Below are 127,352 nucleotides of genomic sequence, written 5' to 3' on the forward strand. Positions count from 1 at the left end.
ACATTTTAAGACCTTCTTTATGGGCCAAAGTACTGTAAGTCTATTTTGCCAATTTACATGGTATAGTACGCTATGACAGGATCCTGCTTTGTCCCAGACACCCAGCTCCCTGCCCATTGGTGATCAGTTGGTGGACCCTTAAGAGAAATACTCCTGATCTTCAGCACAGCAGAAAATCACACACTTCTGCCTTTTACAGGAGTCATTTCCATTATGGAAAATACTTCAAATATACCTACAGCGTAAAGTTCTATTGCGTGTCACTCAAAATCCTTGCGTAACAGGAAAATTACGATTAGATTTTTTATTTCAGCACAAAACTACCGCATGAATACCCTATTGTGATTCGCGCGAGAGAAAAAAATAAAAAATGTATTGCTGTAAAAAGCAGAACCTTTGTTTTTTACCAGTTGTTTCCAGGGGGAGTTTTTCCACATGCACACACACATATTTGGTTGAAGAAGTTTATTTGTAATCTTAACTCTTAAGTGAATGGACACAGGTATTAAGAAATCAAAATAGACCGATCTTATTAATCAGGTTCGTATATCCAGAGCTGCACGTCCCTGAAGAATGCAGGAAGCAAATATAGAAAATTAAAAGGCGAGCAGCAGATTTCTCAGGAGCTCAGGTACAGTGTAGTGAAATGTGAGCTTTATTTGGGGTGTTTCACCGCGTCAGCGATGACATCTGAAGTTCGCCTTGCAGTAAAACTGAACGGCATATTAAAGGGTCAGCAGGTGTAGTTTATTTAGCATGATTTAATACATTTGATTAGCAGAGAAATGACATTTACGTGTTTGGTAATGTTTTATTATATAACTTCCCAAAATTTAGGGCGTTTGTATACGTCGGAATACTTACGCGTAACCACACCGAAGACACAGAACAAATAACAGCATGCAAATCAGTGAGGTCCTTTTTGCTTACTCTGTCATTTTAAGGGGTGGCAATGTCCAAGGCAGTGCGTCTGGTGTTGTGGGACGTGAAGGACACTTTGCTGCGTGTACGCAGGTCAGTGGGACAGCAGTACTGCGAGGAGGCTACGCGAGCCGGCTTAACCCTGTCTCCTGCCGAGGTGGAAACCGCCTTCCATCGAGCATACAGGCAGCAATCTGCCCTTTACCCCAACTACGGCATAGCCCAGGGGCTTGGAGGGCAAGCCTGGTGGGCTCGGGTGGTACGAGACACATTTTTACAGTGCGGGGTGCGGGACGAAGTCCTCCTGGACAGGTTAGCGCACAATCTGTACCATGGCTTCAGCAGACCGGAAAACTGGGAGGTGAGAGACAGCAGGTGGCGCTGCCCATCTCAGCAGCTTAATTCAGTTAAACTAAACATGCTTTGTCTGTTGTATGAAACCCCTCAAGAGGCATCAGGCAGGCAGGATGCCTGCAATTCATATTTCTACAAATGCTTAAAAGAAATAATTATAAATTAGTAAGACACGTTTAGACTCTGCTTAAAAAGTGATTAAAAAGTGGAATTAAACTACAGAGACGTAACCAGTAGGTGACATGGTGAAATGACCGTGTTTCCTTCAGGTGTTCGGTGACTCTGAACGGACCCTGCAGAGATGCGCCTCTCTGGGCCTGCAGCTGGGAGTCGTGTCCAACTTTGACCTCCGCCTGGAAGGCATTTTGCGCGGATATGGGCTTCTGCCCTACTTCTCCTTTGTGGTGACCTCAGAAGGAGCCGGAGTGGCCAAACCCAACCCAGATATCTTCCGGAAGGCTCTGCAGAAGTGCCGGTTGCCAGCTGCCAGCGTGGCGCACGTTGGGGACAGCTACATCAACGACTACCTGGCCGCGCGCTCCCTCGGCATCCGGGGATTCCTCCTGGACAGAGGAGGAGGCGAGGGCTCGGCGCAGGTTCCCGCAGAGGATCGCCTAATGTCCCTCGAGGAGCTGCCTTCACGGTTAAAGCAGGATACGGACTGATGGTCAAAATGCAATGCAGGAGGTGCAGAGGAAAGTCAGTCAGATCAAGGTTCCGGTCAAGTTCTCCTGTTAAACACTTTTGGTTTTGTATTGGTCATAACAAGTGAACCATCATATTAAAGTGTAATCAGCCCCAGTCATACATTCCATACTGTTCCACGGTATTACATGATCAGGAATACAGTATTTTTAGTGACTTTTCACAATAATGGAACTAGTGCTGATCGGTATCATGGGGCCAGCTGTGAATATCTAAAATGAAATTAAGCAGGTATAATATGGAAATATGAAGATAAATGACTCATAAAACAGGCCTTTGCTCCCTAAAGGCTAGACCCCGTTTTGAGCAAGAACCACCGGTAGGTGGCGCACACGCAACAGGAGGGTCCATCAGGCAAAACTAAGCATTTCCTTCAATGACTTCAATTTAATGATTTGGAATAGGCAGAAGTGATTAAAGGGACTCTGGGGCCCTCCAACTCCCCCTCCCCTGGCAAGGTAAAGTTTATTACCTTTATTTTACTGTAAAGTGTAAGTTGATGATATCAACAAAGATCCATCCATCCATTTTCCAAACCGCTTATCCTACTGGGTCGCGGGGGGTCCGGAGCTTATCCCGGAAGCAATGGGCACGAGGCAGGGAACAGCCCAGGATGGGGGGCCAGCCCATTGCAGGGCACACTCACACACCAGTCACTCACACATGCATTCCTACGGGCAATTTAGCAACTCCAATTAGCCTCAGCATGTTTTTGGACTGTGGGGGAAACCGGAGTACCCGGAGGAAACCCCACGACGACATGGGGAGAACATGCAAACTCCACACACATGTAACCCAGGCGTAGACTCGAACCCGAGTCCCAGAGGTGTCGCGCAACAGTGCTAACCACTGCACCACCATGCCGCCCATCAACAAAGATAATTTACTAAATACAAAACCCTCATTTTCACTTTTGTAAAAAGCAATACACAGATGAAGCAGATTTGTCGTTGCTGTGTACGAAGTGATCGCCCGGCCTCGGGGCCCCCCTCACAGCTTACAGCCCCTGCCCTGTATTGGGTTATGTAACATTTGATATTATTATAATGCCTTACATTATCAAAACAAGAACTTTGAATTCTAATCAGTTTAACTTTTAAAAGGTATATATACACAAAGTATATATAATATAAAATGAAAAATACTTTTGAAGCATCCTGTTCAACAAACCATGAAATAATAAAGGGTTGTGTGTTATATATCATTACTTTTTAAACGAAATACATTTAGTTTAATGATAATTTGTTAACCTTATGACATTTCAAACAGCACATTCACGAAGCCTTGATTTTTACACTGATTGGCTAATATAGATATATTTTTCCTGGGAATTCGATTAGGGTTTGCGCATCTCTGAAGGCCGAGCATGAGGAGGGAGGGAAGAAGGGCGTCGGACAGCGAACGCCGGGCGGCAGACAGACAGGCCAATGATCGGGAGAAATGCTTGAGGCAGCTTAAACACGGGCTTCTGCGCTGAGATCACAGCCAAATTAAGGGCAGAAATTAAATCAATAATGAGACATTGCAGTGGCACTTTACCAGGCTGTCCGCGCAGCACGGCGGAGTCTTCGTATCACACCCTGAACTGCTACTTATACGCATCTGTGAGAGAAGCCGTATGAGATCAGATCCGAATCAGAGGTGAGAACTGCTTTTTATTCAAAGCCATTCTGTTTGTAGCTAATCTGTTTATAATGAGTGGGCGCTGGTCAAGCAGAACGAACAATCCCAACCACACCGTTGCTGTGATAATAATTATGCGTCTGTTAAATTGATGTATGAGTGTCCATTGGAATGTATCACATCAATGCCACTGTAATAGTCAAGTGGTTTATTTGAAGTTTATATATCTGTACGTGTGTGTGTGTGTGTGTAAACCCATCACTGTCTGTTACGTTGTTTTTACATGTTTAACCTCTGAGAACTTTGCCGGCCGCGGGTAAATGCAAATGAAAGTGGGACACTTTTGCTCGTTCAGGTAGGTGCCTGTGTTTGACCCTTTGACATCGTGCATAATAATTAGCAAACCCGGTTTCACGCTCTGCATTTGCACTGTTTTAGTGGTTTTAAATAATATCTGAAAATAAGTCAAAATATAAAAAATTAACACATGAAAATACAGAGCTGGTCAAATTATTCCCGTACACTACTGTTTGGATAGGAGTCCTTCATCAACTGCTCTCTTGGTGAAAAGCTTTATTCTCTTTTTATTGTTTCAAGCTTGACACCGTTTCCTTAACGTTGTGAACCGATTCATTTGTTTGTTAATAACTATTTCAGTTAATATACTTCTCGATCACCCATCCATCCATCTTCTAACCTAACGTAGTCAGGATCACAGGGGGTCTGTCCCATCCTGTAATTTGCTCAAATTTTACTGTCAACCTATATTACTGCCAGGGTGTATTGAGTAATTTCATCTTCCATGTTCTTTCATCTCCAGTAACAACCTCCTTCCATGTGTCAGTGCTGTTTGGTGAGCTTCTCCCAGGTTTCATCACCAGTTGTGTGTGTAATCCATCACTCCTAATCCGTCTGCTGTCCGAGCCCCCTGAGGCAGTCGCTGACCCCACACAGGACCAAAAGGAGCCCTGATTTATGTCCTTTCCTCACAGGGGCTGTTTTCCTCCCCAGAGGAGGTTGGGTAATTGCATAAGTTCAGGTCATCACTGCATTTTTCTGTCTCTGTTAGATTGTGGTATTTTCCCAAATTGGATCAGTGTCCAGTCTGCTTTCGGAAAATTTTCGAAAAAGAGTTTTTTTTGTGCAGCAAAGGCTAGATTGCAGACAGCAGGTTTATACATAACCTACTTTCAATGGGGGGATGTTTGCTTCTTCTCTCCATAAACATAAGCGGTCTGTTTAGTGCCTTGTAATGCCCAGTCTATCCGCAGTGTTATCTTCAGTCAGGACGAATGACTAATCTCATGCACTTGCAGTCCAGTTCCTTCGACATGCTGCTGCTGACACCCATCATCATTTCTTCTGATTCTCTGCCATCCTCTCTGTCTTGTCAGGGTAAGATGGACACGTCACAGCACTTCAATGATCACCACACCACCATCTCCTCCTCTGCAAAATTCTCCAATTCTGGTATTCACAGAAGTTACCTCAGTAATGTCACCCAGAGCCACAATCTAATGGTCGGTGACTCAAAAGTTAATTAACTTAAGTTAATTTTAGCATGTCTATATTCATTGTCATGTCATAAATTAATTGACTCATTACAGCATAAAATTGAAGTGTCCTTTCTGTGCTATACATTTAGTTCCATTGTTATGTTTGTGTGTACTTATCTATGTGTGTTCCTGAATTGTAAATATGTGAAACTGTAAAAATGAGCCTTTCCACGAATGAGGACAGAGACCACTTTGTGGAATTTTTTATAATGATATTGGTTGTAGTTACAGGTTTTAGATGATGCACAGTAGTTTGAAATAGCAGCTTAAAAGACTGTCTCTCTACTAGGGTTACAAATGGGTAGAACATTTCCAGTAAATTTCCAGAAACTTTCCATGGAAGTAGGGTTGCAATGCGGCGAAAAATTTCTGAAAACATTCCAGAAACTTTCCATGGAAAGTTAAGCTAGGGAATTTTATAAATATTGAACTCTGTGGAACTCCACGAGAAGCAAAGGTGTCCTGCTGTGGATGCTTATTTTGGGTTGCTTTTACGCACACATACTGTAAATACTTACAATCACTTTGTTACATAATGAAATAATTATTAGTGCTGTCAAGATGTTTTTTTCTACTGCAATTAGGTTTTATGTTATAGGTTAACCTGCAATTTTCCAAATTTCCAGTTTTTTCCCATTAACACCCATGGAAAATTCCCAACTTTGAAAATTCCCAGAATTTTGCAACTCTACTCTCTATGCCCCTTACATCGCTTCGTGTTTCATATGAAACAAAAACATAAATTAGTAAATAAATGAATGTTTGCATTCAGTATTTCTTTAAATGGCTCCCGGGTACGTACACTAACTCAAAGCCGGGCTTTCAGAAGCAGAAGCATCTGCAGCCTGCTATGACTCCTGCTCCTCCCTCTCGGCGCCAGATGACTTTCCACCTGGACTGCCGTGCCCTTCAGCTCCTATTCCCTGGCCTCATCCTCAATTCACCTGCAGGTTTGCCAGTCTACTCCTTAGCTCTTCCCTCCATTTCCTGTTCTGTAGCTTTAGCCAGAATTGGGCCTGATGTCTGATCTCTACCGACCTTCGGCACGAGACCGACACAGCCCTGCGTTCGGTATTTGCCGCAGAGACAACCCTGGCCTGCATCGCTGTGTTTCTGCTGGCCGTTTTCTTTGAGGGGCTGAAGGCTGGCTGTGAGGTTCTGCTGCATGGGAGACAGACCGGACCGGGTCCTGACACCGGAGCTGTCCCTATGCCTGATGGGAGCGTGCAGACAGAAATGCAGCCGTCGGCTAGGTAAGCAGGCCTGGCTCACGGTCGGGGGCCGACTGCTGTTTTATACACAGTTTCACGTCTTGTGTATTCTGCTTGTATTTTATGAGAGCGGCTGCTCGGATTTGCACATGTGATTCAATACACAGTAAAGGTCAGAATGCCAATCAGATGTCTGGTTCTCATAGACTTGCGCCTGGAGGGGGTATGAAAAACTGCACATAATGTAATTCATTAGCCTGATTCCTGCTTGGGTAGGAGCACACATGGAGAGGAGAGGCCTCAGTCACATCGCTTATATCCCTTCCCCAGCAAAAGGGACAAACCACTCAATTGGCAAGGATAAAATCCAGTGAAAGACTGGCAGTGTCACTGCATGCAGCAGTGGAGCAATGCAGTGTCATTCTCCTCTCTGTCCTCTTCCCCAAGCCAGCAGATGTTCAGCCTGTGTCACCTGCTGCAGGCCACGCTGCACATCACCCAGGTGGTGCTCAGCCAGCTCCTCATGCTGCTCTTTATGAGCTACAATGGCTACCTCTGCACGGCTCTGGCCGCCGGCGCCGGTCTCGGCTTCTTCCTGTTCGGCCGGAAGAAGGCAGCGCCCGTTGGTGTCCCGGCACACTGTCGCGGATGCTCTTATTCTGCAGACACTCCCCCCCCCTCACTTTGAACCGGCCCACCTGGACATGCCATTGGTCGGCTTGCTGCCCCAGTCTCTCCTCATTCGCAGGCATAGTAATGGACTGATATCGTACTAAGTGACTCTTCCGTACAGTTGTCCATTCGTCATTTGCCATCCAGCTTGCGTTTTTGCAAACCTACCCACAATAAAACAGGTACATTTTGAGCTTTCATAGATTTTTCTGGGTGAAACCTTTCCAAATCACTATGCTCGTTCGAGCAAATGTACATATAATTAACGTATTAGCGTGTGCCAATCCAAGCCACTATATTACCACATTACTTGTGAAACATAACTTTATGTTCATATGGCACAGCGCTCTCCGTATCCCTTTGTATTGAAGCTCACTACATACAGGCAGGACTGCCATTATAAAGCCTAATGTTGAAACATCATTCCCTGAGAACCATGATGCTGGTACTGTGTGATTAAGGAGTATATCTGTCATTTATGGGAAAATTAACGGTCAGAGATGGCATCTGTGTTACTAGCCACAGTGTCGCCATATTCATTTCAATATTATAATCATAATAAAATGTTTGTTGACTGATTCAGGTCTTATTCTCATTATGGAGCCAGTAGATGGCAGTGTGGCTCAAACTGTGTCTTTGGGAGTGAACTCCGGCTGTATGACTGCAGCTTCACATCGGTGCTAATCTCCGCCCCCTATCCTGGTATGGATACTCCATGAAAACACAATGCAAGGCAACTTCACACACATTGTACATGCAATATTATTTTATTTTTCTTTATACACATAAAATGTTTTAGTTAAAAAAGGTAAAAATCCACGATGATGAATTAAAATGTTTTAAAATCCACATTTTAATACTCGTATTATACTGCTGTTTACATCCAAAATGGACAAAAAAATAAAAAATACAATAACCATTTAAAATTTACTTTTCACTGAGCTGAGTAGCTGGTAGCATTTCAGGTACTTTTTAAGGAAATTTACACAGTTTACAAGACCAGTTTTATTAACTATTATACGTTACTAAATACCTCCCTCACCCCTTAAGTGTACAACGTACTGATATACGCCTAAAATGCTGCCGCTTTTGTTTATTAAAACCTTCAGCAAATGAGAGTGAGGGAGATACAGACACATATCTCTACACTAATACCCTAATTCCATAAATGTCCATCATCTAGCTAGCTGCATTGATGGGGACAGGCTCAATAGGCCCAAATAGCACAAGGTAAACACCCTGAACAGAACCGGCTATAAGGACTGAGCTCACAGACACAGGGACAAACTGTACACGCACAACGAGGAGGCTGTTCCTTCCACCGATCAATCTCCCCCTGCCTGGTTGTGTCCTCCACCGCACTGGAGGTCAAACTGAGCTGCCCTTCGACTTTAGCTGTGCCCCCCCCCCCCCTTAAAAGTCTGGTGTGTTTTTACAGAAGCTCTGAAGAGCCCCCGAAATCAAAAGCAGGTCTTAACAACTCAGCCAGGGGCCTCTAACAGGCTCCACGGCAATGCGGTCGCCTACATGAGGGGGTGATCAAACAAGAAAAAGCAATGCACATCTGAGAGAGAGAGAGAGAGAAGGGGTTGGAGAGAATAAAAATGTAAATGCGGTATAAGGGAAAGAAGTGATGGGGTGAATGTGAGTGAATGATTAATGGTCTGAAATTCTAAAGCTCAGAAGAAAACAAAAAAAAATCCACTGAATAAATAGTCAGCAAGCTGATTAAGTATTTACACTGGAAAGCGGCATCCCAATCCGCTCCCGCCAAACCATTCAAAGCATGAATGCAGCATGAAAATAAAGGGAGAATATTTAGAGAGCTAAAGCTCCTTCAGCAGCCTCGACCCGGGTTCGAGTGTCCCTCCTGAAACAGCTGAACCAAACATGGGTGAAAATGAAGAGAAAGCAAGCAGGTTACGGCCTTTGGGTAGATGCGAAGGAGACGTGGAACGGAGAAGCATGCAGACAAAAACTCACAGAAAGGGGCTCTTTATAACTTCCAGTCTTATTTGAAAGCCACACAAAGCACTGACAATGACCATTTCTACGGCAGACATTCGACAAGCTCTTCCTGTCATGAGGGATCATCAGGACTCATTCACAGTGACGGTTCCCCAGTCCGTTTACAGTCTGACTGCTTGTTATATCTCCTTTTGCATTCCATTCATACCTTAAAATACAGTAAATAGGAGTCTCTTTCGGCAGTTTTTAATGAACAACAACATCCACTGCAGTGCACACAATTCACGTCGGTGCAGATTCATTTGCATCTGACAACATACCAAGTTAGCATAGCGTGCTGCTTCAAATAAACCTCTTTGCTTTAAACTACATCTGCAGACATTCTCTCTTCATATTTCTGAAAAATTTTCATAAGCAAAAAAGACAATCAGTTTGTACTTGTATGGTAAATAGTCAACTGTATGGGATTCATGTTTATTTTACATCATTTGTATTTCACTCAAACAGAAAATTTTATTGATTTCCAAACAGCCAAAGAGTCAATGATGTGAGATGAATAGCAAAGACCTTCATCCTATCCATTTTCTGATTGGTGGGACTTTTATAATATTTTTTTCTTCACAGACAGGTTTTCTGTAGCCAAAGTTTTACAAAGTTCATCCAACCCTTCGAAAATTCAACAACAAGCTTTAAACATGACAAAAGATCACAGAGAAGCCAAATGCTACAGGAAATCGCTTGGAAATTTCTAATTAAAAAAAAAGCTAAATGATTAGTGGCGCGTATAAATTTAATATGATTGTGATTTATTAAGGTTTCTGCAGACAAATTCCTTTATTCGGCTTCTCATATCTAAGTCATACATCAGTTAGATGTGGACACTCGTTCTTTACGCAAAAGTAACACCTCAGTGACACCGTTTCCTCCAGAGCCTCTGTGAAAGGCAGGGCACCCGCAGCCACCCCGGTGCTATGGCTGAGCGCTGTGCAGTCTGCGAACAGTGCAGTAACCGGTAGGACCAGCCGCCCCTCGAGTGCATTTGTGAAAGTGCATATCGACGTATCAGTGTTGCAAGTGCAGATTTAAAGTGACAAATACATCGGCATCTGCTTATGAATGAGTTTGCGTCCACATCATGTTAAAAGCCACGTGGGCTTAAATATAGAGTAAATCCATCTAGTGAACAGAGCCCTGTTCAAAGCAGCAGTGTCAAAGTTGACAAAGTAGTCACCATACAAAGGTTCATTTTTTTTTTCTGTTAAATTGTTATCTGGGCAAACCATGCCAGGCAGGGTAGTCTTACCGACATTTAAAACTTCATTTCTATATTTACTTCTATGCATCTAACAACTCTACTAATTATCTAGTTCATCGTTAAACTCTAAACCTGTGACATACACATCGGAGGGTTTTTTTTTTTTATATATTCTAGAAAAGGTGTGTTGTACAGCGTGAACAGACGACAGCGTCTGGATATATGGAAATTAAAATAAATACAAAGCCACTAAAACACCAACGTGACTCAAAAGTCTTGGAAGCACCAGAATGTACAAGCAGGTCCATGGAACCCACAGTCTCTCCTAGTCGTTATTTTTCTAAGAGAGTTTTTGCAGCTATTTAATATGCATATTTCTGTAATATCCTGCACAAGCTGCAAGAAACGCTTGAAACACAGTAACAAAATAAACGTAGAAGTGTTTAGTGGAACAAAGCACCAACTTGCTTGAATCCAGTGATAACTGCTGGTGGATCAGCACTGCATGTAACGTCATATCTTGACTGGCGAACACGTCGCCTTGTTGCGCTTTAGACCAACGGATATAAACGGTAAGAAATTTCAGTGGTGGGTATCTTCCTTGAGGGGATCGCTGCATCTTGAATCTTAAGCAGGTCCTCCTCAGTGGAAGCCACTGTCTGACAATGAGGACCAGGGGTGGTCTCTGTTATGAAGCATTTCTTTGAAATACAGAACAGTCTCCTTTTCACTTGCAGTCCAGCTTAACTGTTAGTCTTTCCCCTTCAGTTCGCGTCAGAGAGGAGACACATCACTTCAGCAGCTCTCAATGCCGTCTGCCTGCCTCTTCACTCTCCACTATTCTCCAGCTGTCCCACCACGTCTTTTTCATGCAAAGAAAAGCCTCCATCTTGAGGTTCAATCTCCAGTATAGTCATAATGAGATCGTAAATAATTCTGGCCACATAAGAAAACACTTCCTGTCCTTTGTGCTCTTCTCTAGTACGGGGAGGCGGAGCCTCCAAGCCATATTCATCTTAGTCTATCTGCATGAGCAGGACTTCTGACATGGGGTTTGGTTTTGCATCCATAGAAATTCCTTGAAGCCTCGAGGTGGCATTTCAGCGAGAGGGTCGGGGAGCCAGAGGAGGACGCTTGAGGGTATTCAGATGGTCCAAAAGAAAACAAAAAAAAACAAAAAAAAAAAAACAAAAGGAAAACTCTCAAACTACTGATGAGTTTGAAGCTCTCACACTACTGCAGAAAGAGAGTCAGAAGCACATGGGTGAGAATCAGTAACTGTGGCCCTTAGTTTCAGATAAAACACACAGAAAAATCATCTGCAACCAGTAATTAACTGCATTCTGCCCCCCAGTTGACGTTCACATCCTTAGCTTTGTTTTATATTTGTTTTTTAAGTGAATGTGCAAGTTAAACAGGTGGTATGACAAAGATCCACAGAGAGACACATGTCCATGTTCGCTCGTGAACATTACAGGTTCTATGCCCCTCCTGAGAATGTGGCAGCCAAGGGCTTGAACAAAACTGCCCCTGGGCTGCATGTGCGTCACAGGACGACACAATATGGCAACGCGCATGGGTCATATCCCAACACGATCAGTAAGGACAAGTAAATCAATGGACACAAAATGGGAATACACAGGGTGAGCACCGAATCAGTGTCAGGAAGGACACTATGAGCTATGGCAGGGTTTGTAAACTACCATGTCAACCATTCAATTAAAATGGACCCATATTTCACTTAAGCACTGAGTTCTTGCTGTGTGCTGATTGGTCAGTCTCCTGTAATCTTGCATGTTTCTCCAATGATAACGTGAAACAGCTGAATCAGTATTTCAATCAAAGAAACCAACCAGTAAAAGAACAAGACAAAGTGAACAATTTAGCCGAGCATGGGAGCCTTTCGGTTTTAATGTAGTGTTAAGTAGCTTGTAAAACCTGGAGCAACTCAGTGTCTCTCCTGACATGGATTAGGTCACCGCAAGTGTGAATAGGGGTCAGAAAGGGGGCCCAAATTATAAACATCTAATGAAGATTTTTACTGTTCACCAGTACAGCATAGATATGGTTACAGCACAGACATGGTGTCTGAGGAGAATTGTGTGTGTGTGTGTGTGTGTGTGTGTGTGTGTGTGGGGGGGGGGGGGGGGGAGTGATACAAAGAGTAACACACATGCAAGGTATTTCTAAAGGAAGGGAAGAGAGCTGGTTTGGCCAAACACTGTCCGCCATGTCGTTGCACCATCACAATTACAATTGTCATGTACAGAAGTTCAATGGTGACTTTTCAGGTCTTTGGGTGCCATCAGGGTATTTAATGAGTATTAATCAGGCAGAGGAAGGACGCCCTGGCCCTAACCGGCCCAAACTCCCCCAGGTTTTGCACACTCCTGTCATCCATACGCACTCTGTGAAAACAGATGGGTCCCGTCGAGCAGTTTCAACTGTGCACAGACCTCTAATCAGACAAGAAGCTGGAAGCCACTAATGCAGACCTGTTGGCTGACAATTAGCCCCGGAGGCGGATGACGGAATACCTTAAAATTAACCTCCAATGGCATTTATAAGTAAAGCCTTTCTACACGGAGTAGCTAAAGAATGGATCCTCAGTAAAACAGAAAGCCAATAACAACAAACGCATCTTAGGTGAGAGGTGCCGAGATCGATGTGAAGTACCTGTTTCAGAAGGACAGCAGGAGGCGCTGTCCGTCAGGAATCCGCTGTGTTTCTCAGTATGGCATCGCAGGGCAGCGCGACCTGGGCTGCAGAGTCCCCGCCTTCGACAGCAGCTGTGGGGACGGAAGATCGAAAGCAAGGAGATGAAGATTCACAACGGCATGGGCAGAGTGTATCAGCACCAGCTGGGGGGGGGCAGACCCAGTGTCAGTGTGAATTTCAAGGCCTCTGACTGTGCACATGTATGGAGATTTAGTTTGTACTTACTGAACCAGGGAAAAGAAGAGTATCAGCATCGCAGAGCCAATCACACACAGCACCAGCAGCGTGGCCACCGTCTGCTGCTTCTGATTGGTTGCCACAACCGCTAGCAGGTCTGCGTGCTCACAGCGCATCCCCACAAAGCCAGCATGACACCTACAACCCAGGGTGGGAGGGTCCCGCGACGTGGGGGGGGGGGGGGGGGGGGGTGAGGAGGAAAAGATGAGGGAAGAAAATGCATCAGCTGCCAGGAAGCCAGAAAACTGGTTCGAAAAAAAAAAAAACTCTTGAGCTCCAGAACTTGAAGCTCAGTAAATAACGGGCAGCACCGATGCACAAAGGCCAGCCCATTCGGACACGTCGGTGCTGTAATGCAAACCCTAGATATTGATTCAATGATTACAACCTAAAGATTTACAAACTCACTGGAATGGAGATGTAGAAAAACCCCCTATGATTCTGCACTCTACACCCATTCATTTAACACTTAATCCATGATGTTCATAGACAACAATTAGAAGAATGTTTCTGAAAGAATATTTGAGGTCATCTGTCTGGATGCACTTACACACAGGCTGGGGTGTCCTCCTGCACCAGGAAGCGGCAGGTCCCGTGGAAGCAGAACTGGCTGTGAGAATCTGGACAGTCCCCAAAGTGAGAGTGAACAGCAGCTGCCAGTGGATCTGTGAGAAGACAGATGAACTGCATACTTCAGAACGAAGGACAGAGACAGACCAGCTGGGGTATCCCTGGATGGTGACAGGAAGTGACAGGCTGGAGTGCGCCAAACACCAACAGGAGACGCTGAGACGGTAACGAGCTGGATCATCTAGGCAGAGGGAGAGCTGGGTATGGATCATATAGAGTGGGGGACAGACACAGAGAAAGACAGGTATGGATCATCCGGGGAGGGGGGACAGACACAGGGAGAGCTGGGTATGGATCATACAGAGTGGGACAGAGTGGAGAGACAAGTAGAGACGGGAAGAGACAGAGGCAGGTATGGACCGAGTGGAGGCAGGTAAAAAGGGAGGTGGGTATGGACCACGCAGATGGGGAACAGCCTGATGTAAGATATCTTTTTGGCTTTTAGGATTCAGATTCAGGAAACTGGTTTAATACTGAGGGATGTGCTTATGTGACTGCACATTACACAACCACACAGAAGACAAGTGCACACAGTACAACATACTACAATCTCTGAAATAAAAATGAACAAACAATTGTGATGTGTGAAATAGATGTGATAAATAGGTGTGTGATAACGACGATAAATGGAACATGCTGAACAGCGCATCAGTCATCCTATGCATGAGGGCATCAGATCCGTTCCTCTGACCAACCACAGCATGCAGCCCCCAGCCAAACTAAAACAGCAGAGCTCATTACAGGTTCCTCAGGAAGACATAAGGTGGCTGCAGTACTGCTCTGAAAGTTGACATGCCCAAATGTTTATTTTTTTTTAGCTGCAATATTTGTGCTCCCATAGAAGACAGCCTTTGAAATGTGAAGGACCTGAAATAGCAGAACCTGAACTGGCCTCATCTCAAACAGGCCAGAGTCTGCTTTTGGTACCACACATCAATCACTCTTTGAAGAGTCAACTGAACAGCAGACAGGAGCCTGGAGGCTGTTTGGACAAGCCAGCATGACCCTGAACGATAGGCTTTCAATGGCTTTGTGCAAGAAGTTAAATATTTTGTTGGGCTAGGGCTATTTTGGAAGATTGGGGGTTGTGTTCATTTTAACTTTTCTACTTATAACTTCTAAAGTGCCTTTTATAATCTGAAGGGCCTGATTTTCCTCTTGTCACTAATACTATGGGGCAGCTAAAGGGATAACATGAGGAATCACAAAGGATGAGAGTGATTTGCAACAACAATGAGCCAGGGGTCCTTTCCAAAGCACCCGACTGTCACAAACCGGCATTCAGAGACACATTGGAAATGGTGGGATGCATGAAAGCAGATACATCTATAAAGGAAAATGCATTTCAGTGACTCCGCGTCCATTTCCATCAGGACCTTGGCACACAACCAACAGAAAAACTGTCTTTCCATTTTCTCTGCGAAACCTTTCAAGTCGGCTCTATTCTCGCCCCGGCTAACCAACTTTCACCCTTGTCTTAGTTTGTCTTTATTTTCCCCATCTGATTTTTGGCACTGTGAGGACAGGAAGCATTTAAATGAAGTCAGGCATTACAGAATTGCTGGCTTCTCAACTCACTCCCATTCTTCCTTTTTTTACATCTGTTAGCATTTTCTCAAAGTCATTTTTTTTCCAGAGCTGAGACAATTAATTATATAAATGGTACAAAACCACTCAGCGTAGTTCATAAAGCGTGTGTGTGCATGTCTAGACCCTGAAAGTCCTAAACCTTCGTAAAGAAACTAGATCTGGGCAGGGTAAGGTTAACAAACTCCTTAATCCTTTCATTATGTCATCTTCCAATCAGCAATTAGTCAGAAACCTCAAGTTAGTCACATGACACAAAGCAGATGACATATAGCATATTTAATTGCAGTTTTAGGGATACCTTCAGCTGTGAACTAAGAACTTCTCAAACTAATATTTCCTTATTTAATAAAGTTTCTATTTAGATTTTATTAAGTTTATTTGAAGTATTGCACCAAAATGGCATAGGCGTCCTTCATTACCAGAACAGACATGACACTGTCAGACTTACAGTTTACTGGCGTTGATGTGGAGTTTTCCTGGACCTGTCCATATGTAAAGAGAGACCCTGGTGATATCAGAAAGAAAGACGAACAAGTTTCAGCTTTAAAATTTTAAAATATGTCCAACCATCATCCAACTGCTTTTCCTAGTCGAGGATGTGGAAAAGGCCTGGATGGACCCATGCGACCTACAGGGTGCAGGATACCAGTGAAAACTCAATATACAGATAACTGACTAAATATGAATTTATTATATGAAATTAAAAGGCATAATCAACCAGAACTGAAGAATTGAAATCGGCATCCTGCTAAGAATCACATCTCATTCAACCAAAGCCAGGCAGCAGCATTCAGTAATCACGCCGAACATATTTCCCAAGTATTTCATTTGAAGGATCTTATTATCGGTACATGTTTGTCTATAATGTATTTGAACAGCAAGATACTTGTACGAAGGCGTTTCCGATCTGGCTCCATGTACATTTTCAGCTCTGCTAAGCTGCTGACAATGATCACGTTACATTACCTCTCTTTGATCGTCATCTTTATTAAAAATGTGCAGGGTTCAGCATATTTACCCGTTTTGCCATAAGCAAAGAATAAAACAAAAGTAGCTTTCGATTAAATGATCTATCAAATAATTTACTGAAACTGCCGTTTGCTTCCTCCGTGTGTTTGGGACATTGTAAGATACCTGTATCTGAATGCCTGTGTAGGATTTTCCTGTAACGGATCATGTATTTCTCCCTATATATCAAAAATACATCAAACAAGCAAAATATGTATATTATTATTAATTTTAAATTGTTATTAATAATAATAATAAAAACAATAACAAATACTGTTATTATTAAACAGTGGAAATAAAATATTATCATTAATAAATAGGCCTACGATAACGCACGTAAAAGAACACTGTCCAGTACCAAACTAAGGAGAGTTCATCAAAAATACGATTAAAAAAAAACTAACAAATTTAGGTTACCTGAGCTGTTGAATGCAATAAGCAATGACAAATGTTAAGGAGAGGCATTAATTATAGTTTGACTGACACCGTCCTCATGTGTCAAAAGAAAGGAAAACGGGAAGGGCCTATCATATAGGTAGGACTGGGATTCAATCACCTTCATATTAATGTTTACTGCGGCCATCGCGTCTTTTTAACTATTTTTTTTAACCGCTGAGCATTTTACACGTGAGATTTGTCTCATTAAGCTGCTGTCCTGCTAACGTTGACATGAACTGGAAATAACACATGCAAAGGTAAGTAATCTCTTGCTCACAATGTTTCCAATCCCAAACACCGAACTAAACTGATCTACTAAATAGAGCTGACTCACCGGTAAGAAGGAAGATCGCATCCCAGAGAAATCGCTTCATGGTGTGGACTGAAACCCTGTCTTCACCTGATGATCTGGCACGGAGCTCGCAGTTACTCCAGGAACATGGGGATGGCGAGTATGTATGTCTGGTGCGCTTATTCGACGCTTTTAGTCATTTAAAAACCTCTTCCGACAACCTGGCGTCCATCACAGCAGCGCGGCTTGGCAGTTAAAGTCCTCACCTTAAAGTACCTAAAGACTGGCCATTTACGGAGCTTCCTTCCTTTCCCTTAACCCCCTTCGGCAGGACCACTGGGTCCATTTAAGTATCCCGCAAGTTTGTGGTGTTGAATGCGTGTCGGATTTGCTCCTGTTAAATGTTAAGTTGTCGGGCGGGTAACTCCTCCGGATCCAACGTGATCTGTCCTCCTCTCATTGACATGCACCAGCGAACCCAGCAGACCCGCTCCGTTTGTGCCGGTTATTACAATCCACTGTCATAAAGCAGCTTAAAACAAGGCTTTCCTGCGTTTCGGGGACTGCTGGGGGAAGCAGGTTATAATGCTGCGCGTGCGGCACGTAAGCGAGGCGGGGGATGACCCTACAGGCAAAAAATACACCAGACTGGAGCGCCACGGAGCCCCCAGTCAGAGGCAGTCTTTAGGTCGACACTGCATCGTCCTCACCTCACTCCATCGCTTCCACTTGCACCGATTTTTAGCGCATACATACCTATTTCTATTACTCTTAGTACAAGGTGTTACAGTCATGCAACCCTACTTAGGCCTATATGTTATCGTAATTAAATCTTAATTGTAATAGCTTGGATTTTTTTTTTGCCTTGATGTGCCGTCCCACAAGAACAAATTTCATTATGATCACGTTCAGCACAACTCCTCTGGGATTTCAGTATAGTTTAGGCTACTTACCAGCGTCAAATACATACAGAGACAGTATTGTTATGTATATATTTTAGACCCTGTCTATAAGCAAGCACTTCGGCTGAGCCAGTATGAATAAAGCGCAACAGCGACAACCCTGCAGGGATTTTGGCTGCTATTGAGTTTTTTGCTTGAATTTTATTTCTACATATACAATCAATGTCGCTGCCTGCTCTAAACCTGAGAACATAAAGTGCTTAAGTTAAAATATTTAACGTGCTTATACGTCGCTTTATATAAAAGCATCTGCAAAATAAATAAAAAATAATGAAATTAATTACGTAATGAAGTAATAATCTGGCTACCTTGACTATTCCTACCGCCAGTGAGTATTTTCGGCTTGTCTATGCACACCTGCGCCCATTCCATCCATTCATCTGAAACCCTCTCGGCCTGGACGGGGGGGGGGGGGTCTCAGACAGAACAGAACGCAAGATGGGGGCACACCCTGAACGGGGTCTCAGTCCATCACTGTGTAAATCATGATTATACCTGTATCGGTATTGGGTTGAATTCTTAAAAACGCAGAAAAGGTTTCGCTTTATTTTCGGATTTTGTTATTAGGCTACAATAGGCCTATATACCCCGGCTTATACATTTATCAAGGTTATCAAAGTAAACAAAATACGAACAACACAACTGATTTGTACCTCTTCGAAAATGAAATGTTGAAAAATAATCACCATGAAGCTGAAAATTTGGTAGGTTTATCAATAAATAGGCCTACATGAAGAATTGGCGTTAGGGCTTGGATACATGATGAAGGACACAATCTCCTCATTTGACGTCGGTAACTGTGAAGCTGATTAATTTAACTGCCAAGCGATTAATGAATCCCCCTGGAAGGTAGCGCTACATCACCATGCGAGTAATTATAAACGTACTGATACCAATTAAAATCGCAAAGGGCCCTTTGGCGGAAAGCCGTCGGCCGGTATGCGACATGCTGTGTGTATGAAGTTACTGCGAAGTGCAGAGTCAGACCGAAAGTGCACAGGACAGATGGGAATGGCGAGCGTGGGGTTAAATCAGCACCGCCGGGCCGCCGGACAGCGACCCGCGACCGTCACATCGGGGCCAAGGGCCCCCGGGGACCAACAGAGACGCGCGGTAATAATGAATGAAGTTTAGCGTATTGTTTTCCGCCTCCTACGCCGCCACTTATCTTTTTCCAACTGTGCGAAGCAAAACAAAAATACTTAACAACAAGGCCAGTTTTCTTGCGAGTACTAACCGGTCCAACGTAAGCTTCAATTCACGCACACAGTGGAGTCAAGGGAATTCTGTTCTTATTGTTAATATAGTTACAACCATAAGAAGTTTGGCTTTTATATAAGGGACACGTAGCGATGTGGCTGCGATTGAAACCTGAAAAGAAGTATCAGTTATCATTAGGGTTTTGGTGTGAGTATGATACGCCTTAGTCATCTGCCCCGTCTCATATCGCTCTTCTCCGGTTGCATGCGCGATGCGATCGTTATGAAGCTGATCTTGCTCCCTGACTCGTGCTATAAAAAGGTTTCATAAAGTATCTTCTGCTAAATACACCACAGATCAGACATTACCGTATTCCTGAAGAGAACACATATTTTTGCTAATTAGCTTGATCACCAGCGAATCACTAAAATAATCGACCACTTTGGCGTAGAAATGCTACCTTTATGCGTTACATGTGGACTGGATTTGAACCTCTAGGCTAGGAACTGTACTGAGTCTACCCTGTTGACTTATAGGCTACTTGAAGAATCAGTTGCGTCAGTTCGGGGGCAGAGATGGATATGCTGTCGGTCCTGCGTTTTAATTTTTAATGTATAGAAAGCGGATTACTGTTTAAAACGTAATAAGATCCAGCGGAAATATAGTTAGAGGACGAAGAGAGGGAAGTTTATTTTTAATTTTCGTTGCAAGAACAAAGTACAGGAGGAAATTATTGCCATAAAAATAGCATCAAACAGAAAATAGGACAAAAAAAAATCAAAGAGACGTTTATTTTTAATTTTCATTGCAAGAGCAAGGTACAGGAAGAAATATGTCGCCATAAAAATAATATCAAATGGAAAGCAGGTCAAATAGATAAAATATCCACATAACACGTTGTGTGTGTTTTTTTTTTTACTCAAAAATCTTTATCATTTGGTGTATATGAAAATAACATCAGGATTGTCATATTTTGGGACCATTAATTTATTTATATATCAAACAGCTTTGTCTTTGACGTGAAAAATTAAGATTTTTTTTTTTTGCTTTTTTTGTTATCAGCTAGCAGACAGGGAGTCATAGAATATATTTGAATTCATATAATCTAATATTAGGTTTAGTGGACACAACTCTGGGATTATGAATTTGCCCAGAATACCTAAGATAATATATTTTAACAAGATAATTCCCTGGCTCACAAGCGGGAGGTATCAGAATAGCGGGAGGTATCAGAATAGCGGGAGGTATCAGAAAAGCAGGCAAACTGCACTACCTGTGAATTTAATTCTGTGCTGCCAGAGCCTTTCTGAGGTCAAAGTGTGCAGAGATACTCCCCCCCCCTTTGCATTTACATTTACGTAGCAGACTGTGCATTTGTCAAAAAGTGTCATATAAGTGAACATCAGAGCACAGGGTCAGCCAGCTTCTGGTGCCCCTGGTGCAGGTGGGCTTAAGGACCCAGCTCATTGGCCCAATTGTGAGATGATTATCCTGTTGGTCATTAGATTCAAACCCACAATCCTCCAGACATGGACACAGGTCTCTGTCCCACTGAGCTACCCCATACCCCCACACACAGATGACTCCATGTTTCTCTCTCCTATAGGGGTACAAAGTGAGAGAGGGGTTCCCCCCGGTAAATGTTCTGGGCAGATCAGCAATATGTGATTACATTTACAATGAATTATTACACATTAATATGACTAACACAAGCTGCAAACAACTCTGGAAAGTAATTAAGAGACCACAGCAAAAATTTCAGTTTCACTCATTTCTCAATTTATGTTTATGTTTCTGTGTAAAATATACATTTTTTTTGCAAACTCCAGCCTGGCTCTTCCCTGTTCCTCATTGATGAAGGGCTTCTGCCTTACTTGATGGTCCTTCAGTTATGCTTTTAGGAACCTCTTACAAACTGTCCTAGCAGGGCACACACCTGCACTTAATGTTTCCCATTCCCTTTGAAGGTCACTTGATGTCATCCTTCAATTAATAAGAAACTGTCGGTCAACGGTCATCTCTGGCTTTAGAAAGTCACTTCTGCCCTTTACCTGGCTGGTTTCTGGTCGTTCCCAGTGTCTCCTGCTTCACTTTATTCTTGTGTACTGCTGTCTTAGAAATTTTGCACACTCTTGGCATTCTCTTGATGAGCTTCAAGAGGTAGTCACCTGAAATGGTTTTCCAACAGTCTTGAAGGAATTCCCAGAGGTGTTTAGCAAGTGTGCAAAGCAGTAATCAGAGCAAAGGGTGGCCATTTTGAAGAAACTAGAACATAAAACATGTTTTCAGTTATGTCACCTTTTTTTGTTAAGTACATAACTCCACATGTGTTCATTCATAGTTTTGATGCCTTCAGTGAGAATCTACCAATGTAAATGGTCATGAAAATAAAGACAACACATTGAATGAGAAGGCGTGTCCAAACTTTTGGTCTGTACTGTATATATATATATATTGTGTGTATATATATATATATATATATACACGTGTGTGTGTGTGTGTGTGTTACCCTCTGGTTTGGAGAAGGATTCATACAGCATCAGGATAATGATGGACGTACCACAAAACTTTGCAAGCACTAAGGAGAGTGAGGAGTTCCGACTGTCGTGGTCTTTCCTCCTTAGTCACCTAACGTCAAGCCCATCGCACACGTAGGAGGGCACCTGAAGACTTAGACAGCCAAGTTCTCGGTGAGATCTTTGGAATGTTCTCAGATCGTACTGCACAACCTTGCAGAGTACATGCCAGCTCAGGTGCCGTTAAAGCAAAAGTGGGACATACAACTTCCTAAGAAATTACAAAATTCAGGCATTATGTTGATAATATAATTTCTAATGGAAAAACACATTAATTTTGACAAAACAAGTCTTTTCACTAGTGGTCTAAGAGTTTGTGTTTGTGTGGGGAAGGGGAGCGAGGGGGTGTATTTATAAGTTTTCACCACCCGATTACACTGTAACAGGACAACACACATCTGTGACACTACGTACATTCAGTCAGCAGCTATATTCAAAGAATACCAAACTTCATTAAGCACTGGGCTTTGCTCTTCAGTGGGTAAGTGTCCAAGTCCTCAGCGCTGACAGGCCTGGGGGCTCTGATTGCGAGGGATGTAGCTGAGGCAGCTGAGAGCGACTTGAGCATTGAGTAACGACCCAGTAAATCAGCTCAGCAGACCAGCAAACCAAGACAGAGAGATAAACCGAGAGCAGGCAGGTGAACAGCAAACTGCATTCTGGGCCGGATGTGATAAAGCCTTCACCTTATTCAGTTTAAAGATTAGATTTGAGGACTGTAGCCTATCAAACTGCTACTGTGTCAACCGCCAGTGCTTCAGATCACTCGTAATGTTGTTTAACAGGTTAAAAACCCACCACTTCAGGAAGACTTTGCCCGGAAAATGTAATAATTTCTTGACTTAGGTGCTGAACAGACAAATTAGTAATATATTTTAAAGACAAGTTTAATGTTTATGATTATGTAAAATCACAGTAATATATATTTCTCATAAAGAAGGCATATATATATACATTTTATTTATTATTCGTTTGTTTGTTTGTTTATTCTTTTTCATTATTCATTATGAGACTTCATAACACTACATTCCCCCACAATGCTATGTACATATGTAATTCAGACTGTCTTACTGCTAGCTTTGTCATACTGGTGCATTTTTACTATCGTTATTTTTGTTTAATGACTGCTTAAGTTACTGAGGTTAAGAACATTGATTAAAATGGGGCACATAACAATATGAAGTTTCAAATATCTGACATAGATGCATTTCATGGATATATCAGGTATGATATATTTAAAGCTTTATTTTAAAGACCAGTACATTTCCATCACTACATGCTTAGAGTGGGGTTTAAATTTAGTTCAGTAGCGCCCCCTACAGCATTGTCACTGGTAAAGAGTCTTTCGACCCGTATGACTCGTGTACTAAGTGTCCCATTTGAACTTACCTGCAGCCCATACAGTATTTAAACTGGATCCAAAGCCATATAAAGACTCCGAGCACAGACCGAATAAGCTATAAATGAGCGACAACCGCGTGAACAGTCTTTATTGTTTAGTTGTATTGTTTCACCTTTTAAAAGTTTCATTGACCGGTTGTATTTCTGATCGTTACACATACGGAAAACAAAACCCGACCCTCACGCACACGCAAATATAGACACTCAGGCACCGCCTCAAAACCGACAGTCCTGACAGAAGATCGGTCGGTAATCGCAGTGAAAAAGGCACGAAACTTGCGCAGGCTCGCCAGGTTTACTTGTATTGCTTTACCTACAAAGTAACAGTAAGAACATTAAAAGCAAACCGCGGAGCAAGATGAATGATGACCTGGAAAAAAAGGTATTTGTTTTTTTTTTTGTATATTTAAATGAATAGTTTGGTTTAGGTTAATTACTTACGTCATTTGTTACATGCGGCTGAATGGCGTGAATAACGATGCCAGTCGGATCACAGTTACAGTTTAACGCTCTTCAGCCTGAGATCGCATATCCCGACGAGATGTTTTTGAAGCTGGAGAGAACAGCTCCGCGTTTGCGCTGAATAAAACCAAACAGCGCCAACAGTCAAAACAGTCGGATTTACCACTTTCCATAGAAACGCTTATTATCGAAGACTCCCAGCAGTGTTGAAATTCCTTCTAGAAGGGATTACTTTTGGGAGTGGAATGTTGGTTGAAGAGATTAAGAGAGTAGCCTTTCATGTGGTACTTATATCAGAGGTGGAGACTCAAGTCACTTGCTCGTGACTCAGACTCAAGTCACAAATTTGATGACTTGTGACTCGACCTGGCAGAACAGATGGAAAGACTTGGACTAGACTTGGACTTGAGGGCAATGACTCAGGACTTGTACCAGACTTGGACCCAATGACTCGAGAAGACTTGAGGTCATAGTCCCCCTCTGCATACCATAAGATTAGTTTTATAATTTTAGTATGTATTAATACTGTCCTGTCTGCATTGTCAATTAGCTGAAAGCAAGGTCTCCTGAGAAAGTTTGTTGGAAAATTGCATCAATTTCTGCATATATATGTATGTAAAAACGGTGTGAAGACAACCATGAGTGGACACTTTTAACCCATCTATGCTTATAAAGAATGCACATCGTACTGTGGTGGGTTTTTTGCTGCAGCAAATTTTAATCACTAAAGGTAAAAATCTGACATAGTTAAGAACTCAAGTTACATGAGACACTTGGCATGGACTGGAGTCGCAAATTTGATTTGATTTGATGTGACTTGACTGCAAAAATGATGGAAAGACTAGGACTTGAGGGCAAATGACTCAAGACTTGACTCAGACTGCCATGTTTTGACTTGAGTCTTGACTCAGACTCGCCAAGGAATGACTTGTTCCCGTCACTGACTTATATCCATTGTTAAGATAAGAAACAGTCCAGAAATTTAGATAGGCCTATCTGAGACAACCAAGCATGGGTGAGACTCACAGGACAGGGAATCTTAATTTGGGACCATTAATTTATTTACAATAAATATGCCTCTAATTGGGGGCGGCATGGTGGTGCAGTGGTTATCACTTGTGTCTCACACCTCTGGGACCCGGGTTCAAGTCTCCGTCTGGGTTACATGTGTGTGGAGTTTGCATGTTCTCCCCATGTCGTCGTGGGGTTTCCTCCGGGTGCTCCGGTTTCCCCCCACAGTCCAAAAACATGCTGAGGCTAATTGGAGTTACTAAATTGCCCGTAGGTGTGCATGTGTGAGTGAATGGTGTGTGAGTGTGCCCTGCGATGGGCTGGCCCCCATCCTGGGTTGTTCCCTGCCTCGTGCCCATTGCTTCCGGAATAGGCTCCGGACCCCCCGCGACCCAGTAGGATAAGCGGTTTGGAACATGGATGGATGGATGGATATGCCCCTAATTCCCACAGTGCTTAGCAAACTCGCTTCTCATTTCTGCCAACAGGGTGGCAGTCTGACTCTGGCTCGGGCTGTGTGCTCGGCCGCTATTGGTGGCACATTTCAATACGGCTACAACATCGCCATCATCAATGCACCCACTGTGGTAAGGCTGAGGCCGGGTGGATGAGGGTCCTAATGTCAAGTGGTGCTGTGAACCTGCTTTCACTTTCCTCATAGGACATCTGCAGGTTTATCAATGACACCAGCTGGGAACGCTGGGCTGTAGCTCTGGAGTCCTACCAAGTGACTCTGATTTGGTCCTTCGTCGTTTCAATCTTCTCTCTCGGTGGCCTGCTGGGGGCGCTGCTTGCTGGACCAATGGCCATCCGATTTGGAAGGTAACACCGGGGCTGAATTCTATGTAATGACACCAAGTTAGCCAGACAGCCGCTGCATTGCCACCCCTAGTGGTCCGGGTACAGATCTGGGTTCTGAATCATCAGCCCAGAGATATATGTCCTCTCCCCATCACTGCGAGACCACGAGCTGTACTGTCGCCTCCAGGAAGAGGTCGCTGCTGATGAACAATGTGTTTCTGGGACTGAGCTGCGTGCTGTCGATCGCGAGCAGAGCCTCGCGCTCCTTTGAGATGATCATCCTGGGCCGCCTCTTCATAGGGATCAACGCCGGTACGCCTCGGACCTGAGGCGCCAGCTGAGTGTGTCGCTCAGCTGAAACAAGTGTCATTAACACGCCGCTTTCTGCTTGATAAATGGAGTTAAATATTCACCAGTTAGCTCAGCCTCTGAAAATCATTACTCTGCTTTGCAATGATTGATTGTACCGGTGTGTGACGGAGCGGATCATTCGGCTTGATGGCCGTCCATTTCGTAGGAGTCAGCATGAATATCCAGCCCATGTATTTCGGAGAGAGCGCTCCCAAACGTCTGAGGGGGGCCGTGGCCCTGTCATCTGGCATCTTCACGGCCTTCGGCGTGGTGCTGGGACAGGTGATGGGCCTGAGGTACGTCTAGAAGCTTATGCACAGTCCTCAGTGGTCACACACAGCCTGTGTGCTCACATGTGGTCCTGCAGGGTAATACACAGCGTGTTTCTCAATACAATGAACGCAAAGATTGTACTTGTGGTCTTGGCAAGACCTGTCTTGCTAACTTGCCTCCTGAGAATGAACTTGGGGTGTAATGATTCTTGAGATTGGTCTCATTTGGCGAGGATGCAACCCATGTGTCCTTGATATCTGAGGAGGAGCAAGGCCAACATCCGGGGATTTTTACTGCCCTCTGTACTTCTGTTCTTGAGCATTGGAACTGGTCTTCCGCAATGGAAGATGATGTCAAACGGGTACATGAGAACACAAGTACGGTCAAGTTTCGAGCACCGCCCACAGTCCCACAGAGTCGCATGCAGTTTTGTGGGGTCACTGTGAGAAAAAGAGAACTTCTGTTGTCATCAGCGGTTAGGTTAGAGTCTTGGTGTCTCAGACCACAGTAGATTAGTTTATCCTGAGGTTTCCCTGTTATGTTCTTCAGTCAACCCCTGACTGATCAATCCAGACACAAAACATTATTCCTTGTTTTACTGTACTGTTTGACAAAAACCTTTGTTTTTTGTTTATTTTGCATTGTCTGGGCTGTTCCAGTACTGCTCCAATCAGTGTGAAGCTTTGTCTAAGAATCTTTGTAGGACAGTGAAGTATGACACTGATTGTATAAATGAGCTCCGGGGTATGAGGTCTTTATGGGACCTGTGATGGTGCTCAGCCTGTCTCCCAACAGGGAGCTGCTGGGTTGCCAGGCTTGCTGGCCGTTCCTCCTGGGGAGCGCTGCAGTCCCAGGCTTCATACAGCTGCTTACGTTGCCCTGGTGCCCTGAGAGCCCCCGGTACCTCCTGATCGACAGGGGAGACAAGGACGCCTGCATCAGGGGTGAGTCCAGTGGGGGGACGTCCAGGCTTACTGCGTGCTTTGGGAATTTATACATCCGCGAGTGTTGAATTCCTGCCATCCCGCCATCCCCCCATCCAGCGCTGCAGCAGTTGCACGACTCTGATGCCGTCGATGGCGAGATGGCTGAGATCCTGCAGGAGCAGGCTGCAGCCAAGGGGGAGAGGCCCAGGAGTCCATGGGAGCTGCTCAGAGACCGGGCTGTCCGCTGGCAGCTTGGCTCTGTTATGATCGTCAGCAGCGCCATGCAGCTCTGTGGTAATGATGCGGTAAGTTGCAGTCAGAGGGGGGACAGAAAACTGAACTGTGGAAAGTATTTTCAGAGCCTGGAGAGCTCAACTGGTTCAACGTCAGCGGTTTAATCTGAGGGTCTCTGTTTCAAATACCTGTTTGGGTGATGATCTATTAAAGGTTCAGAGCGCCTTTTTGTACTTGGTTCCTCTGCAAGACAGTCACAGAAAAGTTCCGCATAGGACAGGGTGAATTCTGCCAGCATTTAGGAGGTTTTTTGAGGATAGCATGTGTGTGACTCAGTAAGTTAGAAAACTGCTTATGACCACAAGGTCATGAGTTTAAATCCCAGCACTGGCAGAGTGATGTCACTGTTGGGAACACATCCCTTCACCCCAATCACCCCAGGGACTGGCTAACTCTGCTTTCACAGTTGTATGTTACTTTGGATAAAAGTGTCTGCTAATTGAAGTCATGTAATTTCTTCATTAAACTGCGCATTCAAGCAGCTGTTCTGTTTGGAATTATTGCCAAATCCAGTAACTGGTCTTTAGCTACTTGTCATAGGTTGCATTTACCAGGCTGTAAGCTCATAGGCTGTACAAGTCGTTAAGGAGGAGATTGGTGGGAGTGATTCAAGCTGCTTCAGCAGTATCTAATCACCCAGGGTGTTTAAAACTTCCGAATGCTTTATTAAAGCCACTTAGTATCCGGAAACTTCAGAAATCTGAGTGTTAAACTTAAACCTTCTTTTCCCCATGAAGATATACTTCTATGCATCTTCTGTGTTCCAAGAAGCGGGCATCTCCCCAGATAAGATCCCATACGCCGCCATTGGCACGGGGGCGTGTGAATTTGCAGCCGTAATACTGTGTGTAAGTGTTCCTGTGTCGTTCTCCACTCTCACGGTTATTTACAAACATCCCCCATATTCTGCATAATCCTTTATTTTTTAAAATGATGCTTAAATATTATAACGAGAATGCACACACCAACATGCTTCATATACTAATTACACTGGCTCGAGAGTGTTTGATCGAGACAGCAGTACTTTTCCCACATTTCATTGGTTGTGTATGTGACCTGAAAACATTTGCTCTGCCAAATCAGAGTCTGCTTATCGAGCATCTTGGCAGAAGGTTGCTGTTGATTGGCGGTTATGTCCTCATGGCCGGTTGGTCCGTGGTGTTCACAGTGGCTCAGTCATTCCAGGTATGAACGTGCCATGTTTTGTGGGCACCCTGTGGGTCCCCTGCTTTCCTTTCACAGTTCAAAGACACACGATTGGGCTAATCAGTATCTCAGAACGGCATAGTGTGTGAGCTGTGGTGCATGGCACAAGTCTTTCTTATACCGAACCAAAAAAATAACAAAAAGGTTGATTCAGTTGATTAAAGAAAATCTATAAAATAAGCAGAGTCACATTGATTCAGTCATTTTTGAAATATTGTTTACCTGAAATATTAATCAGTTTAAATGGCAAAAATAAAAATCATGGTCGTCACTCTTGACAAACACAGATATGATTGAACACACAATAAGAAACGATCTGAAGAATTCATTTAAGAGGATCCCAGCAGTGCAATAAAATCAATCAAAAAGCTCAACCAAGGCTAATTTATTAAGCCCCAAAAGCCAAAACCATAAAACTCACCTTCAATTTCAAGTTGATTATGTATCACTCCAGCAGTCACAGATTTGGGAAATCAATATAGATCATATCTGCAGATCTTAGTTCTCAGTATTAAGAACATCCTACTTCAGTGATTTTTAGAGACGTTGAATTGATGTGATTGAGGTGAAAACCATGCATGTGGCTTCCAGAGAGTGAGACTGAATTCTCCTGCCTGTTCTTTCTCATTGCAAACAGAGGACAGTGGACTGGATGCCTTACTTATGCATGACTTGCATCTTCGCTTATATACTGAGCTTTGGGATGGGGCCTGGTCAGTACAGATGTTTTAATGTTCATTAATTTGATCACACCTACCAGTTTTTTAATCAAAATCAAACTGCAGTACCTCTTAGCATTAACTTTACCAGTCTGTCAGGGTTTCCCCTGGACAGAAAAATTTGTTTTTACCCTAAATTTTCTCTATATTATTAACTTTTAACTAGATGAAAAATTTGCTGCGATAAGGGGCTGAAGAGAGTGGAGAGAACTCATTGGTCTCATTGTGTCTGTTTATCCCGCCTCCCCAGCTGGAGTGACAGGCATCTTGCCCACTGAAATATTCAATCAGGCTGCGCGGCCAGCTGCATACATGATAGCAGGCTCCCTGATGTGGATCAACTTCTTCATGGTGGGGATGGTCTTTCCCTTCTTAGTGGTGAGTGATCCCCCACAAACAGACCCTGATATTATTTCTCATGACGACAAGATGGCCGCCAACAAGGTATCAGCGCAAAACCCCAGAATCTCCATGCAGGACGCTGCTGCGTGCAGCTCCCAATTATGACCTTCACGCTTCAGTTTAATTCCTCTTTATCATCATCCAAAGGTAAGGGATGGTAACCAGCAGAGATGCAATAGGTTAACACTAACTGCCCCTAACTGGTCTTTAGACTGCTGAACGTTGTTTTGATGCTCATGTCCTGCTTTAATATTTCTCAACTCAATCCTTGGGGATGCCCGACAGTCCATATTTCTGCTACCTTCCAGGTACATCGAATACGTGGTACAAGTTTGCTGGGAGCTGGGAAGGAGCAAAAATGTGGATTGTCATGGGGATCCTGAGGACTGGGTTGAGAAACACTGTCCTTCATGACACTACTATGGTGGAGTCGGGGGGTTATTGTCCTCGGAGAGCAGTAATAAAGGCTCTTGTTAGGGACATTTCACACCACTGCAATGAAACCAGGCACGAAGGTGCAAGCAGGGTGCAGTCTCTGTTTCAGGCTGCAAGAGTTTTCACCTGCCTTCCAAGTTCAATAGTCCTCAGCATCGTTCAATAATCTAATACCAGCACAGGATGTATTTGACTGCACCACAACCTGACATTTCATGAACACAATTCCTCCTTCCATCAAGTCTTCCTTCCTCTGGTGTCTCCCCAGAGTGAACTCGGCGATTTCTGCTTTGTCCCCTTTTGTGTCGTCTGCCTGCTGGCCTCCGTTTACGTCGGCTTTGCTCTGCCGGAGACTAAGGGGAAATCACTGCAAGAAATCGCCTGTGAGTTTGATAAGCTCAATTTCCCAGGCCGCCAGAGGATTCAGGCCTTCTACCAGCTTGGGGAAATCCTTCACTCGACAGCCTTGTAGGTCACCTGCACCGTCCTCTCATTCGCCAGCAGGGGGTGCACTGGGGCCAGCAGGTCTGTGACCAAAGCGGTAGGTTCCAGTAACAAGCTACTTCCATTTGTGTTGCTGCCTTCTTGAGGATAATTAGACTTAAAGTCTGAGAGAATTTTCCATAGAACACTGAAGCTTTACGGCAAAGTGCAAAAACTCACCCTCACTGTCAATATTGTACTGGCAACAAAAAGGTAAACATGTCCCAAGCATTAAAAACATTTCTGTCGTCCAGGTTACTGTGCTGCTCAGGTACTTTTTGCAGTTGGTTGATTAAGTAGTTCAGCTCTCATAAGATCAGGTTACATGGGTGACTCTTCTAAGAAGAGCTCTTACAAATTCACTGATGTCAACTAAGTAGCTGTTCAGAAGTGCTCGAATGACTCCATGGGTTCCAAGGGAACCTTATAAACTGTATACTGTATTTTTACATTCCTGAAATAGATATGCTATTAACTGGAGCTTAAAGCTTAAAACATCTAACACTGTTTTCTAAGGTTTTGATGCTACTGTCAGCCACAGTAGATAACCTAAAACTAGGTCCTCTGAGGCTACTAAAACCGGAGGATCTTAATGTATGAGTCTGCATGTACAGATGAAGGTCGTCAGATAGATGAGGAGGGCAAGACCAATGAAGAGCTTTGCAGGTGATAAGTATGAATTTATATTTCATCCTGACAGTAACTGATAACCAATATTAGCCATGAAATTGAGAAAAGTGGGTGGATTTTACTTGCAAGCAAGTAAGCAAACGGGCAGCTTTGAACGCACTGTAGATATCTGGAAGGGAACTTAAGCAATGCGTCGCAATAATCAAGGCGAGCAGTGATGAAGGCCTGGACTAGTGTTTCGGTGTCGGTAACATTGAGGAAGGGGTGGAGGTGTGCAGGACCTCATTCTCGTCAATTATCAAGTCAGGCAGAGCAGACATGAATTGGAACCAGCTAGAATTCTTAATTTGAGTTTTATCAGAACATTGAAGTCCGAGGTCATACAGGGCTTGACGTCACAAAGGCAGTCATTTAGTAAAGCAGGTGGCAGGGACGTGACTATCAGCATAGCAATGAAAACTCAGACCATCACGATGAATGATACAACCCCATTCACATCAATTTCCAAATCAATGGACATTGTGGTCAGCTATACTGGATCTACAAAAGGTAGAATGTCTGTGAATCCACTAAACCCTAAACGTGAAAAGGTTATTAAAATTTAATTACGTACTGGATCTAATCCTAATCCTTCATCCTGAACTCACTCGTAGTTACAGGGAACTGGAATACTACAGGGATAAGGTATGATCTGGGGTGCTAATATGGGGAAAGCCTCGGTTTCACAGCGATTGCAAGAAGCATCCTGAGAAATGCAGCTTCCTTTATCAGAAAGATCCAGGTTCCTCAGCCCACCAGACACCAGAGAGTTTTACATGGACAGCTTTTATTTAGTTCCAATCTCCGCCATAAAGTCAGAGACTACAGACTCAGAAAACAGTGTACAAAAACCAACATCTATAGAAAAAGTATGCTTATAATGAAATATCAAAAAAATAGTAACTTAACGTTAATAACCAACAACCTTGAGGAAAAAAATAGCCATAAGATATAACATTTCCAAACGTACGCCCAGTTCTGTGTACGCACATCTGTACATGTGTGTAAATGGTGTTTGTTGTACATTTAGATCTAGACATTTTTCCCCAGCTTATTCGCTTTAAAACCACGGTTTGTAATCAGTATTTGGAAGGCACTTTGCAACAGACCAAAACACATATGAGTTATGAAAAAGCAAGAGAATGCATGCTGTCAGTGAGTAATGAAAGCCGGTCATCTAACACTAACGACGACAAAAACGCTCAAACAGCGGTCTCCCAGAACGCTGGCCATGCCCCTACCGACCACCACCACTTAAATAATATAATATTACTCACTGGAGCATAAATATAACATTATAACTCAAAATTAAGAATAAATTTAATTTGAGAGACAGTTGTGTTATTCACCCCAACGTCCCAAAAAACAATAATAAAATCAGTTTGTACAGTCAGGGAGGACACACACCCAAAGTTCACACACAGAATCCGCCGGGCCCACGGCCTCTTCCAGTGGCTGGTTGAAGCCCAGGCCTGGGGATCCAGCTTCCTCCATGCAGAGCCTCCCTTAGCACACGTCCACAGTGCAAACAGCCACCCTGCCTCCCCTCCAGTGTTTCACACCCATCCCACCCCATCAGAGCAGAGTGCAGGGTTGGCAGTGGGAAACAACACCCCCCCCCCCCCCCAAAGTTACAAAATAATAAAAATTAAATAAAATAAATTTTTTTTAAATTTCAATCGTCCCATCTGCCACTTCTACACAATTTCCTTGTGACTCTCCTCTGTGGGTCTATGGAGCAATAACGGCATTTATTTACAGAACACACGTTGCTCACTCACTCTCTCTCTCTCTTTCTCTCACACTCACACACACACACATATAAATATACACAGACATATATGCATCTTATATACGTACACACAGACACGTGTGTATGCATATGACAATCAGAACAGTAAAATCTTATAAATTACGGAATGTACACGTTAATAGAATGAACTTATTTTTCAAATAAAGTACTAACAGAGTCTGGCTTAGTTACATTCTGGAGGCATACGTTAGTGGCTCTCCCTCACTCTCACTCTCAAACACAGAACATGAGGAATGAAACATTTACAGCATCCAATAACACGCCTGTTACCAAACCATGACAAATCCAAGGTGCGAAATCACGTTAATGAGCTGACAGACATTCCGGGCCCCAACCTCCACACTCCAGCTTCATAAGAACAGCTCGAATTAAACACCCTGAATCCCCAAGATGGCCTCCACATGTTCCCCTCCAGCTGCAGTCTGTCCTCCTCCGCCTGTCTGTCATCACGGTGTGATGTCATCGTAACACTGGACCTTTGCCAAAAGGTGCGGAGATGAGAGTTTACCAGCACGGTTGATCGGCACAGTCACATGTCACTCGATTTAGAGACCAAGAAGTGCTATAGTGATGGGGACTGATGGACTTGGACCCTCCCAGCAGAACATGCAGACTGATCGAGCATCTGGAAGCGATTCCTTCATGTTTTCAGAACGGGCGCCAGATGGGGTCGCGATCCAGCAGTGACTATGGCAGCAGACTCCTCAAACCACACCCTCACGGCAGCCACACGAGATGCCCCGAGCTCCCACAGCCGAGTCCCCATTCTGTGTTACTCTAAATAATTAGGGTTAGCATTTCCGCTGACTGACGCTTGCTATGTGTGGGGTTGAAGCCTGGTGCTCCCCACCTTGTCGTCACTCTGACAGAGCGAGGATCCACAGGACCAACACGGATGCTGTGCGTGGAGGTGTGACTGAACACTGCATGTAGGCTTCAGGACGGATGGGTGGGGGGGGGGGGGGGGGGGGACCTGTTATGTCACTAAAAATCACATCTTCGTGGTATCAAGGGGGAGCTTGTTAAAAAGATGATACCATCTGTTCAAAATTAATAAGCCAATATATGAATATTTATGTACACTTCTCATACAAACTGGCCCAAAAGTGGGTAGTTTGCGATCCACACACTTATAAAACCCAACAAAATAAAGATTCTGGGCAGGTAAAATCAGCCTCATTCCTGTACCGCCTGCCCCTTGCAACTCCCGACACCAACCCATGCGGCGGTGGGGGGGGGGGTGGTACAGGCTGATCCGAGTTCATTTGCCCCCCATCCCCATGCTGCTCTGACCAGCTTCTGTATCAGCCAGGGAGGAGGCGAAGGCCGATTGTACAATCTGAAAGCCAAATGACTCCAGAAGGGACATGTTCTGCTGAGGAGAGAAGGGAGACCCCAGCGAGGGGGGCAGGTCCCCGAGGGCGGCCCCCGCCCCCGAAACCCCTTTCTGAGCTCCGCCGTGTACCCGCTGCAGGTGCTTGTTGAGGTAGGACTTTGAGCGGAAGGCCTGGCCGCAGTCGCTGCACGGGTGCTTCTTTTCAGAGTCCGCTTTGGCTTTGCCGCCCCCGCCTGTGGATCCGGCGCCCCCCCCGGGGCAAGGGAACCCGCTCAGCCCAGCATCCGGCCCTTTACGCTGAGACTTAAGCTCCCCAACGTCGGAGAGCTCTCCAAAGGAAGTATCCGAGCTCCCGGAGTCCTGGTGAGGACACTTGCTGACATCTTCCTGCCCGTCTAGGAGAGAGAGGAGAGAGTGGGTATTACGGCGTAAAAGTGGCATACCAACTCCCCCAGCCACACAAGCCTTCAGCTAACCCGCAACACCCATCCCATAGAAAGAACTACACAGACCAGGCAGTGGACGAAATCACGGTTGGGGAGACTGCTGATGCCAGGGGGCAGGTGAAGGTTCTAATGAAACAGTAAGACAGATGGACGCCCCCAGAATATCGGTGGGGTGTGACCCAAAACTAGGCCAGTGCACAGCCCCAAGTGTGAGCCTGACAGTGTGGGGCTCAGCGGGATAGCAAGCCGCGCCAGTGATCAGGAGGTCGCCAGTTCAAATCCCAGGGTCAGCAGTTATTTCACTGTCGAGCCCCCAAACAAAGCAGTTAACCCCTAAACAGCTCCAGGGTCTGACGCTCAAGGAAAACATCATCCGATAGACAAAATATACACGTAAATATGAGAAAATCCGCAGAGAGCATGAAGAGCGACTCACTTATGGAATCACGCAGATCTGCGGCGACGGAAAAGCCACAGGAAGCACCGGCTGCTGGCTAAGGGCTCCTCCTCACAGGAGGGACGCACAACGTGTTACACACTGATAAGCACGTGACGGCGACGCTGCGTGTACCGGGAAGGACGTCCACTCAGCATGCAAACACAGCACATTAAACACGGGACAGGCTCCGCGCTGCAAAGAACGGAAAACAGGTGTTCGGTTTCTATCTGTGGCAGGGGGCCGGAAGTGGGAAGCGGCTCAGCGCTCTCTCATGTTGGGATCAGCAAACCTGAGACTTGGCTCAAGGCAGAGACACCATCCGCCGTCATCCTCTGCTGACACAGGACCAGTTTAGGAGGCAAACTTACCTGTGAGTGTTACTGCATGTGCTACAGGACTGTGCCGAAATATAATGCTGTGATGACTGATATCCCTAATTTGCCTGCTAGTCTGCGCTCTCCAATCCCCCTTCGTTATTCCTACTGATGCTTCCCTGTAAGCCACCTTCTAAACATACATCAACATATGGATCAAATGCTTTGCACAAACAATACTTATTTTAATGTTGAACTAGCAAAATGCCCCCTTCACACTACTGTCAGGGGTCTCGAGTCCGAAGAACCCCAGAAGCTCTCCAGCACCGTGGACTCCAGCACGAGCGACCAGCCAGTGCACAAACCAAGCGGGCAGACCGTCTGTGAAATGCGGGCCGTGTTTCTGCCGTGAGGAGCCGACGTCTGCTGGTGATGCGGCAGCTACCAAACCCTGAGACGTTCGTGTGACATGAGGACCCCCCCCCCCAGCATACGAATCACAGTGTTCTGCCTCTGTTGGCAAGACTCTCCTTCAAGGCCCAGAACCCCCCCCCTCCTCCCCCACCCCCCCGGCCCGGTCGTACTGACCTGCAGGAGGCCCTTGCGGGGGAAAGCCTGGCGCCCCAGCAGCACGGCACTCCCAGAAATAGGGAGCTCCCCCAGGCTTGCCCAGGAGGAGCTCGGGCTGTAAGCTAAGACTGGGGGGGCAGGGCGGGGGCAGCACCGGGGGCCCAGCCAGCCCGCGGAAACGGCCCTCCGCCTCGGGGAATGCGACCAGCAGCCTCCGACTGGTGCACAGGTCTAGAGACCGAGGGGGGCGAGGAGGATATGGGGGAGGGGAGAGAAGGCCGGGGAGAAGAACAGCACAAAGTCAGCGGCGTGACTTCACACGAGAGGGGGCCGCCGGCACGGCAAGGCACATGCGGGGCGGCGCTGCTGCGATGGGCGCGGGGGGCGACGGTGCCGCTTAATCACACGGTGGGATGTTAACGAAGCCGAGAACAAGGAAGCTTTTCCCTTTATTACTTGCCAAGCCAGCAGACCACCCCGTGGGGGGACCCTAGGCCGGGTCAGGGCCAGGCCCCCGCTGATGGAGGGCCCTCGGCTCTCACGTAGAGACCCCCCGCCAATTTCCCTCTTAATGCACTCTGTTGCTCACTCTAAAACCCCACATCTCCATCCCGCAGCCAAGCGGACCCAGACCCTGACGGATGAGAGGCCTCTCGGCCGCACTACTGCCCCCGTCGGCCCCTCGAGAGGTCACCCGCCTCAGGATTGTTCACATTCCAGGTGGCCCCGCGGACCCCAAGCCGTGCGGGATTAGCACGTTAGCTTCGCGGTTCACCTGGCCCTGGCCGCTCTCTGACGAGGGACTGCCGGCGAAAGCCCCGGTCTGTGAACAACCCTACTTTCCGCTTTGGTGGTGCTACGGGTCATGCAGGCGTCAGAGAAGCGATCCAAATGAGATTTCAAAAGCAATTTCAATGGCTTGAATGTCTTCCAAGCAGTTTCAGACTGCTTACAGAGATCAATTTAACACCCCCTTAGCACTGAATTTGCACAGCATTCCTGTTCACCCTGCCCCCCCCCCAACTACGAGGCTGCTGGTCTCAATGGCAATAATATTTTGAAAAAGATCCGTTAAATACAGAGAAGAGACAATGGATAAAATTAATATTTACATCTTAAAATATGAGCATGCATATTAGCATGATGCTAACAAGCTAAGAGGCTGGTTGCTGCACTGAAGATGGAAAAGGAATAGACAGGTTTGGCCATGCCAGGTAAAAAGAGCACGAATACAGCCGTACCAGCAGGTTACCATGGCTACAGCTGGGGGGGGGGGGGGCATGGGCAGCGGCCATACATGCACAACAACAACTCTAGGGCCAAATGGAAAGCGCAGACAATCATGCAGATGGCCAGCAGAGGGCACACTTTTACAGCATAGCTGTGTCAAAGTGACAGCCCCACTCAATCCTCCACTTAAGCACGATGATGGTGCACAGGCAGGAGACTCAGAACAGGATGTGACATCATCAGTATCATACACTCCACATTCTACCAATTTCATCTCCACATTTCTCCTGTTCTTTATAATACACATTTAAAATACTGAAATTCAAGTACGGTAAAACCTCGGATTGTGAGCATAATTCGTTCCGGAAACGTGCTTGTAATCCAAAGCACTCGTATATTAAAGTGAATTTTCCCATTAGAAATAATGGAAATTCAGATGATTCGTTCTACAACCCAAAAATATTCATAAAAAATGTATACAAAATAAAGTAGAAATACATAGAACAAATTAACCTACACTTTACCTGTCCCCCAAGAATCGTGGATGGTGTGAGGGAGACGAGAGGAGAAAAGGACGGTTATTTTGTAGGATGACTTTCACTATAACTAACGGAATCACTGCTATCTGTTGGCTCACTGGAATCTTTTTCTTTGTGTGCGACTAACAAGGAACCAAATCGAATGACAGCTGCTTTTGCCTCCTTTTCGATTTCGCGGAAATGTGGGCATTGTCATTAAACAGATTCATCACTCGCACTGCTACACCCTTATTCGGGTGGTGCTTTTCTACTATATTTTGACTATACGAGTGAGGCATGCCGACTGAGGCCGAGCATGGGAGACGATCACCCAGAGAGAGAGAGACAGAAGAACCATCGGCTCAGATGTGATCACGTGACGCTCGGTAGACAAAGTGTATACGTAATACTCGCATTGCAAGACCTCGCTCATTTTTCAAGTTAAAATAAAAAAAAAAATTATAATTTCCTCATCTTACTTGCAATCCGAGGTTTTACTGTATCACTTTCCTGTTCTGTTCACGGATTCGGAATTAGAGCAGACTAAGGCATGTGTGAGGCCATGTGCACAGAATCCAGGGCCCAAAAACACTTACATTCTCATAACAAACCTGCATTGATGTTTCATGACACAGCTTTTTTACACCTTTTAATTCAGCCCAAACTCTGGGCTCATATTTACCTGCCCTGAGCTTTGAACATACAGACGCCAACCGCATGGCAGCATCAGGCCCACTGACATCAGAAGCGGGATCCCAGGGCCTCTGAGCCCCCCTCCTCAATATTCGGGGGGGGGCGTAGCAGGCGGTTGTGTGTCAGCATGTTCAAAGTGTGCTTCCCACTTCGCCCCCCCCCTCCCCCCTCCCCACGAGCATCAGCGGAGCGAGTGACAGTGAGACAGCGATGCCACACGGCTGCTTGCCTTCCACTGCGCACGGGCGTCCCGAGTGGTAGGGGGTGCCATTGTGCGTCTGAGACTCGCGGGGCTCGGGGAAGGGGTGCGCAGTGGCAGCAGGGAGCAGAGGAGTGCCGTGGTGCGTTTTTACATGCACCTTAAGGTAGGAGGCAGTGGAGAAACCTGGGACCAGGACAAGGAGAGAAAACAACCACAGCAGATTTACAACCAGTGCAAACGAGGACAGGAAAACCGAGCTGGCGGCAACACACACACACACACACACACACACGAACACACACGAACACACACACACACACACACACTTCCTGAAAACCACAACCCTGGTTTACATGTTTTCCAAGACTAATCTAAGGCTGACTGCCATCCCCAGTGTCACTTTTAACCAGATAGCAGCCATTTCTCCATGCTTTAAATTGAACAGCCATTTTTAAACAAACATCTTCTTTTGATTGCAGGAACAGGGGATAACAGTGGCATGGCTGGTGATAACTGGAAATCAGTGGGGTCACCCAGGGTCGCCCCAACCCTTTTTGCGGCCTTAAGCAAAATCTGAATTGCAGCTGGGGAGGAGGGTTGTGGCTTGGGAGTCGACTATAAATTTGGTCCTAAGGGGGGGTGTGGGAGAGGAACCAGATGACAAAATTTGCCAAGCATGGGATAGGGGGAAGTGCAGACATTTTTTTATCTGGATCCCTGAAAATATTCCGCTTTCTCCCCCCTTATGGGCAACCCTGGGTTCACCAACAATTGACCAGTTAACAGACCCTGACCTCAGGTCAGCCAACTCCACAAGATGAAACCTTGATCCCCAAGAACATAAAGCGGCCAAAACCCTCCCCTGTGCATTTCCACTTGGGTCCATTGCACAGGAGCACCACCAGCCTCATGAGAAACCTGGATCAAAACACAGAGCGAGATGGTGATGCTGTTCCATTTACACAAAGTCGTACGCCCTCAGCTGCAGAGGCCTTAGAGCGGACAGAGCAGACACAGAAGAGGATCACTCTAGGCCAAGGCGCCAAGATATTTTTCCTCAAATTCCATCAGCTACACAAAGCCAAGGCCTACGTCCCCTGACCGGGAGATGGGTGGGGTCCCCATCAATAAAATTTACAGTGCGTAGGGAGTCCTCAGCCATAAAAGTTCCTGTGCAAATAGCGGTCCCAGCAATAAAACTAGCTGAGCGGGTGGGTCCGTGATCGATCCTGAGGTCTGGATGAAACTGCCTTTCGGTCCAGATCCCCCGTTCCAGACCATGTGTCCATTTCATAAAATGTAAATATTCCTCTTTTACAGCCTAAGATCGCATCCATCTGGATAGTGTAAGCGATCTCCCAAAAAGCTGTTCCCATAAGCCTGACCCTCAGTCCCTTCTTCTGTCAGTCCAGCCTCTAGCACTGTTAGAGTCGGAGGGTCGTCCAGGAAGCCTCCCGGCTCTCAATCAGGCGACAGCGCAAGCATCCACAAACTTCCCAGGACTTCATGTATTCCAATCTGACTACACCCATCCTCGGAATCCAAATCGGTTCCCTTCTGAAAATACCAGCCCACTCATACCCCACTCAACGATCAGACCTGAACCCAGTGGCCTAAAGGCACTGCGCTTGTTAAGAACTGTTTGTATATTTAAGGTACTTTCACATCTGACACCACACTGAATCCACCAGGACCAACCACAGGAGACCCTAACTACCACAGCCTGGCTGGTTGAGGAACACAGAACCTCCGAGCTACACAGTTACGCAAGATTAAAAAAAACAAACACACAGAGAATTAAGAATTAAGAGAAAAATTAAATGAGAGCAGCAAATTCCGATGTGGAAAAAAACAAAGTGTCACACGTTCAAGCACCCCCCCCCCCCCACCCACCCACTCGTCACATGTTCCAGCACCCCTCCCACATCAGTCGCAGGTTCGACAGCCCTGCTGACTTCCGCTGCGGGTCCAAGCACCCCACCCGGGTCCGAGCTCCCCGCCCCCGCGCCCATTACCTTTGTTGCATATGGCACAGTAGTTGTGAGGCCCCTCGCTGTGTTTTTTCAGGTGGTCCGTCATGTAAGCAGCCCGCAGGAACTTCCCACACACCTGACAGGGGATCTTGTCTTCGTGACAGGCCAGGTGGGACCGCAGCCGGTCTCGTGTGGCAAAGGAGGCGTTGCATATCTGGAGTGATGGGGACGTCCACAGAAACAAGGAAGAATCCTGAATACACATCACTCACAGCTCTGATGGGAACGTACTAATAGCCCAGCATGGCTTTGAAAACACTTTGATTAAAACCCAAAGATTTACCTTCAGAGGCTCCGGACAGGTCGCGACCCCACCGCCTGATGTACTCACCTGGCACTTGTGGGGTCTCTCTGACGTGTGGACCTGTTTTATGTGTCCGTTCAGATGATCTGGTCTGAACACAAAAGGGGCAGATATGAGACTCTGGAAATCAGACTGATGTGTTTCTTAAGAACAAGAGAAATGCGTGACCCCCAAAGCGTTAACACAGAACTTATGCAGCAGAGATCTTGAGGTAAGTGCAACCCAAGACGAAATAAAGCACACAAGCACCATGTAAAATGGATGAATGGGGACAGTTTCGGAACAAATGAGAACCTTAATCCAATTAAGCAGTAGAGAGACATGAAACTCACACCTCCAGGGTTTGGTAGGAGAGCCCTGCCTCTCCTCTGAGTGTGGAACTTGCACATTCTCTCCATGTCACCTGGGTTTCCTGCCACACTCTAAACTTGTCTCTAAAATTCCACAGTGTGTACATGTGCCCTGTGAAGGACTGACATCCTGTTCAGGACATACCACTGCCAGACGATACTTGGGATAAGCTGTAAAATAAGCTGTCAGAAGTTGGATGGATGGATGGATGGATGGATGGATGCATTTTTTGTACAGCCTTCAGGAGGCACAGAGGGAGCACTGAGGCAAACCCTAAGATGAAGTTAAACTTACAGGGAATGAGTAAATACACAAACAAACATAATGCACCTGTTGAAAATAAAGGCATCACTCTTTAATCTGAGACTGCAGATTAAACTGAAGTCACACATGGACATAACCTCACTCTTTAAAATGTATACTCCATACATTTAAATGACAAATGACAGAGGACATACCCCCCCCACACAGAGGAAAATCAGCAGAGGTCTCTGCATCGGAGCAGTGAAAAAGTGAGCATGCAGGTGTGCGGGAGAGCTTAGCTGGAAGACAGGCTGCGGGAGTTTCAAATGTGGACTATACATTCACGAGTGTAAAAGGCAGTTTGGCAATTCTGGTTTGACATGTGGACACAAAATTAGCATCCAAACTACCTGAACACACACACCCTGGATACTGAGTAGCAAAAGCCAGAATACAAAACACAAGATGCTTAAAATGCCTAAGGGATGAATCCTGGACTTGGCAAAACACCACAACTGCAATTTTAATTAAGCAGATATCTGTGGTTCCTTGAGGGATCTTTAAGAGTATCACATCTGTGAACCATGTCACTGAGTGCACAGCCACTCCCCAGCACCCCCACCCATATGGCCCCTACATCATAAGGGTTATATATCAAGGACCAAGCAGATTACAGTGACAGACATTTTTTTTTTTTGATTGATTGATTTGATGAGACTGCACAGGTTTGCGTTGGAAGAAAACAGTGGAATATCTCCCACCTGTTCCTAGACCACAGCCAATGAGCATGCAGCTGTCAACTCCGCCCACCGGGGGAGATTCCAGGTGTGTATTAGGGGACTCTATGCAGATGTGCAACTTGAGACATTTTCACTCTATTGATAAGCACAGTGTGTCGGATTCGCCTGTACCATACTGATCATCTTCACTGAATAAGGAAAAATATATAATCTATCAATCCATCCATTCATATGCAGTGCTAAAGGCTACAATGACATGGGGAGTAGATGTGCACCAACATGCTAAAACAAACATCACCGTATGGTAATAACAAAGAGCCTGAAGGCTACTCATTACTGCCCAACTTCCATAACGAAGGGAAGCAGTGAGATCCATTCAGCCAGCAACATTTAAAGTAATCGGACCTGGAGGCAGAAAGGGCCACTTTGCGCCTTGATAGAGGACACAGCTTGCCGAAGTCACCGCTTGCTCGGAAAAGACAGAGTTGTTTCTATATTGAATGGAGCCGAAGGGACCTTTAGACCCTCTGACACATTAAAGGTAACAGTATTCACTCTCCCTGTGTACATCTCGCCCGAAAAACACAGAGGACAGCATTCTGTCAGTAGAGTGTCGCCTCCATCGCCGGTGTAAATTGCCCACAGCAAGTCAACATATTGCTATCCCACTGAGAGAGACACACACACAGGAAGCAGCCAGCATATCCCTGGAGACATGGCTCGGCATCAATTGGCCCCAGTCGCGATGCCACCAAGACGGAAGGAACTGCTGACTATGACAGCCCCACACGTGGCCCCATAGCTGCGTCACACCGCGCGCATTTCGCCATGACATTACCTGATAATCCTTCATTCAAACTCATGCATATTTCTTGGTCAAACGCACAGCAGGGGAGCCGACAAAACTTCACGGATCACTTACCTGGAAAAGCCCTTCCCGCAGCTGTGGCAGACGTACGGCTTTCCCACAGAGCCGTCGTGGGAGCGCACATGGTAGGACATCCTGTCCTTGCGCTTGAAGCGCAGCCCGCACACCGGACAGGCGTACGGCTTCTCGCCGGAGTGCGACAGCTTGTGGCGGTTCAGGTGATACACGTCCCGAAACACCTTCCCACAGATGTCGCAGCCGACGTGGCGCCTCGTCCGCTCCCGCTTGCGGCCGCCGTCAGCGGCAACGTGCAGCACCACGCCGTTCTCCAGCAGCCCAGCCTGGGGGTGGGCCAGCAGCCCGGGGCCGCCCACGCCCACGGCCGCCGACGCGTTCCCGGCGGCGCTGGACGCTGCATGCTGCGCTTCGTGGTTCCGCAAGCGCACTGCCTCGGTGAACACCTTCCCGCAGACACCGCAGGGGTAAACGCTGTGATCCTTGTGCGCGGTGTGGTTGAACAGCACCGGCTCCATGGTCGGCACCTTCTTCGGCCGCCCCCTGCCTCTCTTAACGGTACCCTGAAAGGGGTTCCCGGCCAGCTCCGCCTGCGTCCCCGGCGGCCTGTCGACGGCGTGTAGCGCCGACAGGGCGGATTGGGAACCACCGCCAGACAGCACCGACCCGGGGGCATGGGCGCCATCCACGTCGTGGGTCTGCCCGTTGCTCCCGAAGGCGGAACCGTTGGCCAGAAGTGCCGCGCCGTTGGACATGTCCAGGGGGACGGGGTAACCCAGGTCGGCGGCCGGCGCCGTGCGAAACAGGCTGAGGTCCCCCCGTGTAGGCGGGACCAGGATCTGCACGTTGGACTGCTTGATCACCTCCTGGCAAATCTCGATGACCGAGCGCATCAGCAGGAACTTGGCGGCAGTCATCAGCTCGGGGAAGCACTCCAGGCGCACCACGATCCTAGAGGTGTACGCGAAGTCCAGGATGTCCTTAAAAACTTTGGGGCTGATGGTGTGCATCTCCAGCTCCTTGGTCTCGCCGTCCTCCGCCTGGCAGCTGAACACAGACTCGAAGTACTCGCTGCAGGCCGCCAGCACCGCCCTGTGCGCCGGGAAGCTCTCCTCGCCGACGCGCAGCACCACGTCGCAGAAGCGGCCTCCATCTTTTCTCTGCGCGTTGAGGTTGTGCAGCATCTCGGCGCTGTGCTTGCTCACCTGGTAGGTGTAGGACGAATTCCACGGCTGCTCCGCTACCCTCTCCATGTCCTCTTCATCCACAGACGGGCGCGTCTGCGAGCGGGAGGGGGGTGGGGGAGAAAACTTTAAAAATCTACACAGTAAACACGCACGGCGACCACCACTCTTCAGCTCTTTTGCATCTAAAATGTTTGCACGGGAAAAATGGCAGCCCCCCAGCTTCCTGTGAACTTTGACCTTTGTTTAAAGGGAGGGGGTGTCGCTGCTTCTTGTATTTTTCCTCTGAGGGACGACGGCAATGCATTTTCACCGCATGCCAAAGTCGGCGAGTGGAGCTGAGGGCGCCAGTTGAAAAGCCGACAGTAGGCTGCGCGTCGCTCCGCCGAGCCGAGATCTTCCTGTTTCCCCTCGCCTCATACGAGAATTCACATCCCAGCCTTTTTTTCTGTGCCCCCTCCCCTGAGCGGTTCCCCTCCCCCATCGACACATACACACGTCGTGTCGCTGCGCTCGCACAGAACGACTCGCCCAGGCACAAGTGAAAATACAGGTTTTATAAACATTGCACCTGAATTTATAGGAGTTAAAAATGCAACAAATTAAATAAATCTTGAATTAGATTGTTTGCGTATAGAAATGGTATCCTCCAAAAATGTCCCTGACAAAATGGATGCATATAAGAAAAATGGTGATGACCTCCCCCGCAGGTTGTCCCAGACATCTTATAGCTCGTACCACCTAAGCCCTCGTAATCTTTTATTTCACCAGCGTCCTTTCTTGTCTACGACCTGTGCGTCGCTGTATCTGCAGGTGTTACTTTCTCTGAAAACTGTCAGTCTTTAGTTGGTGGAGTTCGGTAGTTTATTATTTAATTACACATCGTTTTTGATCGTTGTTTTGCACATTAAGTGAACAGGAAAACATACGAGGTGAATTTATGTCCCTTACTGGCACCTCTGAAGCTATATTACTTCCACTCCCCCTACAGCTACTCCTGTCAAACTGTCACGTTTAAATATGAAAAGGTTATATTAAGGATGTGAATCATATTATAGTATGCGTATTAATACAGTTACACAAAGCCATATGCAGTCTTTCGATCTGTATAGTGCAATACTTGTTAAATTATGCATTATTAAAACACAATACAGAATCGCAATATCACGAAGCGTGGACAGCGCTCCAGTCCAACAGGCGTAAACATTTAATACGGTCCGCCGTCATGCGTACATTGTGTCTGAGTGCACATCTATCCCGCTTTGTAAACTGAGCGATCTCCACCGGAATTGACGTCACTAAGAACGGTTGCGCAGAATCCGCAGGCGACTGCACAGAAACGTCCGCCTGCACAACACGTCTGATTGCCGTGACACTGAAAAGCTATTCACGGCCTTGTGCGGACTGCGTGAACTCAGCCGGAATTTGCGTCACCGTGGATACCAACGGCGCTTGACACCTGCAAACTGACTTAAATCGAGTTTGTGTGCAGTCGGCTGTCCAGGAGGTTTAGTTTTCTTTTGGACTTTCAGACTTTTATCCGTCAAAATTCTCTTTAAGACGGTTTCCATCAATATATGTTTATTTAATTGTTGTATACAGGCAATGTAAATTGATGCGGTCTGTCTGCATCTGCAGAAGGTGTAATCTTAACTCTGAGGTAAACGCCACCCATGGCATAACTTTGAAAAACTGCTAAAAAAAAAAACGTGGGCAAGGGGCTGAGATCTAATAGTGATTCGTATCGTAGAAATGGAAACAAATACAGATGCTTCGATCGGATTTTTTAACCGATTCCATTGTGTCAGAACTGCCGCTTTGTTTTGGAGCGCTTAATCAATATAGCATTCCAAATGAATATAGTCTTAAAGCACTTGGTGTATTTAAAGTCCCTTTAACTTTCACTGTTAGCCAGCTAATTGCCTTTTGGTGAAGCGCCACATGAAATTTAATCACATTAGCCAGTTTTGGCAATATTAGAGAATCCCTTATCAGAATATGCACCATACAAGGTAATAGTATTATTTAATTGACCTGAATTCAATATAGCAGCTTTTGTTCAGTGGTTATTAACTCTTTCATACTAAATAAAGTAATATAAATAAACACACAATAAAAACAGCATACTTCTGTTGTTTATTTATTATTTTCTATTTCCTTATCTTTTAATGTTAGATATGGTAATAAGAAATAAAAACAAAATTAAGAGGCTTGCTTTTTTTAAAAAAAAGAAAGAAAGAAATATGAGCATCTCTGCATTTTGGAGAGAGTCTATATTCCTCTTCGTATTCAAGATTTGTGCAGTTGTAGTGAGCAACCGCTTCCACTCCACACATGTACATGAAGCACAAAGATAATCTCGAACTTTGATATTACTCGTACTCATCTCGGCGAAGACGCAAATATCTGGAAGGTTCGTAGTGTTGAATTCTTTAGTAGATGATCTTTCGCGAGCAACTTCTTTTGCACATACGTTGCAAATCGCAAATCTTTCATCTTTAATAGACATCTGTTAACACTGCCAGACCTGAGATGACACAATGCTGCTGCTGTGTTTTAAACTTAATCCACATATTTTAAGTGGATCGTTAACGCGCATGTCATCCGAAAAATCGGTATTTGGGATAGGTCAAATTAAAGCGTTTAAGACTGAAAATCGACCGATTTAAATCGGCTGCCGATCTATCGGAGTATCTCTATATAATCTCTTATATAAAGTACTGCTTAAAACAATTATATCCAAAATACTCATTATCTACATAGTCTTGTATGCTTTCTTCCTTACAATAATTCAAAATTTCAGTATATACAGTATATTCCATATACTTATAATGTTGCATTTGGCTTCATTGCTGTACTTTTAACGTAGCTAGCGATGTCACCCGTCACGAGGAATTAAAAAAAAAACTGTCCCAATTTGAACGAATACGGGGAGTGATTTGTTTCGGCTTTTCTGTCTCTCCAGGCTAATTATATCATCGGGACCGAACCCCCCCCCCACACACCCGTTATGCCCTATATAACGATGTATTTTATCGTTATATATAAGCAGCTTTTAAAAACAGAATAACTTATTTAATCGTTGAGATATGACAAAAACAAAAATACTTTAAGTTATTGTGCGCTATGTCAAACATGAACGTCGCCGTTTGTGACACTGACTGGCGCAGCAACTACGCTAGTCCCAGTAAAAAAATCAAATATAAAATTACAATTATCATTTATCAGCAACAACTGTTAAATGTTATAATGATTTAGTTGAGCATACTATATAAAACTCATTTTTATTTTATTTAGTTAATCAATTAGTTTACATTTATTCTGGGGGCTAAAGAGCATGTTAAAGCCCCTCGAAAGGGGTAAAGCCCCTCGAAAACAGCCTTAGCGATGCCACTGGGACTGATAAACATAAAATGTTTTTAAAATTATTATACTCGGGAAGTTACAATGAACGCCAAAGTGCAGAAACTGTTTTAGTTTTCTGATATTTGCCAGACATTTAACTACTATGTGATTAAGTGTTTTTTCTTAAAATTCATCAGTGACATAGCATGCGATTTTGTGGAAATAGTGTACGTATAAATAAAACTATGCGCGCGTGTGTGTGTAGCGCAGAACACCCACGAAAAAACGTTTTCGCCTTTTCTGCCAAACCAACAAACAAGTCTAGTGCACTTCTGTGTAAGGTGTAAGGAAATGGGACACCCTTAAAGTATCTCTCTCCCAGCACGTAGGCAATAGGTGGCGATTTGGGACAAAGCGAGAACCGGAAGTGACTGTGAGTTTACCGCCATATTTAGGTGTCTATGAATTTTGCCCAAAGGTCCTTCGTATGAGACTTAAAATCACAGTCGTTGTGTTTAAAATAGGATCTGTCTCCAAATCGAATATTTTATATGTGAAAGTTCTGCGGCATTAATAAATTGATGAAGCCGCCGGCTTTTTATATGCGATTTCCCGGAGGTGCTAGATAAGGCGCGACTGGGCTGTATATAATCGCGCCGGGGACCTTCTCCCAGAAGCAGTGAGATATCTGAAGAAAATTGCTGCTGTACGACTGGAAGAGAAAGACGAACCTGAGACCGTAACGACAAACCCGAGGTAGCTTTGGACGCTTGGTTGGCTTCAGGTTACTTTGGTCTGCTTACAGCATCTGGGGACCGGCCCCGCGCTGAGTTCTGCCGGGAAAGCCGCATAGAAACTGCGTTGTTGTTGCTGCGGGTATCTACCGAGCTCATTTAGCTACGTGCGCCAGGGGTGTGCGGGGCCGCCCGGGGAGGGCCGGCTGTCTTCTAGCTCTTTATTTTATTACACATTAATGGGTCCACGGCCTCGGCTCTTAGGGCAGCGGAAGGTACAGCCCGGGGGGAAGACTTTCCGGCATACCCGGCCGGGCCGGTCGCTGGCCCGGGAAACCATCAGCCCGGACACCAGCGTCGTGTCTGCATAAACCCGCTGAGATGCCCAGCCATTCTAGGGGCCCGTATGCCTGGCCATAGGTGCCAAGAAAAGTAAGCTCCCAGTCGTCCAGGCTGTATGTGATGTTTCTGGTGGACACTCAGTTCCTTTACTGGGCCACCAAATTAAATGAAATGAAGACTAGGCTCCAGTAGGTAAGGGCAGTCCGGTACTGTGCCCGCCCGAGTCGTGTGCCGAAGGGAACAGCTGATGGACGAAGTGCAATCTCAAACCTGGTTATCGCGCTTGAACCAGTTTGATCGATGTCTTGTTTATTGTCTGAATGTTCTCACGTGTGCTGCGAGCATTGCTGCCAGCCGGCGGCAGAGATCGAAGTTGCTTTGGTTGGAAAGCCTTGGAGTGCAGCACAGCAAACTTCGACCCTCTTTACAATCCAGAATAACCTACTAGCCGCGGAAAGTGGCGTTTACCAATTAAGCACGCTTCCTAATTTTTGCTGCTAAATTCCCTGCTCACTCACTTTTCAGGGTCTGTCTACCTTGCAAATGCGTATCTAAGCCAGCGTGCTGTTTAGTCTTTTTTAAAATATATATATATATTTTTTTTTTTTACTTTAAATTCTATTATTCACACAGAAGCTACCAGTTTGGTTTGGCCTTCTACAACAGCCATGGAGAAAGGTGACTGTGTAGAAGAGCAGGAGAATGGCGAGGCCTCCACAGAGGTGGTGAGGGAAGGAATGGCACCCTGTTACCGGTACACCAAGGTGAGGACCTGGGCACGCTCTGCTCTGGATGTCTTGTTCCCTGCGAGTGCCTGTTTGTTTAAGCGTCCATCCTGCTATTTTGTTTGTTTTTATAGGAGAGGCTTTTGGAAATAAGGGGGCTTCCATGTTCCAATGAGCGGCCAGAATGCCTTTCGGAGAAGTATGACAGGTGAAATGGCAATTTTCATTGGAAATCGTATTTGAGTACTTGCCTGGGCTACGTATGTGCTTTTGCAATATCTAATACTTCACCTGTTGCCTATTTGTGGTGGTCTGCCTTGGGGGTGATATGAATTGTCTTCCTTTATGTGACTCAAGCCCTCAGACTGTACTGAGGACCTCTCCTGACAGATACCTGTAGATACCAGTTGCTTTAGTGCTGATCGGCACTGTGCAGTAGTTTGACTAACGGGTCAGCAGAACGCACAGCCCTGAATCTGGTGCTTTTGCCTGACAGCCAAATGTAACATGGGATGCATAATGAGCATTTGGGTAAATCAGCACCTGGTCCTTGGGGCAGTCGCTAACATTGTTTCACCCTAGTGACGGCGTGTGGGACCCAGAGAAGTGGCACGCGTCACTCTACCCCAGCTCAGATCGGGTGTCTCCCGTGGAGAGCTTTAAGAGAGACTATGCTGATGACCGGATTCCCTTGAAGCGCCGGGTTGCAGGTAAATGATGGGGTTTCTGTGTATCAGGTAATGATTGGTGTGTGTGTGTGTGTGTGGTGGGGGGGTATTCTGCCCAATTTTCTGTAGCTCCTGCTTTTGATATATGATATGAGAACCCTTTATTGCTGTTGCAATACACCATGTCACTAGTCACAAGTACCAGCGAAAAAACTGGCCATCAACCCGACCATACATATACACAAACATCACGGTAGGGGGAGACAGGTCGGGGGACAGGGGCAAACAGAGAGAAGATAAGAGAGAGAATAAAATGAGGAGAATAAAAAAACAGCCCCCAGGCTGTACTCCAGTGGGTTTGTGGGTACAGTGAGACTCTGGATTCAGTGGCATTTACTGTAATTGGATGTTAGGTCTCCTCCTTGCACCTGCATGTCTCAAGGTCCATGTCACTGCTGTCATGGCTGTGCAGCCTTTCTAGTCATGGCAGGAGGCTGACTTTCCGCTTTTGGAGGGGTGGGGCCTGTGCACATTCCAGATCTCCTCCCCTCCCAGTGTGCACCCAGATTCTTCGGGTGAAACTTTTGACTCTTGAAACCTTACAGTGTGGTTTGAATAATCTCTTTGCAACTTGTCTTATTAAAGTCAGTGCAGTATCAGTGGGTTTGTCACGAGAGTAAACCCCAACTATGCTTGCTGAGAAACAGCGAAGTTGCTGTAAGTGCAGGATAAAAGGAGGATCTCGCTTTTCTGCAAAACGGTTGTGGTACTTTTCTCCTCAACGACTTGTCATGCAGCAGATGGAGTGTTAACTATAAAACTGTACTCCAGTATCGCTGGTGTAGCATGCATTCCACTCTTCTGCTCCACACCTCTTCAGCTGATCTTTTGGATGATTTCCATCGTGTCTCCAGAGCCAGCTAGTGGAAATGTGACCCATGCCTGCCTCTGCATGGCTCATCTTTTAATGTCGGTCACTGTTGCTTGACTCGGCCACTGGCTTGGTGCTGGCCAACCCTGACAAGAACCCAGAATTGCAGTGACCACTTGGTGGACAGAACTGGCTTCTCTTGTAATGTCGAAGTGTGAAGGATATATGGATATATATCATTTTGTATAATATAAAAGTTCAACTCGTATTCACACCTTAGGGTTAGAGGGAACTCTTACCAGGCTGGTGATGTTCATTGTCATTGTGAATGATTTTTTCCGCTGTCAGTGAGACTCTTACTGAATATTTGATCTATGGCACTGTTTTTTGCAATTGGAATATAACTGAAGTTGCTTTTAATCCAGCTGATGTTTATGAAAATGTGCTTTATGAAATGGAACTGCCTTTACAATTGTTACAGGAAGTTGAACACTTGCACAGGGTCTTGTTACCATGTGATCTGTTCACAGGTTAAGGGTGGATTTTGGTCTTCTGGATGATTAGTTTGTGTGAAGATTCTGGAAGTGACTGATTTTCACTACCTGCATACCCCTAACCCGTCTCGTATTGCTTCACCCCCAGATCCCCGTGAAAGACTCAAAGAAGATGATCTGGACGTGGTGCTTAGTCCCCAGCGTCGCAGCTTTGGGGGTGGCTGTCAGGGTAGCGCGGTGCCCGTACCAGCCACTCGCCGGGCTGTCAGCCCCCTGGAGAACAAGGAGAATGAGAGTCTGAGACTGGGTGGAGCACGGCGCGTGGGCAGTGGGCGCATCATGGCGACGCGCGGCTTTGAGAGGGACTCCCGCGGAGACAAAGATGTCCGTGAGAGGGACCGTGAGCGTGACTTCAAGGACAAAAGGTTCCGGGTTAGTGGTTCCTGTGTTGTCGGGGTGAAAATTAGCTGTATAAGAAAAACCTCCCACTATCTTCTGGGATATTAGTCATCCTGTCTCCTCCAGCTTGATTCCTTTGACAAGGATTCTGTTCTGTTATGCTGGTGCTTTTGTCCACTCTTGCTGAAGAGGAAAGTCATTTGAGAGACTCATTCTCACAATCCCCTCACCACTGTACTTGGAACTAAGCCCCCTTCCCCCACCCCCCACTCTCTAGAGGGACTTTGGCGATAAGAGGGTCTTTAGCGAGAGGAGACGAAACGAGTCTTACACAGAGGAGGAGCCAGAGTGGTTTTCTGGGGGTCCGATGAGTCAGTCGGAGACCATCGAGCTCATCGGCTTTGACGAGAAGGTGCTTGAGGAGGACAAACGTCGACCCAAGCGTTCACGCAAACGATCCGAATCTGTAAAGGAAGGTAAGGTTTTTGTCTGTATTTCTCAAGCAAATTAGAATATGCACAGTATTTGTGAACGGAATTCTGTTGTGTACAAATTGACGTTCAGTGTCTTTCCATTGGATGATGTCAGACGGCAGTCCTATTGGTTGGGCATCATATCACTTGCGGATTAATGCCCTAGGGTAATTGAGTGCGTTTTCTTGATCGGTAGTCTTCAAGGCCTGTAGGATCTTCACAGCTTTGTTGATCCAAAAACCCTCAAACTCATAGAATATTTATGCAAATATAGAGATGGATAAGTCTCTAGTGCCCGAGTGGAATAGTCTACAATGTTGTCATGGGGTGACTTTGAGATGTGCAGCCTGTTCTGCCTTGCTTTTGGTGTGTTTTGAAAGCTCCGTAAAAGTTCTCCTGCAAAGCCTGTCAGATCCGATCAGATGCTAGCCCCAGTGCTTGTTGCTGAGGCAAATGTTCATCGGTTTGTGTGTGTTTGGCGCCACTCTTACCCATGGCTACAGCACTGGAGTGTAATGGTGGACTTGTAGAAGAGCCTGAGATGGTTACAGAGCCTGCTGCTGACCAGGAGGTTCCACAAAGAGAAGCCCTACAAGAACAGACCATGGGAGAATTTGACTTCAATGAATTCTTCAACCTAGAGAAGACTATGCCTGGGCTGGCCTCGGTAAGAGGGGGCACTTTGCATGCTTCTGCTGGGCCTGGCTTAGTGATGCACCACTTTATTAGAACTGACTTCCTGCCACAGCAGGTCCACTGTCTCCATGGTGATAAGTGATCCTTTCCCTGCACATTGGTGTCGACACACACTCCTATTGTGGTGGTGCACATTACAATGGCTCGCAATCCTCTAGACACCATGGTGTCACTTGGGGTCTAAATGGCCCCGTAGGCTTCCTTGGGGTGGCGGCGGAAGACCTCATTGCTCGCTTTGGTGATGTGCAGAATCTGTTGTGGTATGAAGGTCATTGCCATACAAATTTATGCCCATCCCTGGTTCTGTTTGTGCCGTCAAGTCTGCTGCTCGCGTTGTGTGTGTGTGTGTGTGTGTCCATTCATACGTGTGCTTTCCTGGTGTCAGTGCTGTAGCTGTCCTGGAGTGGCAGGTCTCTCTTTTTGTGGCCATGTGTCCATACTTTGGTAGATCCTTTTAACAGGCGTCCTCTAGTAAAATCACATGGCAATTTGGCTGTTCTGCCTCAAAGCCATTAGAGTTGCTCTCACCATTTGAAAGTGTTTTATTTGGCCATTTCTCAGCAGACTGACCTAAAGTAAGACCTCGTGCATCTGTACTTTGAACTTGCTGTGTTATAATGGAACTTCAGATATTAAAGGCTGCAGTTTTTACTTGGCAACCTGTGGAATAAGGGAATCTAATTTAGGTTTTAATGCTTGTGTCCGTCAGTCTGAAGGGTTTTCAACGTTCTTAACCTACTGACTAAATGCCTAAAATCCTCATTAACGACAAGGAACTGTAGAAGTTAGGTAGCGATGTGGCTGTAAAGTGGTAGGTGAGTTTCCTCCAGCTCTCTCCCCCCCTCCCCCCCAACGCGCTTGCTGGTGTGAGAGCACTCCCCTCACGTAAGTCCCATCTGTCTGAAGCACTTTCTCTGCTCCTGTGGGGTTTCCCCGCTCGCTGATGCATCTCCCTCTTGCAGATGATCGAGGATGTGCTCGGGGAGGGCTCAGCAGCATCCAGCAGATTCAGCCGCTGGTTCAACACGGTCAGCCCCTCGGCCAGCCGCTCCAGCAGCCTGCGCTCCACCCCTCATGAGGAGCTGGAGAAGCTTGCAGGTGCAATGTCTGGCCGGTAACGAGGCATTCCCGAATGTGCAAGGCCTGGTGTGAGGCTCACTGCTCCCTCTCTTAGGCCTGGACCCGCATGGTGTCTCCTCCAGCATGGCCCCCTACTTCACCCCCATCCAGTCCGAGGAGAGGCGGGAGAAAGTGGACATCTTGGCATTGCTCAGCAAGGCCAAGATCGACCTAAAGCCGCTTCTGTCCAGCCTGTCAGTCAACAAGGAGAAGCTGCGTGAGAGCAGTAAGTTCAGAGCCATCTAGCACGCCTGTCTGTCCTCCACGTGTGATGCTTCTAGAGCAGTGTCTCTCAACCCGGCTCGAGGAGGAACCCCCCTCCCCCCAAGACGGTCCACCGGCAGGCAGCTGAGAGGGAGCAAAAATGTGGAACGTCTGGGGATCCCTGAGGACCGAATTGAGACTGCTCTAGAGGACCCATCCTTAGGGCGGGCTGTAACTGACTCCTTGTGCCCCCAGCGCAGTCAGGTGTGGTCCTGTCTTTGGAGGAGGTGGAAGGTGGCCTGAAGGCCCTGAAGGTGGAGGAGCAGCGGCATGGTGGAGGGACCCCCTTCATGGCAGAACACCTGGAGAAGGCTCTAACAGGCCAGCCCACAGACCGGCCTCGACCCCGCGATTCTGACATGTCTGCCTTCAACAAACTGGTCAGCAGTATGAAGGCAGGTGGCACCCTGCCCACTCAGCCCAAAGTCCATGTAAGTCTGCCCAGTGGTGCCCCCCCCCCCACTGGCTGCCCTTTGCATGTGGAAGTGACAGGTATGTGACCTGGTGGCTGCAGGCAGTGCCGTCTGCAGGCTTTGGGGATGTGGCTGGCATGTGCTCTTGGTGTTTGGCTGAGGGGCTGCGTCCTTGTGGTTTGGACAAAGGAATGGGCATAAATTTGTATGCAGTTGACGAGCGTCCAAAGCGTGGTGCCTTGGGCTCAAGGTGGAGACTGGAGCAGACTTGGCTCTGCATGGCACCATCGGGGGATGCGGTTCCACAGATTTCAAGCCATCTTAACTGCTTAGTATAATTGAGACCCCCACTCTGCCCCCACCACAGCAGCAGCCTGCAGACCTTCCCCTACCGGAACCCCTGGTGCCTCCCCCACAGCCGAAGAGCCTCTTACAGGTCTGGTAGAAGCCTTGAACCAATTGCTGGGGTGGAGCTTGGGAGGTTGACCTGGCCTGAGGGCATCATGTGACTGTCTTACAGGAGCTCCTCGGTCCACCTCGGGCCGGTTCCCCGACTCTGCTGAACAGCCTGCTTGGCAGCCCTGATTCGGGCTCGGGCCTGCTTAGGCCGGGTGTGACGTCCCCGCCCCTGTTCCCACAGAGGGCTCCTTCACCTGAGTACTACCCAGGCCGTGTGCATCCCCAAGCCGGTAAATGCCGCTTTAACTTCACGACGCATCACTCGTATTTTCCTGCCAAGTGTCCTTGGGGTTAACCTGTGGCGTGTCCTCTGCCAGGGTTTGCAGTTGGAGCACAGCCCCTTCTACCGGATCAGTTTGCAAATCTCCCCCGACCCCTGAGTCCTGGGCTGACCCCTCAGGAGGTGGGTGGTCCTGAGGAATGATAGTGACGTATGCAAGTCCGTGGTGCTCAGGGAGGCTCTGGGCATGGATGCAGTGGGATATGGTGCTTCCATGTGTGTGGGCTTCGCCTGAATACCATGTTGGCGATCGGGGAGTGTGAGCGTAGCGATAATTTTAGCTCCTAATGTTTTCAGCAGACTGGGTGTCTCAAAGCATGACCTGCTGTGTCCTTTCAGATGAGGGCGCTGCCCTTGACGGTTGACTCTGCTACCCTGGACGCACTTATCCAACGGGATCTGGCCCTGCACACACGCCAGCTTCTCCATCCTGGCTTGAGCAAGCTGCCCCAGGACAAGGCTCACCGCACCAGGTATGAGCTGGGATCCAAGCCCCGCCTGAAATGCTGCTGCTCGCTCTGTTTAGTCTGTCCTGCTCATGTCTGTGTGCCGCTGCAGGCAGCCCCGGATGAACCGGTCCCCTGGTCCCGGGGGACTCGCCGCTGGAGGCTCCCCCAGTAACGTGGTGTCCAGCATGGTGAGTGGCCGGCTCCGTCCTGCCCATGCCGCTCCGAGTCCCTTTTGGCTCTGTTATCCTTGCCTGTCGTCGGGATGAGTAAAGCGCGGCTCTTTGTGGAACAGCTCTCTCCGTCTTTTACGCCGACGTCGGTCATCCGAAAGATGTACGAGACCAAGGAGAAGAACCGTGACGAGGCAGGGAGTCGGCCTGACATGGGGCCGCGCTCTCAGGAGGGTGAGCTGTGCTGCCTTCCACAGGCTGTCCGACTCGGTGTCTTTCAGTTGGAACTGATCCACGAGGTCATGGGTGTTTGGGTAATGATTGGGATGTCACTGAAATAGCTAAGTGTCGGCCTGCATGGCAGGAGCGTTTATCAAGTCCCTTTTATCCAGTGGTGCCATTTTTTACGGACTGTTTTATACCTGTTCATCCCATAGACAGCAACAGCTCCCCTAGTTCGTTCCTGGAGGGTGGTGAAGGTCGCGGCTCACCAGCAGGGGGCGCCAAACCTGGCTTCCCTCGCTCTACCTGCTCCACTCCGCTCTCCAGCCAGCCCAGGCACTCCAAGGACTCGGAGCGCCCTCAGCAGAGTGCTTCTGATCACCACACCCCAACCCTTTCCCCCGGCCACACATCGCCGTTCCCCCGACCTATTTACCCGGTGCCGCTGCTATCCCACGTTCCTCTGGGGCGGCCTCCTCCGCAGGTGCACCCCTCTGTGGTGCAGAGGATGTTGGCCCAGGGTCTCCAGCCCCAGCAGCTGCCCCCCACGCTGCTGCCAGCAGGTCAGTTATCCCCTCCTGGGAGGTAAATGGGACCCACATCATGCTGAAACAAGTGTACAACATTTCACTGCCTGGCTTAAAAATCCTCCCCCCCCCCCCAGGAGTGTTCCCCCCGGGTGTGGACCTCTCGCAAGTCCAGGGCCTGCCTCCAGCCCTGCTGGGCCAGCCGTTTTACGCCCTGGGAGCGTCAGGATACCCCCTGGTGCCCCCCCGTCCCGGAAACCCCTTGCCATTGACAGTGCTGCAGCAGCCAAGACCAGGTGAGTGCCGTGTTCTGGCCCGTGTCACTGGGCCCCCCCCCACAGGCTTTGGGTCGACACGGTAGGCTAGGTTCACTTTAGCACGCCACCTTCAGAGCTGGCAAACATCAGTACATTCAGATCACTGAGCGTTTGCCCCTCCGGCCTGTCCTCTCTCTCCGCAGTGGTCCACACAGCGGTATCTGGAGTGCCCCCTCCTGGCAGCATGCCCCCCAGCCAGGGTCCACAGCGGACGGGGCACTTGCAGCGGCGGGCTGGGAGCCCTCAGCTTGGTCTGGCCAAGTGGTTTGGAAGCGACGTTCTTCAGCAACCGCTACCCTCCATGCCCACCAAAGTGATCAGTGTGGATGAGCTGGAGTTCAGCCAATGAGAAGACAGCTGGACACGGCAGAGCAGAGCCCTCCTCTGGGCACGGGGCCTTCCTGGGGTTTTTGTTTTTGTTTTTTTTTTTTTTTTTTTTGTTGTTGCATACAACAATGTGAATTTTATTTCCTGAGAGACGGATGTACAGCATGGCACACTCCCCTTGCTGCCTTGTTAAATCTGGCCCTTGCCAGGGGTGTGCAAAAGGGGGCTGGGGGGGGGGGCACCTAGCTGCCGTTTTTTGTATGGAGCGAGATTTGTTTTTCTATTTGGTTTTGCAGTAAGTATGACCTGATGGATGGGCTCATTGTGCGGACTTTGGGAATCGGTTCCCCCTCCTGTACATAAACTCTTCGAGAGGGGAACCCGTCCTGCTGTTCAGGAGTTGTGCTGCTGGGAAAGGGATACAAGCCGCTGTGGGCGGGTTGGTCCAGTGTAATGTTATTTCTCTTTCCTGGGGTGTCAAATGCTGCACTGAAGGGTGGAGCTGCAGAAGAGAACCCTAAAGATTATATTTTTTTGAGACGTTTGTTTTGGGTGCTGCCGCCCTTCCTCTCGATGGCCCTCAGCTTCTCCCACTTGATGTGCTTCAGTCCGTCTCCCGCCATGGTCATTCTGGAAATCTGTGTGGGCTGCCTTTCCCTTCCCAGGACAGCCTGAGACTGAGGAAATGGGGGGATGTGGCTTCAGAAATTCTTTTTAGGCCTTTCATTCTGTGTTTGGGTTCTGATCAGCATTCCGGTGCCGTCACTTCACCCAGGTCTGCCTGGTCACTGGAAGCTGCCTTGAATCACACAGCTTATTTTCTTTTTTGTGTTGGGGGGGGGTGGTAGACAATTGTTGTGCATTTGAGTAAAGGGCACAAATGCAGTAAAATAAAATAAAATTTGCTCACAAAATTCTGTTTGATTCTCCTCCCTTCCAGTTGCAGTGATGTTTGGTGTCTGGATCCTTGTAGCTGACTCTAGCTGGCTGCTGTTCATTAGGCGGGTCTCTGCTGACCTCATAAAAATAATCCCTTCAATAATGCCACAAACTTTAGTTCTGTATGCACTATGATCACTTTCTCTTCATTTGTATAGTTTGATCACATGACTCTGGCAGGGAATCTTTTTAATGCGATGATCTTGTCCAAGTGGCAGAGTTGCCCAAGTCCAGCAGCGGCTGAATTTGTGCTGTCCATGCAAGCCATAATGGGATACGTTCCCCTGTCTGTGTAAATGGTCATGGTACCATACAGAACCCTGATTCTGTCTCAGAAAGCATTAGACCCGTGTTCTTATGACCGTCCCACTGCTCGTCACCCTTTGCTTGCTGACCCTTGTGTGCATGCTGTTCTCTTTGGCTCCTATCTTACCATCTGTCTCTAGGTGAAAGAGATCCTTTGATTAAGTTGTTATAAGGTTAATGCATGTAGACCAGTGGTTCTCAAAGTCGGTTCTCGGGTCCCACTGCCTTGCTTGTGTTCCAGCTATCCCTGCCCTACACACTGGATTACCTGGATCAGGTGTGTTCAGTCAATCAAAAGCTGAATGACAGCTAGAACTTGTGTGTGTGTGTGTGTGTGTGGGGCAGGGATAGCTGGAAAACAAGCAGGGCAGTGGGACCCGAGGACCGACTATGAGAACCACTGATGTGGACCCGCTCCTTTCCTTCCTCCTATGTAAATGTAGCTTTCACCAAACTTTCTAGTTCCAACAGGTGTGATGTCTTGACAACTGTAACATAACACACTAAGCTATAAGCTGGAGATGAGCCTGTTGTCTTTATTTCAGGACTGGGCAACTTCAGGATTTGTATGGGAAACACAAGCCCCCCCCCCCCTTTTATTTTATTTTAAAGAAAAATTACCATTGATTCTGTTGTGTGCACTGGTGATTTGCAGAAACCAAGGACTGCACTTGGCTGATTGATCTCTATACTGAGGTGGGGTGCATTTTGAATTGACAGTGCTAGCAGCCAGCCTTACTGAACCTCTGGTGCGTCTAAGGTCTTTAATCTCATCCATGAAGTTCCAGTTGGCTGGCAGCCGCTGTCTGGTGTGGTGCCACCACTGGTGTCAGCTCAAACTGAGTGGCTGGGCTAGCATAGGGAATCCTGCTGGCTGTTGTGAAGCGGTGGGCTGGTCTGTTTGGGGATCCCCTGCCATCTCACCTCCTGCCTGCTTTTTTAAAAAAGATGTGAGTGCAACCCCCCCTCCCCACCACATCAAGTTTTTCTTCTTAAATGATTAACGCCTTGGAATTTTGCTGACCTCCCACGGAGAATGGGCGATTTAACGCCATTAACAGAGGCTTGGCATTGCAATTAAACGCTTAGGGCAAAATACCCACACTAAAAACAGACAATTTTAATATGTTTTAGTGATTGGCAGCAGCTCGTGTGACATCTGTTCCATTTATTGAAACATCAGTTTATTAAATATTCCAGTAAACCCATCCATGCCATGGATTAACATTATAGTTTGATTTAATGTGAAGGATTCACATTACACAGATTCACAGAATATTCAAGTCTGTAACTCAACAATGGGATTTTTTTTTACATTTTGTTAAGAACCTAGAAAACACTCCCCAAATAGAAAATCCATCACCAGGTAGCAACCAGTTTTGTTTTGGTTTCTAAGGGACAGTAGACCGTTTTCTTGGTGCAATGACCTGTGAATATTCCTTCTGATCATGTAACTGACCAACTGGAACACGCAACGCTGTATAGCCGCTCTTATCCATGGCGATGGATGAAGACAAACCAGCACCATGGTAACAGTAAGACGAACTGCAGATAGTGTCCCGGGTTCAGGTACCTCAGGGTGCCAGTGTGAACTATCAGGCCTCTCTGGTCACTCTGCAGTATGAAGGGTGAGTATCTCTCCTTTTCTTCAGCGCTGTGGGGGGTGGGGTCTGCAGGTATCCTCCAGCTCTGACCATAGTTTCTGCCCCAGCAGATCCTGTGGTCTTAGTGGCCCTCATCCTTAGTGGAGATTTTGCCCTGCTGTGTTGGGCCAATTGCGTGACGGAAGATGTTGCCTATATCTGCACTTCAATGCCAAGCAGTAAGTATTTTCATCGGAGGGAGAACAGAGGAACTGAGGATCTCTTGTGTCCAGACAGTCTGGTTTCAGGCAGCAAGTCTGTTGGCACAAACAGCAATGCAGTATCGAAACGGATAAACTGGCATAGGAAAGTACAATGACACCCAAAATGACCTTAAACACACTGTAGTTTTGAAATTACAGTACACATACCTCAAACACTGCAAATGCATTGAGATCAGTAACAATGTGGTGACCCTAAGCCTAGTAAATACTGTTTGCTTTTAACTTGATTTGTTTGCGATTACGTTTTCTAAAATTTGTCATCTATTGCAAATGTTCCAAAGTTTTGAATAAGGCACAGATCCTCTTATTGCTGTATGATTTGAGTTTGTGCGTCCTTACTGGTTTTGACATGCCAAATCATGAGAAGCGCAGTGTGCTAACCCTGCTGGTCTTCCTCCAGGCTTCCCCTCCCATCTGTCTTCTGTCCTGCTCTTTGTGAAGGACATGGGAGAGATCAACTCCAGCGTGTTGCAGAGTGCTAACCTGGCTTCCGTGACCAGCCTCACCATGGTCGGTGGCATCTCCACCATCCACCCTGAAGCCCTGTACTCCTTCAGCCAGCTGACGAGACTCAATCTAAACGACAACAACCTCTCTGAGATCAGCTCCGACTGGCTGCGTCAGCCCAGCTTGCTGATGAGCCTCACCGTGTCTGGGAATCGGCTGCAAGTCCTGCATGAATCCATGCTGCGGAACTTCTCTGGCCTTAGGAGCCTAAACCTCTCACAGAACGTGATCCACACCATCATGCCAGGCACATTCCGATCACAGGGCGACTTGGCTAGGCTGGACCTGTCAGGCAACAAGCTGACCTTCATAAGTGCGGAGGTCTTCCTGCAACTCCATTCCACTCGCATCTTATTGCACCACAACCCGTGGGACTGTTCGTGCCAAGCAGTGGCCTCTATGCAGCTAATCAAAGGTTATCTCACTCCCTGGGTCTCCATAATGTTACTAATGGTAGTACTGGGGGTAGCAGGGTCCATATTAATACTGGATGCCACGCTACAGTGTATAATGTGTATGTTTAGTGTGTACTAATGTTACCTGCTCATGTGAACTTCATAGAGGAAGCAGAAAATCAGTTCTGATTTTGATTCTGCTTTTCCACCTAAAAGTAATTCTCTGCCAGTTATTATTTACCATAGAAACACAGTTAGGATCTGGATAGCTTATTGGTGGTTTAATTTCTGCATTTGTATATAATCTAGTCGTTGCAACTGAGAAATGTAATGGATTTGCAGTTTAGTAGCGCAATAAAATACCGATCCAGCCATCATGGTTGTGTAGAGCTTCCTAGACAAATCAGGAATAAAGGTCACATTTACCATAGTTCCACATAGCTTTGTGTTCCCTTTCCGCAGAGCTGGTTAGCACTTCTCGCTTGGAGAGGGAAATGGATGTGGTGTGTGCCACACCAGCCCAACTGAGAGGATGGCCTGTGTGGAACGTGTCTGAATGCCTGCCACCCTGGGCCTCGATCCCGCAGGGGGACCAGCCGCCCCCAACCAGCCTCCCCATCCTTGTAGGCCTTATAGGTACGGTTATTCTTCACACAAATGCTTCATTGATACCCAGAGTAGCAGCAGACTGACCCTCAGTGGCATGTCTTTCACAGTTCTCGGTGTGCTGCTCTGTGCCGCCTGCCTACTCTTTGGCCTCTACAAGTGGAAATGGGAGAAGAATCAGGTGAAACCACATGTGGACAAGGGGAGGGACAGCCTAAAGTCTCAGCAGACGGGGGTGAATCTCAAAGGGAGGGGTCCATCAGACCCGACCAGGAGCACTGGAGGCAAGACCAGAGCCAAATCTGCAGGTGCTGTCCTTTGCATTGGTCAGTCTGACCAGCAGGTATCTAGAACAGGGAATCAACTAATCGTGGGTCAGCCGAGAGTGTGGCACCACCAAAACCCAGCACAGGGAGCAGAGACCAGTCCCTCTGAGCAGACACATGCCATGGATCAGGGTGAGGAAACACACTTGGCGGGGGCCCAGCACGACACGAGCAGAGAGTCAAGTCTGCTTCAGGAGACCGAGAAATTGCCCTACTTAATCATCGGCCAGGAGCCTGCAGAGCAAAGCACAGAACCCCAGGGCGTTCGTCATGGCAGCAGGCCCCGTGTCAACAGGAAGGCCATCAGCAGGATGTCAACCTGGCCACCCACTTCAGCCGAGTGGAAAAAGCAACACGCATGCAGAAAGGAAGCTCTGAATTTTTCTCCAGTCGATTTTGACAACTCGATCAATAAGAGAGATGCCGATCAGAGAGACTTCTCCCTGGGGAGTTCTGATGGTGATTCTCAGGTCAATGTGGACAGACCGCCAGCAGGGGGCGACATAGGAGATCCCCCTGAAGATAGTTACTGGCCTGTGGTTAAAACAGACATCCTGAATTTCAAAGGGGACATTGAAAAGAATGACACAGCCCAACCTAAGGAGCCAGGCAGTCAGACCCAATCTGCTGAGGCTAACATCAGTCCAGCTCAGGAATCATGTGATGTGTTGCAACAGATCCATGGCTGTCAGCCTGAGTTCAATGAAGCAGGAAGAAAGGGGATAAAGAACCAAACCGCTAGGTGCCCCAGCAGTGGGTCTGGGGCAGAGATCTCAGACCATTATGGTGGATCTAGTTTCCGAAGTCTTCCGACCCACAGCTCACCGGCAGACAAGAAGCTCCTGCAAGGTAACGAATACGCGTTCATCAACCTGCTACAGGAGGTGGTGGAGAATCAAGGCCGCTGGACCCGTGACCGGTGGAAACAGACACATTTAAACAGGCAGAAGGGCAAAGCACAGAAGCCATAGCAGGGAGTCTGCACCCTGGCCCAGCTGGAGGGATGTGGGTGGACCTCAGCCAGGGCTGTATGTCACAGGTTCCTCATCTTCATCTGTAGATACTGTGCTATGGAGAGCCACCCAGCCCCTGCTGTGTGAAGGGAGGCTCAGCTGACAGACCCGGCCGAGAGCCGCACGTGGATGATAATCTGCTGCCGGTCATGTGATTAATGGTGACCATATTGTTCTTCCTCCACAGGCAGTGTGTGAAGACAGACAGTGAATATAGTCCAGCATTTATTACATGTTTAAACAGTGTCTCCTTCCACTGTGCTCTGTAAATGCAAGAAAGGCATTTGGTCAGGATAACCCATAAAGTGTATAACAAAAGTGTGTTTTGTGACTCTTTCATGTTATATACTTTATAATACTGGATAATACTAGCGCAACGCATGCTTTGTATTCTACAAATCACATGGCAGTGTTGTACAAAAAGTGGAACTCCCCTTCTTCCTTTTTAGCAAGCTGCTTTTTTTTTGCCAGATTACAGAATAGACCAAAGGTGTTTGTACATCTTTTTTTCTCTAAGCATCCTGCACTTGTTCCTGGTCTCTCACTGGACACAGCCTAGCTGTGCTTGTACCCAAGTTAAAAGTTGAATACTGGTGTCTCACTTGTACTTGGACAGAAGAGTGTGCCAAATAAATGTGAAATGTGCATGTGAACAAAGAAAAAAGCTTCTGGTATGAGAAGTGAGGTTCCGCTCAAATGCATGTGATCAAAGTCATCATGGAGGAAGTTGGAATTTCAAAAGAACATTCTGGAAGTCTGAAACAGAACTGTTGTTGGCTTCACAGTTTACTGAAGACAGTAATTAGATTTTAAGTGGTTTGATTACCGATGACAAATTTCTGGGTACGGTTTTACTCGGGTTCTGTAAGAGTTTTTCAGAATCCTGGAAAGTGGTAGTTTAGTGATTAAGGAAGATCATTAGAAGACATGCATTTATATATCCACGTGGTTCGAGGTCCAGCACACCACACGGAGAGGCCACTTCGCGAGTGAAATATCCAAAAAGCATTAGGCTGCCAAAAACATAAGAAGGATGTTTATTCTTAAAAATATTCACACACATCTCGACTGCTAGATTTCCCACTATCTGAATAAAAAAAAAAAAAAACCTTCCCAACATACAGTCTTAATTTAATCTGAACATGAGGGGGAGACCAGTTAATACAAATAATGTTCTTGCATGTCTCTCCTGGTGTCACACGCAGAGCAAAGCCTATCTCCCTCCCTCACAGGGGGACGTGCCCTCCGTGTCGGTATTGTCACTCCCTGACGTGTTGTCCAGGTCGAACTCTTTCTTGCAAGTGGTCTTTGACTTCACTGCAAGCTGTCTGTTGGTCAAGGGGAAAGTAGAAACATCACTGCTGAACATTGGACGCAGCCAACAATCACGCACACACTCACATTCGTTGCAATTACTAACCTCCTGTAGTTGAAATTATATATTCTAGGTCTCCTGTTGGGCTTCTCCTTGGATTTCATCATATCCTGGGAAGTGAGTGGAAATTCTACATTTGTAATACCAAAATTTTAAAAATTGATCTTCATGACATGAAACACAACTATAAACATCATCATGTTCATAAAATTCCCAAATTATTAGGGCTCAGGAGAACTGCATTCTTTATATCAGGGTAGGCATCCAGAAAGTGCTGCTGTGTATGCGGGTTTTCACTGGAACTTCATAATTAGATTACCAGTTAGAGGACTGATTGGCTGAAGAGTCCTCAGTGCTGGGTTTAACCAGGTGACCTAAAGCCTACCCCAAAACCCCCTAAACACACTGGTCCTTTGTAGATAAGATTGCCCACCCCTGATGGGGCTGGCCCCCCATCCTGGGTTGTTCCCTGCCTCGTGCCCATTGCTTCCGGGATAGGCTCCGGACCCCCCGTGACCCAGTAGGATAAGCGGTTTGGAAAATGGATGGATGGATGGATGGATATATAAAAAAAACTATTTGAAAATTATTTTGGTGTCCTATCTCATGCTGTCAAAATGTCATGTGAAATGACAAAATGCAGGTGTGAATTATCTGGCAGGATTTCTAAAACATGGCACCGGCCTCCAAGCAACTTGGTTATGGTAACACTTTGCTGAAAACCGCAGCCGTCGCTGATTTTTTGCTAATGAGTCATCAAGTGGGTCCCCAGAGCCTCATTTCCTCTTTAGACATCTGGATTAAGCCAGCCTGTCAGCGCCCTGTCCTGCTTTCTGTTTTTCAGTGGAAGCTCTACTATCACACAGACCTGTACAGGGTAAGTGTACCTCAAGGGGATAGGAAGCACGTCTTACATCTTGGGAATGGGGGTTGTCCTGCAGCAGACTCCGAGGTTCCTCACTCGAACCTGGGGGGTAAACAGTTTACAACAACAAACTGCTTATGTAACCCGGACCAAACCTGGAACGATAATGCCAGAGCAGTCCATAAGTCAACAAACTCCACATATCAAAAGACACTGTCACACCTTGCCGGGGACTCCCACAGTGGTAACCCTAGAGGAGTTAGATGTCCTCAACTGTCAATGTCTCCAGTGCTGCCCAATGGCAAGAAGTTAAGAATACAAGCCACTCACCTGGGCCAGACATCTCCCTGATCTCCTCCTCGCTCGTCTGGCTCTTCTGGTGTCAGGAAAAAAAATCTCAGTAATCTCATTAATTCTGATGACTAATGAGGTAGTGCCAGAATCAGCCGGAAACTACCAAGTAAGAGAATGCTTCCAGTTACCTCTAGCCAGCTTTGTAAGGGTCCATCTTCAATGTCTGAAGCCTGAAAGCAAAAACATCATATAAGTGACCTACATGGGACAACACTTAGCGTTCATGTGAACTTTGATCCATCCACTGAAGACCACACGGATGCTGGGTGTCTGAGTGCAGGTAGGAGCCCACTCTCACCAGTTGTGGAGATGCAGGAGAACTTGTCTGGCGTAGCTTCCCCTCCAGTGAGATGACCTTGCCTTGCGTTCGGAACAGCTGGACTTGTAGTTCATCACATCGCTCGCCCAGCTCCTGGATCTGCTTCCGATACTGGTCCTTAGCTTGGATGTTCTGGCAGTTCTCCATGTGGTACTCCTCTCTGGTACGAATCGCCTGCAAGATGACACAGACAACAATGCAGAAAACGACACCCCACCTATAACCATTCTGATGCCATGGTTATTGGTGATTTCCATTGCTTTTCATATTCTGATGTAAAATATGCGCACCTTGTCCCTCTCTGCTATCACCTCCTCCATCTGTTTCACAATGTCTTCCATCCGGTTGCGATACATCTTGCAGTCTTTCTCTAGTAGGGTACACTGCAACTCCCATACCTCCTTCTCATTCATGTACTGGGAACAAAAGTCAAGCATCATTGTGACTGGGGGTTTAAGCTTCTTTCCTCAGCACATCTTGCCCTCATGTCCCCAGTCTGTCTGTCTGACTGTTGGGTGTGTCCCTCAGGTGCCCAGTCTGTCTGTCTGTCTGTCTGTCTGTCTGTTGGGTGTGTCCCTCAGGTGCCCAGTCTGTCTGTCTGCCTGTCTAACTGTTGGGTGTGTCCCTCAGGTGCCCAGTCTGTCTGTCTGACTGTTGGGTGTGTCACCTCAGGTGCCCAGTCTGTCTGTCTGTCTGTCTGACTGTTGGGTATGTCCCTCAGGTGCCCAGGCTGTCTGTCTGTCTGAATGTTGGGTGTGTCCCTCAGGTACCCAGTCCCACTGTCGCACTGGTGGACGTGTCCCTCAGGTCCCCACCTCTCCTGCTTTTCCAAAAGGCTGTGTTACCTTGTCCCGGAGCTCCTCTGTGCTGCGCAGTTCCCTCCGCAAGGCATAGAGACTGTTGACCAGCTCCTGGTGCTGTGCTTGCCTCTGCTTACAGAACTCCATACACTGATTTTTCAGCTTGGCCTCTTCTGCTTGTGCTGAACCTGATGCTGTCTATGAGACAACAGAGGACCATTCCTGAAAGTTATCCAAACAGTGGCCTGCACCCTCAGGATACAAACCAGAGCCATTAAAACACCATAACCCTTTGAAATCCAGGAAGACCTCAGTCTGAGGAGAAGGTCCACCTGGATGCAATTCTCTAGCTCCTCAACTCGGCATTTGAGAAGGTCATTCTCCTTCTCCACGTGCCACACTGCATCCTGGCTGGGCCGCATCTCCATAGCGTTCTTCAGGGTCACAGTCCGCTTGCGCTGAATCTTCGAGTCGCTCTCTGCGTTCATCAGACTATGTTTCAGCCTCTCGATCTAAAGAGGATGGAATCACACATTCACACTGCACCACTGGAGTAAGAACAGCAGAAGTCTGTGTCTGTTCATCTTGCATCTATCCCATAAAAACTTTTCATCAGCTCTGACTGAAGTTATCTGGGGGTGGAGCCTAAACATCAAGCTGGTCAAGGGTCACCCGCCATACGGAGGCAGGGTCACCGACCTCCATCTGCAAATCGCGGGCGTCCATGAGTGCTTTGCTCTTCTCCTCCGTCAGCCTGGTGACATCACGGAGCAGGTTGTAATTCTCGTCCTTCAGGTGTCTGGCCTCCGCCACCAGCTTGTCCCTCTCTTCCCTCATGCGGCACACGCGCTCCTGCTGTTTCCGCAGCTCGCTCTCCCGCACCTGCTGCTGCCGGATCGTGTCCTGCTGCGCAGCCATGCGTGCAGACACCTCCTGTCTGTGCAGACGCTCCTCCTGCAGGGCCTTCTGTAGGCGAGTCATTTCGCTCATCAGGAACTGGGTCAGCCCCGACTCCCCTGCCGTGTCTGAATAGGACAAGAGGGGTGAGGAGGGGAAGTCTGTGCTGGGAAGAGACGCTGTACCGGTGGAGCAGGCCGGATGCTCTGGGGTGCAAGACTCACCCACTAATATGGAAAAAACGCGAGCCGGCTCCTTCCCTGTGATCTTGCGGTACAGCTGAGGATAATCCAGCTCCAGGCTTTCCAGGAATGCCACATAACCTTTATGTCCGGTCCTCTGCAGGATGTCCAGCAGCATGCCTGACAGGAAATGCACATGACTCTGATGTGACCCTGACATATTGGCTGGGATGGCGTCCTCAGCTCCCGGGCACGAAGTTTCGTTTTATAGTGTGGGTTGGGACCGCTCATTAATATTCATGAGAGAAGCTCTCTGATTGGCCTGAGCATGTTCACCAGGCCAATCAGGCCAATCATTACTTCTAAATGAGTTGTCCCAAACCATCCTGTAAAACGAAAATTTGCCTTGTGGACATCCCGGCGGCTGCCTTACCCACTTTCCTGCGCCTGATGACCAGACTGGGGTCGTTGAAGATCTGCTCCTCGTCCTCGCTGCTGAGAACCTTGCACTGACGCAGGTAGGGTGTGATGCGAGATGGCTCGATGGTCTTAATGAGCAGCAGCCTGTAGTCCTCCAGCTGCACCCAGCACTCCTCGTCCTCCGTGATGGACATGCTCAGTGGAAGTCTCCGCCCAGGCAGTATTCTACAATACGTGCTATTAATGGACACTCAGGGCATTAGTGACTGCCAGTGAGCATGATTTGGGAATCCTAGGACTGTGCATGAGTCACCATCAGCTCAAAATGTTGAAGCAGTAGCTTATCTCAATACAACTGAAATCTCCTATTTTTGTAGCCGGTAACACAACTATGTGCAGACGGGGAAAGGGCCCGAACCGCAAGAACGATCGTGTGCATGGCTAGCTGTGCACTGGACATCAAAAGGAAATGCCGACTTGCTTTTGTTAGAAAGATATTGCAGCCGGAAAACTGAACATGGAATATAATACAATACAATACAAAATAAAATTAATGTGAAGCTCTGCTTTTGAGGATGCAGGAACAAAAGTTGGGCTTCCAAGAAGACAATGGCCTGTGTTCCTGAAAGTATCCTTTGTAACAGTCCCTGAACAAAAATCTGGCAGTCAAACGTTTGCAGCTAGTCAAATGAATAAATGAATTCAACTCAATCTGCAATCCCCCAATTAAGGAAATCTAGCCTAGTAATTCTCAACCCAGTAATTGGTGACGACCAGACAAACCAAATTTTTGTTCCCTACCTGCTCCCAGTCTGTGTGAAGCAAACAATGAAGACAACCAAGAACACTGAATACCTGGTATCGATGTGTTGGGGGGAAGCAAAAATGTGACTTGTCTGGGGGTCCCTGAAGACTGGGCTAAGAAAGACTGATCTAGCCGGACCATGTTCATGAGTTCCTGAACCAAAAAATAGATTCTTCAACTCCTTTAAAGGCTCAGATGTGACACCAACAGTGATATGCAGAGAAGGGTCTGAAGCGTGTAGAAGGAGGACTACTGCCCGCTTCCAGCCAATCACAGGAACAGATATGCTTTAGGAATCATATTGCATCATATCTTAACTCATGGCTGAAACAGAGCACATCCTGAGACAGGAAGCGTTACAACCAGTCAGGGCAGAGTCTCACACTGGCCACTTCATAACGTGCAGCTGTTTTGAGTGGCAACAGACAACATTAAAATCATTTCTATTAAAAAGACTATTGTAGACACATCCTAAAACTAATTTTTAAAAAAGTCCCTTCCAAGTTTTATTCAGAAACCTGTCAGCCACATTATAACCTCCTTAAGGTCAATGAGTAGACAAGCAGCCCTTACAGACGGATGGGGGGAGGGGGGGAATGTGACAGCCTTCAGCACAGGGAATCCTCTACATCAGTGTTTCCCAACTCAGTTCTAGGGGAACTCTGGACAGTCCGTGTTTTTGCTTCCTCTCAGCTCCCAGCGCACCTGTACCAGGTATTCGGTGTTTCTGATTGGCCAGGAGATGGGAGGAAGCAAAAACGTGGACTGTCCAGGGTTCCCCAAGGACTGGGTTGAGAAACACTGCTCTAACTACCTCATCTGTTCATCTATAATGTTTTCAGTTTGATTCCTGTTACAGCAAACACTGTTTTACTGATTCCACAGGGTGGATCAGACAGCACCAGTGAGTCACTCCTTTCCCTCCAAGTCAAAGCAGAACACAGCAGAAAAAGAATCAAAGCAGAGATAAAGTAGGTCCAACTTACTTGCTATAGGCTGTGGGAAGCACCTTCCTTTGGCCCCGTGGGAGTGGCCCACAGGTCCCGTATGAGGGGAAACTTGTACGGGGGGCTCAGAGCTGGTCAAGGGACTCCGTCGGAGTGACACACTGGCCAGAACTGCGGGCGGAATGCCCTACGCTCCACTTTCTGAAAGGCAAATAGAGGAAGCCCCAACTGGGAAGAAGAGCAGCTGTTGGCCGTTACCATAAAGATTACAAGAAGTTCCTCTCATTTGGCCTGGGTGATGTTGCAATGAGCGGAGACGCGATTTCACTTCGCACCCACTGATATTACGAATGAAGAGAGTGACGAGAATTACAGAGTGCACCTGTTGGGGGGGGGGGCAGACCTTGCTCCTCTAGGCTCTTCCAAAGACAGCACTGCTAGTCTAACTTTCCCCAACACAAAAAAATAAGGAACAGACCTCACACCCAATTTTAAATAATCTGTCTTCTATAACCACGTATGCAGAACAAGGTTTAATCATATTTAATAAAAAATATATATTTCCAAGTAAAAACATTTTAATTCAATTTAAACAATTCAACCAATTACCATTTTAACAGATCGAATGAACAAGAAAACACAGTGAAAGCTGTAGATTGCATAATACAATAAAACATTTAAATAACTCAGTTTGAGGGTCCTGAATTCACAATGGTTCCCAAAACACAACTTAGGTTCCACTGGAAAAAATAAACGTAACCAGAATGACCCGACATGAATCGATACCAGTTCCGCAAAGGCACCTTGATACTAATTTAACAAGGTCTGTACAAAGACAGATGTGTCTTTAACAAGAACATTAATACTAAGTGATCGGATGATGAAGGCTCATAGTGCTTCATTTGTTCTAGGGTGTCACCCTGGTCACCGCAAGGCAGAATGGGACCATCACGTCACCCACGTCCTGAGCATTAAGAGCAGCACAGCGTCGCTCCCCCCTCCCCCTGGGTGCTGCTCTCCTATAGCTTGTTGAGGCGCCGCCGTCGTCTCCGGGTGGTTATTCCAGTGAACGCGCCCGGCTCTTCTGCCCCAGCTGTGCTCAGTGGGCCACTCTGCTGGACAGCACACAGAAACAGCAAAGTGTCACCAGCAAAGGACAGATCAGGCTTTGGGAATGACTGCAAATGATGGACAGGCTGCTAACAGGGAAATGGTTGGCTTGATATCTAGGGAGAGTGAAGAAGGTTTCAAGCCTTGATCGGCATCTGTAAACTACTCGGAGAGAATCTGAGAGTGTGCCTGTGTGTGTGCCCTGTGAGGGACTGGCATCCCGTCCATATAGGGTATACCTCTGCCCTGTGTCCTATGCTGCCTGGGAGAGACCCTAACCAGGATAAGTGGTTGGAAGATCAATGAATGAATCTTTTTCCTGAAAGAATTTGAGGAATTCCTATTTAGGAGGAAGCACTACAAGCAATACAGGTAATATTACCAAGTAAGTCACAGGAATGTGGGAACACCTGCATAAACACAGGTCACCAAACAACCCTGATGGTTCAATAATCATTCCCAAGTCAGACTGACTGCTCATATGAAGGTCCAACTTGAGACCCTCATTGGACGCTGCAGTGCAACCAGGACAGTTTCTAGAGCTTAAGGCTCCTTTTCGCTGCTGCGGTTCTCACGCCAAGCAGGAACACGGTGATCTACAGGGGGTGCTGTGGACAGCAGAGCCTGATGCAAAACCAAAGGGGTTTGAGGCCATCTTAAAAGACATGGAGAAGACACTAGACAATCACCTGAATGGATCTGAGCTCAGTATCGCCATCTGCTGTTTCGGCTCCCTCCACGGCCTCCTTCTCGGCCTCCTTCTTGGCCTCATCCTCCACCTCAGCTTCACTGCTGTCATCAGAGAGGAAAGAGGAGGACTTGGGCCTCTTGAGAGGGTGAATGGTGGCCAGGAGAGCAGGTAAAGTGAAGCAGGACAGGAAACGAGCCTTCAAGAGCAGGTAAGCAGGATTCCCACTCAGTTTCTCTGCAACCAGTTTGCGGACGGCATCTAGTCGGGCCTCCTCGTTACCGCCCTCTCCGGAGGAGCCCACCAGCTTCAAGGCATTCCACTCCAGGGCCCTTTTGCGCTGCAGGAGAGTCGTCAGGGTCATCAGGCTGCTGACGAACGGGGGCAGGTAGGGCAGCGTGACATCCAGTTGGGGGACCTTCACCCCTCCTGTCCCTTTCATCCACTCCATCACCTGAGACTCCTCCTCAAGGAACATGAGGCTGGGGTCCAATGAAAGAGGCGAGGCTCCAGGGCCTTGGTGCGGAGGCGGGGTTGCCTTGACAGGGCTGGCGCCTGGCTGCAGAACCTGATCAGGGTTTTTCTGAGGTGCTGGGACAGGTAGTGGGGCCTTGGGGGCAGCTGTTACAGGGCCGCTGGGATGGAGCAGCTGGATAAAAGGGAGGGCCTGCTTTTGCTGGACAGCGGTTTGGCCTGCAGGAAGTGATGTCGTACTGGTTTGTGCCGCAGTCGGTGTGGGAGATGAGATCCCAGGTGATCCCAAGCCAGCACCATGCATTTCCATAGACTTGCTAGAGGACAGACTCCCCATCCCAGCTACTGGAGAGGCTGTGGTCACCCCAGGGGACAAGATGGATAGGGTTAGGGGGGCCAGACCAGGTCCTCTGGATGCATCCTTTACCTGGAGTAACGGCTTTGCTCTCTTCGCACCGGCTGTTAATCCCAAGGAGACCTGCTGGTTTAAGACGACAGGAGCTGGACTGGTGACTCCACCAGCAGCCAGTGGCATGGCCAATCCGCTTACAGGCAGCAGCCCGGTGGGGGTCATGACCCAGGTGAGCGGTTTTGCGAAGGCCTCGCCCTTGGGCAGCACAGGCTGCATGCTGGCTATCTGCTGCTTAGGTGCGGGCTGTATTCTTTTTATTCTGGCCTTGTTGGTCAAGGCCTTCTCTGTGGGCTTGCGAGCACGTTTCTTTGGTAGGGTTTCCTCTCTAGCCTCCACCGCCTTTGCCGCCCCCTCTCCGCTACCGGGCTGTGGAACCAGCCCAGGGGGCACTGCTGGTACCAGCACCTGTGTGAAGAGCACGTTCTGGGGCACCACGAGACAGGGAACGAAGGCCTGGCTCTTTTCCTGAGACAGTTTCTCCTCCTGGCAGCGTTTCTTGTACAGCATCTCGGCCACGGTGTTCGGCTGCACCCGTTTTCTTCTGGTCCATGGCGGTGGGGCTGACATGAACCAATCAGGGAGAAACAAACTCTTATATTAGCTGCAAGACATCAAACAATAAGCACTTAAAAAGTGACATTTTGTCAAAAACAACTGTTTACCTTGAACAGGGGTTTTGGATGCCTGGAAAGAGAGAAATGTTGGGTCAGTAAAGAAAAACTACACAGAATGTCTGCACACCTACTGCGGCTAATCTTACTGATTCGGAGTGTTAAGCAAAAGACCGGGGTCATCAGTTAACTTGTCAGATACAACAGATGACCACAGCTCACCATAATCCGTTTCTTCTCAATGACCTTTTTACAACCTTCTGCATCAATGCGAAGAACCTGTTTGAGGTCAGAATAGCAGAATGGTGATTCACGTTATCACACTGACATTGCTTTAATGAAAGGCAGGTTTCACAGAGGACCACAACTCACACTGAGCAGGAGTTTGAAGACGGGAGTGCTGGAAAGTCCAATGGCTTCACCCTTCAGCCGCACAACATCAGCTGCAAAGAACAGAACAATCACTTCACACAAACTCACGTCCTCCCAAACTGGTAATCGGATCTGTGTGTGAAGACGACGTAAGCTCTAGCACAGTGTCTCCCAATTCGATACTTCGGGACCTGCATACAGTGCACGTTTTTGCTCCTTCCCAGCTCCTGGTATGGAGCAAAAACGTGCACTGTTTGGCAGGGAGCTCGGAGGGAGCAGAACCACAGACTGACTGTGTGGTCTCTAAGGACTGGATTGAGAAACACTGCTCTAGTGAGCAGTCACCTCACTATGTCAGTCATCCACCCCAGAGTAAACCAGAGACCCCAAGCCCTAGATATCCCAAACCCATGACATTTCCAGTTCATATCATGCCAAAACTCCATTGGTTGTTACTCAAAGGAAGCTAGACCTCTGATACCTCATTGCTTATACTCAAACTTAACCTTGTCAAGTCAGTTTTGAGTAGCAGCACCTATAAGAGGCTGTGATATGTAATGGGGCTCTGTGCTCTTTTCTAATGCCTAGTTTATCAGTAGACTATTACCCTACGCACTACATTCATTTCTTGGGGATAAACGACTGAAAGAAGCATGATCTAGAAGCCAGAGCTCTGAGCTAGCAGCACCACTGCACCAGGCCACAGACCTACTCGGCGCCTCTTCAGCTCAGAGCTGAAGGGTAACAGCATGTTGCCCATCCAGGGCAGGACGGCCACCAGCAACTGGCTGTTCATGAATTTGCTGTCTTTGGCAGAAGAATTAGCGCTGGCTTGCTGGCCTCTCCCGCCTGCTACCGTCCGCTTGAGGCCTGTCTGCCCCAACAGACAGGTTTTCTGCTGGAATGTGGTCAGAAACACGCAAGACTGATGTCACATGACGTGTCAGGACACAAAGGAGATTTAAAACACATAAATAAACAAACATTTTTATAAAACAAATCCTTACCTGTTTTGATGCAGAGTTCCCAGGACAGCGTATTAGATTCTTCACCTCACTGAGAGACACTCGGATCATTTCATTTTCAAACTGTCTTTCCTAAAGAGAGGCAAAAGAGGATGTAGAGTTGGCTCGTGTAACTGTGAAGTACCAGGAAACTGACTGCAAAGCTCCCTGCAACCTTTGTGGAAAAAGCTCTCTTCCATTTATCAACTTAGAAAGATGACATGCAGTGATGTATGGGCTGGTATGATTTTCTTTGCAACGTAAATCAGTCTGTGGACATCAAATGGGTGAGAACACTACAAAACCCAGTGAGTCTCTCTTTCTAACACAGAGAGACAGCCTGGATGACAAAGAGCTTCTTTTCCTTACTTCAGCACTTTGTATTACATGGCTAGCCTATAATGGGGATAACGCTTCATGAGAATTTTACAAAATGACCACTGCATGAATACAGTGACGTGCCCAGGGAGATGAAATGGTGAGATACAATGAAGTCTTCCTGTACTGATGAAAAACTATTAATCTAACAGGAGGGAAAATACACTGGCTGAATTCCCTGAACAGAAATGGGTGTTATTTAGGGATAGTGTGGGTCAGCATTAACGGCTAGGTGGGGTGCATGGCTACAGTAAGCTCACATTGCTCTTAGGAAGGATGTAACTGCAGTACCTTCTCTGGAGGCTGTGTGAAAGGTTCTACTTCCATAATGACCTCCAGGGGGCAGCCCTGCTTGTCCAGAATAGTGCTCCGCACTCCCACTGGCTCGTGTTTCCCAGCCACGCTGTTTTGTGAGCGAATGCGTCCCAACTTGGACTTGCCCTCTGCCTCCATCTGGCTGACCAGGTTTTTCGGAGTGGCTCGCACAACCCCCGGACCCAACCGTAGGAGCAGCGGCATAGTTTTGGGGACCCATTCATCAATCTTTGGCTGGATGTATTTGTTCCGTACATTGGCCAGGTGGTTCCTTGGTGGTGCCGCTTCATCTTCGCTGTCCATATAAACCGGCTCCTCTCCCTCCTCCTCCTCCTCCTCCTCCTCAGAAGCAACACGATCCAATTCTTCCCTCTTCTTCTTCGTTCGTCTTTTACTTCGATTCCTTCGCCTACGTCTCTTCCCTCCTTTGGATTTTCTAGTCCTCTCTAACTTGGTCTGTCAAATGAATAGCATCATTGGGCAGTGGAAAATTCACGAAGACACATTTACTGAGATGTGACAGCCTGGAGGTGAACGCTTACCTTAACTCCTGTCATCAGTTTCCACTTCTGTAAACACTGACTATCAATCCTGTTCGGTATCTCTGAAGCAATCTTAGCCCATCGACCTACAGATGAAAAACATATGTGTGACATGCCCAGGTCACCAGAACGGAGTCCTACACCTGCAGCATTCGTACCTGCACCGTACTTTTCCACCAGTCTAATTAACATGGATTCTTCTTCCTGGCTCCATCGGCCTTTCTTCACATCCTCCCTCAAGCAGTCCAGATACCTGAAAGCGTACCCACTGATCATTCCGCCCTCTTTTTGCCTGGGATGATGCTGTGGTACCTTCGCACAGAGCTCATTCTTACCGGTCCCTGCACTGCCCATCGTTCCGGCCTGGTACTTCGTTCCGTATTTTCCACCAATCCCGCACACCATACTTTGCTACGGCCTTCAGTAACATCTATGCCAGAGAAGTGGATGTGAGTGTCATTAATGACAATCCCAGAGAACATGTAAACAGACATTGTTTCCAGTTGCACCGGGACATGCTTTATTTCAAGCAAAAACAAACACCGCTCCATACCTCATCCTCCTCCTTGGTCCAGTGGCCTTTCCTGAGTGTTGGGTCTAGAACCTGTGTCCAGCGATAAATGAGCTGGGCAGCCTCCCGGCCCTCCATGAAGTATGAAACTGTAGAAGAGGACAGAAACCCAACTACAGCCTTCACGTTGTCCAGGTGAGGCTCACCAGTGAATTTTATATGGATCCAGTCTGCTTACTTTGAGTGTACGGGATGAAGTTTCCAATCCGCATTTTGTCCACCAGGTCGCGCAAGACCTCATCTTCCTCCTTGGTCCATGCCTTCTTCTTGAAGTTCTTGTTGATGTAACGCTGATGTGTTTGAAGGCACATGAAGGCGGTCCTGTTGGTCTGAAAGACCAAAGTTCTACAGTTAATATGTTGTCCATTTCCCTGATCTCAACACAGCCAGGGAACATAGATACGCGTATAAAGTTTAACAGGTTCGCCTGGGATTTTAATTTTGTTCACCAGGACGGCTGTAGTAATGGGCATGTTGAAGATTCTGAAGAGCTTCATAGAACTCTGCTGCCCAAAAGTCACTCACCCCAAGATCCTCTGCAATCTGGTCCCAGTTGCAACTCTGGTGCTGCTCCACGATGCCCCTCAGCTTCTCAATCTCCTCCTCCTTCCAGCAGGACTTGTTAATTGATAGGTGAAGGTAGTTCTCCCAGAACCTCCTCATGTCTTCAGCAGAACGGGTGCCCTCAAACTAGACCAACCCAAAAGAAAAGGAAATCCCTAAAGACTCCTCAGTTTTTAGGGGGATTTAGAGAGCTGCTTCCTTACACTCAGTGGTTAATTGATGTTTTTAACCAAGGAAGGAGGAGTCCAGAGAAATACATACATCGACATTTGCGATTTTTTCCCAGTCATGGTCATCATGGCGACTGCCAGCTAGGTCCTCCTCCCTCATGGCACTGCAGACCCAAAGGCATGGAGATCATGAGTCATAGGAAAACTTCACAGAAGCAGCAGTTGCTGGCAGAAACGATAGAGCACTGTTACCTTATGTCTCCCATTTCCTTTTCTATTTCAATTATTTGTTTCTGGATGATTTGCTTCTCCATATCATTAGCTTTGGACATTTTCTCTGTCAGGTAATCCACCCTACGGAGCACAGAGAGGACATCATAGTCAAAAGGTTACGCCCCGCTGTGAGCCCGTGGATCTTCGGAGAGAAAAGCCAAGGAAATCCAGCAAACTCTACACAACAGTGACCTCCACATAGTAAGGGGATCAGAGAGCACACAGAGGGAAACAACATGTGTAAATTAGAGAGACAGCTAGTGCTAGATTCAACTCCACCACCAACAATGCAAAAGCAGCTTACAGTTATATTCAGAGAAGTCACTATAGAGGTGGCAATAGCCATCGTGACTTATTCCCTGCTTTCAATCAAATATTCAACGACCTAATCATAAAATGCCTTTAAAAAGAAGTTCCTCAAATTTATGAGAGTGACTGTATTACAATAACTCGAGAAAGGTCTGTCTAACTCTGCATCAAGCTGAATACTACATTTGTGCATCTTATCATCTCTGAGCAGCGACCATTGCTGAGGACACTAGACTTGTTGTCTCAGAGCTATGAAGACAAACCGAGAGTTACTCACTTGGACAGCTTAGGCTGTAACAGGCGCTTCATCGCATCGCCCACCACAGACTTGAGCAGCAGGCTCTTCTGCCAGCCCTCCCCTAAAACAAACCACAAGCACCTAAGCCCTTGGAGCTCCGATTAACTCCTGTATGCATCAAAGTATTCATTTTCCCCATGACATCAAGGGTTCTTTCAGGGAAAGACTTACACCTTTGTATTTTCTTTAGATCAAAAGTCCTTGTGCCCTTGTTCATCTTGTCTCTGGTTTCTGAATTAGCAGGAGGGCCCTGACAGGACAGAGTAAAGAGGTGCTGATAGAAAGGTCACAACGTAAGCCAAGGAGAGCAGCACCGTTGAGTACAGTGAATAGAAAGCATTCTCACATGCCTGATTTTGATGATGTTTTTAAAATAACGTGAACAATTTCACTACTATTAATATATTCTTACAAAGCCGGTAACTTTGTCCTTGAAGTAGGGTTTCAGGAAGCTCCCCATGAAGACCTTCTGTGGGCCCACTCCAGAGGGGCCTGGCTGAGGAACAGAGCCAGAAACCTGGGCCGTGACCTCTCTCTGTGGACACAGAAGCACGTCAGAGCCTCAAACATCAAGAGACAAACTAATGGTTGGTTCATACTTCTCTGCACAAGCACAACACTCGCGCATCTCCTCTGCGTATGCCGACATGAAAACGTTCATACTTCTATGGTCGAGCCAAATGCTTTGCACATGCATTCAACGTGTTGTATTAATATTTTTCTTAATGATAATAATATAAATTATTACTCTGATATTTCCTGCACACATACCACAGCAGTGAAGTTTGAGTCATTTTCTCTCTGTTTTACAAATTCAGAGAACCAGCTCACAAAGTTGCCAATTTTGGTCAGCTGGCTGGTGCGAGATTTTCAATTCGAGACAAGTCTGCACTCACATACACACATTTACATGTATGTAACAGTTTTGCTACCTTGTAAATAGTCTGTAGGGTTTGCAAACTACCCCAACGCTTGTCAAGGCATCCATGTTTTATATTTAAAGTGGACGCTAGCGAATCGTTTATGCGCAGTGTGTCCAGAGCTGCGCGTACACCACTGCACGTACACCGCTGCACGTACACCGCTGCACGTACACAAATTTGGAGTGCAACAGGTGTTCGTCTGCAGATGCACACAATGATGTTAAATGTGTCATGAAAGGTTGAGCGGACACATCTACTATTATGCGTGCGGAGAAGTATACACCAGCTTTAAGGTTACCTGGTACGTGCAGTACAGAGAACACTGTCCACCCTTTGCATGGCCAGGAAAGACCGACAGAGAATCTGATGGATCAACTAGTCGAACTCCAGCCATTTTTACCAAAATAACCAATACCTACAGATCTGCCCTATAATCTGGTTTTGGTACTTTTGCAGGTGTACTGATGCAGTTTATGTAAGAAAAGCAATACGCATACATTTAAGCAGACCTTTCTCTCTCAAGCTTCTGAATAAATGTATGACCAACACTCAGATGATGAAGAATCTTATGTACATCACAACTCTACTCACCTGTTATAGTAATAAAAACTATAGTAAATAAAACTAAAATATTTATCTCTATTTCAACACTATAGTGCTTAGTCCTGAAGATGCAGAAGCTGGACTCAGTGAGACAGCAAGTGCTTCTAAGAGCAGGACTATCCTTTTTCCACAAACAAGAGGGTTTACTTTCAGTACATCTAAAATACCCATGTAGTACTCTGCATTCAAATATTTTCACATTATGGGGAATTTATATGTGTTGCACCACGAAAATGAAAGTAACAATATGGAATATCGCAAAGATGCTCATGGCTGACGCTGCCATTCCCCACCAGCTCCAGCTCTCACCTGATGCTCCTGGTTTTCACGCAGCAGTCGCTCGAGCTCAACCAGCTTCTCCTCCAAGATCTTCTGGTACACCAGATTCATCTGCAGGCATGTTTCCACAGTCTGCGGCAGGTTCAGCTCCTCACTGCTGTCGTCCTCACTCTGGTCCACAGATATTCAGACACATGTCTGTGATGGTGGGCTTAACAACAGACGGTTGGCTTTATACCGGGAAGAAAGGTGCTACTCACACTGTCTGTAGTATCTCCAGCTTCATTATCATTTTCATCATCATCTGCATGTGGAGGACAGAAAACTGGTCATTATTCAGTCCTCAATAATAAAGTGATACTAGAAATCCCATGGACTGGCCTGAGTACCACTCACTTCTATCATCATTCTATGCTTTCATCTCTCACGCCAAGACCACCTACTACCAAAAGAAGATCAAAGTCACCAAAGACACTTTCTTATCAAAAACTGTAGAATGTGCTGTCCTCAGCCACATTTCTCATGAACAACCTTCTGGACCTTCTTCAGTCTGGCTTCAGAGCTGTAAACTCAACCAAGATTGCTCTCCTTGCTGTTGTGGGAACTCTGAAAGGCACAATAACTGCTTCCTGGTCATCTGTCCTGATTCTGTTAGACTTCTCTGAAGGCTTTGACATAGTTAATCATCCAATCCTCCGGGCCACCCTCTCTCAGCTTGGCATCACAGGGACTACTCTGCACTGGTTTGACATTTACAGGTCATTTCGAGTGGTTTAGAGTGCAGAAGTGTCCAATTCACATTAGGTAACAACTGATGTTCCCCAAGGCGCTGTCCTTGGTCCTCTCCTCTTCTCTCTTTGCATTACCTCTTTAGGGCAGTTCATCTGCTGCATGGATTCTCCTACCACACAGACCTTCTCTTCTGACGGCACCATGATCTCTGCTCTGATCTATGCATGCCTGGCTGATATCACAGGCTGGATGAGGGACCATCACCTCCAACTTAATATCTCCATGACTGAGCTTCTTGTCTTCCCCGCCATCCATCATAAAAAAATTACTCTACATCTCTACTAGCAGGTCTGTCAGCTTGTGCTACCAGACCCGTCTCACTCCCTTCGGTCGGCAAACCAACACTGCTTAGAGCTCCCTCTACCAATGGAGCAAACCATGTTTAATCATCACACTCCTTCTCCACCTGCAAAAACACCTCAAGACCCAGCCGTTTCATAAATCCTTGAAGAGTCTTATTAGGTTCTTGCTTTGTTAGTGTGTAGTTCCAGCTCCAATACTACTTACACTTCAAATCTGGGCATTTATTGGAAGTTCAGCCTAACAGCTCTTATATCCAAATTCCTTGACAACATGTATTTTCTCAATGTACTATTTGCCTCACTTGTCTCTCACTTTGTACTAAATGTTCATCCATCCATTTTCTGAAACTCCTTATCCTGCTCAGGGTCACGGGGGGTCCAGAGCCTATCCCGCAGGGTACAGGCGGATGGCAGGGAAAAACCCAGGATGGGGGGCCATCCCATCACAGAGCACACTCGCACACAATTCACTCACACGTGCACACTTAAGGGCAACTTGGTAACTCCTATTACCCTCAGCATGTTTTTGGACTGTGGGGGGAAACCGGAGTGTCTTCTAAATATGTAAAATGTAAAATACATTAAGTTAGTTTATTTAATTATGGCTGGTAATAAATATAATAATAATTATGACAATATGAAAATGGAGTATCATAAACAACGAAGCATCTTTTGGCCTGGAATGCTGCTTCTCCATCACCTTGAATGTCCACACGTGAGGCATCTGGTCCCAGGGTCCTCTCTAGGTCCTCAATCTCCCTCTGGATGCGTTCCCGCTCAGCCACAATGTCCTCCTGGACCTGAGGAAAGTGAGGAAATGCTTGCCTGTACAGTCGCCCCTCCAGATTCATGGATTTGACATTCGCTGTTTTTGGTTATTCTTGAGTTGGCTGTGAACAATTAAATGACAATATTTCTGGAGCTCGCCGACAGACATGTGTAAACCAAAAACAATACTGAAAATGATTTGGATAAAATCAAATCATCCATCCATCCATACATTTTCCAGACCGCTTATCCTACTGGGTCGCGGGGGTCCGGAGCCTATCCCGGAAGCAATGGGCACGAGGCAGGGAACAACCCAGGATGGGGGGCCAGCCCATCGCAGGGCACACTCACACACCATTCACTCACACATGCACTCCTACGGGCAATTTAGCAAGTCCAATTAGCCTCAGCATGTTTTTGGACTGTGGGGGGAAACAGGAGTACCCGGAGGAAACCCCACAACAACATGGGGAGAACATGCAAACTCCACACACATGTAACCCAGGCGGAGACTCGAACCTGGGTCCCAGAGGTGTGAGGCAACAGTGCTAACCACTGCACCACTATGCCGCCCCTAAAATCAAATCATATAATATATAAATGTTAGTGTATGTGCACAATATATCTGTAATATTAAAAGTCTTGGCTTGGGTACGCTGTACATCTTTGTCTCAGTAACCTGCCTCACTGACTTGTTAGCTGTCTGAGTGACTGTGGAAACGTGTGTTTCTCTCAGTAAATTTTAAACTTTACATTGATGTTAATCGTACAATTTTAATAATGAGTCCAAAACGTGCTGCCCCCAGTGTGTGCAGTAGTAACTCTGTACATACAGGGGCATAATTCAGATTGTTTGTATATTATATAAAAATGTCTTGTTGGAAAATGATGAAGTAATTTCACATGGAAAGTGTACAGTACTGTTTGTTTTGAAATTGGTAATAAATAGACTTTAATGTTATCATTCAGGCTAGCAGAGTGTTATGGATTGAGACTTGTGAATTTTCACCTTCATGGGACTTTTTTGCCCATAACCCTCATGAATGTAAAATGGCTACTGTACCCCTGAAGGACTGACCATCTTCTTGAGAGCATACCAAGAAGACAGCTGCTCTTACCATGACAGCCTGCCCCTGGTTACTGCCCTCCAATCCATCATCTGAAAGCAGGAAGATACAGACATATCACAACAAGACTCCTCACCCTGGAGCACATAGTTCAAACACTGAAGAATTAAGCATCTACATTTAGACAGGAATCCTGCTGCATCTCTCTGGTCCACATCTCAGCCTTATTTAGGTTCTGAAGAAAATGTATTTATTGTCATAAACAATAAAGAAAAGAGCAACCCAGAAGGAGATTACTATTTGCAGACACTTCAGCAGATTCTTTAGCTTCCCCTAGAAGAACTACAGTACTCCAAATCACCCCCAATAAATTTCCACAGGTTTCTGCAAATTTTAGGGCAAATTGTAAATGCTGAAGAAGTCTGGCTGAATCATCAAGCACCAGAAAACGCCTGCAAGGGGCGCTGCTACTGACTGACCGTCTGACAGGTCGGAACTGGACAGCGGTTCATCGGCGACGCTGCCCAGCGGAGCTAGGCGGCGCTGCAGTGCTTCGATCTGCCGCTGGATCTTCTGCTGCTCGGCAATGAGCGGGTTCGAGGCCATGATGTTGCACCTGAAAAAGACAGCGCCGTCATAACACGTCACCACAGGCAGACTGCCTTTACTGAGCTGGCAACATTCAAACGAGCCATCGTGCTCTCCCGTACACTAACAACTATCAGGGACATTCATCCTGAATCCATAGTTAATATCTTATACGATGCGCGCCATGTCCTACCCTGCAGGTCCGAAAGAAAGCACAGTCTCCACTATACGCGGTGCTATTTCAGATGTTAGAGAAGTTAGCCAGACACTCTTAAACACAGTTACGGAGTCAGTTATTAAAGGTACAAATTATAAATTCACAAATACTTGTACATTTTCCTGTCCCTCTTCCTCAATTAATACTTAGTTATGCCGATGGTCAGTGCTGATACTTGGCATGTTACCATCAAAGTAGCTACTAGCTAAAAGATACCAGGTCATGTTTTCACACAGCGGAACACATTTCTAATAATAAATATCCATACAATACCTGCATCTATTAAATAATCCGTTTTAATAAAAAGAAGTCTGTAAAGTCCACGGGTACCTTTGCAAAATACCCATAATGCAATTGGTATGCAAAATTTAAAGTTGCGTATCTTACCCACAATGCACCCGTATTCACATTTCGAGGGCGGAGGGAACTGGGACTGCGGCAGTCTCAGTCATATTAGCTGTGGTCTGCAGACTAAGAATTCACGTTTTCTTTTCGATATAGAAATTTAAGTTGCTCGCGGGAGAGAGTGATTAGACTGTGGTCAGACATTTTGTCGTTTCCCGGGGAATATCTCATCCTAATCCATGATTTAAGAAATCTCCGCTAGCTACAGTCTCATATTTTAAACGGCACCCCGGGTAATTTGCCCTCACATGTTATCTTTAGGTGCTGTCCTCAGATTTGTTTTCTTCAGGAGCTTCTTATACTTAGTTGGCAAAACAACAGCATATGGGCTATCCCTAAAGTGCATGCTTATAAGACTACTGCATATTTTTTCCTTATTACAGACATAAACCTCTAAAACTAAGAGTTCCAACAACCTGCAAGTTTGTCATTTATAACGGAAATATTTGGTCCCGACAATGAAAAATAAATCACTGTGAATGAAGTTGTCCAAACAGTGCACGAGTTCCCGTTTGTCACTGTATGCGTAGATCTCACGTTCCCATCACTGCTCTTTCAGTAAATAAAGGAGAATATGTGAACAGGAAATATTTACAACACATTAATGTGCAGTTGGTGTCCGAACTCGTCAGTCCAATTCAAAGCTTATTTCCCAGTGTTTTCTAACTTAATGGGGCCTACCTGTGTCCAGTCTCAAGATGATGAAATGATATTCAGTTTCCAAGCGAAATGGCCGGGCTCTGTTCACAACTCAGATATAAGGGATATGTATTGCTCAGATTTTGTCTGATGTATGTAGCGTCTTGTCTCCCCCCGGTTGCCTCACAGTCACAGCCTCCTCCTCGGTGCTTCTCACCCAGCATCCCCGGAGCGCTACACCGCCACGTCTATAGGTGGCAGTACTCGCATAGGGAAATAGAGCCAGCGCTGGGGAGCTCCTCGTAGTTCATTTTCTCGCCGTCGTTGACTTGCTGTCAGCGTGGGTGACATTGGGGTCACTGCAGGACCGGCTTTGGTTTTTTCTTGGTTATGTGATGTGTTTCGCTGTTTTTCCGCTGAAGCTGTTCCGCTCGTAAATCCAGCTTTTCTGTGTCTGAAGTTTGTAGTAATCCAGGCTGAGATGGCCGGCTTCTGCAGGTCCTTACTGCGCTCGGCAGGGTACCGCACGATGGTGCGGCTGGTGTCTCCGAAGGTCGGCCGCGACGTAGACCGGGGCGCAGCCGGGATGCTCGGTCACTTATGCGGCAAGGGTCCGCAATTCAGCTGCCGCTCACTCGCTGCCCCCCTGGCGGAGCCCGTGTCCCTGCGCGCTTTCTCCACAGAGGTAATGTGATAAGTATGCAGTAATGTCATCATAAATGTACTGCGGAGCTGTGCGCTGATGTGCGTGTGACTCACTGTAGGCAGGCGTCCCTTTCAATGAGGAGGAGTACCCTCCTTTACCGGAATACAATTCAAGCAGAGAGAGAAAGGATAAGGAGGTCTTCATAATCTTTGCAAAAGGCCTGCCCTGGTCATGCACGGCCGAAGATCTCCTCGCGTTTTTCTCAGGTGACTTGTTTGGAGACCCGGCATTGGCACCACACTTGCAACAGAGAGTGGCTCACGTCTAAGGACTGAATTTAGGTGAAGTGGTAAGAAGTTTTCGTTTTGTTCCACAGATTGCAAGATCCGTGATGGGGTGAACGGCATTCATCTAATGCAGAAAGAAAACGGGCAGCCCAGTGGTAAAGCTTTTATTGAGATGGAGCGCAAGGAAGACCTGCAGAAGGCTCTGAGGAAGCACAGACATTATCTTGGCCCACGTTACGTAGAAGGTTTGTCAGAATGGTTTTTATGGATCCTGCATGAAGTACCTTGTTCATACATCATAATGTGTATTAGGGAGGCATAATTATGTAAGGGTGTCCTGTTGATTATTTACTTAAGACTCCCCTATTCCCCTATCCCCTATGTCCTTTGCAGTACATAACAGTCTGGATGCGTTACCCCACCACTGGTCACATCCCCTCCATTACAGTATCAAATCTGAAATTTATGGTCACAAAGATCGCTCCTGAATCAGGTCTTTGTGTCCCCCAGTAAAAGAAGCATCGGACCATGACATCGAAGGCCTACAGGCAGCCCCAGCTCAGCGCTCAGCCCAGGATGGCGTGGTTAAACTCCAGGGTCTTCCGTACAGCTGTACTGTAGAGGATGTCACCCAGTTCTTTTCAGGTCGGGAGCCCATGCCCTACAGAAGTAACGGCCATGTGTTGATAAGCCACAAGCGAACGGGACTTTGTTCTCCGTAGGTCTGGACATCGTTGAAAACGGCGTGAAGTTTGTTCTGGACAAGAGAGGGAGAAGTTCAGGCATCGCTTTTGTGGAATTTGCATCTCAGGAAATGGCAGATTTGGCTCTAAAGAGAGACCGAGAGGAAATAGGAAACAGGTAGGAGACCCCAATGTTGGCTTTGCCCGTCTCCTGCAGCATCAGACCCTGGGTCCACATTCCAGTCTGCTGCTCCTCAGGTACATCGAAGTGTTCCCAAGCAGAAAGAGTGTCGTGCCGTCTCAGCATAGCAGCTGGGGGGCACCATCCACAACCTCCGCCTCTGAGAGCGCGCCCCCCCATGACAACTGGAACGGTGGGCTCCCTGTTTACTTAAAATGCCTTCCTTTAGTTTGATTGTAACATAAACACAAAAAAATATTGACTACCTTAAGAAAAAAATTTAATTGTAATATATATTAAATGAGGTAGTGAGTGAATTTTTATATTTCATGTATCTGTCTGTCTTTCTGGTATGATTGTTCCTGATAAACCCACCCTTCAGAAGGCTTCAAAATACTGTGAACAGTGACTCTGAAGGGAAGCGTCTCCCTGATACACTTCTTTGCTTCCTCCAATAAAAGAAGCATCGGACAGTGACACTGAAAGCCCACAGGCAGCTCCAGCCCAGCCCCCGGCCCAGGATGGCGTGGTTAAACTACGAGGTCTTCCGTTCAGCTGCACTGTAGAGGATGTAACCCAGTTCTTTTCAGGTCGGGAGTCCATGCCCTACAGAAGTAACGGCCATGTGTTGATAAGCCACAAGCGAACGGGACTTTGCTCTCCGTAGGTCTGGACATCGTTGAAAACGGCGTGACGTTTGCTCTGGACAAGAGAGGGAGAAGTTCAGGCATCGCGTTTGTGGAATTTGCATCTCAGGAAATGGCAGATTTGGCTCTAAAGAGAGATCGAGAGGAAATAGGAAACAGGTAGGAGACTGTGCCAGTGTTTATGAAGTGACTTGCTGCCTCCATTAATGATGATGGATTTGACAGTGGTGCTTGTCTACAGGTACATAGAGGTGTTTCCTAGTCAGAAAAGTTCCATCACATCCTGCTTGGGTAGCAGGAGGACAGAGTCTCCCGGGTTCCCAGCCGACAGGAGCAGCGAATCGCCTCATCTTCATCCTCCAAGCAGTGAGTCGACCCATACGGGGCGTTAATTCTTACCTAGGAATAGGTCCGGGCATCACTCAGAATTTTTTGATGCCAGTACCAGAATGATACCTTGATTTCGATACCGGTTCCTGAACAATACTTTTTTCGATACCTATGTGTTTTAAAATCAATTTCAACAGCAAGAATACATTATAGCAGTAATCTTATATTTGAACAAGTTGTTTTGTTAGTTATTGGTAGTTAATGGGGGGAACGATCAATCATAACAGGACACAGCCTTTCATTTATATTTTACCAGGGCTATCAAGTTTAATCGATAGTTTGGAGTAAGATTGCATCTGTTAGGGGCCCAGTGTGTGACACTTTAGAGCCCAGCCTACTGCATTCATCAGATCTTGCTCTGCCACTCCCACCTTGTCTACACTCTGTATGTGTGCGCATCCATGCAATAGTTTGCTTGCAGCGGGATCACATGCAACAAATGCTATCTTCCGATTGGCTGGTTGGTGGTTATTAACTCTAAGTCGATCAGGACAGCTCTGAGCTCGGCGGAGAATGCCGCTGCCACGTCCATTCATTCTTGGCATTAATCTTTACTTCCGTGATCGTGTGAAATGGCTGAAATGCCTGTTTCCCGGTCAGTGTGTGACATATGAGAGCCCTGATTTTCCTTATATGACCCCGCAACATGTTTGTAATTCATAAATTAATCTGGCCAGCAGATCGATCTTTCATTTTCCACTTGTGTCCTTAAAGGCTAATTTTTTTCAGTTTGGCAGCTTATAAAAACTTTAAAATCTGAAACGGATAAAAGTAAATCTGAAAAAAATGAAATTTGGGGAAAAAAAATTCACAGGGCCCTAATAACTGGACTAATACAAAAACCTACAGTTGTTCATTGTTGCAAATTGCTGCAGTATATCAGCAATTTGTTTGAGGGTTTTTATGGTGTGTACATATTTCTGTATTTTTGTTTCACAGGTGGCAGATCTGCGAAGGACCCTGCTTCCCTCCAGCACCGTGTCCATATGAGAGGTCTGCCCTTCCTGGCTACTGGCCAAGATGTTGCCAATGTAAGACCAGAGTCTCAAATGGTAGTGGGGGAACCAAGATCTAGAAACCAGAGGTGGGCGGGGCAGCTCTGCTCTTCATCACTGCCTGGTTTTATCCAATGGGGATTGAATGGAGGGGCATGCCGGCCAATCCTGCCCCATTGTGGTTTCCCCATCTCACTCCCCCCATTCAGCCACCTTATCTTCATTTGTCCTCTGGGTGTTTTGCTCTCCTCCCCCCAGTTCTTCTCGCCGCTGCAGCCGGCAAAGATTTGCATGGAGTATGGTGGCGACGGCCGGGCCAGCGGCGAGGCTGACGTCTACTTCCCGTGCCACGAGGACGCTGTGTCGGCCATGTCCAGAGATAAGGCCAGGATGAGTAAGTGGGATGCGTCGTCCTTCTACGAAATGGGGTGGGACTGCATTTACGCCTGTTACGGTCGGTCACAGCGGGTGGGAGAGCCTTTGCTCAATTCATAAAATTGCAAATGTTGCAACAAACAAAATTCTCATGCTTCCCCCACCCCACAGACGACAGGTACATTGAACTCTTCCTGAATTCTGCTGCGGCACAGAGTAAGCCGGACTCTGCAGACGCGGCCTCAGAAAGCGACAGGTAGCTGCTGTATGCTCTCCACGATCAGCTCATCTGCACTGTGAGGCTTCTGGATGAGCTTCCATTTCTTCTGTCCATTCAGAAGCAGCTGAAGGTCTTATCCAACAGCAGATCCAATGCCGTGGGGGGGGCACTGTCACTTCCTGCGGATTATCAGCTCATGGACAGTTTGTTAAACCTCCCATCTGCTGCTCTTGCTGTTTTAAACCCGCACAGTCCCAGGCTTGGCTTTGTCTGTACATTTTATGTATTAAAATATTTTCTGACCACAATGCTTGGTACCAAAGAAGCTGAAATGTATACCTGTTATCAGAGTATCTTTTTGGTTCCTCCTCTCCTCTGGGTCTCAGTATGTGACCCCGCTGGTCACCTTGTGTTTCATTGGGTCTCTCATGTGTTTGGAACTCCGACCCCGAAGTCCGGCCCCTTGACGGCAAACATCAGTACAAGAGTTACTATAATTTTGGTTTTTTAAAATTTTCATTGGAAATCCAGTTGTTTCAGTTTTTAGTGTAGTTTGATTGGTTTTTAATTTAAAGATGCATTTGTTTAGTTTATATATGTATTCATTAATTTTAGGGATAGACAAAGTTGTAGACTTGTAGAAAATCCTACATGAAGACATTGTTTATAGATGTGCTTGAAATGGAGAAAACATGTTCCTGTTATTAATGGTTAAGTGAGGTAAAATAGCCAGCTAAATACTTAAAAATAAGAGAATGTTTTTGATGTTTGTTTTTGTTAACTTTGGAAGCAATATTTGTAGTTTTTCCTTAGTTGCAGTTCTGCATCATTTAATTTTGAAAATAATGTAAACAGTTGTGGTTGATGATTATAACCCTGGGCAGCACTTCATCTCACAGCAGCCTCACTGGTGAGGTGGAGGTCTGTCTGTGCAGGTGGCACATGAACATGGCAAACAAGTGCTTCTGCCAGATCTAAACCCAGAGCCTGTTAGGTGGGGATGCTGCACGCCAACACACTTGCAGTCACCTTGGAGCTTTTTCTATGTGAATCTGTAGTATTGTGTAATGTTAGGGATCTTAAAATTCAGGATTAAGGCCCCATAGTACATCTTTAAAGCAAGGACCCCAAATTTCTTGGAAAGACGTGGTTTAAGTGCACTGGTGTCTTACACCCTGAGACAGGCGACAGGCTCACTGCAGCCCTCTGCTGGACAAATGGGTGTGGAACATGGATGGGTTCGTATTTGACTTCAGAAACACATTTAATGAGATTTGTTTAAAACCTGTTAAATGTTTTCAGTGCTGTTCATCCTAGTATTCTGGGCTCATTTTAAATGTAGTTTCTTAATTTAAAATCTAGTTAATTATAAGGATCCAGATATTTTTAATGTTTGAGCAAAATATCATTAGCCACAATTTCATTTGAAAGGTTGTTTAATGGTTTCACAAAGCTATATAAAAATTGATTCATTTCATAAAAGTCTGCCTTCTTACCATGTCAGACTTTGGAGTTTAAATACAAGAAACATCTCCTAGATTTAATAATAGGTAAAGAAACTGCCCCAAAAAGGAAATTAGAAACATCCATTACAGAAAAGGATTATGGTTATTTAAAAGCAAAATTAGATTTTACTGAATGATTGTTAACTGAATGCAAACTCCAAAAGTTACATTTTTGTTTTGTTCCTACAGTTTCCTTACTGAAAAAAATCTCAATGGGATCATATGTATTTTCAGTTCAAAATTTTGGATAAAATTACAAGCCATATATGACTAATGTGCTTCTGACACCAGCATAGTTTAATTATTGTCAAGATCCCATCCAGCTCTCTGTAGAAAACCGGAAAACATTTGAATAATCTTTGTAAAACACACCATCATAAGAACAATACATTTTCACATGGCTGACATTCTAGAAAAAGATTTCTCTACTGAAATAAATTAAACTTCATTTTACAACCTGAATATGACCAGCACTAATCCACCTGGTGGACATCTTTTGAAATGGTACCCCAGCAGTGTGACAGGGGGCCACCAAGGTCCTTTATGGACTCGTCTTTTGCTGAACGACCAGCACCACGTGACCCAGTGGGCTTTCCGTAACGGCCGGGTCGTCAGGAGGGACTGGAGGAGTACTGCAGCAGTAACTGGGAATGGCACTGATCGCACACCTGCACCGGGTTGATGGAGGACGGCAGCGGCAGCTCGTGGACCAGGCAGTTCTCACAGAACACCATTTGGCAGTGATTGCACCGTTTCTGCAGCGGGACAGAAGAGGAGTGAAACAGGACCCCAGCAGACAGACACAGAGACAGACGGCGAGAGGAGCATGAAGGCAGCACCTTGGGTCGAGTCAGAGACGACTCCTCTCCACACATGTTACAGAGAGATGGCTGGCTGCATTCAGTCAGTGATTGATCCTTGAAAAGATGGGAACAACTGTGGACTGAGAGCTTCATTCTGCATGAATCAGGCCGTGAGTTTAGGAGGTGATTGATGAGAACATACCTGATCGTCTTCAGTCTGTGAGAGTGACCTGTTGGTAAACGAAACAGAAAAGGTATAAAGATGGAAGGCGAATTAACAGGTGAATAAATCCCAGCCACTTTCGCTCTACCTACATGCTGGAACTGAGACTCTCTTTCTCATCCAACACTGTCCTCAGCTGGACATTTTCCTTCCTCACTGCCTCCAGCTCCTGACACAAAGGGCAGACAGACTTGGGTTCGTTCGGCGTTTTTCATAGTAACGTCCTGCAGTCGAGGCCGAGGGGCCGGGAGAGAGGCTGCCTGGATTCCCCACATGGTCACCGCATGGTCACCCTACCTTCCGGATTTCCTCCATCTGCTGCTTGACATCGGTGGGTGGAGAGGACGGCTTCTTCTGTGCAGGCACTGCACCTCCAGCCTCGGGATGGGGGCCGCTTCGTCGCTGCTTTTCCTTCTTCAGCTCCATCTCCAAACTGGACCTGTGTCACACGTCGTCAGTACTGGCAGTCTATGGTCACCTGCCTTTTAAATATAACTTGCTTGCCCAGTAGTTGTTCCCACCCATGAAGATGGGCAAATGTTACACATTTCAATTTGTGCCAAATCAAATCATTAGAAAAGCAAACCCATATTAAGCAGTCATTTTTCTGGGGTCAACAGTCAGCAACCAGCCTGATCAGCGCAAAGCAGTGATAGACAGTCATACAGTGATAGATATAACTAACTTTGATCTTGACACACTTTAGGGTTTCTGATAAGTTCTGGACCAACTGATGTAAACTGCTACTGGGTCTGAGAAGCCCCCTCTCTTTCAGGACACTTGGCTTTCTGTCCCATGGGTGGGAAGCACAGGTGTCACATACCTCTTCCTCTGGAGCTCGTCCACCTCCAGCTGCAGACTCTCGATTTTGTCCCCGAACTCTTGCTTGAAGAAGCGGTTGGCCTCTTCTGCCAGGCCGCGCTGCCGCTCTGCCTGCCTGGTTCTGAGTTTGAGTCACATGGACTTATGGTAAAAACAAAAGCAATGCCAGGGAGACTGAAAAATAAAACATACGACTCAAACAATCCTAAAAAAGATGAGGGGCAAATGAAAGGGAATTGTGTCCAAAGAAAGGTGAACCAGGCCATTGCTGAAGATTTCCTTGTTTTATTTTATTATTTTAGGTTTACAGTTTAGGTATCTACATACACTTTTCATTTCCCCCAATTTTGCATACAGCACATATCCCATAACCTCAGTTGTGTATGGAAAATGGGTTCAATCGTATAACCAGAATTAAATACTTGGATTTTTTTGCTTGTCAAGCAGTAAAGTAGCAAGTTGGATTTGCCCACAAAGAATTCATATGTAAAAGTACCTTATTTACCACAACACTGCAATGAGTAAGAGGCTATGGAAGGTGGATGTATGCTGTTTCCTAGCAAAGGGCTCATACAAAATTCAACACTCATTACAGAAATGACACTTTCTATACGTGCAAAAGAGGACCCATAGGATGAAGGAGAGCTGTGTGTGTGCACGGTGAATGCTTGCTATGTGTTCAGGTACTGTGGAATGAAGGGAAGTTGTGCCTGTACACAGGGCATTCTTCTGACGTGTTCAGGGCCTATGAATTGAGGGAGAGCTGTCTGCATGCACAAGGAACTCCTCCTACGTGTTCAAATCCTGTGGAATGAGGGAGAGCTGTGTGTACACAGGGAATGCTTGCTATGTGTTCAGGTCCTGTGGAATGAGGGAGAGCTGTGTGTACACAGGGAATGCTTGCTATGTGTTCAGGTCCTGTGGAATGAGGGAGAGCTGTGTGTACACAGGGAATGCTTGTTATGCATTCAGGTCCTGTGGGATGAGGGAGAGCTGTGTGTACACAGGGAATGCTTGCTATGTGTTCAGGTCCTGTGGGATGAAGAAGAGCTGTGTGTACACTAGGAATGCTTGCTATGCGTTCAGGTCCTGTGGAATTAGGGAGAGCTGTGTGTACACTAGGAATGCTTGCTATGTGTTCAGGTCCTGTGGAATTAGGGAGAGCTGTGTGTACACAGGGAATGCTTGCTATGCGTTCAGGTCCTGTGGAATGAGGGAGAGCTGTGTGTATACAGGGAACGCTTGCTATGCGTTCAGGTCCTGTGGAATGAGGGAGAGCTGTGTGTATACAGGGAACACTTGCTGTGTGTTCAGGTCCTGTGGGATGAGGGAGAGCTGTGTGTACACAGGGAATGCTTGCTATGTGTTCAGGTCCTGTGGAATGAGGGAAAGCTCTGTGTATACAGGGAACACTTGCTGTGTGCTCAGGTCCTGTGGGATGAAGCACCTCTTACAATGATGTTAATATCCAGTTCTGGATTTTGACTAATTTTGGTAGTAGATGCAAAGGGAAAAGTTCACTACACATTATTGAGGGGGGAGCAAAGGTCAGCAGGCTGCTTGAGGTGGGACACAAGCAGAGAAGGTGGAACAGCTTGCTACATAGTGTGAAGATGGATCTTTTCCCACACTAACACTGCAGACAACCTAGACATTTTTGCTTGTATTTATAACCATTAAAAAATCACCACTCACAATGTATGACTGTTCTTAAGCATTGAGCAGAGCACATACCGTAAACATTGTTGGGGGGACTCTTGATAACCTCAGTAACAGCCAATAATACTCAGAGACGGCCATCCCCTTCTCTGTGGCAGTGGCATGTTCCTTCTGACTTCCTGTCCACATGCCTCCTGCCCTCAGCACATTTCAATGTCTCCATGTTGGATATACAGTGCCATGCGAAACACTTAAATGTTTAAATGATCTTTATGATATTGTCTGTCAAAGTGCGTCAACTGAGCCATTTCAAAACCTAACCTACAGTCAGCCGAGTATTTTCAGTGACCATCTAATATGGCCACGTACTTCTTAAATCACCCAATGGCACACGTAGTTTGGCTGTTCAAATCCTCACTGAGTTATTTAACCAATTAGGTTCATTAACTGATTGTTACATTTCACCACCAGCTCAAATACATGGAATGGCTGGGCTGCCCCTGAGGAGAGGTTTGGGAACTGAAGCGGTGTTCATCTAGCCATCCAATAAGATATCAGTACCTTTCTGGAAAACTGAAGAAATTTTTGTTAGTTTTTTTTTTTGCTGTTAATTCTGAGCCAATATACACTTACTACCGAAATTGATAGCCTCAAACGTTTTCTTTGACTGCCTTTTGGCACAGTACTGTGGATCAGCACCATAAAGTATTACTGAATCAGCCATATCATAAGCAGTGATGCTGACAGGCTGTTGGGGTGATATGTCAGTGTGTGTAGGCCAAGGTGGCCAGATCAAACTGGAAATCAAAAGGTCACTGCGAATATGAGTTTGTCGCTATGGTAGCATGCAATCAAACTGCCAGAACTTACATCAAGTACCCCGACATAATGACAAAAACTACTGAAAGTTAACATTATCAAAACTATTTCAAGCAATCTTTGCTGGCATCTAAACTGTTATCTGTGACAGATCTTGAACAAAGTGGAAGTGACTTCTCAAATGGATTGCTATTTTCTAAATATTAGTGTGGATAGCTATGGCTTACTTGACATTACATTTCTATACCGGAACAAGAACACTGTAGCAGGAGATGAGTAACAGTATCGGTCATGGTTACTGATGCCTATCCTGACCTAGAATAAGACAGTGAATCATAACAAGCTTTGAAAACACAACTGTTCTACTGACACGCAAGTCTTAAGTACTCTGGCAGGGTAACAGACAGGAGGTGTATTATTCTACATTGCTGCCCTTATTGTGTCAGGAGCACAAATAATCCAGCATGCTTTATAACGACGAGCACCAGACAATTAAAGAGCCAGGCAACATCCTACTGAGCGCCGAAAAAGAAAGATCATGCGGGAAAGAAAGCATGCTAATGGAATGCATAGCGGGAGGGGACAACCCCCGCTTCTCCATTACAAAATGTTCCCCTGGACCAAAGGAAGGATTCATTAAGAATTAAGGCACTGGAGGCCATGCTTGAGTCACGGAGCTACATTTTCATGACAGAACATCCTCAGCGCGAGCGCAACGTTACCCCAGCGCGAGCGCAACGTTACCCCAGCGCGAGCGTTACCTCAGTGAGTGCGTTACCTCAGTGAGTGCGTTACCTCAGTGAGTGCGTTACCCCAGCGCGAGCGCAACGTTACCTCAGTGAGTGCGTTACCTCAGTGAGTACGTTACCCCAGCGCGAGCGTAACGTTACCCCAGCGCGAGCGTAACGTTACCCCAGCGCGAGCGTAACGTTACCCCAGCGCGAGCGTAACGTTACCCCAGCGCGAGCGTAACGTTACCCCAGCGCGAGCGTAACGTTACCCCAGCACGAGCGTTACCCAGCGCGGCACAGCAATTCAATTCAGATGGACTTCAGGACCATCGGTTTCTAGAAGACGGCCCGTCCATTCTTAACTTCTCACATGTCTGACATTTGTTAAATTAAAACTTTATTAATTTATATTTATGGTGCTTCCACTTGCATTTATAAGCACAATGGAAAAAGTCTCGGCTGTGTTTTGCAAATGGCACGACGGTGGTACAAATTCTTCACAGATTAAATATTCTGCTCTTAACTGTTGGCACAACTGAGGGAAAAAATGATTCATTTTCCAGGGGCTTGTGGTTTCCCAGTCTATTAAATAAAAGTGAAAACAAGACTTAGATGAGTTCGGGAACTGGACCCTAACCCTACCTAGGTACCTCTATAATGCATAAGAGTACAAAATTAACCACTGTTAGTCCTATGAGGCTCTGTAAATGACAAAAGTTCCTCTGGGCCCTATTGCTCCTGCTGGAGCAGCTTCTGGGCTGCAGAACTAAGACTTCTGGCCTGTTTCACCACATCTTTTTCACTTAATGGAGGAAATAAGTGATTGGAGGGATGAAAATAGAGAAACAGAACAGGGGGGAACAAAAAAGGAGAGCTGTTATTCCTGAGAGATGGGCAGAGTGCCCCCCCACTGTATATTTTTGTTATATACGATATTTGGCAAGACACGCTGGGGCCACGCCTCCCCGACCAGTCAGAGGACAGTGACCTAGGCCACGCCTCCCCGACCATACAGACTCCAGTGACCTGGGCCACACCTCCCCGACCAGTCAGAGGACAGTGACCTAGGCCACGCCTCCCCTACCATACAGAGGCCAGTGACCTGGGCCATGCCTCCCCAACCATACAGAGAAAAGATGCTCTTGTACCCTCACCTGAGCTCCAGCTGCTTGATCATTGAGGCCATCTGTGTTGTCTTCTCCTCCAGATGGCTAATGATGTCACTCTTCTGTTTCAAGGCCGTATCAGAGCTCTGAGGAGAGATACCGGAACAGATTACCAGATTATAAATCTGTCCGACACAATAAAAAGACACATACAGTTTGTCGTGTACTGAGATTGCTGTATGGGAACTTTAAAATGCTTTTTCATTCACAACTCACTCTGAAACGTAAAAACGAACATTCATAGGTGACGGTCTGGCTTTGGCCTCGGGAAGCAGTCGCATTACCTGAGTCTTCAGGGAGAGCTGCTGGTTCAGCATCCTCATGTCGTCCAGCTGCTTGCGCAGAGCTGCCAGAGCGTCCTGCTTCTCGCAGATGTCCTTCTCCAGCATCTTCATGGCCAGCTCCATCTCCTGCTTCATCCCAATCTGCACCTCCAGCTCGCTCTCCACATCCTTCAGCACAAAATAATGTTTTTTTTTTTCATTTCTGTATCGCCTGATAATATAGTAGGTTGGACAGTAAATAACCATAGGGGCCACCTTCAAATGCTATAGCTGTTACCAAAAGTGCAGACAGGGCACTGGAGGATTGTGCAAACTCATGGTGGCAGTCAGCATCAAAGAATCCAAAAACAACAGTAAATGGGGGAGGATTCACAGTACCGAATGTTAAAATTAATGAATGACTTATGAAGGTGTATATTCCGCAACAGTGACTCAGTTTTCAGCCTTTTTATGTTCATGTTCCATATCCACCCCTGTCTTCCTGGGGCCAGTGGTAGTGGAGCAGCAGAGGATTATGGGAGATGGAGGCAGTGAGACCCCTCTAACCTCATTGTGTAAGAGGAATTATCTAATGCAGTCTCAGCAGACAAAAAGCGCAACAGAAGCTTTAATACATGAAAGCACTGGTGAACTGGAATTAGGGAGAAAAATAAAAGATAAAAGGGGTGTCAGTCTGTGGGTAAACTGAGCAGCAGGGACGTACAGACACAAAATGGGGCACTCCTCTCTCCCACCCAGGCTGAAAAACAGGAACTAACCAGACGAAGCTGCGTTTCCTCCTTCAGCTTTTTCCACACCTCTCCTGAAACCCGGTCGTCAGCAGTCACCTCTGCTCCAGGCCCCTGAAAGCGGAGACGGCCGGAAAATACCGGCAGACAGAGCAAGATCAACATAAACAGCCGTCTGACAGCGGACACACCCATTTATACTCAAATTGACACAGAGCCTTGACATTGTTATTTTTCCTCAAGTACTGATGTTATTATGACATGGGTGAATATTCAAGTCAGGAACGTGGCTGTGCACATAAACATCGGGGTGAGAGACACACCTTGTGGCTGCACTCTGAAAGGAGGGCGCTCCCCCCCTGCATGTGAGAGACCTCCTCTTGCAGAGTCAGCACTCTGTTGTTGGCAATAGCAAGCTTCAAATATAAAAAAGGCTCGGTTAAATACAGACGTGCTAACAGCGCCACGGTCGTGGGGCTGACACCCAGGGAGCGAACGTAGACTGTACTCCTCCCCTCAAATGTAAGTCACTTTGGATAAAAGCGACTGATTAGGGTTGTCACCCGATTCGTACAATTCAGGATTGTCCTGCATTGGAAAACTGCTGCATCCTGTATTATCCTGGACGGGGGGGGGGGGACTCTATGTCCGACAGATGAGTAATATGCAGATTTTTTTAAGCAAAAACGGAGGGATGGAGGCTACAGTTTCATCACAGTACAGAATGAGTTTTATTAAAACTGGTCCTCTAATCACGGTCCTTGTTTGTCCTGAGTTTTTACTTAGAGCCGTCTGGGGAAAAAGCCGGCCAGCAGGTCTTATTTTTACAGGCCTGTGCGATCAATACAAAGGTTAAAGTTATACGTTTAAGCCCAGTAATTGCAAATACAGCTGCTACTTCCATATCGGTATGCAAAAATGAACCGCTTCCAATAAAAGACAAGTCTTCCATTGTGGCTTTCATGGAACGTGAAAATGATCGTGAAAAACAGCCCCCTACAGAAAATAATAGCCCAGTCCTGACCCAGCGGCAGCCTAAAGGCTGCAACACAATTTATGAAAGTAGAACTTGAAAACGAAGGTAATAGATTTTTTTAAATATTTTAATTCATTTAAAAACATGTCAGATGACAGATGTTTTGTGTCTCGGTCTATGCACTTATCTGCCAGATGCAATACCCACCTCTTCTGTCAGCTTTGTATTTGATTTCTCAAGGGCATCGACTTTTATTTGCAGATTATTCACCGATGCGCTGTTGGAAGAAATGAATCCCACTGGAGAGCGCGTTCACAATAAAAACACTTAAGACGGCTGTTTAAGTACAGCAATACCTCAAATGCCGATTGAGCTCCTCAACATAATTCTTCTGATCGAGTATAGCTGTAATCTGTTCATCGCTGAAAGGAAAAAAAAATTTTAAAAAAATGAATACAGAGGAAGGTAAACAGACAAAAGTGAGGAACTAATCAATCAGCAGGTGACCTACCCGTCCGGGCTCCTGCTGCTCTGCCCGTCATCTTTCAGATACATGGAGAAATCGATAACCCCGACCTACAAAAGACAAAGACGATCGTCTCCTGCAGTCCCACCAGCTCTGCAGAGATGCTTCCACAGAGCATCACATATCACTAGAGGTTTTTAGAATTTCAAAGTGCATGAATGCACAGCGACACTCTCATCCTCTCGACGTCACACTCTTCCCGAATGAGATATTTTGCATTCATCATTTGTGGCCCGTTTAGTTCATTAACGGCACTGATTGAATTCGATTGTGGTTTTGGCTGCTCGTTTACAGTGGATCTGCATCACCTGTGAGTCCAGGTCCTCCCCTTTCATGCAGAGGTTTGCGTCGATGACATTCAGACCCACTAATAGCCCTGCGATGACGGCTCCCTCCTCCTCCATCATCAGTGCGTTCGCTTCATAGAATTCACTGAAGAGACACACGCGTTGGATCACGGCCAAAAGGGGGGGGGGGGGGGTGAAACAGGAGTCACATGACTTTCTTATGTCATGGAGACCTAACTTTGAGAGTTACCTCAACAGATCCTTTCGGTTAATAATGGTTTTCATGTAATCCGACAGCTTCTTCTGCATTAAGGCGAGCCGTAACCAGGCTCTGCCCCGACCCAGAGGTGTTCTACAGGGGAAAACAAAAACGATTAGCAATTAACATTCATAGGGCATAGCCATCAATCCTCTGACTGGACCTTTACAGACCAGTGAAGGAACCCAACAAGACGGCTACCTCCAAATTCAGAATAAGGTCATTCGTGTAACTAAGATACGAGAGGCTCACTTGAGTCCTGGCAGTTCCTTCACACTGGCTGTAATTTCCGCGGCTTCTGGATTTAACTTCTCCACCAGCTCCAAAGGGCCCCACAAAGACTTGTTCTGTCCAAGGAAGGTCTTCTTAGCTGTCGTATAAATTGGAGACATAATACAATGATCAGAATGTGATTATGAGTAATATCAGTCAAACTGTATCACTGACAATGCTAATTAAACAATGTTAACACAGTACTGTGCTATTCAGGAAAATATATAAAATCTTAACTGAACTTGCATACATTGCTATTTTTAGTTTAATTAACTTTAAACACTAACCAGTATTACATCTTTCTCCACTAGCGAGTGCATTGATTTCCTGGTTTTATTTAATTTAATTGCTGACAAGTTTTGCTTCCCTTTGCTCTGCGATCACATATTACACCGATTCCCCAACTCAGGCTAAATTAGGTTCAGTAGTGTATTTACAAAACATTCACACAGCTAAGCTATCATTTTGCAAGCCACTGCAGATGGCTGGCGATGAGGAAGAAATACAGAATGCAATTATCTCAGAGGCTTGTTGTGTCCAGGGCAGACAGCAGCTGCTTCATATGCGTACAGACAGGCTGGTGATCCCCAGCCAGGCGTAAGAGAGAAAGATACAAGGGGATACAAAATTCTTAGCTGTGTAAATGTTTTAGGCAGTCAAAGAAAATGATACTTAAATAATCTTCAAGTTGCTGTAAAACTATATTATGTCTGTAAGAATGTGTCCGCTTAGCCATTTCCAAACCTGTCCTAAAGGCACCACAGGTTTGCAGAAACCATCTACCGTGCACATATATTTTCTGACTCGACCACTGGCACACCCTGTTGGGCTAATCAACACCTCACTGAGTTATTTCATTATGTTGACCAAGTAGGTGAGCTGGTGCTTTTGCACAGGTTTGTAAAACCCATCAAAACCCAGCTTGATGAGTTTTGTATACTGTTGCTATGTTCAGCTCAGCACAAAAGAGCTGGCGAGTAACTCTACATCTCAGTAATACTGCAGGCTTTCCAGATCTTCAATGCACCACCTCTCTGGCTCCCCGTACCAGACGCACCTTTCAGGCCGTGCTTCAGGCAGTGCTCCATGACGACAAAGAACTGCTGCAGAGGGGCGTAGTCGGAGTCCAGCGTCCGACCGAAGTTCAGCGCCGACTCAATCAGACCCTTGATGCTCAGCTTGGCCATGTTCATCAGGTTCAGCCTCTCAATTGCAAAGGGGTCCTTCGGTTCTGAGGGCAAGAGGAGAGAAATGAACATCTCAGCAAAGGGCCGTGTGAATCTCCAGGTGGCCAAGGAGAAGGAGAACCATTTTACAAAAGGAGAACCATTTTACAGAACAGATCAGACTAGAGCAAAGACCTAGCTCAGTGACCTAAAAATAAAGAAATGCACTGGGGTAATTTGAGATTGAAAGGTAAATTTCCTATGATTGATCACTGAAGAATCACCATGTGGATAGAGCCACGAGTGTAATGAATTCCATCCATTCATCTTCCATCCCCTTATTCTGGTTGGGGTCACAGGGGGCCTGGAGCCCATCCCAGGCAGCACGGGGCACAAGGCTGGGGTGCATCCTGGACGAGATCCCAGTCTATTGCAGTGCACAGACATGCAGACACTCACTATTTGGGATGGGCCGATCCACATTTTTTCAGTTCTGATCTGATTCCGATACACAACTTCCGTTACAGATACAGATTCCGATACAAGAGCTCTTTTTTATATATTATCATATATTTTATATATTATCATTAGAGGTGCACTGATCCCATGTTTCAGTGTTGCCACGATCCCGATACCTGAACAGAGGGTATCAGCCAATTTGAGTACTAATCCGATACCAGAGCTCATTTTTAAAAAATTGCAAATGACTACTACTAGTTGCTGTTAAAAGCGTAAAATGCTCCCAGATCGTCACATTCTTATGTTCCTGGTACTGCAAAGGGTATGCGAATGATGTCACAGCAGACAGAAGTCACTGCGCTTTTACCCACTGAGCAGCAAAAAAACGGAGCGGCAGCATTAGCTTTCGATTTAAAAGCCACAAAAAACACACCTAAAAGGGGAAAGAGCTGTTCTGCAATTGACTGTACAAATTGATTTAAAAAAAAATAGGAGTTATCTTTTTACAAATAAGTATTGGATGTGGATCGGTCACATACGGCTGATACCCGATCCGTCTAATCGGTATGGATAGGTGCCGATACCGATAAAAAACTTTTGATCATGAAAAGAAAGGAAGGAATCTATAGTACCTAATGGAAACATGCAGTTAGGACTCTGCACCTCATGACTGGAAGGTCACTGGTTCAAACTCAGTGGCCAGTAGAGTAATCGTTTCACTGTTAAGCTCTTGAGCAAGATCCTTAAGCCCAACTGCTTCAGGCACATGGGCCAGCCCTGCTATCTGATCCTCACTTGTATGTCTGCCAAGAAATAAATGTTAATAAAAGGAAAAGCTGCTAACGCAACAACAAATCCTCTGCCAATAAAAATGGCCGACAGAGGTTGGAGGCTCTTGGAAAGCTAGAGAAGACGTCCTCTCCCTCCTTCAGCATGCGACTCTGGGCTGGCTGTAGACAATGAAATATCAGGGCTGAAGATCAAGGGTGACTGGCCTTGGGGCAGGGAATCAAGCAGCCAATCCCCAAGAAGTATGAGGGATTAACAGAGCAGTTCTGTCCCCATGAACCAGATCAGCTCTGCATTGCTTTTATAACACTTTCATTAGACGGCCTCATTTTCGTGAATAAAATTACTAAAATATAAATGAATGAAGTTAACAAAGGAACCACTAGATGTCAAACACAAAATGCAGAATTTCAGTACTTTACTACTAGACTGCATATTTTATCCAGTGGGGGATGAATGCTTTGAATTTGTGCTGGAAACATGAAAGCGAATCTCAATATGACAGTAGGAGCTGCTAAAACCAGGCATCGGGACATTTACTGCACGATGTAACTATTTCATCCATTTTGTACTTTCACATCCCCCTAAAAGCACATCACCTGCTACACAGTGGGCCCACTGCTGATAAGCTCCAATCACTAAGCAGGTTTTAAATGTAAATAAAGGTTATTATACTTCCTAAAGAGTTAACAATTTAGACAGAAAGCTTCCCTATAAGGATACAGAAATTGCAGTAAGTTTCAACTTCCTCTTTTGTGTGACTGTTTTCAATAAAAACATCAAGTACATATCGAACTGAAACTGTAGTAACACACTGTGGAAGTGTGTTTTGGGGCTAATTGTACTAATATGTATTCTTCCTCTATAAAATAGTAGGATTAATATTTTTAAGCAGTTGATAAATTATTTTGTAACTGAATTGTAATTTAAAAAGTTGTCCAGATCCTGAGATCCCGAAGTTAAAGAAATTAGTCTGTCTGCCATGTCAGTATACTGTCACAGCATAGCATGATGCAATAAGAGACTGAACTTGAACAGCTGTTACAAACATAATTTAACACAGGTTAGTCACAGATTGTCACAGTGACAGCAGACAGACATTGTCAGAGTAATCTCAGATACAGACTGTCACAGTGACTGCAAGCACACACTGTGACAGAGCAGACTGTCCTAGTGATTGTGGACGCGCACTGTGACAGAGGCCACGGATGTGAAATGTTACAGGGGTCTCAGACTGTCACAGTGACTGCAGGCACAGACTGTCACGGTGACCGCAACGCCGTCTCAACCCTACAAGCCGGACAGCAACCGGCCGAAGAACCTCGCATCTCGGGGACTGGCTGACACAACATAAACATAATTTGTGTTGGAAAATGGGACAGTCACCTACCCCAGATTTGGACAAGCCGCCCACATTACTAACGGGGCTCGACTGGCACTAACATGACTGCAAAGAATCAAGTGGAGACATGTGAGGACTTACTTTTTCGGGCAGGTTTCTGTGTGTTTGGCTCGCATTGCGGCAGCCCAGGGTGGAGCGCCGTACTCTTGGGTAACTGTACGGAGCTCGACCCCAGCGCCTCTTTAAAGAAGATGACGGAAGTAGGAGAAAGCGGCTCCTCTGGGCTGTTGGCGGACCTTCTATCGGTCCCTCCGGCCGCGGGGCCATCGGAAACCCCTGGAAGATGCAGATCCCGGTCCCGTCCTGCTGATGTTATGCTCTCTTCCGCCATCTTCAGCAGAAACACACGTGACTCCTGACGCGTCTAATCCCGAAGACAACAACGTGATTTTCCCGCACTGATTTCATGGGGGAAAAAATAAAAGAAAGCACTTTTCTAATGGGATGTGACACCGATAACCAACCGGATAACGCGCATGCGAAATGTGCCGCTATAATTCTGCATCTTTCTAAAATAAACCGCTTGCTGCGCACAATCACAGATCGCTAAATGAATAGGATAGACTGTAAATGGCGCAGCAATTTGGAGGTACCCCCTCCATATGTATTAGTGGTGCTGCCAAGTGCTGACAAAACACTATACAATCTTTCTCACTATACAAGTCGTTAGCCTTATGACTTATTTTTGAATATCTCTTTTGGCTTTTATTGTATAAGCTACTTTTTGTGTTCCTTCCATTTTACGTAGTTCTGCAGTAACATGATCTCAAATGCTATATATTTGTGTAGGCGGTAGAGAATTGGGGCATGAGAGTGTTGGGGGTACAGTTTCTTTAATTTTATGCAGGGATAGGTGGTTTGGGTGGGTGGGCTTTTTGATCAGGCACTGGTAGTCACCACCTGCATCAGAACACTATGCCTTGTTGGTTAAACTGACCCCCTCTCAGTTACGCTTATAATTTCATAATGGCGAATCATTTAAGAAATGCGTCCTTGAAGTTATTCTATATTTAACTAACTGTATTTACTAGAATAGAATACTAAAATACCCTTACCCTGTCCCGTGACCATGCAAAGGACAAGCGGGTGTGGAAAATTGATGGATGGCCGTTTATGTGAATAAAATACCAAATTCCCAATAAAACCGAAGAACACTTTAGTATAACGCACCGAGTATATATACTCACCATATAAACTGTAACTTGCTGAGCTATATCGCTTTATTTATATTGGAGTATGCGCTACATCTTCATATAAATGATATCCTATATAAATAATACGATTAGCCTTTTAAAATAACAGGCAGACTTATCATATTTAAGGAACAAAAAACATACATGCAGTTTGAGGATGGATATGTCCCTAAATGGCATTGCTTGTCAGGAAGACCTATGGAACTAACAATTCTATGGACGATATATATTATATGATATTTCCATGTCTTTTCCTAGACAATTCCAGTTATTATAATAACCGCTTACGGCAATTATGTATATTTTTTCATCAGTATGTGAGATGAACTCCACCTGATTTGAGTGGCAACAGGAACTGAAATGTAACGTCCGCAAACACACACGGGCATATTGCAAAGTAACACCCATCATATTTACAGCATGGCGGTCTGTATCAGGCACGTTGTGAAAGGTCAGTGCTTTTAACAGCATATTTTTTCTGTACCGTTTGTTATTATCGGAGGATTATATGGCGGTGTAGAAGTAGTGAATGTCATCGCCTACTGTAAAAGATGGTGATTGTGGTTTTACTAGTATGTGTGTGTATTCGGTGTAAGTGTTCCCATCATTTGAATGGATACATCCCTATGAATTACTAATGAATTAGTTTAGGTAATATAGGATATGCACAGGAAATTCTCTGATCTTCCATAAACCACTGCTTATCTACTACAGGGTCACAGTCAGATAGAGTCTATGTAAGAGAATAGAGAGTTCAGAGTGATGGAGACCATAGACGGGATGTCAGTCTCTAATAAGATACTCAAGTAGTGATAATTTAGAGATATACATGTGGACGGAAACTCAAGCAAACTCCTCCCAGAATTGGTGTGTGAATTGACTCCATGACTTGGGTAGTGTGCGTTACCCACTGAGCCACCAACTGAATTTCGGTTTTGTCCTGAAAACACATAACAACTCAACTGTGTCCAGTTATTAGTGTCTCACTTTACCTACCAAGTTCCTTTAGTGTTAATATACGCAGACTGCACATTTTTTGATGGCTGATCTCATTTTTTCCACCCATAGATCAGCTATCTTCCGACCGCTTATCCATACAGGGTTTAGAATATTATTTGAAGAAGATTCCAGACTCTATGTTCAAAGTCTAAACCAGACAAAATGCTTCCAAAAACCTAAAATGTGAATTCAATTTTGAACAGTACTGTATTTTTCATGCATGTTTAACTAAGTCTGAGTTAAGGCTTGCTTGCAGCAGTATAAATTGGTAGCATCAACCATTATCAAGCTTTTAGTGAGTAATTAGTCGTCAGCATGAGAATGAGTGAAACATGACTGAGGACTGAAGAAATTGAGATGAGAGGTTTGGAAGTTATGGTGCCACCTCTCCATTCAGCCAGCAGGCACTGACAGGTAATCATTGAAAACTGGTCGAAATTGGATTTAATAAGTCAGAATGTTATATTTTGATGCCAAATAACTACACACAAAACATTCAAGTCAATGTTTTTACCCCACTGATTTGAATGAATACCTTTCATTTGCACAGTGAGTTTCTGTCATTGGTTGTGGGGTTTTGCTCTGTAGCTCCTGAAAAGCTTTGTTTGCCCTGCTTTGTTTTGGTACCTAGTGTAGTGGGGTGTTTGGAAGGCTTCTATGAGAAAACTGAGGGCAAATTCGACCGGTATATTTGGTTGAAATCGTGACTTTTAATTTCAGTATGTTTTTTGAAAGAACAACAAAGCATAGGTTGTCAAAATAGCTTGATGTTTTAGAAAAAAAAATTGACATGTGACATTTCTGGACAGAGAAATGATCATTTTGAATCTGAAGTTTTTACACTTTCATACCACTGGTGGAGGAATAAAGTGTCAGACACACCCGCTGACATTTATGGGAACCTGGGTCATGAGTTTGTTCAGTGCCCTTTTGCTAATATTCTCATTGTGCTTTTCTCTCTGTTTTATTTATAGTTGCTTTAACAAAATTAATTTCTAACACATTTTATGCTTTTTTTTTTCTAGTCGTAACTGGGAGCCATAGATGTCTTCTGGCCAATGCTGGTCATTCTTTGACTAGCCTTCCAGAGCCAGGATCCAGGCATCTTGCTGTCAGGACATTTGCTGCAAGGTGCTTCCTATTTTAATATCACTGTCTTCAGAGCAGGGGGTTCTCAGCTTATGTAACAGGTGCATTCAGGAAACGGGTGGGAACCCACTGTAAAGATTTTATTTTTAAAATACTTTAGGCTTGGACACACACACTGTATGTAAAATGTTAATGAAGTGTGGACAGTATTGAAACTTAGTTGTGACTTAACATCTGCATCAAAGGTTCTCGTGTGACCATTGTTTAGAAGTTTTAATCATCATTTTTTGATACCTTTTCTGTGATATCATCAGATGTGAAGTTATATAACAATACAAGCAACTCTTATGTTTATATCATTTTCACCCTTTTAGTTGCAGAATCTAAAAAATTAATGTTTTTCCTTCGATTGCAGGACAGCAAAAAAAGAAACTGTACCAAATAATGTGAAGCGTGGAAAAGTGGAAAAGCAGAAAACTGTGGAGAAAGTAGAGAGAAAAATTGACAATACAAATCGGCATAAACCATATGGTCTCACCGCTTGGGAACCAGTGGATGACGTGTATCTAGTGAGATACTACCCCAGGCCAGTCTATGAGGTCGGCGTGGCCATCAACAAGCTGAAGCAGTTCCAGCAGCTGGATTTCACGAGCCCTCAACAAAATGTTTTCCTGGACCTGAAGCTTGACATGAAGCTGGAGAAGAAGGTAATAATGTACCTGCAACCCTATTATATTATTATTTTTTGGTGCTTACAGGTTACTAATGCAGGAGGTAATGCGTAGCTCAGTGGGTTAGCATGCTGTGTTGGTGACCATGGGGTTACCACATTCAAATACCAAAGTCGGTAGAGTGATGTCATTGTTGGGTCCTTGAGCAAGGCCCTTAACTCCAGTTGCTTCAGGGACTGGCCAACTCTACTCCCTGAATTGTATGTTTTGGATTAACCAAGCAGTAGGCCTGGGCGATATCATATCAATATTATATGGCACATGTGCAATAATCACCAAGGCTTCAGATGCGAAGCATTTGGGCAGCTCTGCGATACTATATGGGCATTTATTTACGCCAAATATTTGGTAAGTAGATTAGTCGTACAGCTAAAATATTAATGGGATGTGTTTTGTGACACCCAAAACTTAGTAATCTTTATTAAATTTGGTTAACGGAACACGCCACATCACGCTGTTTGGGTATACTATGTTTGGGTATACTATGTTTGGGTATACTATGTTTGGGTATACTATGTTTGGGTATACTATGTTTGGTATAGTATGTTTGGTATACCTTAGTGCAATTTGAACTGAAGTGTCAGTGAAGAAAGGAACAGCTCAGCAGCCACGATATCTTTTAAAAGAGGTGATCTTGCGGATAAACAAGGTAAGACACTGGTGGTGTGGCGGTACTTTTTGCAGTTTAAAGTTGTTTATTAAACACAAGGATATGCCGAACTTACTAACTTTTGGGCACCATAAAACGCCTCATTAACATTTTAGTCATACTATTAATCTACTTAACAAATTGTGGGCGTAAATAAACGTCCGTATAGTACTGAAAAGCTGGCCAAATGTTTCACCTGTCATCTGAAGCCCTGCCGATTATTCCACATGCACGATATAATATCGATATGATATGGCCTAGCCTTACCAAGCAGGTATGGAAGATGGATGGATGAAAAGCATCTGTTAAATAAATGTTAATGTATTGCCATTTCGGACTGGAAAGGCTTCGCGAGATGTGGAAAAGAGCAATGATGTTTCGTACCCTGAGTCTGATAAATCACACAGCCAAGGACACTTTATTCAGAAACTCTGCTGAAAGGGCGACACACCTGCAAAAATACAGCCTACAACAGAAAGTCACCTTTTGGTGTCTCCCACTGCATTTAACCAAAAACGTTTTGCATGAAGATTTTGGTATTGGCTTCTTTTATCCATGAAATTATTAGGTTTAGTTGTAATTGTTTTAATTGCATTAGTCTTAGTTCTAGATTTATTAAGCCTACAAGCCTATATCTGTGACAGAAACCCAAAAAAATAATTTTACTGGATCATCTTTAGGGCTTTTCTTTCTGTCAGTCACTTTTATTGGGTTAATGTGGAGCAGAGAGCAGAATGTCTTCACTGTAGCAATGTACTTTTGTTGCGTTTTTTTGTTCCTCCAGAAAAAAGTGGACGTTTTTGTTAGTACAGTTCAGCTGGCACATGCAGTAAATTCCGATGATAACAAGGTTGTCGTCTTCACAGAGGTCAGTATGACGAGTTCCCCTCTTTCCTTTCCCAGCTGAGGTCTGCTTTCCGATTGGCTGTTTGGCCGACATGCTAAGTCTGTGTGTCCTACGTAGAATCCCAGGGAAGCCGAGGCGGCCAGAGCGAATGGAGCAGCGTTTGTAGGTGGAGTGGAGCTTATCGAAGATGTAAGTTCACAAGGAAACCTCAAAATGTGCTCTCAGGGAGGGCAACCCTTGATACCGGGTCGTGGAAATGTGACTTGCTGATGGAGGTGTAGGCTTTAAAAATCATACACTAAATGTAGCTCGTATTATTGAATTGCTTCTAGATTTTGGAAGACAAAATATCGGCCGACTTTTACGTGGCTGTACCAGAAATCGTCAGTCGGTTGCTGCCTTTGAAGAATAAACTGCGGAAGAAGTTTCCCAAGACCAAGAGAGGTTGTTTCAGGAAGCCACATTAGTCCATAAGAAAAGCTCATGTATCTCATCTTTTTCTATGAGTTAAGGCTTCTAACTGCTTTTGTTTTAGTGGGTAGTGGCACCTCAGAGCTGGAGCTGCTGTAAGACTGTAGGCGTATGTTTCCTCTCCTTTCCTTGACAGCCTCTCTGTCTCTCAGGTAGTGTTGGATCAAACATTCCCAAAATGCTTGAGATCTTTAAGAAGGGCCACGAGTACATGGTGGAGGACGAATGCTATGTCCGGACGAGGATCGCAACGGTGTGTATGTGTGTGTCTCTTGTCAGAGGTTCTGCATGTCCTCCCAATGAATTCTCAGTATCCACTATTTTTAAAGTTTGTTTGGCTGACTGCGGTGTAAGTTTTCTCGGGATTGGCTGTGCTGACTGTTTGGGCGGTGCTTCTTTAGCCTGATTGGTAGCCTGTCTGCTTATCCCAGAGCAGGCGGCACACGAGTGGATATAGAGAGAATGGGGGTCTGGCACATGCTGTTGATGAATGATACTGAAGGTCTTCTTGATGACTTGCAGCTCGACATGCCGGAGGAGCAGATCATGGCTAACATTGAAACCGTCATCAAGGACGTGTGCTCCCACAAACCAGCCAGCTTCGGTACGGAAACCGGCCGGTGACTCAGTCCTGGTTTCTGCCCGTTAGCCCGCGTTGCTGACATCATCGCTGATGTCCCAACAAAGTCACCATCACAGCACAGATCTGAGATCTGCTCCAAGCAAAGAATGTTTTAGAACTGCTTAACAGCATATCTTAGGAAGTCCTTGGTATGTTGTACAGGATGCGCTGTGTTTTTCTCTTTCTGGGATGGAAATGCTAAGGGGAGTAACATGATGCCACTGCTTAAATTTGCAGGGCCTTTCATTGAGAGGGCTTTGCTAACGAGCACCACAAGCGAGGCCCTGCTCTTCGACAGCGGACCCTTCATCCCGAAGCTGAAGGAAGACGAGGCAGAGGAAGCCAGGGCTTAATGTGTCGGCTGCAGTGTAAAGACAATGCAGTAAAACGTGCGTGACTCTAATTTGTGAGGCCCTGCGTTTGTCCTGTTTGTTTTGAATAATACACAGAGGCTTGGAAAAAGGCAAGGAATAACTTAACCTTGTTGACTGCATCATGTGACCTGATGTGGCCCCGGACGTTGAATGACAAGTTCAAAGTACTTTGGCATGTAAATCAGCAGGCTTCTTGCACCCTCTAGTGGATTCCTAAGTACCATTCGCATATTTATGTAAAAATTCTGGTTTTCACATTCACTAATAAAATGTATGCTTACTTCACATCAAGTACACATTTTGGTTTGGCATATCTGTTGTTATTAAGGGACCCACAGCAAAACAGCTGGTTTAACCATGTGCCCATGCTTGAAGTTTGTCTTACGGATGACCATTATTTCCTCATTATTTTCTTACACTGTCCGTCATAGTGGACTTCAAATAAAATCTAATTTTAAACATTTCCCTGTGGACTGGGGCAATGTATTATGGTATTTTATAAAGAATCGTGGGGGAGCACTGTGCAGGCATTTGTAAATGTCAGGACAGGGGTGGGGGTGACTCATTGAGCAGCACCGCGGTCTCACACCCCCAGGGTTCTGGGTTCGATTTCTGCCTGTGCGGCAGTGCAGTGCAGTGCAGTGCAGGGTCACATGATTATGCTTATTGGCCATGTATCGTACAGTAGCGTTAGTGTGAGTGTAGGTATTGTAGACTGGAGAAGCATTTCAAAGTTGGATGAATGTCAAGAAAGAAAAACAAATCTGCCAGTTGGAGGTGTTCTAACATCTATTTGAATTGTATGAAAAAATCCCAATATGCTTAGAGAACTAGAGTGCAGTGCTATTTAGTAATGCTGCATCATCTTTAAACCCATTTTTTGAAGCATAATGTCCCATAATCAGTTATTGTGAGGTGGAGTGAAACGATTGTGCCTTTACAGTAGAGTCTGGTTTTGTGCGTGCCTCTGTTTTCTGTGCTCCCTTTTCGGTTTCCAGTCTCACTTTGAATGTTCTGCTCTGTGGGTTCACGCTGTTGTCTGCTGGCTCGCATTCTGACCCGTTATCTTAACTGCTCAGGCAGGCCTGCTTTCACCAAAAGGAAGCATACAGTACATGTGTGACGGAAATAGGGCCGAAACTTTCATTTCTGATCAGCCCTGAGGGAAATGTGGGGGCGAAGTGTAGCCCTGTAGGAAAGGATCATAACTGAAAGGTAATTGGTTCAAATCCTCTGGCTTGCAGAGGAATACTGTCCTTCAGCAAGAGCCTTAACCCCAATCGCTACTGGGCCACGGACACAGTTCTCTGATCATCAGAGAACAAAAAGAATCTACTAAATAAATGAATGTCATGTAAATGCAATTTTACTCTTGAATGCCTATTTCTGCTTAGAGGGGGCAAAATGCACAGTGTACTGAGCCTATCCTTGTGTTCTTCCAATCAGTTATCGCAAACCAGTTACTTATTTCACAAGCTTGGGAATGGTTGCACATGTTTAAATGTGGAAGCAAGCTTCCATTAGTCCAACTTTCTTGTAGTGCAGGGTTACAAGGGCCCAGGGGGGGTATCTCAGGCAGCAAAGGAACATTCTAGACAGGATGCCACTTATATATTTGTTTTTATTTTTTGAGACGGTACAGGTTTGGAATACTGGATATTGTGGACAATCTTCAAGAGATAAGAAAGATAAAGTGATAAGAAACCATTTAAAAAGAAGAATTTTCTGTGCTGCTTTATCTTCCCATTTCCTTTGTTGTTGTTGTTCTATTTGGAGAAACAATGACAAGGAAGGCGATTATGAAAGCGAGGCTCTGAGCGAACCTTCCACAAATGATCATGTTAATGTTTAGCGTTGGCAAACTACAAACCAGAACCGCTCTCTTTGATTTAGCTGGAGCGACAAATACTTACTCCTTCGTGAATGTCTGAATGATCTTTTTGATGCACGGTGTGTTCGGATCCACACAAACAGGTCCTCTGTTGTATGTCATCATCCTGTAATAGTACAGAGTATAGTCAGGGGTTTACTGTCTGGGTTTTGCTGCCAGAAGCGACGGTAAGTAAGCCCAGGCTGAGAGCCCCCCACAGCCCTGCTTACACGATCTCGGTCCTGTGGCACATGGCAGTCTGCGGGATGATCTGGATCTCTTTCACGGTCTTCGGGTTGATGCACGAGGAGACTTGCATGCAGCGGCATTTCCGTCTAACAGCGCGTCCTTCTGACACTTAAGGTCAAAACAACAGTGACAATGCGACGTAGATTATTTACTTTTGGGAGTCTGGGTCAGTTGTGAAAAAAGATATGTCATGTTAGTCAGAGTTGGGACATTTATTTCTTAGTATCTGTTAATATGTTTCATTATATTGATCATTTTTGTTCTCCATGTTCACTTAGGCAAATAGTTGCCTTTTTCATATTATGAACTGTGAATTTTACAATTAACTGCTTATGCTGGTTAGTATTTGTGGATAATAATAATCCATCCATCCACGGGCAATTTAGAAACTCCAGTTCTCCTATTCTTATTCTTGAACTGTGGACACTGGAGTAGCCAGAGGAAACCCCATGATGACATGGGGAGAATGGAAATTCCACACATGGAGCCATGGCAGAGACTTAAGTAACAGCACTATCCACTGCATCACCACCATCAGCATAACATAATAATAATAATAATAATAATAATAAAATAACACATAATAATAATAATAATAATAATAAAAATAATAGGTATCCTGCAGCTAACACTGTGTGGACCCTAAATAATGTTTAAATTCATGAATTAAAGAATCACAATTAAAGTTCCCTGATTATGACTATAAAACTCATAACAGCTCCAGGTTTAAAACATCCTACGTCCTTTTAGACCAAACATGACTTCTTGGCTTTTACCAGGCATATATGCAGACCTTGTTAAGGTGTAATAAGGTTTGGTTGAAAGCGGCCTCACCTTGCAGCAGAGCCAGGCAGATGAGAGTCAGAGCGCTGAAGAGCAGGCAGGACCTGATGGGTGCCATGGTGACAGTGGGCTGGCGGCTCAGATGCAGACCACAGACGAGGAGCGAACTGCAGCCGCCTGCCATCCTCTCCACTTATATTAGCTGAGAAGTGAAAGATCAGCTGGACTTTCCCTTTCCATGCGGTTAATGATGATTTCAGCACATTTCTGATTTGCATATCTGTAATTCTGGGCCCGTGCTTCACTCATCTACGCAATACTAGATTTTGCCCCCTTTACATAACTGTATCTATTTTCTGAAAATGATTCCCCATTACTGTCTGTTATAACGGATTAATTACCGTAGCAGTTATCTCTTCATGTAGTGTTAAAATACCACATTGTTCTCGTGAAACAGGTGTCCTCTTTTATCTTTAACTCTGTTTCTCACCAAAATATAAATATCTATAACTAGACCTCAATTACAGGATTATTCTTCCGGTACTTTCATGAGAGCCAACTTAGAATAAGCGGCTGAAAGGAGGAATCATCACTTATTTACTTATTTACTATCAGGACGTTTTATTCTTGTATTGCATATGTCTTGTATTGCACTGTGTTGTCCTGTAATGCACTCTTGTTGTGGGGGGGTGGGGGGGGGGTGGTGGGGGTGGATAGAAACTTTAAGGGGGGCTAAACCTTTACTTGCACTTTACTTTATGGGACACAAATACTGAGTAAATAACTGTACTCACTAAAGTAAAGTACAAATTATGATGAAATCGCTAATAAATATAGTTACTACTTGAGATAAAAGATGCATCAGGGTTCATTCGTGATGAACAAACATGTTATTTATTACTTGTTCCTTCAGTAGTTCACAAAGGGTTAGAGAATTATATAGGAACAAATGTAGTGACTGCTTGGGATGAATGATGCATCATAATTCATTAATAATGAACAAATATGAGATCAGTATTTAACTTGTGTTATTCATGATTTGTATTATGTAACTAAGACTCATAATTAATTAATAGGTCTGCATAAGTAATAGTATAATACTATATCGTTTGTGTCCTGTTGAGTAAAGTGTTGCCAACCTGAGTGTTAGTATTGGATTGGCACACGGTTCTCTAATTCACCATTGAAAAAGCTCATCTTCATTTTAATTTCAGTAACTTTCGTTTTCAAGGCGACTGGGGGAAGCGGGGAAAATACAGCAAAACACGGGAATAAGGAACAGACCTGCTCCTCACAGACACACACACATACATAGTGAGAGAAGTAAAATATGCATTTTATATATGCAATTGTGCGGGAGACCGGGGAATTTGTTTCTTATAATAATGATATTCAATTTGCTACTATGCCTGTTAAAGTGTAGCCATTTCTTTACTTCTGCTAAAATCAGTAATTAAAGTAATTAATTTATCGATCTGGTGGCGAAAATTCATAAATATATGAAATGAGTGGGGTGCCCTCGAAGAGAGCTCTGGGAACTGAAGCAATGCTCATCTAGCCATCCAACTAGATATTAGTTTTTTGTTTTTTTTTTGGAAAACAGAAAGATTATTGTTAGTTTTTATTGTGCTACTCTTAATTCGGACAAGTTCTAATTGGACTGCTCAAGTCTTCTGCAGAGTACTGTAAGGTATGCAGAAAGATTTCTGTAGACTTTTGAACAACTGACATTTTTGGGTGAGGTTACTATTTTGAGATTAGTTTTCCTTTGCAGAATTTGTCGAAATTGCCTGTAATATTGTTTAGGAAGGGTGTCAAATATTAATCGGAAAGGAAAACAAGCAACACCCTAGCATTCTAGGATGGCACTTTCCACCCAGATTCGGGAACAGAAAATGCAAGCCTGCAGAAAGATAATAGGCTAAGCACGGGCTGTTGTAACTAAATTGTTGTTGCAAATCCCGTAAATTTAAACCACGTGATGACTGTGCAAACATCTGCATTTCCGCCAGATATAAATTAAGCTGCTAAAGAATTTCCCTGCAATTTTAAGTGGTTATTTTTATCATCATTGAGGTGTCTCCGTGTGGCTGACGGTAAATGTAAATTTCATCGATACGAATTTATACGCTGTTATGCTTCTTCGGGAAATTGAGCATTTCAAGCACGAGTGAAAATGATAAAAGAAGAAGAAGAGATGCAAACACTGGGTTTTATTTTTTCAGTTTGTCAAACGGGAAATGTAAACCGTGACATGCATTACTGAAAAGGTACTCAATTTTCATTCATATTCAGATATTACACCAAAAAATTAAAGTCATCCAGTGAAATATTACTGAAGAAAAAACACATTGTGTTAAAAGTACTTAACTGTCAAAACTATTACACATTCTACATATTCGAATTTCTTGATCTTACAAAAAAGCAACCTATTCTTTTAAATTCACACAAGACAGGTTTGTATACATTATGAAATAAATACGTGTGTATTAATCAATATATCATGTCCGCTGTGAACCAACAAATCTCACTGGGATTGCACAGGTGATGAAACAGCAGGGGGTAGGGAAGGCCACAGGCATCTGTGAACCTCTCCAGACTGGTGGTAAGGCTGTCCTCCTGGCATTGCAGGTGATCTTTGCTTCCATTTAGGAGTCAGGCATTATCCCAACTGACTGGAAAACAGGATTTGTAGTGCCTATCTAGAAAGGGAAGGGTGATCGCCTGGATTTCAGCAACTTTCAGTGCTGGGTAAGGGTCATCCTTAACCGTTACTCACTTACTCCTCTGTCAGTGACTAGAGCAGTCTGGTTTTATGCCTAAGAAGTCTACCATCAACCATATCCTGGCACTGAAGGGTCTCATTGAGTACAAGTATAAATATTGGCAGAGGTTCTTTGCAGCCTTTGTCGATTTTTGTAAAGTGTTTAACTCTGTTGATTGAGTTGCCCTGTGAGAAATCCTGAGACTCTGCAGGATCCCCCCAAAGTTGCTGGATGTTATGGCCAGCCTCTACACTGGTACTGTGAGTGTTGCACAGAGTGGAGGGAGAACCTCTCCATTCTTCCCAGTTGATTCTGGGGTTTGTCAGGGGTGTGTTCTTGCTTCTACTCTGTTGAATGCATGTATAGACTGGGTGCTGGACAGGGTCATGGGGTACATCGACTATGGGGCGTCCGTTGGTAAAGAAAGATTTACTGATCTTGACTTTGCCAATGACGCTGTGATCTGAGCAGGCTCTGATTAAATGGAGGCTCTAATTGGGGCTCTCGAGAGACTGAGCAAGGAGTCTGAGCGTCTGGGATTGGGGGTGTCCCGGATAAAGACTAAGGTCCAGGCCTTTAATGACTTCTTAGGCACAGCCATCAGTAGTGCGTTTGTCTGCAGTGAGAATGTCGACCTCGAATGGGGATTTTTGCTTACCTCAGTAAGCACATTCATTCTCTGGTGACTCTTCCTATGAAGTCAGCAGATGGATTGGAAGAGCATGTGGGGTCATGAGGTCACCGGAAAGGAGTGTGTGGCACTCCCTATCTCTTTGCAAGAGGATGAAAGTCCAAGTCTTTAGTGTCATGGTGCTCCCCGTTTTGCTATATGGCTGTGACACTATGTCATGAACACTTTGCAGTGAGCTGAGATGAAGATTGAACTCCTTGGGTATTGTGTCTTTTCAGAGAATCCTTGGGTACCACTGGTTTGACTTTATGTTGAATGAGCGGTTGCTAGAGGAGTCCTAAATGAGGCACATTACCTGCATCAGTTATCGCACTGCGGCCATATGGCACGATTACCTGGAGGTGATCTAGCTCGCAGGATCCTCATTGCTGAGGAGCCAATCGGCTGGACCAGGCCAAGGGGACGCCCATTTAAAATCTGGCTGTGGCAGATGAATGGCCATTCCCAGAGAGTGGGACTGGACCGTGTATCTGCCTGGGGGATCGCCAGCCAGGATCCCGAGGAGTTTCGCCATGTGGTGGGTGGGGCCCCGCACTGCATCAACGCATGCTCCCCAATGTGACCTGACCTGATCTGTTAATTGACCTCTCTGTGCCTGTTAATATTACCCCACTTGTGCCTTGTTGCCCTGTACCCATAATGATCAGTTGATTTGGCTGTCCTCACCTGTTCCTTGTTGCCCCTAGTTTTGTGTAGTTACACCTGCTCGTTTGTCATTGTGATCAGTGTATTTAAGTGTCTGCCTTTGTTCTGTTTGTCAGTCATTGTGCTAATGTTGCTGTGTGTTGTTACTTGGCTTGTTTCTGAAATTCTGTTCCCTTTGTAGGTTTATTTGTGGTTCTGTTTGCAGTGTTTACCTCTGTTTAGTTCTGACCACTCATGGTCCTGTTATTTTGTGATTTTCCCAGTGTGTTTTAGTTTAGTTCGCAGCCGAGTGTGAAGCGGCTGGGATGAGAATCAGCACCTCCAAATCTGAGACCATGCTTCTCAGCCGGAAAAGGGTAGAATGCTCTCTCTGGGTTGGGGATGGGGTCCTCCCCCAAGTGGAGGAGTTCAAGTATCTCAGGATCTTGTTCACGAGTGGGGGAACGATGGAGCTTGAGGTCGACAGGCGGATCGGTGCGGCGTCAGCAGTCATGCGGGCACTGCATCGGTCTGTCATGGTGAAGAGAGAGCTGAGCCAAAAGGCAAAGCTCTCGATTTACCAGTCGATCTACGTTCCTACCCTCACCTATGGTCATGAGCTATGGGTAGTGACCGAAAGAACGAGATCGCGGGTGCAAGCGGCCGAAATGAGTTTCCTGTGCAGGGTGGCTGGGCTCTCCCTTAGAGATAGGGTGAGGAGTTCAGTCATTCGGGAGGGACTGAGAGTAGAGCCGCTGCTCCTCCGCATCAAGAGGAGCCAGATGAGGTGGCTCGGGCATCTGATTCGGATGCCTCCGGGACGCCTCCCTGGGGAGGTGTTCCGGGCATGTCCCACTGGGAGGAGACCCCGGGGAAGACCCAGGACACGCTGGAGAGACTATGTCTCCCGGCTGGCCTGGGAACGCCTCGGGATCCCCCCAGAAGAGCTAGATGAAGTGGCCGGGGAGAGGGAAGTCTGGGCTTCCCTGCTGAGACTGCTGCCCCCGCGACCCGACCCCGGATAAGCGGAAGATGATGGATAGATGGATGGATGGGTTTTAGTTTAACAAACCAATTGCATGATGTATACACTTCCATCCCCATTATTAGAATGGTATGCTATATATGATAAAACCATCCCTGATTGAGATTATTCTACTGATGGTTTGTCGACTTCAGAGATCAAATTCTCTTACACATAGTAACACCTAGAGCAGTTATTATCAAGCCATCGGTCATGACCCAAATTTGGGTCACAGCAAGTTCTGAAAGGGTCACGAGGTAGAGTTGGAAATGTAAGCATTTAAAAATTAGATTCTCCAGCCCCAGTCCTAGATATATAAACAGGTCTTGAGTCTGCAAATGCTTAGGGCAAAACTAGTCAACACTCAACCAATCCACGAAGCCAAACCACAGATGAATTCACTGGCACATCCTATCAGATTTGTGCAATAGGCATTGATTGGTGTAAATTGTAGAGTGAACTGCGTGCTTGATCTTAGTATTGATTTAGACATATACTTGACATATATGAGTCGTGACTGAGCTGACATGGTAAAAATTGGGTCACTGTGCAAATGAGATTGAGAATCACCTGGAGGGTACATTATTTCATTTACTATTTCATGTATATAAAACTGCATCTCATAGTGGGGCACCACATCTAATTCACTTCACTGAAAGGCCACCTGTCATAGATAATTTTCCCTCCATCACAAGGGCACTTCATCATGATGTCTCACTTGGAAGGGCACCCCAGAGGACACCTCATGCGTTTTTCCCACCAGAAAGACACCCATGGGGCACAAGTTTACCAAATTGCAAGGGCACCTTATATGGAACTGCTTCACATTTTATCCATTGGAGGGACATTGATTTAGGCACTTCATCATGTTTTCTTGTGCCCTTTACAGCGCTGCCGCCCATTTCCTCTAATGGAAAGGGTCCCTTTGAGACACTTAATCATGTAGGGCTTGACATAGAGGACACTTCATATTGGCACCCTTTTCCATTGGAAGGGTTCCCATAGGGACCATTTAGACCATTGTAAGGGCATGGTATAGGGCACTGCATCACATCTTTTCGCTAGAAGGGCAGTCATTAAGACAATTCATCACATTCTCCTGTTCTATAGGATACATCCCCTCACATGCAGGGACGGATTACGGACCGGGCCAGCGGGGCCGCTGCCCAGGGGCCCTTGGGGTGCAGGGGGCCCGTGGGGCCCCTAGCCCAAAACAATTTTCAACGCTTATCAACAATGTATTTTCAATGTATTGACCCTTTGACAGTAAAAGTATGTCTACTGTTATTTAAAAAAGTTAAAAGTACAATTTAAAGCAAAATAACGTCATTAAAGTCATAAAAGTAAATTTACTTTCTACCCCTGATTACATGTGTTCTGGTGAAATGTTTACATTTTAATCTTAAATGATGTATCTCAGCACAAGGATATGCATGTGCTGATATGAGCCAGATGTGGGATTGAGTAATTAGTTTATCCAGCATGAAATGAAACGAAACAAAGCAAAACAAAAAAACATTTAGGCACCGGTAACCAAATGAGCACCCACACAGCTCCGGACTCTTCTTGCTCCTTGCACTCTGCAAAAAAGCACCATCTCATTCTCTTTGCAGCAAAGCATGTTTAGTTTTTGTGATATGACAGGCCCCATACAGGTGCATGTTCTGCGGGGATGTCTTCCACAACCCGATTCTTAAGAGCAAATGAAATTTTACAGATGCGTTATCCCACGTGTGATCTCTGTCGTTGCAGTTGTATTGCTCCACAAATCACAATCTTTGTCCAACTGTCAAACCCACCACACTGACATGAACAGTCTTTCCACATAGACGAGCCACAAATCTCCCAGTTTAAAAAGGTCATCGTATATTACGCTTCTTTTTTTCTTTGTGGCGTGGGGGTTTTTCTGAAATAATCAGCCGTCTTTTTCCATTGCACCAATGCTTTGATATATCACTGGTATTCATTTTGGGACTGTGGTATACCAGGGGGGATATCCAGGTTAGTTATTTATCCAGGAAGGGTTTAATAAATAGAAAATAATTTATATTTTATTAATCTGTTTGTTTCGTTTGGTTGACTGTCACACTGTATCCCAAGCTCATAGCTGCTGTCTTTATGTAAAACTTAGCAAAGTAACACTTACAGTACAAATATTGAAAAAAACTGACCTTTACCAACAGTGGGGTTTCTTTCAGTTTCACCCACACATGTAGAGATGGCAATGTGTGAAAATCATAACGGTTTTTATTTGATATAGGCTTCTCAGTTTATAACTACACAAATGCACAAATGTTCCTATCTCATCACAGCTGATTTCTCGCACAAAATTGGTATTTCTTTGTTTACCACCTACACTAAATGATTAATTCATGCCACTTCTCATTTCTACCGCTTCTAATTAGTACATACTGTACATATGGAGTGGTATTTCGTTAAACAAATATTACATTTGTGTCAGGATCGGGCCTTGTCATGCCCTGGTCCAAGTGTCCTTTTCCCATTTGGCCAGCAGGTATTGCTGGTCATCCTGTCTCCTGTGGTAGCTTCAGGTATTTCACTGATCCCCCCTGGGTGCTATTTGGCTTAATAGGTGTCTAGCATTCAAACTCCCCTTTTGCTGTGGGCACCATGTTTGTATTTATTTTTAATTTTTCGGTTCTTGTTTTATTACATCCATCCATCCATCCATCCATCCATCCATTTTCCAAACCGCTTATCCTACTGGGTCACGGGGGGTCTGGAGCCTATCCCAGAAGCAATGGGCACGAGGCAGGAAACAACCCAGGACGGTGGGTCAGCCAATTGCAGGGCTCTTGTTTTATTCCTGTTGTTTATTTCTACTTGGTTCCTTGTTTTATTTCTGCTTGCGCCTCAGTTTTGTACGTCTTGTTATCATGGTTTCTCCTAGTGTTTGAACCTATAAGAAATTGTTATGACCCTCATCTATGCCTTGTTCCCAGCTCTAGTGTTTGGTTAATTCTTTCGGTCTGCACCTCCCCCTCATGTAGTCTTCGTTATCTGTGTATTAAAGTGTTTGGTTAATTCTTTCGGTCTGCACCTCCCCCTCATGTAGTCTTCATTATCTGTGTATTAAAGTGTTTGGTTAATTCTTTCGGTCTGCACCTCCCCCTCATGTAGTCTTCGTTATCTGTGTATTAAAGTGTTTGGTTAATTCTTTCGGTCTGCACCTCCCCCTCATGTAGTCTTTGTTATCTGTGTATTAAAGTGTTTGGTTAATTCTTTTGGTCTGCACCTCCCCCTCATGTAGTCTTTGTTATCTGTGTATTAAAGTGTTTGGTTAATTCTTTCGGTCTGCACCTCCCCCTCATGTAGTCTTCGTTATCTGTGTATTAAAGTGTTTGGTTAATTCTTTCGGTCTGCACCTCCCCCTCATGTAGTCTTTGTTATCTGTGTATTAAAGTGTTTGGTTAATTCTTTTGGTCTGCACCTCCCCCTCATGTAGTCTTTGTTATCTGTGTATTAAAGTGTTTGGTTAATTCTTTCGGTCTGCACCTCCCCCTCATGTAGTCTTCGTTATCTGTGTATTAAAGTGTTTGGTTAATTCTTTCGGTCTGCACCTCCCCCTCATGTAGTCTTTGTTATCTGTGTATTAAAGTGTTTGGTTAATTCTTTTGGTCTGCACCTCCCCCTCATGTAGTCTTTGTTATCTGTGTATTAAAGTGTTTGGTTAATTCTTTTGGTCTGCACCTCCCCCTCATGTAGTCTTCGTTATCTGTGTATTAAAGTGTTTGGTTAATTCTTTTGGTCTGCACCTCCCCCTCATGTAGTCTTCGTTATCTGTGTATTAAAGTGTTTGGTTAATTCTTTTGGTCTGCACCTCCCCCTCATGTAGTCTTTGTTATCTGTGTATTAAAGTGTTTGGTTAATTCTTTTGGTCTGCACCTCCCCCTCATGTAGTCTTCGTTATCTGTGTATTAAAGTGTTTGGTTAATTCTTTTGGTCTGCACCTCCCCCTCATGTAGTCTTCGTTATCTGTGTATTAAAGTGTTTGGTTAATTCTTTTGGTCTGCACCTCCCCCTCATGTAGTCTCCGTTATCTGTGTATTAAAGTGTTTGGTTAATTCTTTTGGTCTGCACCTCCCCCTCATGTAGTCTTCGTTATCTGTGTATTAAAGTGTTTGGTTAATTCTTTCGGTCTGCACCTCCCCCTCATGTAGTCTCCGTTATCTGTGTATTAAAGTGTTTGGTTAATTCTTTTGGTCTGCACCTCCCCCTCCTGTAGTCTTCGTTATCTGTGTATTAAAGTGTTTGGTTAATTCTTTTGGTCTGCACCTCCCCCTCATGTAGTCTCCGTTATCTGTGTATTAAAGTGTTTGCCCTCATCCTCTTTCTTAGTTGGTCTTTGTATTCAGTTGTGTTATCTTGTGGTTGCTGTGTGTTTAGTTCCTACATTTTTAGTGTTCTCTTTGCTAAGTCCCCACATGTCTTGGTACCTCTGCTGTCTTCATTGTAATTTTAGTGTTAGTTTACCTTGTGGTTACTTATAGTTTATTTTTTGTTCTTGTCTACTTGTTGTCATCCCTTGTGATCCCTTTGTTTACCAGCTTGTGAGATCTGCTACATGAATCATCCATCTGTTCACCATGTCCTGTCATAACACATTTGCATTATAAACCCTACAAGTTGAGCTCTTTTATTTCAGGGTTAAAATATTAGAGAAGACAGAACTTCATTGCCCTTCTGTCGTAGGAAATTTCTTTGTTCAGTAGCAGTTAAAAGAAATGTGCTAATACTGATTTCTAGATTGCTTTGAAATATAAAGTTGAATTCTCTGGGTTGATGCACGGGGCGACTGAGCAATGTTGCTTGAGCACTTTTCCATTGATATTGTGCAACAATTTTCTAGTTGAAAAACTTTGATCAGCCATGAACATACTTTTTGCAATCATCTAGATTCAGATAAGTTGCCCTTTGTCTCTCCAAGTTGGCAACTGACTGGCAACATTGTTCAAAAAGTTGCCCTGTGTATCATCACTTTAAAAGTTGGGCACAGTTGAAAAGGGCACTGATCGTATTTCTTGATAGTGCAAACCACCAGGTTTGTTCTGCTCTTCCAGCTGCCTTCGTCCTTTCAGCCTCATGGGGGTGTATGGATGGTCAGAGTTGGGGGTGTCTAGCTAGTCAATCCCAAAGAGTTTTCCTGTTCTCAGTTCCATTATCTTCTGGACTTTATTCACTATATGAAATGTTAGTATTAATAACTTAAACATCTGACTGATGTAGGAAACAAGAGATCTTTGGGGTTTCTGCCTTCCAGACTTTCTTTGCATTCTTTTTAATCTTCTGGTTTCAGTTTGTGGGTCTGTATTTGCAGTTCCAGTAAGAAATCTGTCTTGCAATTTGAGACTGAGCTTTCAAAGCTGAATTTGTAGTCAGTTCAGTGTTCCTTTTGACTCATTCTGCTGTATGTTTAGATTATTCTTTCATTAGCGGTTATGTTTGGAGGAAAACTTCAACTTCGTAGAGAGCAGTTTGTCCCAGGTGGAATTTCATATCACCGACTGACAGATATATTTTAAAGTAGATATGAGTTTCATTTCAGTATAAACCTCTTCTTGCTGTCCTCGGAGGAAATACTGGTATATACGTCCATAGAGGTAAATTTTTTCTTTTTCACAAAAACAAATGTACTGTAGCTCGATGTATTCGAGTTGGCTTTTTCCTGTATTAAGAGGCATCCTTTCCATTACAAGTTTTAAATAACAGTTTCACAGAGGTGTCATCAATAAGTGAGTTGGAAAATATTGTCAGTTTTCTTCTCTTGCATAGGCTTTTAATCTAGTTTGATGTAGGTGAGAGGAAAGATTAATCATATTCTTGGTCCTGTATTGGTGCCTACTGTTCCATTACCTTTACTGTTTAGTTTGCTAAATTTCACAGAAACTGAAAGAACAGAGGAAACTTAATTCTGCTTGAGTGAACTTTGATGTATTTATATATATATATCTGTTGTGTATGAATGGAAGTAGCCCCGATCTGAGGACTTCCGTGTTCCATCATAAAGATCCTGTCTTTGATCTTCTTGATGGCGAACAGTAAATTGTGAATGTGTTAGAACTTTTGTTCCCCCGGGGAAGGAGAAGACTTTGAAATAAACTGAACAGCACCATACAAATTTAGATTTTATTTTTAATAACAAAGACGTCATGTAAAAACATTTGGAAAACTGAATGCTGTTGGAATGACAACAATGTATTCCCTGGATGGCCCATCACCCCCTCCCTCCATGTAATCCCTCCCCACCACTCCAGAAGAAAATCTTTATTAAAAACCTAACTTTGTGCGACTTGTCTCAGTGTAATGAAGTTCAACAGATCTGCAACTATGGCTGTCCTTTCATGTGCTACTACTAAATTCAATCAGTTTTACATCTCAACTACAAAGTTCTTCTGAAGTTTGAAATAGATCTGTTAAATGCTTTTTGCGCTAATAAGCAGCAGGGACTTCCATTCTTTGCTACCTTTATGTGGTGCTAATTAATTTTGGTGTGATTTGTTTAAAAATTAACACCTTCAGATCTTCACTGGTGTAATGCGTCTGATACAGTGATGAGATTGATCAAACACTTCTTGAGTTGCACTAATAGTGTGTGGCAGTGTGTGGCTCAGTGGGCTAAGCCTGTGTGCCTGTAATCAGAAGATCGCAGGTTCAAACCCAGCCTCAGCCTTGAGCAAGGCCCTCAATCCCCAGCTCCCTGGGCGCTTCGCAGACAACTTCCTCTATGAAAAAAAAAGGATCCCTATGGGGATCAATAAAAGTGTCAATTATTATTATTAATAAGACTAGGTGTCTGTAACCGTAGCATTGGATTGCTATCAAAACCATGTGTAAAGTTTGCTGACTGGAGTGGGTGCATAACTGTGTGACCTGGAGTCAATTGTATTTCATGGACTGCACAGAAGTCGGGGAGATCGGGTGAACAAAGGACTTAATTGGAAGCCAGCAAGGAACACGATCCACCATACAAGGATGGACGTTAATGACCGGACTCAGGAAACAAACTTAATGTGGACTTAAATATACCAAACTAATTAGACACAACTAGAAAAGTCTAACACGGGGAATCCACAGGAGGTAGTGAGGGGGCGTGGAACACAGGAGGATCGGACGAGCGAGGCATGACAATGAGTAATACTATTGGAGAATAATCTATACAATGAATAACAGAACATACTTATACAGTATACTCCTTCAGCTGAGGATCCATCCATCCATACATCCATCCATCTTCCAACCAGTTATCCAGTACAGAACCACTCGCAGTAACCGGTGAGTATTTTCCTAATAGGTTGCATTAGAGCAAGACAATGAAAACTTTTGATTGTTTTCCAAGTAAACTCACTACTCAATAGTTTATAAGCGTTACAATACATTACACAATAAGAAACTCATCTTTTTCAGGCATTCACAGATTTAGATGCAAAAATGTCATACCATATTTCAACAGGTGAGGGCGCCCTTGGGATTATTAATTCAAACAACCAAAATCCACTTCTTAAATATTAGA

At 45.6% G+C, this 127,352-nt stretch overlaps 13 protein-coding genes and 1 long non-coding RNA gene across 59 annotated transcripts; 8 read left to right on the forward strand and 6 right to left on the reverse strand.

Moving 5' to 3' along the window:
- Positions 1-420: 420 nt before the first annotated feature.
- Positions 421-2,035, forward strand: hdhd3 (haloacid dehalogenase-like hydrolase domain containing 3). Of its 2 annotated transcripts, none has more exons than XM_049000776.1 (3): positions 421-540; positions 945-1,282; positions 1,545-2,035. In XM_049000776.1, the coding sequence occupies exons 2-3, from the start codon at positions 953-955 to the stop codon at positions 1,938-1,940; spliced, it is 726 nt and encodes a 241-aa protein (XP_048856733.1). In that variant the 5' UTR covers positions 421-540; positions 945-952; the 3' UTR covers positions 1,941-2,035. The 2 variants fall into 2 exon arrangements, with proteins under 2 accessions (XP_048856733.1, XP_048856722.1); XM_049000765.1 differs by having other exon boundaries at positions 427-631.
- Positions 2,036-2,402: 367 nt separating this feature from the next.
- Positions 2,403-7,620, forward strand: LOC125723972 (high affinity copper uptake protein 1-like). Of its 15 annotated transcripts, none has more exons than XM_049000790.1 (6): positions 2,403-3,958; positions 4,424-4,456; positions 4,998-5,123; positions 5,986-6,109; positions 6,244-6,412; positions 6,818-7,620. In XM_049000790.1, exons 2-6 carry the CDS (start codon positions 4,439-4,441, stop codon positions 7,056-7,058), a joined length of 678 nt encoding a protein of 225 aa, XP_048856747.1. In that variant the 5' UTR covers positions 2,403-3,958; positions 4,424-4,438; the 3' UTR covers positions 7,059-7,620. The 15 variants fall into 15 exon arrangements, with proteins under 15 accessions (XP_048856747.1, XP_048856754.1, XP_048856770.1 ...); XM_049000797.1 differs by having other exon boundaries at positions 4,998-5,073; XM_049000813.1 differs by having other exon boundaries at positions 4,998-5,073; positions 5,992-6,109.
- Positions 7,621-10,383: 2,763 nt separating this feature from the next.
- tgfa (transforming growth factor, alpha) lies at positions 10,384-17,740 on the reverse strand. Of its 2 annotated transcripts, XM_048983580.1 has the most exons (6): positions 17,221-17,740; positions 15,889-15,945; positions 13,771-13,885; positions 13,209-13,358; positions 12,942-13,054; positions 10,384-11,501 (listed from the first exon to the last, which is right to left on the reverse strand). In XM_048983580.1, the coding sequence occupies exons 1-6, from the start codon at positions 17,258-17,260 to the stop codon at positions 11,494-11,496; spliced, it is 483 nt and encodes a 160-aa protein (XP_048839537.1). In that variant the 5' UTR covers positions 17,261-17,740; the 3' UTR covers positions 10,384-11,493. The 2 variants fall into 2 exon arrangements, with proteins under 2 accessions (XP_048839537.1, XP_048839529.1); XM_048983572.1 differs by lacking the exon at positions 10,384-11,501 and having other exon boundaries at positions 12,507-13,054.
- Positions 17,741-23,274: 5,534 nt separating this feature from the next.
- slc2a11a (solute carrier family 2 member 11a) lies at positions 23,275-31,927 on the forward strand. Its single transcript, XM_048983557.1, has 12 exons — positions 23,275-23,699; positions 25,279-25,377; positions 25,452-25,612; positions 25,779-25,903; positions 26,109-26,238; positions 27,011-27,159; positions 27,259-27,446; positions 28,173-28,283; positions 28,519-28,620; positions 29,279-29,354; positions 29,611-29,738; positions 30,466-31,927. Exons 1-12 carry the CDS (start codon positions 23,676-23,678, stop codon positions 30,667-30,669), a joined length of 1,497 nt encoding a protein of 498 aa, XP_048839514.1. The 5' UTR covers positions 23,275-23,675; the 3' UTR covers positions 30,670-31,927.
- A 2,188-nt stretch (positions 31,928-34,115) lies between these two features.
- Positions 34,116-45,922, reverse strand: patz1 (POZ/BTB and AT hook containing zinc finger 1). Of its 8 annotated transcripts, none has more exons than XM_048983489.1 (7): positions 45,882-45,922; positions 43,504-44,744; positions 41,227-41,338; positions 40,926-41,097; positions 38,938-39,093; positions 36,286-36,498; positions 34,116-34,893 (listed from the first exon to the last, which is right to left on the reverse strand). In XM_048983489.1, exons 2-7 carry the CDS (start codon positions 44,715-44,717, stop codon positions 34,424-34,426), a joined length of 2,337 nt encoding a protein of 778 aa, XP_048839446.1. In that variant the 5' UTR covers positions 44,718-44,744; positions 45,882-45,922; the 3' UTR covers positions 34,116-34,423. The 8 variants fall into 8 exon arrangements, with proteins under 8 accessions (XP_048839446.1, XP_048839438.1, XP_048839457.1 ...); XM_048983481.1 differs by lacking the exon at positions 45,882-45,922 and adding an exon at positions 44,889-45,162; XM_048983500.1 differs by lacking the exon at positions 45,882-45,922 and having other exon boundaries at positions 41,275-41,338; positions 43,504-45,161.
- A 2,034-nt stretch (positions 45,923-47,956) lies between these two features.
- eif4enif1 (eukaryotic translation initiation factor 4E nuclear import factor 1) lies at positions 47,957-58,856 on the forward strand. 2 transcript variants are annotated; one of them, XM_048983458.1, is made up of 20 exons: positions 47,957-48,426; positions 48,619-48,749; positions 49,703-49,833; positions 49,929-50,002; positions 50,377-50,504; positions 51,976-52,259; positions 52,504-52,702; positions 53,203-53,366; positions 54,358-54,493; positions 54,570-54,740; positions 54,974-55,209; positions 55,559-55,627; positions 55,712-55,880; positions 55,968-56,053; positions 56,270-56,403; positions 56,489-56,567; positions 56,672-56,783; positions 56,987-57,334; positions 57,436-57,594; positions 57,759-58,856. In XM_048983458.1, exons 3-20 carry the CDS (start codon positions 49,738-49,740, stop codon positions 57,962-57,964), a joined length of 2,850 nt encoding a protein of 949 aa, XP_048839415.1. In that variant the 5' UTR covers positions 47,957-48,426; positions 48,619-48,749; positions 49,703-49,737; the 3' UTR covers positions 57,965-58,856. The 2 variants fall into 2 exon arrangements, with proteins under 2 accessions (XP_048839415.1, XP_048839424.1); XM_048983467.1 differs by lacking the exons at positions 47,957-48,426; positions 54,358-54,493; positions 54,570-54,740; positions 54,974-55,209 and having other exon boundaries at positions 48,474-48,749.
- Positions 58,857-60,653: 1,797 nt separating this feature from the next.
- On the forward strand, positions 60,654-64,540 carry LOC125712367 (uncharacterized). Its single transcript, XM_048982328.1, has 5 exons — positions 60,654-60,815; positions 60,902-61,009; positions 61,455-61,976; positions 62,419-62,592; positions 62,673-64,540. The coding sequence occupies exons 1-5, from the start codon at positions 60,809-60,811 to the stop codon at positions 63,857-63,859; spliced, it is 1,998 nt and encodes a 665-aa protein (XP_048838285.1). The 5' UTR covers positions 60,654-60,808; the 3' UTR covers positions 63,860-64,540.
- Positions 64,541-64,893: 353 nt separating this feature from the next.
- On the reverse strand, positions 64,894-71,256 carry card9 (caspase recruitment domain family, member 9). 5 transcript variants are annotated; one of them, XM_048982371.1, is made up of 13 exons: positions 70,905-71,256; positions 69,127-69,350; positions 68,736-68,873; positions 68,314-68,639; positions 67,974-68,126; positions 67,660-67,812; positions 67,105-67,230; positions 66,794-66,988; positions 66,624-66,665; positions 66,472-66,517; positions 66,164-66,243; positions 65,322-65,386; positions 64,894-65,229 (listed from the first exon to the last, which is right to left on the reverse strand). In XM_048982371.1, the coding sequence occupies exons 2-13, from the start codon at positions 69,305-69,307 to the stop codon at positions 65,115-65,117; spliced, it is 1,620 nt and encodes a 539-aa protein (XP_048838328.1). In that variant the 5' UTR covers positions 69,308-69,350; positions 70,905-71,256; the 3' UTR covers positions 64,894-65,114. The 5 variants fall into 5 exon arrangements, with proteins under 5 accessions (XP_048838328.1, XP_048838337.1, XP_048838319.1 ...); XM_048982380.1 differs by having other exon boundaries at positions 64,896-65,229; positions 66,191-66,243; positions 67,947-68,126; XM_048982362.1 differs by having other exon boundaries at positions 64,897-65,229; positions 67,947-68,126; positions 69,127-69,338.
- snapc4 (small nuclear RNA activating complex, polypeptide 4) lies at positions 71,248-85,751 on the reverse strand. 5 transcript variants are annotated; one of them, XM_048982272.1, is made up of 25 exons: positions 85,582-85,751; positions 84,170-84,306; positions 83,742-83,782; positions 82,556-82,655; positions 81,022-81,065; positions 80,792-80,932; positions 79,369-79,491; positions 79,128-79,206; positions 78,936-79,017; positions 78,329-78,430; positions 78,168-78,240; positions 77,868-78,032; positions 77,521-77,671; positions 77,325-77,431; positions 77,107-77,201; positions 76,930-77,024; positions 76,772-76,857; positions 76,206-76,685; positions 75,540-75,629; positions 75,241-75,427; positions 74,533-74,603; positions 74,383-74,439; positions 74,212-74,233; positions 72,665-74,109; positions 71,248-71,980 (listed from the first exon to the last, which is right to left on the reverse strand). In XM_048982272.1, the coding sequence occupies exons 2-25, from the start codon at positions 84,294-84,296 to the stop codon at positions 71,885-71,887; spliced, it is 4,059 nt and encodes a 1,352-aa protein (XP_048838229.1). In that variant the 5' UTR covers positions 84,297-84,306; positions 85,582-85,751; the 3' UTR covers positions 71,248-71,884. The 5 variants fall into 5 exon arrangements, with proteins under 5 accessions (XP_048838229.1, XP_048838225.1, XP_048838209.1 ...); XM_048982268.1 differs by having other exon boundaries at positions 71,248-71,977; positions 75,241-75,430; XM_048982252.1 differs by having other exon boundaries at positions 75,241-75,430.
- A 123-nt stretch (positions 85,752-85,874) lies between these two features.
- On the forward strand, positions 85,875-90,271 carry LOC125712386 (heterogeneous nuclear ribonucleoprotein H2-like). Of its 2 annotated transcripts, none has more exons than XM_048982405.1 (13): positions 85,875-86,224; positions 86,304-86,451; positions 86,562-86,717; positions 86,983-87,117; positions 87,195-87,333; positions 87,414-87,529; positions 87,801-87,926; positions 88,004-88,142; positions 88,225-88,349; positions 89,313-89,404; positions 89,627-89,762; positions 89,915-89,999; positions 90,082-90,271. In XM_048982405.1, the coding sequence occupies exons 1-13, from the start codon at positions 86,021-86,023 to the stop codon at positions 90,089-90,091; spliced, it is 1,611 nt and encodes a 536-aa protein (XP_048838362.1). In that variant the 5' UTR covers positions 85,875-86,020; the 3' UTR covers positions 90,092-90,271. The 2 variants fall into 2 exon arrangements, with proteins under 2 accessions (XP_048838362.1, XP_048838352.1); XM_048982395.1 differs by having other exon boundaries at positions 85,876-86,224; positions 87,798-87,926.
- A 1,110-nt stretch (positions 90,272-91,381) lies between these two features.
- On the reverse strand, positions 91,382-105,348 carry LOC125712323 (protein RUFY3-like). 13 transcript variants are annotated; one of them, XM_048982280.1, is made up of 18 exons: positions 104,922-105,344; positions 102,082-102,255; positions 101,004-101,121; positions 100,743-100,844; positions 100,514-100,637; positions 100,191-100,255; positions 100,036-100,101; positions 99,887-99,956; positions 99,027-99,119; positions 98,734-98,817; positions 97,976-98,143; positions 97,680-97,777; positions 93,318-93,437; positions 92,792-92,933; positions 92,587-92,663; positions 92,474-92,501; positions 92,308-92,385; positions 91,382-92,223 (listed from the first exon to the last, which is right to left on the reverse strand). In XM_048982280.1, exons 1-18 carry the CDS (start codon positions 105,169-105,171, stop codon positions 92,080-92,082), a joined length of 2,001 nt encoding a protein of 666 aa, XP_048838237.1. In that variant the 5' UTR covers positions 105,172-105,344; the 3' UTR covers positions 91,382-92,079. The 13 variants fall into 13 exon arrangements, 1 of the variants encoding a protein (XP_048838237.1); XR_007383271.1 differs by lacking the exons at positions 91,382-92,223; positions 92,308-92,385; positions 92,474-92,501 and having other exon boundaries at positions 93,318-93,457; positions 104,922-105,347; XR_007383287.1 differs by lacking the exons at positions 91,382-92,223; positions 92,308-92,385; positions 92,474-92,501; ... (1 more) ...; positions 92,792-92,933; positions 93,318-93,437 and adding exons at positions 94,623-96,555; positions 96,812-97,327 and having other exon boundaries at positions 104,922-105,348.
- Positions 94,121-94,969, forward strand: LOC125712398 (uncharacterized). The gene is made up of 5 exons (XR_007383295.1): positions 94,121-94,231; positions 94,289-94,345; positions 94,403-94,516; positions 94,631-94,776; positions 94,833-94,969. It is a non-coding gene; the product is annotated as an uncharacterized LOC125712398 (long non-coding RNA).
- Positions 105,349-105,833: 485 nt separating the features above from the next.
- Positions 105,834-112,276, forward strand: mrpl1 (mitochondrial ribosomal protein L1). Its single transcript, XM_048982417.1, has 9 exons — positions 105,834-106,484; positions 108,058-108,163; positions 108,537-108,828; positions 110,286-110,369; positions 110,466-110,537; positions 110,681-110,792; positions 110,972-111,072; positions 111,342-111,423; positions 111,679-112,276. Exons 1-9 carry the CDS (start codon positions 106,454-106,456, stop codon positions 111,792-111,794), a joined length of 996 nt encoding a protein of 331 aa, XP_048838374.1. The 5' UTR covers positions 105,834-106,453; the 3' UTR covers positions 111,795-112,276.
- Positions 112,277-113,418: 1,142 nt separating this feature from the next.
- Positions 113,419-114,930, reverse strand: LOC125719265 (C-X-C motif chemokine 10). Its single transcript, XM_048993883.1, has 4 exons — positions 114,769-114,930; positions 113,916-114,042; positions 113,729-113,812; positions 113,419-113,581 (listed from the first exon to the last, which is right to left on the reverse strand). The coding sequence occupies exons 1-4, from the start codon at positions 114,899-114,901 to the stop codon at positions 113,551-113,553; spliced, it is 375 nt and encodes a 124-aa protein (XP_048849840.1). The 5' UTR covers positions 114,902-114,930; the 3' UTR covers positions 113,419-113,550.
- Between the last annotated feature and the right edge of the window lie 12,422 nt (positions 114,931-127,352).

Source organism: Brienomyrus brachyistius, chromosome 2, assembly GCF_023856365.1.
Source record: "Brienomyrus brachyistius isolate T26 chromosome 2, BBRACH_0.4, whole genome shotgun sequence".
NCBI classification, from domain to species: Eukaryota; Metazoa; Chordata; class Actinopteri; order Osteoglossiformes; family Mormyridae; genus Brienomyrus; species Brienomyrus brachyistius.

Excerpts from the sequence above, each read along its gene's own strand:
- hdhd3 (XM_049000776.1), top strand. The coding sequence starts at position 953 with ATGTCCAAGGCAGTGCGTCTGGTGTTGTGGGACGTGAAGGACACTTTG. Across the intron at positions 1,283-1,544 it reads GCAGACCGGAAAACTGGGAG|GTGTTCGGTGACTCTGAACG; the intron begins GTGAGAGACAGC and ends TGTTTCCTTCAG.
- LOC125723972 (XM_049000790.1), top strand. Across the intron at positions 6,110-6,243 it reads CATCCTCAATTCACCTGCAG|AGACAACCCTGGCCTGCATC; the intron begins GTTTGCCAGTCT and ends TATTTGCCGCAG. Across the intron at positions 6,413-6,817 it reads GAAATGCAGCCGTCGGCTAG|CCAGCAGATGTTCAGCCTGT; the intron begins GTAAGCAGGCCT and ends CTCTTCCCCAAG.
- tgfa (XM_048983572.1), bottom strand. The coding sequence starts at position 17,260 with ATGAAGCGATTTCTCTGGGATGCGATCTTCCTTCTTACCG. Across the intron at positions 13,359-13,770 it reads GAGGACACCCCAGCCTGTGT|GTGTCATGCTGGCTTTGTGG; the intron begins GTAAGTGCATCC and ends CCTGGGTTGTAG. Across the intron at positions 13,055-13,208 it reads CTCTTCTTTTCCCTGGTTCA|CTGCTGTCGAAGGCGGGGAC; the intron begins GTAAGTACAAAC and ends CCGTCCCCACAG.
- slc2a11a (XM_048983557.1), top strand. The coding sequence starts at position 23,676 with ATGAATGATGACCTGGAAAAAAAG. Across the intron at positions 25,613-25,778 it reads ATGGCCATCCGATTTGGAAG|GAAGAGGTCGCTGCTGATGA; the intron begins GTAACACCGGGG and ends TGTCGCCTCCAG. Across the intron at positions 28,621-29,278 it reads CAGTGGCTCAGTCATTCCAG|AGGACAGTGGACTGGATGCC; the intron begins GTATGAACGTGC and ends CATTGCAAACAG.
- patz1 (XM_048983489.1), bottom strand. The coding sequence starts at position 44,717 with ATGGAGAGGGTAGCGGAGCAGCCGTGGAATTCGTCCTACACCTACCAG. Across the intron at positions 41,098-41,226 it reads CCTGTCCGGAGCCTCTGAAG|ATATGCAACGCCTCCTTTGC; the intron begins GTAAATCTTTGG and ends CCATCACTCCAG. Across the intron at positions 36,499-38,937 it reads ACGCCCGTGCGCAGTGGAAG|ACCTGTGCACCAGTCGGAGG; the intron begins GCAAGCAGCCGT and ends CTCGGTCTCTAG.
- eif4enif1 (XM_048983458.1), top strand. The coding sequence starts at position 49,738 with ATGGAGAAAGGTGACTGTGTAGAAGAGCAGGAGAATGGCGAGGCCTCC. Across the intron at positions 55,210-55,558 it reads CCACTCAGCCCAAAGTCCAT|CAGCAGCCTGCAGACCTTCC; the intron begins GTAAGTCTGCCC and ends CCCCCACCACAG. Across the intron at positions 55,628-55,711 it reads AGCCGAAGAGCCTCTTACAG|GAGCTCCTCGGTCCACCTCG; the intron begins GTCTGGTAGAAG and ends ACTGTCTTACAG.
- LOC125712367 (XM_048982328.1), top strand. Across the intron at positions 61,977-62,418 it reads CTCTATGCAGCTAATCAAAG|AGCTGGTTAGCACTTCTCGC; the intron begins GTTATCTCACTC and ends CCCTTTCCGCAG. Across the intron at positions 62,593-62,672 it reads CATCCTTGTAGGCCTTATAG|TTCTCGGTGTGCTGCTCTGT; the intron begins GTACGGTTATTC and ends TGTCTTTCACAG.
- card9 (XM_048982362.1), bottom strand. The coding sequence starts at position 69,307 with ATGTCCATCACGGAGGACGAGGAGTGCTGGGTGCAGCTGGAGGACTAC. Across the intron at positions 67,231-67,659 it reads CAGAGGAGCTCCGGGACAAG|TACATGAATGAGAAGGAGGT; the intron begins GTAACACAGCCT and ends TTTTGTTCCCAG. Across the intron at positions 65,387-66,163 it reads GTGCTTCCTATCCCCTTGAG|GATATGATGAAATCCAAGGA; the intron begins GTACACTTACCC and ends CTCACTTCCCAG.
- snapc4 (XM_048982252.1), bottom strand. The coding sequence starts at position 84,296 with ATGGCCTCGAACCCGCTCATTGCCGAGCAGCAGAAGATCCAGCGGCAG. Across the intron at positions 77,202-77,324 it reads GGACCAAGGAGGAGGATGAG|ATGTTACTGAAGGCCGTAGC; the intron begins GTATGGAGCGGT and ends TCTCTGGCATAG. Across the intron at positions 76,858-76,929 it reads GGTGGAAAAGTACGGTGCAG|GTCGATGGGCTAAGATTGCT; the intron begins GTACGAATGCTG and ends TTTCATCTGTAG.
- LOC125712386 (XM_048982395.1), top strand. The coding sequence starts at position 86,021 with ATGGCCGGCTTCTGCAGGTCCTTACTGCGCTCGGCAGGGTACCGCACG. Across the intron at positions 86,452-86,561 it reads TCTCCTCGCGTTTTTCTCAG|ATTGCAAGATCCGTGATGGG; the intron begins GTGACTTGTTTG and ends TTTGTTCCACAG. Across the intron at positions 87,118-87,194 it reads TGTCACCCAGTTCTTTTCAG|GTCTGGACATCGTTGAAAAC; the intron begins GTCGGGAGCCCA and ends TGTTCTCCGTAG.
- LOC125712323 (XM_048982280.1), bottom strand. The coding sequence starts at position 105,171 with ATGGCGGAAGAGAGCATAACATCAGCAGGACGGGACCGGGATCTGCAT. Across the intron at positions 102,256-104,921 it reads ACAGAAACCTGCCCGAAAAA|AACCGAAGGACCCCTTTGCA; the intron begins GTAAGTCCTCAC and ends TCTTGCCCTCAG. Across the intron at positions 93,438-97,679 it reads ATCAAGCAGCTGGAGCTCAG|AACCAGGCAGGCAGAGCGGC; the intron begins GTGAGGGTACAA and ends ACTCAAACTCAG.
- mrpl1 (XM_048982417.1), top strand. The coding sequence starts at position 106,454 with ATGGCGGTCTGTATCAGGCACGTTGTGAAAG. Across the intron at positions 106,485-108,057 it reads TATCAGGCACGTTGTGAAAG|TCGTAACTGGGAGCCATAGA; the intron begins GTCAGTGCTTTT and ends TTTTTTTTCTAG. Across the intron at positions 110,370-110,465 it reads AGGTTGTCGTCTTCACAGAG|AATCCCAGGGAAGCCGAGGC; the intron begins GTCAGTATGACG and ends TGTCCTACGTAG.
- LOC125719265 (XM_048993883.1), bottom strand. The coding sequence starts at position 114,901 with ATGGCAGGCGGCTGCAGTTCGCTCCTCGTCTGTGGTCTGCATCTGAGC. Across the intron at positions 114,043-114,768 it reads CTGCCTGGCTCTGCTGCAAG|TGTCAGAAGGACGCGCTGTT; the intron begins GTGAGGCCGCTT and ends TTTGACCTTAAG. Across the intron at positions 113,813-113,915 it reads TGCCACAGGACCGAGATCGT|GATGATGACATACAACAGAG; the intron begins GTAAGCAGGGCT and ends GTACTATTACAG.